Source organism: Ictidomys tridecemlineatus, chromosome 4, assembly GCF_052094955.1.
Source record: "Ictidomys tridecemlineatus isolate mIctTri1 chromosome 4, mIctTri1.hap1, whole genome shotgun sequence".
In the NCBI taxonomy this organism is placed as follows: Eukaryota; Metazoa; Chordata; class Mammalia; order Rodentia; family Sciuridae; genus Ictidomys; species Ictidomys tridecemlineatus.
Window position 1 is genome coordinate 133,795,758 of NC_135480.1, and position 144,179 is coordinate 133,939,936.

Consider the following 144,179-nt stretch of genomic DNA (forward strand, 5'->3'; position numbering starts at 1 on the left):
CAGAGCAGGGTGAAGAAATGTTGAGCAACTAAACCACAAGCAAGCAAACACATGATCTGCACATCATTGAAAAATAATACATGAGAATACAAGAATCCCTGGGAATTCAAAGGCAGGCCCCAGGTCTGGCCCAAAAAGGGACTGATCATAAATCTAAACGGATGTGTGAAGTCAGGAAACAGCATTGTCATTTTGGGCAGATCACTTAGATGAAAGCATGTTCTGAGCAGCAGATAAAGATGAGGCCCTGAATGGGAAAGGGAAAGATACAAGCAGGCTGGGAGTAGAAAAGACTCCTACCAAATGGCCATGAGTGTGCTCCATAAGCAATTGGAACACACTTATGAGGCAGGTATATTAAGAGAAGAACTTTATGTTTTAATCAGAAAAGTGGCATGAACAGAGAGCTACATTTTGGAAGGATCAGTCTAGTTCCATCTGATCTCCAGGAAGGGGACCAGGGATTATTCTAGTGATGGCAGTTCCAGGATTTGTTCTTTTGAGGGCACATCATGCTCCAGCAACTCAAAGAAAAGAACTCAGATCTCTTAGTAATAGTGGTGGTGGGAAGACCAGTTTTGCCCTAATTTCCTCTTTCCATGTAATTTGCCCCCAATTAAGCCCACTTCTAATATTAGCAGACTGGTCCAATGAACCCTTGTCACTCGGTCCCAGAACCATCTGTTGCACACTCTGAGGGCAGTTGATTGTAGCAGAAGGCAGTTCTCTGAATGTCAGGATCTGGCATCTCTGGCTTATTAAAGTTCCTGTAGATTTAAAACTTATCCTCCATGGCATCTTAGGAAAATAGAAAAACAAAGAACGCCTCAAACTTCCACCATCAGATTGTGGTGTACAACCCAGATTTATGCCTGCGTGCATGCTATCTCAGAGTTCTCCCCTAATTGTGGTCCTGGAGCTGGGTGATATTTATCTTGTTTATATTAGTATGAATCTAAGAAAATGTGTTTTTCTCTCTAGGGTGTTTGTATAATAAGCTTTGCATCCAACTGTGGCATGATAACTTTTATTCTCTGAGGAATTTTAGGGGTAGAAAGGAGAGCTATTTTTAGAGGCAAAGGCTTCAAATGGCTAAGACTACCTCCCTCCATAATTCTTAAGATGAAATAGCAGATTAGTTACTGGCTATGATCTCATATTTTTGACTGCTATTAAAACAATAATATTATATTCATCCAATAAATTTTCATTCTTTGCTTTAACTTTGTAATATAAAGAAAAATGCAAAAATGCACTCAAAAGAAAACAATTTTTCTTGAAGACTGAATTTTTTGTTATATTGGAAATTTCAGATTTTCTGTCAGAGTATGAAGAAACTTTTTGGAAGTGGCCAATTTTCTAAAACCTGTTTTAGACTTATAATCAATCTGGATTTATTTCAGGTGATGAAAGAAAGAAAGAAAAAGAAAGAAGAAAGCAAAAATATCAAATAAAAATTTAAATAATAATTTCAATGATCTTTTAAGGTACCCCTAGGTTTGGAACAATCCTAAGCTAGAACTGATTTTGTTTTTTCATTAACACCAAGCTGTACAAGACAATGAACACATAAGACATGTATTTTCATGATGGAGGTTCTTTCCAGAGCTGTTGGAATCTGCACAGCTTCGAGGTTTCCAGCTTGTTTCAGGAGTGACTTATTAATAATCATCAATAATAATTGTTAATACTTGACAAAAAATAATTATAAAATTATTAAATATAAATTTATATTAATTACCATAAATAATTATGATAGTTTTCAGTCCTATTTTTAATGAAGTCATTGAATGAGTCCTTCTCATGATAAAAGAATGTTCTAAAACATTTCTTGGAGTGAAGACCAAGTGAAAGCGCTCACTCACATATGTACAGACACAGGTATTACTCATTATTAATAGTGCCCTATTCTAAAGAGGATTATAATTTATTTGCTTTACAGATTTAAAAAAATCTGGTATTGAATTTTGTTTAATTATATACTTAAATTATTTAATTATATACTTTAATTATTTTATTATATACTTAAAAACTTTTCCTCTCTTTTCCTTTTGTACCTTTCTCCCTCTTCCTTTCCTCTTTTACTTTTATATTTGTCTGTATTTTAAAACACAAGTAGATTAATAAATACACAGTAATAATATATTATTATTTATTATTATTATCCATATTTTATATTGTTTCTATATTAACACATTAGGAAAGAAGTAGAAGTGTTAAAACAAAAGAGAAATGACAGTAAGAGAGAAGTAATAAAAATAAATATGTACACTGCATATTGCAAAACATTGTTCCTCTTCTAAAAGGTGGTCATGAATTTGACTGGATTTCTACGCATCTGTATAGAGAAGAAATCAAACCCAGTTTTGAATAGGCAGAAAAGCACCAAAATCACACAAAGAATTTCTTTCATTGATACTTATGAGATGGATGTGGAGTTGTGTAACAAACATATCATTCTTACAATTAGAGCAACACATATCACTGAATTGTTTATGATGGCATTTCTTAATCTAGGCCAGTGGCACAACACCAAAGACAGTCTGAGAAGAGCAATTCTGTGGATATATTTAAATACATTAAGAGTTTTAGCTTTGACTTCCACTAAGCAAAATGAACTTTCCAGACCCAGAACAGTACATGGATCCAAGAAGTTGTTCTAGAATATGAATATTAAATTATAAGAAAGTCAAAGGTGAATAATGGAAGATTGGCTCTTTCCTCACTTGTCAAATGCATTCAAGTACATTTTCAGTGTTTGGATGTCTCATAATTGCATACCAAGGATTTCAATGCTCTGGCAAACTGTTATTTTCAGGAAGACATAATCTCACAATTTGCAACTAAAATCTAGATCTTTTTCTTGATTTTAAGCAGGTTTACATGGATCTTCTAAGTTTTAGAGGATCATTTGTAAATATTGAAGATGAAAAGTATTTCAGTAGGAACTATCAGGTTCATACTGGATGTATTATCTAGATCTCATCTAAAAGAATTAATGTGAGGGCTGAAGATATATAACTCAGTTGGTAGAGTGCTTACCTTGTGTGCACAAGACCTGTGATCAATCCCCAGCAAAATAAATAAATAAATAAATACTGTGAAAACAAATAAGAGCCAAAATAATGAGGCAAGTATCAACATCATTTTAAGTTGGTTATGATGAAACTGTTCCCTTTCTAAGTATTCATATCTTTAAATTATGTTGAGTTTCTATATATAAAATTTGACATCTTAGTTAAGGAAGCAATAGTATTAATCATACAAAAGCAATACTTGAAAACTATTATGGAGCACCTATTGTATGCTAAAACATTATACCACTTACATAAGTTAACTGTTATAATTCTCAAACGCTTGAAAGGCAGTTATTTTGCCATTTTGTTATCATGCCCATTTTGTAGATAAGGAAACTGAACCAAAGAGGTGTTAACTGAATTGCTCATGTTCATATAGAATGTAACGGAAAAATTGTTATCCACCAAAGAACATCTGATTCCATAATGTCCTCATGACTTTTGTTATTATTTACTTATAAAGAAAATGCTTTATATAATATCAAAATACTTTTGTCTAGTGGCACTACTAATATTTAGCTTTGACAAAAAATAACACTTGGAACTACAAAATAATTAAATTGGTTTCTACTTTAAATAACACAGCCAAATTAGCATTTTTATTCTATTATTGTTACTGTGCTTGAGATATTTTTTCCAAAATAATCCATAATTACTTTATTCTATGAAACCTAGTTACTTTTACGTATAGCTGAAATACAGCTCTATTGCCATTAACATTTGCTTTTGTTTTATTTGACACAGCTCTATTGCCATTAACATTTGCTTTTATTTCAAATAACTGGCGATTATGTCTAAAAACTTCATCTACCTTCCAAAAAAGTAAAGAATGGTAATCATCCATATCACTCAAAATAATATAGTGCCATATTTCACTCCTCAGATACTTAGCACTGTGATGTGATGAATACCATGTTGGGGTACTGATGATACCAATACGAATAATAAATAATCACTTTCCCAACTCATTCTGCAGTTACTACCTCCTGTCTCCAAAGAGTTCATACTGGTCTCAATAAACCCCAATGATAACTGCATATAGTGTTAAGTGCAATAAAAGAGATAAGAGCACAGAGAAATAGAACTAGGAACTAATTGAGGAATCGAATAAGAGTATCAGGAAAAGTTTTCAGATGAGATAGTGCCAGAGATGAATTTTAAATGACACTTAGGAATGGCCCAAGGAAACCAGCTCATTTATCACATGTGGAAGAGGCATGGATACCAAAGTATCTTAATGATTTTCATGGAATCCTAAGGAATGAGAGAGAGCACAAGACAGTGCTGAGATAAAACAATGATAGAGAAATAGACATAGAAATAGACATAGGCCATATCACAGAGAGTATCATGTGAAAAGTTTCAGCATTTGGATCTAAAATGGTCCCTCAAAACCCATGTGTTAAGCTTTGGTCGCCAACTTGTGACAATACTGGTATGTGAAGGAAATTTCTGGAGGTAGGGCACTGTGGAAGGAAGTTAGGTCATCAGGGCAGTGCTCCTTCCTCTCTTTCTTTGCTTTCCAGCCACCATGAGTTGAGCAGGCCTCCTCCACCACCATAAAATGTGCCACCACAGGCCCAAAGCAACAAGGCCAAGAGACCATGGACTGGAAGCATGAAACCATGAGCCAAAATAAACATTTTTTCTTTTTAAGTTGATTCTCTCAGGTATTTTGTCACAGAAATAGAAAGCTGACGTGCACAGCTTCAGAATATTAGAGCAGGTGAGATACTAATCAAAAGTTGTAGGTAAGTTAGGCATAGTGGTGTATGCCTGTCACCAAGCAATTTGGAAAGTTGAGGCTGGAGGACTGCAAGCTCAAAGCTCACCTCAGTAGTTTAGTGAAACCAGCTCAAAATTTAAGAAGAAATCATTAAAAGGTTTGGGGATGTAGCTCAGTGGCTAAGCACTCCTTGGATTCCATCTCCCACCCGCGCCCTCTAAAAAGTGTTATAGGTAGAGGCATGGAATAAACAGATTTACTCTAACAGTAGGATGAAAAGAAGAAGAAAAAGATGGTGAGGGAACAAGACTGAAATATGGGAGATGTGTTTGGACACTATTGAGATAATCTAACAAGAAATGATGAGGGTGATTCTGAAGGCACTTCAAAGAACTACAAAGAGTGCTGTGCGAAATGGCAGTCCTACTGACTCAAGCACACAGCCTCCCTCATGAGTGCTTTTAAGAATCTGGAGCTCATTTAGAAGTGTGTTCAGGCATTTTTGCATGTGTGGCAAGGACAGTTTTCCAAACAATAGTCCTTGAATAGAAAATTTACTCCTTGGAATGCACAGGATACTCATCACGATAGAGATCACTTTCTCTAAACCCTTCAAGAAAGAAGCTGCCTCTCTCTCCCTGAAAATCCCTTTACAAGCTCTTCTGTTACTTAAGAAGTCTTGTAGAGCCCCAAAGGTTGGCAGAAAGAGAGAGATGTTCTCTTTTTTCTTTATCCAGAATTCTTGTCGAGTGGTACCTAACATCTACCCTAGTGCAAAGGTAAGAATCAAATTAAGCTGACTTCTGCCCCAGCCCACAGACCATTCCAGTCGACCTGCAACAGACACCTACACTGCAAATTTACTCAGCGCTGAGGTCCCTGGCTTCCCAGAACCACAGCTCTTCCAGCAGCTTGGGAGACTCATTAACATTCACATCTTTCCCAGCCTCATTATCTCGCCCAGATGTTTCTGTGACTGCCCCTTTAAAGCATCTCTGTCTATATTTTATTTACATTTGTTCGGCAATATTGATGCTTAATGAATAAATGCACTAAACTGTCAGTACTGGAGACTAATTAAATCCGTGTATGAGCCTGTGAAGCTGATTGAAAAATTTGCAAGCAACTAAACTGGGTTTAAATAAACACTTTAGTGTAGTGCTTTAATTACACTTTAGTTTGTAATGTAATTTTTGGCTGTTTAAACTATGATTTAGGCTGAGCTAATTACAAATGATTTTCTACTCTGTAATTAATAATAACAAAATTGTAATTAGACAGCTGCTCTGCATCAGGGCAACAGTTGTGTGTGCTGGCTCACGATGATGGGTCTGGCAGAGGCACAAGAAGAGTACTTGGGAACTGGGGCAGCCTGCACTTCTCCTAGATTTATTTTTGAAGGAAAGTGCCAGAGCACCCAGGTGAGTTTCATAATCCCAGGTAATACTGAGAAAAGAGCTCTTTTATTCATTGTAGGCTAAGTGATACCAGATAGACATTCTCAGACCTAATACCTCACTTTTTAAAAGCACGGATGATACCAAAGCTCATTTAATCCCTTACTATAGCTTCCAACGCATCTTTCCTTTTTGTCAGAAATTAAATCCAATGAAATTAGTGTATCCATTCATAAGCCAATTAATCATCATCATCATAATGATTGTTGTATCTTAGTTTCTTTCTGATGATATTTGCTGTATGACAAACAATCCTAAACGTTACATCATGGAACAACCACCGTTTCATTATGGTCCAAGATTCTAGGGTCAAGAACTTGGAGCGTGGCTTGTCTCTGCTTCATGGTATCTAGAGGCCTCAGCTAAGCAGACTAGAATGGTTGATATCAGTGTGGGTTGGAGCCACCTAGAGGCATTTTCACTCAGTACAGACACAGGACCTCTCCACGTGGCCAGTGCTTCCTGAAAGCATGGGGGCCTGAGTGGCTGTACTCTGCATGTGGTAGCTCCGGGCTCTCAAGGATGTATTCCCAGAAAATGAAAGCAGAATTGCATTGCCTCTCATGGCCTACCCTCAAAAGCCACACAGCATCCCGTCTACCAAACTCTACTGTTGGATGTATTCGCAAGTCCATCCAGATTCAAAGTGAGGAAACAGACCCTACCTACCTCATGATGTGCAAGTGGGAAAGTGCTGTAGACTGAATGTGTCCCCCCAAATTTATATGTGAAATTTTAAGGCCCAATATAATTAGGAGGTGGGTCTTCAGAAGGGTAATTACATGGTGCAGGTGAAGCCTCATTAACAGGATTGGTACCCTCATAGACAAAACCACAGAGAGTACTCTTGCCTCTTCTATCATGTGAGGACACAAAGAAAAGATGACCAACTATGAACCAGGATGTAGGCCCACAAGAACCTGATCTTCCAGTTCATTGCTCTTGGACTCCCAAGCCACCATAAATGTGAGAAGTAAATTACAGTTGTTGATAAGTTAACTAGTCTCTGATTGCTATGGAGCTCATATGGACTAAGACACATGGTCATATTGCAAAGATGATATGGAGTAGGAGATGCTGCAGTCATCTTTGGAAAAGACCACCTGCCATAGATTTGCAGAGTTTACTATTGTTGATGTGCATTGTTATGTAACTGAATGTTTAAAGCAAAACTGATGTCAGCAGGTCATAAATCCTACCTACCGTGGATAATTAGGCCTTTGGATATTTGACAAAGATAGGATAAGAACTAAAATACAGACTATACCTCCAACTATACCTCCAGTGCTCACTGTGCCTAGAACTGTGTGAGTTTCTAACCATACACTTAACTCTGAATAACTTACTCAACCCATTTGTCTTGTCTGAAACATTTCTGCTTCTAAAACTCCATCTATTTTCCTTATTACCTGCTCCGTTTTAATCTTCTGCCACCCTTCTCATGTATGGTGACCCCATGACTCTACTAGACACATAACCACGACCTTCTTGTTTTAAATGTCAGTTGAGGTGACAAAAGTTAATGTGACAAGTGATCCTTGGTAAATTAATTCTAGGAGTTGGTGCAGTGATAGTTTAAATAAACAGTGAGAACAAACTTTCTAAACCTCTCTACCTAGCCCCTTCCCTTCCCAACTCTCTCTCTCTCTCTCTCTCTCTCTCTCTCTCTCTCTCTCTCTCACACACACACACACACACACACACACACACACACTGACAAATACATACAAAGAACTTCCATAGTTGAGATCTGAAGATTTTCTAAGTGGGGATGAGAGTCATCATGGTGTAATAGTGTTGATTCAATGGCAGTCATAGAAGAAACCTAACCCTTGCCTAATCAATCACTTTTGCTCACATCACATTGGCCAAAATTTAGTTGTTTGACCCTACCTAGGCATAAAGGAACTTGTACATTCCTGTGAATAAAAATGTAATGCTGTGGAAAAAGAAGGGATAAAACTCTAAGAGGCAAGAAGTTCCTGCCACAACTACCATGATTCTGTATAAGGAATAAAAATACATTCTAAGATCTCAATCCTTTATTTCTTCAAAACAGTTGTTAGAGTCAAACCACAATTAGAATCCTCTCTAATGTGGGTAGTACATTAGACTATACCTCCAACTATACCTCCAACACAAACACACACATAAACACATACATACTTGCATACACACACACACACACACACACAAGAATTAATGAATCACCAAAAGTGCTGGCCCTTCATTGCAACAATAAACTGAACCATATAAATGCACAGAGTTTTGGGCTATAATTATGTAAGTAGCTTGAATGACACACTCTAGCTGATGTTTTATGAATAAGATCTCAACTGAAGCTTGTTTACTCTCTACCCTGCAATGTTTATATGTTGTTTTAGAAGTTTCATATCCATTTTTGAATCTAAGTTCTCATTTCCATTCGTTTCCTCTATTCTTTCACTTTCTATCTCATAATAATACCCTTTCAAAAATTTAACATTTAACACTGAATTTTCCCCCAAACTTCTCACCTTCTTTTAGTATGCACATAATTAATGTCTTTCAGCTAAAGCCTAAATGTTGCTTTACTTTCTGCCAATATTATTAATAATATTAGCATATCTCTAGATAGAATGGGTCAGTATTCACATTTGAGTATCATCTGTCACCATCCATTCATTCTCCTTGCTTACTAGTTTTTGAAATGGAAATACTTTTCTCTTCATCTTGTCTCACAACTTTGGCATTCTTTTTGACTATCTCTCTTGCCTCAAACATATTTCATATGTCTCCAAATCCTATCAAGTCTTTGAAAGTCCTCAGAAAATTATCCCTACCTGCCTGATCCCATTGCTGTTTGTGACTATTCCTAAAATCATGACAGCCCACATCTAGACCCATCAATTTCTGCCCCATTGTCTACATTTAAAAATCAAACTCTGCCAAGCTTGGAGGTGCATGCCTATAATTCCAGCAGTTAGGGAGGCTGAGGCAGGAGGATTGTGAGTTCAAAGCCAGCCTCAGCAGTTTAGTGAGGCCCTAAGCAACTCAGTGAAACTCTGTCTAAATGAAATACAAAATAGGGTTGGGGATGTGGCTCAGTGGGTAAGAGCCCCTGAGTTCAGTTCCTAGCATAAATAAAGAAATCTTCGGGAGCCTCCACATGTGCACCAAGCCTGCTTTCCCCATCTTACTCTAACTCACCATGTTAAACATTTAGACCTTCAATACTCAATGTTTGTCCCCCAAACAGTCCAGCCTCATCCTAGCCCCTTTGAGACCTACTAAACCAGAACTTGCCTTTAAACCAGAACCCTCTCTTCACAGATGACTGGTGAGTACTGGTTTTAGTACACTAATTCTTGACACAAACTTCGACCAAGTTTGGATGTGATGACTACTTTTATTCTTGTGTCCATTATTCTCCTCCTTTATTTTGTTTAATTGTCCTGGGTAGATTGACTTCCACCCTCATCTGATCCCCCAATTTTCTGTTTCCTAAAGGCTAATTCAAGTTTTACCATAATGCATGTCAATGTACTAAATATTTGATTGCTATTGTGACATTTTCCCAATTTAACATTTTAAAAAGCAGGGAGCCTGACTCTCTTTGCTCTCATAACATGACAGATTCCTCTCTCTGGGCTGTTAGCTGAGACCATAGAAACCAGGCTTGCCTCTGTGAGTAAGGAGAAGGCACTGTGGTTCTCACTGTGAATATGTGTTTAGGGACTGTCACTAACTCATTTTACCTGGATTATTTATACAAAGGTTTATTATCTCATTCTACCTAAACAACAGAATAGCTGCTAAATAATGGCAGCTAGCAACCTACTGATAAAAACAATATAACTACAGAAAAGATATCGTGCCTTTTAAGCACAGATTAGAACTACATGTGACTTTTATCAAGGATGCTTAGAACTCACAAGTCTACAATAAACTTAAGTGTAGCTGTTTATAAACACATTAAATGTCACTACATTCCATGAATTTACATGGTGGTGACTTCAGTCCTCAGTCCATACTTGAGTCCACTATCTATGCTTTCTCAAACCCACATCTGACAGGCTTTTCTCCCCCAAACTGTATAAAAACTACCTTTATGGGAGTTTACATATCACCAAACTTAATCGAAATCATAAATCTTCATCTATTGGAATTTTTTATGGCTCTTGACATCTTTTTCTCTTTCCTTCCTGATACCCTTTCTTCTCTCTACTTTATAACATCAGATTATCCAGGTTTTTCTTCTATCTCACTGGCTTCTCCTTTTCAGGCTCCTTCGCTCTTTCTCTTCTCTCTTGACTTTGAATGTTGATGTCCCTTGGGCTTAATCTTTGATTTCTTCCTTCTCTATCAGATGAACTCAGGCAATCTCATAATTTTCAATCCTATGGATGCAAACATCAATAACCAACAGACTCATATCTCTAGCCCATGTACTTCCCCTAAACTCTAAATGTTTGCAGACAATAGTTTCTGTGACTTTTACTTGAATTTCTAATAAGCATATTGAACTTCTATTTAAAACAAACTCTTATTTTCTTCTTGCTGTGTTCCAAATGTTGGTATTCTCCCAAAAACCCCTGTTGAAATTTTAATGTCATGGTGGGATCTTTAACAAGTGTTTAGTTCCTAAGGACTCTATCTTCATGAATGAATTAATGCCATTATCCTTGGAGCAGGTTCTTTGTCAGGAGAATAGGTTCCTTGTAAAAGGGTGAGTTCAGTCCCTTTTATATCTCTTACCCTCTCTTTGCCCTTCTGCCTCCTGTCATGGGATAATGCAGAAAGAAGGCCCTTGACAGAAGGCCCTTTGATCTTGGGCTTCCCAGGCACCAGAATTGTGACCAATGAACTTCTGAATTACTGAATCTGTAGTATTCTTTTATAGCAGAAAAAAAAGCAGACTAAGACATGCCACTGTTATTTGGCCATTTGCTAAGTAAAAGGCAAGACAGATTATCTCATTACCAGCCAAAAGCCTGGCAATGACCCCTGGTTCCTCTCTTTATCTCATACCCTGATTCTCATTCCTGTACATGTCTGGTCAGTTCTACACTTAAATATAATCTAGTCCACCTAATTCTTACCTAATCTGCCATTACCATCCTGTGATGACTTCATCCTGAACTTCCACAATGAACTTTAAATGGTCTTCCTACTTCCACCCTTGACCTAACATGGTCAGTCTATCCTCATCCTTCAGCCAGAGGGATTCTTTTAAAACATAAATTAAATCATAACACAAATAGCACGATAAATTCCAATGCTTCCTGACACACTTATAATACAATCTAACATCATTTACTTATTACCTGGTGCTTTTCCATAAGATATTTGTCTAATTTATTCCCTGCTTTTTATTGTATTGATGTTCTTAGGTGAGATGGTACAAATGGCTTAATGTCTTGGGCTGGAATTCAGAGTAGGGTTTCTTTCTGGGGAAGACATCAGAAGACATGTATCAGAATGAAACTATGTAAGAGAAGTGCTAATAATTAAATGTTATTATTTTAATTATCTTCTACCCATAAAAAGTGCTTTCTTTGTTAAATAAAATGAAGAGGAGCAGCAAATCATCTTAGAGTGTTACCATTAAATATAGCATTTTATTATTTTATTTTTGGCAATTAACTGAACTGCAAAAATGCTAACCTCCTATTTTTAGATTTGTAATATACAATAAAGCAAAGCAAATGAGATGATAATACTTTCTTGTGCTGGAAATTTTTGTTATTTACAGTAAATGCCTATTTATAAAGTGTTTACTTCATTACAACACATGTGTAAAAACCATTGGTCATGATAACATATTTTAAATGCCTAACAAAATTACATACTTTAAAGATATGGCAAGCATTTTATTTTTTAAAATTTATTTAGTTAGTTTCATCATTTTGAGACAACATTTCACTAAGTTCCCCAGGTTGGCCTTGAACCCTCAATCCCAAATTGCTGGGATTACAGGCCAAGTGATTGTACCTGGCTTATTTTTTAAAATTATTAAAAGTAGTTTAATGCCTTCATATCTATGGTTAGATATTATTTTTATAAATAACATTATTTTTTCATAATTATCCATGTTATTTGTATGTGTTTATAACTCACACTTGATAATTTTACAAATTTCCAGAGTACAGTATAATGTTTTTTTACATGTATACACTGTATAATAATCAATTACAGTATTAAGCATATTCCACCACTCAGACATTTATCACTTCTTTTATGGTAAGAACATTCAAAATCCTCTCTTCTAGCTATTTTTGAAGTATTCAACATAATTGTTAACCATAGTCACACTACCGTTTTATTCTTATCATTTACTGGCTTGTAATTCCTGAAATTTTCTCATTTTTTACTTTTGCAGGGAGAAGTGGGGGGGGGAGTTAACATTTTAGGTTAAAAATACCACCTTAACATATCTATTAAATAAATTACATAGAGTCAATCCTTCCTTCCATTTATATAGGCAAAAGAAAGAATTAAAAAGCTCCGACGACAGATCTGCGGTCTTTGCTGATTTTTGCCTTTGTAGGTTATCATCTTAAGCCAGTGAATAATTCTTTCATTTTGAGCTCATCTTGTCCCTGATGGCCCAATTATTGCTACTGGGTAATGACCCAGTGAGATCTTATATAGAAAGAAACTTAGCAACCAAACAGCACACAGTGATGCCTTTTTGACCTCAAAGGAGCCACAAAGGACATATACATTATCATACAGAGTAAAATGGATCCAGTAAAATTAGGTTCCAGTTGAGAAGAAAGCTTCCTGAAGGCACTTGGTGCCTCAGAGTCATCAACTAGATCCAATGTTCCATTAGAAACTGTAATTGGCTTCATTCTTCTTCCTCCCAGATGTCATTCATTAAAAAAAAAAAAAAATCATGAGAAGGTCATGTTTGACCACCAGGTAGACCCTTTTATGGAACCTTGAATCTGTTCTACTATTTAGCTAAAGTACCAGTTCTCTAAACAGCCACCTCTAGATCTGTTTCCATCCCTTCCTCATTACTGTGTATTTTTTTTAAGCCTGTACTCTTCTTCAAACTTTAAAAAGCAAAGAATAGAACGGGCTACTGTAAAAATTGTTTTCTCCGTGCACTGGAGAGAAATGCCCTCTAGTGTAGAATGCATAATGAAGGAAAGAGCTTCACTATTCCTTTGGTTGTTAGGAAATCTTAACTGAGAAAGGCAGATTGCACAGAAACGTGTAATTGTTCAATTTAGGCTGAGATTTATTATGTGTTCTTCTTGAGATCAGACAATTCCAATAAAAATTCAAGTTAAAAGTTGAAAACAGGGAGCATCTTCTGATCATTGGAATGGCTGATGTGTTGAGGTTGTAATGTATATAGGAATGATAAAGCAGAGAAGAAAAATAATGTTAACTGGGGAGAAAAGAACACTGAAATTGGGAGTGGTGGGAGGAAGCGGGGTGACCCACCAACCATAATGTCCATATGCAACAATAAGCCAATGATGGGCTTCCAAATGGAGGCTCCATTGCCAATTCTTGATTCTTAAAGTTCTTGTGTAGTTTTGTATCTTCCTCATTGCTTTGGCAAAAATTGAATTTATATCCTTCCTCATCTCCTAGTTTTCCACATCACTATTTCAACTCAAATGAAAGGAAGTAGTCAATTTATTACTAAATTTTATTGCTAAATTATGAATCTTTCCCTGGTAAAAAGCAATTATAACTAATTTAACCCCAATAATCTCCTTCACACCCTTTTGTATAGTGAGGTTGTCTTTTCATCCCTGGATCATGAATGAACAAGTACAAAGTCTCCTATTTCTCTTTGCTGATGTACAGCTAATTACCCTCAAAGGACAAAACAAATCATAATTATGAGCAAGGTAAAGACGTTCCCCTCCAACTCTGATCAAACTCATTTCTTTTCCTCTTATAACCTCATAATTCCAACTCAAGGTGTCTGTTTCCAAAGAAGGTCATGTTTTAAAATATGACTTTGGGCCCATAGATTTTACACAACTGTCCCATTCTGAGCAAGCACACTGTATAAATCAGGTATTATTGCTGTTGTCATTAAATCATATTGCTGGCTTAAGGCAACATTTCTCAAATTGTTGTCCCTTGACCAGTAGCATTAGCATCATTTGGGAATTTATTAGAAATGCATACCCTTGGCCGCACCCCTACTGAGTTATAAACTCAGGAGGAGAGACCCAGCCCTCTGTGTTTTAACAAGTCTTCCCTGTGATTCTGAGGCACACTGACATTTTAACAATTAGTGCTTTTAGATGTGACACTTAAGAATTTGATTCAGGTAGCATGAATTATGGCTAAGAGCTTTAAAATTAATAAAGACCACCCAAATGAGAATAAACAGATATTCAGAGCTTTGTCCTGTAAGGGAGTTAACTAACATCAATTACATTGGGCAGAAACTCCAAGCAGACAGGGCACAGGAAAAGCTTTATGTTTAAAAAAAAAATGTGGAAGTCTTTAAAATGCTCTGAGTTGAAGTTGTTAACATGGAGAAACTGAAGGTAGGCATCTTCGGTCCTGTGTGATTGATTTCAGGACTCCAAAGACTTCCTCTGCTGGATTTTTGAATTGGAATCAGTATTAAAAATAGAGAAACTGGCACTCATTGATTAGTTGGGCTAACTGCAACAGATGTGGTTTGTTTTACCTGACTGGATGCTACCAAGGGTTTTGGGTCACAGTCCTCTTTTCAGATGTGATTTGGCCATTATCTATTGATATATTCAGTATCACAGTTCCCCCGTAGGACTCTATCTTGTGAGAGGGGTTGAACAACTTGGGGAAGGCTAAAGATCTAGATCTTCATTGCTCAATTGTGGTGCTCTTGTCTCCCTAGTCACTATGTCATGTCATCTCTTAATCTTTCTGTTTTTGTGTCACTGTGGCAAGCAACTAATAAGAAGGCAACTGCACACAATCACTTCATTATGGACAAACCAGCATTAAAGCACCATAACAAAAAAGAAATACAATTAACAGTCCCTGAAAGATCTTTGGAACATGGAATCCCAGCTGCCCAATGAAGGCCAAGAAAACTAATTCCACAGGCCATGAGGATCAACCTTAGAGCCAAGTAGCTTTTACCTTAAGATTATGGGCAAATAGACTATGGCGAAATCTCCTTCATTGATCAAATACAAGAAATATTAGTAATGGCACAGACACCAGAAAGACTAGCCAACAACAAATCTAAAGCAATGAAATTGCCCCTCATTACACATATGCAAATAAGACTATTCTGCATTTCATCAAGCCATAAGTGGTATCATGAATAATTTTTGTCAGAGTTAGTGAGTTCATACTGTCTTTTTTATCAGCATGATTGCCACCACACTGCTCTGGCTGCTTGCGTAAACAGTGAGTCAGTAATTCTCCCAAGTGGACTGCCTCAGTAATCAAAGGTGATCTTCTTGAGCCCACACATGAGTCAGAATTTCCAGACTTGGTGATTTATAGAATTAAGCTCTTTGTGTACAGACAAGAGTCAGAATATTATTCCTAAACTGAATGAGGTATTAGTATGGAGCAAAGAAAACCGGATATCCAGGTCCCAGAGGAAGTTAGTATCCAGTAGGGACACATGAAGTTCAAGGTTGAAAAAGGAATTTTTCATGACACAAGGTAAGAACCGAGTCTTTAAATTGGTTTAATTACATATTTGGATGTCTACTAATCTTTTTCAGATGGCAAATGTTTAGTCCATTGCTTTAAAAATTTATTAAATTCAAATTTAGACTTAATAAGGATTAACCAATAGATTGTCATAATTTGTTCATTTTCTTTTTTTAAAATTTTTTAAATATTTATTTTTCAGTTTTCGGCAGATACAACATCTTTGTTTGTATGTGGTGCTGAGGATCGAACCCAGGCCGCACGCATGCCAGGTGAGCGCGCTACCGCTTGAGCCACATCCCCAGCCCGATTTGCTCATTTTCTTAAAAAGGAACACTGGCAAGGTTAGTCTGATTTGCTCATGATCAATTGCTAAAGTTTATTTGCTTAAGGTCATTTCCCATGTAGGTTCAAGTAGAACCTACTTCAAGGTTCAAGTAAATTCAAGTACAGCTTTTATTCCCTATGACTTTATTTGATGAGGCCAGAATTTCTGAGTTTTTTCCCCCCACAGATTTTTATGGGGACCCAGTAATGGATGGAATATGTAGTAGTTGGTAAGATTGAAGGCAGTGGCTGGAATTTTAGAAATCCAAGAAAGACAAAGAATGATCTAAAAAATTATAATTAACAGTAAATAAAAGAAAAGCCATTAGAGTGAACAATAACTGGTAATAATGAAAAAAAATGTTATAAGCCAGGAGGCAAAAGTAAAACAGAGATTAGAAATGTCTTGGTCAGGAGTTATCCTCTTTCCAAAGTCATCAGCTTGATCCAAAGGTCCTAAATCAGCTTTCTGCTAAAATTAACTTCTAAAATATTTTGCGAGTCATTGTTTGATTTCCCCTAATAGATTAGACTTCTCACTGTGTAGGATTCTGGATTGTTTCTATAGTCATGAAACATGAACATAAATATTGACCTTCTAGAGCTTCATCCTATTTTTGTTATTAGCAATTCCAATAAAGTCACAGTCCTTCCTGTGATATCAAGAAAATCTTTTTCCTGATATCTTCACTTGGTATATATCATTGAGCTGACTCAATAGATGTCATTGGTTCTTTCTACTTTTCCAGGAGATTGTGGCCAGTAAGGCCAGTGTAGTTTTTGAGTAAGATATAATTAACAACTTAAATATTTTTATAACATTTTCCTACAAATGTGTCCCTCATTCAGTTGATATGAAATTTAGTAAATCCAGGGTGGAAATGGAAAATCAAGTAGCATTTTAAGGATGTAAGGGATGAATATTTTTGAACAAAGAAATTGTTTAACCAATCTTGAAAATAGACATACACTCATAAAAATCTATTCAAGTCACATGGAGGATGATAGCTGGATTTTTATCTGAAGTGGTTAAATACCTAGTAAGTTCTTGGTTCATATTTAGGCCCTATCTTGAAAGTTTTTCTAATATTGTGTCATTGACATGTAACACATGATCTGAATATAAGCTGTCCCGTTTTTTTTTTATTTTTAATTTCCCAACCAAAGTTAGACAGTAAATAATTTGTCTGCAACATGACGAGTGGTTTCCTAGAGAAATTTAGCTAACACCTACATGAAATCATCTCGTGCCACCAAACAGCCATTTTATGATAATCAGATATTATCTGAGAAAAGGACAACTAAAGTATTTCCATTCTCTCTTTCCAAACTAAGGGGCTATTCATTTACATTGCCTAATAAACCCATGCAACCCTTCCATGGACATGGGCTTTAAGAGTTTAGACGGCAGCAGCATCTTCATGAAGACTGTGTTTGGCATAATCAGCTCCTTGACTTTTCTTCAGCTTCTATGTTTTCTCCTTTCACATGAATCTTGAACATTATAATAGGAAATTCTTTAGGAAGTAGAAGGGCATCTTAAATTTTCTCAACTCATCCATCGTAGTGGGTTTTTCAGTGGGGGTGAGGCACCTCCTTTGTTTCTAAAATATCCTGAAGTCTTGCATTGCTTCATAAAAATGTTAACTCTCCATTCTCTGGGTAGTTTAAGAGCTTTAGCATGTGCCATTGGGGCTAATTTCACTCCAAGCAAAAAACTATATTTTCAAGCCAAGCTTAGTGAGCACAGGGCCTATATGATGGCCTCCAGTTTCCATTCTAAAAGTGGAACCACTGACAGAAATTATAGGTCACAGCTCTCAAGAAGAATCTCCAATAAATTCAAGCAAGATACAGAAACTGAAGTTCTCTTTTTCTTGGATGGACAGGAGAGTAGAGGGTGGCAGGATGCAAGATGTTGCATCAGTGAATTAAAGTGTAAGAGAAAGTAAGAGAAGCCCAGAGATTAATTGGATGACCGAAAGATGTGTATTCTCAATCAATAATGATTCTGTGTTATGGCAGGAACCCTGAAGTCAAATGAATTGCCTAGATATAATTCAGCAAAAGCCTCCACAAATTTTGAAGTGACAACTATTGCTTCAAGACAAGGGGGATAAGTCTTTATAACCAGGTCAAGGGTAAAACCATAGATGATTGTTGTTGTTTTTGTTTCTTACCATAATGAGTTAAGATCCCAAGGACTTGTACAGATTACACCCATACAAGAAGGAATAAAAGGCTTTTGTAGATAGGGAAAGTCTGTTCAATTTTGGGATCCCAAAGGAAAAGGATCTTATCCTAATGACTTAGTGAATTCATGAAGAGCTACTGCAATCTCAGAAAAATTTAAAACCTTTTGTCTGCAGTATGGAGACAATCCTAGAAATCTTCCCTATTGTCATTTTATGAGGAGTCTTCAGTAAGTTAGGAAACTCTTTATTCCATTTAGAGAGTGTCTCTCCCTCCTTAGATAGGTCATACCATAAATAATGGATTGTGCTTTGGCAAATTGAACATTTATCTTCTGAAACTTTATGTCCCTGTTATGCTAAGGATGGGGAGAAAAGAAGTAAAGGGAATCTTTTTTATAGCCTTTCTTGTTCTTTGAATGCAATCTTTGTTTTTTTTAACAAATCATCCACACATCATTTCAGAACTGAGTCATTCAGGAAATTTACATATGTTAAATCTTGAATGAAGACCTAGGAAATATAGGAGGGGGCTTCAATAAAAGCTCCTGGGGCATAACTTTCCCTTTGTATCATTCTCCTTCACAGTTTAATGTGAAAAGCTACAGACCATCCTGGACTAGAGGCAAACTGGAAATGGCAGAGAAAAAGTTCACTTGGGTGAGATATTTAGGAAGAATTGATGCCAGGATAGCATTTGGATTAGGTACTACTGAGAAGAAAGACATAATTTTGTTGAAAACCCTGAGATCTTGAGCAAATTGATATCCTTATCCATTTGCTTCTTTACTGCCTGGAGTGTTACAAGAGCTAGTGTCAAGTATGAGATAGTCTTTGGATATAAGGCCTTCAACTGTAGGGTTTTTTCCTTTGATTCTGGTTTCAAGGGATGTTGAGAAGGCTCCTGTAATAGTTTGTAGGCTCTATATGAATTTCAGTGGATTTTTTCCAATTTTCTTTCCTATTTCAGTGGAACGTTTACACCATTTGGTGTCATTTATGGGGTCAAGATCTTTTAACTTGGTATACATCAAATATGATGGAGTAGCTAAGTTATATCCAGAGCATATTCAACTTGATTCGGAACATTAGAGTCCTCTGGGATCTCAAGAAATCATCTCTCTGTTGTTTGTTTAACTTGGCACATACATTGCAATGTAAATCTCCTTCTATTAAATTTTTAGGGGTGGTATTAGAGAGCAGAAAGTAGGTCCAAGGGTTGCATTGTAAGGGCTAAGAAGATAGGTAAAATCTGTCAGGTATCATCGATGTTTAAAGTATCTACAAGTGTCCTTGTCAATAGGTGATCTGTTTGGAAAAGTGCCACTAGATGTTTGAGTCCTAGAGCAATAAGTTTATTTTGAGTCTTGTTATTATTCAAGGATAATTTCAAACATATGGTAGTAAGCACTATAATACCTGTAGCTCAGGTAAAGAAAGTTTTTTTTCTCATTATTATTTGATCTTTTCTCCAGTTGCATGATTGAATTATGGTTCAATTGATTTTTATTAGAAATATTTTAATTCTAGTTTTTTTTTTGCTTGTTTGTTTTTTATTTTGGGGACTTTTTCTTTACCCTTTAGTTTATTATAGAAAGAAAAATCTTTAGGAGTCATTTCAATCATCATTTGCTATCTAAAATTGGCATTTGAGACTACTGTCAATATGTAGAGAAGTTGATATAAGTCAGGCAACCCTTGGTCACATACATCCAAACAAATTCCAAATTTTTTCTATAAAATAATTTCTAGTTTCCTCTGAATTATGGGAAATCCTTGATGATAACTTCTACAGTAGCTTGAAATTAAGGTTGAAATCATACAATTTTACATAGATCTAGCTCATGATAGATCTGGATCGAGAGGGGCAACTGATATTTCAGGTCTTAGGAAAGTCACCTGGAAAAGGAGAGGATCTATAAAAGTGGAAAAGAGAGAAAGGTTTCCAAAGAGGTAGGGAAGGAGATAAATTTGAAGTACAAAGGGGAAGAGTAAACCAAGATACAAGAAGTGAAATGAAGGAAAAGGAGTACAAAGTTTCACTCAGGAAACTAATATAGTTTGCATTCTATAAGTTTGTCAAATTATTCATTAAAGTTGTCTACAAAACATTTTAGTGACATGTGTCAGCTTCCTGTTACTTTAGCAAAGTACTTGACATAATTAACTTATACAGAGAAAAGGTTTATTTGGGCTCATGGCTTTGGAGGTTTTAGTCCAAGGTTGATTGGTTCCTTTCTTTGAGTCTGTGTTGAGGCAGCACATCAAGACAGGAAGGTGTGCAGGGCAAGACCACTCACCCATGCTCAGGAGCACACAAGGAAGAGGAAAGGGTCTGGGTCCCACTGTCCCTTTTGAGGGCACACCTCCCAATGACCTAAGGTCCTCCCATTAGACCCACCTCCCAAAGATTCCACCACCTCCCCAGAGTGCAACACTAGGGAGCAAGCCTTTAACACATGGGCCTTTGTGGGACATTTAATATCCAAATTGCAACACTGAAGCAGTTTTGAAACCACCATATATAGAGAGAGACCATCAATTCTAATTTGATGGTCTCTATATACCAATTTTAAAAATGTTGCCCACATTCCCTTTATTTTCTGAGGTGCTTCTCAAAAGAACAATTTCCTTATAGCCAACTATTCCCCAGAGTGGACAGGCATGATTTCTATTGGAACCTAGGGGAAGCTATTCCATTTAGAGAGAGAATTGGGATTGTAATTAGAATAAATCTAAGAATGAAGAGTTTCCCCAGGAAAATGAGAAGAATTAAATTTAGGCAACTAGGTAAGAGTTGGTAGCCGCTGAGTAAAAGTGATACTTGTGCACTTCCTGTCTCAGGGGCCTAACCTGATGATTGGACATCTCTAGATACAGACTGGACAATCTTCACTCCTCATTGGACAGAAAGCCAGAGAGATTGCTTTCTGATGCTAAAGCCAAGCTGCTGAAACAGAAAACTTAGAAAGAGAAGCTTATCTAGTTATATCAGTGACCCGTAACAAACCGTGTCCCAGTGGACACTTATCAGTGAGAACCATTAGCTCACCTGCCTGTGAGGCTGACAATGTAAAATGGCGATACAGCATGCCTGTTTTCTACTCTGTGCTTCTCCTTCTGGGAAACAAAGTTGTAGACAGCACAACACAAAACAGAAACACAAAAGGAAACAAAACAGGACAAAAAAGCAATGCCCTGATTCCATCAAGGATGCCAAGTAAACAGGAAAGAATAATAAAACCGGGGCTAAACTGAGAATAGATGGCTCTGGAAATAAACCCAAAGGAAGTAAAATTCAGATCAGGTGCTAAATTACTATGTCAATGCAGGCTCCATCCACTGTGATCAGCAAGCAGAGTTCTGTATGAGAGTTTTAACTGGTGAAAACCTGCGATCCATGACCATGAGTAGTTCAGGTCATATCCTGGTGGAACCTCCAAGAAAAACAGGAAATAAAGGAAGACCACCCAAGTGGAAACAAACAGAGGTTATTTTTTCAGTGTTCTATAACAAGGGAGTCAGCCACCACTACTTGCATTTGACAGAGACTGAAAATCTTTATAATTAAAATAAAAGGCAGGAGGTGGGGAGGAAGATTCAAGTATGCTCTGATTAGAGGTTGTTGGGAGAGGGAAGCTGGAAGTGAATTAACTAGAAATAGGACATCCTATGTAATCTGTTTCAAGAACATGCTTGCCTTTCTCTGGTTCTGAGTGGGAGGGGAAAAACATAAAGAAGTTAGTTAGTCATTAACTAAATTCTAATCACACTGCTCCGACTGTTAAGAGGTTGTGGTTTGGCTTCAAGGGCTGCTTGTAGCAGAGGGTGGTCACAATTCTATGGGCAGGTATGATCTGGTTTATAACCTAAGTTGTGTCTCTGCTTCACTTACCTTCCTTTTTTTTATAGTACAGAAACGAGAGCATGAAGTGGGAATAATGAAGGGTAATTATTACATGACAATAGATTGGAATATTATTCAATGCACATGCTTTTCTCCTAATGGAATGACTAGCCAGCAACGTAAAAGTAAGAAAAATAATGAGAACAATAATTCTAAAATTAAATCTTAAATTTAACTGATATTTTATCATTTATTTTGCATTTTAACCCTCATTCTATGTCATATCACAGAGTTGAGAATATACAACAAAGAGCCCTACTCTCTATACCTTTCACTCTATTCTTCTTCAAAAAGCTTCCAACTTCTTCATATGCAAGGATTTGGGTCACTTACTATTTGAATCCAGATTTAAATCTGTAGATTCTATTTTTGTTTGGATCTAGGCAATCTCATGTCCCCACCCCCGGAGTCAGTTTGTATCTTGAAGCACCTAGCATTCTGTTCCCAAATAGCCTCAATCATGTTGCTAGGGCCTGAGCAGATTTTGATCCCAGGTCAGCCACCCCCCCAAGGATAGGCAGGGCTGCTTCTTGAAGGATAGTAGAAGGAGTGTTTGCATTTGCTACAAACTGGACTTGCAAGTGCACATTAGGGTGTCTTCACAGATGCATACAAAACTCTTCCAGCATTTCAGTGTGGATATATCTTGTTTTTGGCCCATACATATATTCAAACCACTGAAGAGCTGAAAAAATCAAAATGTCCCCTGTTTTGATTTATATTTCTTCACTATTTTAGTATTGTCCAAAGATTGGTAGCCTCACCTACAAACTTGTTGGAAATGTAGACTCTCAGTCTCCACCCTCAGTCCTATTAATAGATAATTACTTTAACAAGAACTCCCATAGTGATGCATATGGTCTTTAGAATTTAAGAAACACTCCTAGAGTACCTTAGTACCTTCTTCCTGACAGTCACTTCATATTGTTGAGGGAGAGCAGGTACTACGCCATCTCACTCACTTATCTTTAATTCTTCAGGTTGTGAGACTCACCCTGTGTATTCTATAATGTTAAATGAATGAATTAATGAAGATTTAAATAGACTTCCAGGTCTAACAAAGCAATACACTTAACACTCACCCTCTGCTAAGGAATTTAAAAATTACCCACATAAATGTCACTAGACAACCCCAGCATTGTCATTAGACTGAGAAGCTGGCCTTGATTATTCCAAGGCTGAATAGCATTTGATAAAAAAAACTCTTTAGTTTTTTCCTGTACTACTTAAAATAAAATATGCTTATGAACACCTGTCAGTAATCATAACTGCTCACTACTTTAAGAACTTCAGTAATGTTCTGAGAGAAAGATTTCAACATGTTGCTCAGAGTAATAGGCATGAGTTTATTGAAGGGATAAGGAAAAAAGAAAGGGGACACTCTCAAGGGAGCAAGTGGGTCCTCTCAGAGAGGTACATTGTGCCTCTCCTGCACTCCACTTTCTTGATCCCAGAGGAGTTGTCAGAGAGTCCTGCCCAGGTCCAACTCTTGATTTTTCACTGACGGCAGCATGACATCAGACTTTCAAGAACCCACTGTCATTGTATCTCTAGGTCACGTTGGCAAGTGCTTGACCCATTCTAACTGGGTTCTTAATTATACATTCTTACAGATTTTATGGTTAGGAGGAACTATCCTTATCTCCAAGAGTTTCAGAATTTGGTCATGAAAGTCTCCTGGGTCCCTTCCATCTGCATTATCTTGGTCCTGCATTTCCCCCGCAGTTAACAGATAGTTTGCTGAGGAATGTGACATATCCTGTCCACTGAGGCCAGACAGGGTTGAAGACAAATTGCTTCTTGAAAAGAAAGCATGTGGGGGTCAGCACAGTGGGTCCATTTTGTAGAATTATTCTCTTAACCTCATGTTCCCACCATTCACATCTGTCTAATCCCTAAAAGGACACTGATGCATAAGTAAGATTCACTTGGGAAAATACTTAGTTCTAAGCATTTTCTCCTATAATGTCACCATAGCATATGCTATTCTGTATAAAATGGACAATATGATTTTTTAACATAATAAATAATGTTTCTCTTGTTGAGTCTCATGCAGTATTATGGTTAAGATAGGATGATTAGTTGCTCAGGATATGTTCCTCAAAAACCTAGAGGAGATGTCAATGTCTTTAAGTCCCAAAGTGGCATTTTAAAAATCAGATGTATTCAGTCCCTCGGTGTGGATGGTTCTTTTTAAAGTGGTGCTCATAGAAAAATACTGGTACAAAAAAAAAATAATGTAATACACCTAAAGCATGTCTCAGCATTACATACTTCATTAACCAATTAATTCAATGAGTATTAACCAAAGTGCTTCTATTTACCAAGAACTGCACTAATCAATGTGAAAAATGTGAAGAAAAATTATTCTGCCCTCAACTTGTCTGCAATATTTTACTCTATATTTTTCCTACCACAATTATTCTATTTTTTGTATATTGAAGAATTTCTAAAAATGATTAAATATATGATGTGGGTTAGCATTGGATATCTTTAGGCACCACTTCCTGACACATTCATTTATTCAACAAATATTAATTGCCTAAATATAACAAATATTAATATGCCTGTTACTCAGTGGTAAGTAAGACCAGCAATATCACTAATCCTGGGGCACTCACAGTCTAGTAGGGAGAGATTGAAAATAAACAAATAACAAAAAGTATATAAGCTCTTTGCAGAGAGTGAAAAATTCTATGAGGAAAACTAATCAAGACAATAGGAATTAAAATGGCTGAAGGAGATGCACTTTTTTTTCATGCAGGGCAGTCAAGCATTATCAGATGAAATAAAATTTAAACAGATGTCTAAGTAATAACATAGAGCCAAGAGCATGTATTAATCTGATAGAAAGATGAGCCAAGCATAGGAAGCAAACATAAAAACATTAAAGTGAAAATGAATATAGTTCAAAAATATTCAGAACAGCATACCCAGGTAAACTAGTTTCACAATAAAATATATGTCATTTAAAAATACACTCTTCAAAAGTTATTTTAAATTTCTAAAACACCAATAGTTCTATTTATAGGATAAAACTTTTATAAATTATTACAAAACTTGATAAATGGAGTAAAAAAAGAACAAAATTATAATCAGATGAAAATTTCTACATATTTCAGTTATCTCATTTACCAACCTACTTGCATCTGTATTTGTATGCTCCGATTCCTGCACAGTTATTATGAATAGACTGTCTCTACATCCAATGCACATTGCTCTCCTTGTATGCTAATTAAATCTAGACCTCTTGCTCGTTCAAAGAGGTAGCTGCAGAAACTCTACCCTTCTTTCACATAGCATCAGTTCTTTACTTTATTCTGGATCCTATCTACATACCAAAATACTGTTGTAACTTCTATCCCCTTTCATTCTTTTTTGAATTCACACTAATAAGACTTAACATCTACACCATTTCACCAAAAGTCCTCCTGTCAAGAATGTGAATATCACCCCTACAGCCCATCACCAAGTTCAAGAGCCAATTCTCTGTGCTTATTTTGCTTGACTATTAGACACCTTCTGCCACGGTAGATCATTCTTTTGTTTTTGAAATAATTACTTTATTTGGCCTCCAGAATAGCACTCACTACTGATTTACTTCTAAACAGCCTCTTCTTGTTCTTGGCTGGTTCCTACATGTCTCACCACCCTCTAACTTTCAAAGCTTCCTTGCATCTGTTTTTCTTTTTTCACTACTCTCACTCCTGGGTGAATTCATCTTACGTAGTTTAAATATTTTCTAACATCCCCCAAACTCCCAACTTGTATCTCCTGTCCTCTGAACTCTACTCTATACATGATCAATTCAACTGCATTTGAGTTTTGTAGATGTCTGACTCGGCATATTCAAATCCATGCCTTGCTTCTCCCTAATTCAAGCCTACTGCCCTGATCACCTACATATAAATATAAAAGTTAACTGCATCCTTGTAATTGAAAATGTGGTTCTTGAAAGATGTTTTCTAACAGATTAGTGGTAATGTATAGACTGAAAATATATAGACTTTATATTTGTTCTGATTTTTCTAACTTACTTATTTATTCTGTTAGTTCTGATAGTTTTCCAGAACTAATAGGATAGTTACATCCTGTTCATACTCCTGACCTTGGGCCTACTTACTTTGAAGAAATTTTCTCACAATAAATCCTTTTGATGTTCATGCCTATATAATAAACATGCTGAGCTTGTTGTGTGTTCACTGTTTTCCTGCCAGGGTTGTTTTCAACTACTAAGAACCAGCTTTTTCTCTATTTGTGTGCCTGTTTGTCTTTTCTCCAACCCCTCACTGCCTGATCCAGAAACTTGAATTAATGGCCACGCAGGTCGTGACACATCCTGGGTACCAGACTATCAGAGATCAGTTTTCAATCTCTGATTACTTTTAATAATTTCATGTAATAGTAACAATATAACATATAGAATTTTCTGCATGACTTTTTAAGTTTTTAAGGTTCATCTGTGTTGTGTGTGCCAGTAGCTCATTTCTGAGTAGTTCTCTTTGGTGAGGACATATCATATTTTACTGTTCACTTACTGCTTGATGGACATTTGGATCATGCCAGATTTGTGCTCCCATGATTTGAAATGCTTTGACCTTCCAATTTAAATATCTTTGTGGTCATGTTTTCATTTATCTTAGGTAGATACATAGGAGTAGAATCCCTGGCTGTATGACAAGTACGTGTTTAACTTTTAAAGAAGCTGAAAAACTGTTTTCCAGTGTGTTTGAATCATTTGATCTACCAACAATATATGGGTTTTATTTTTTTATATACTTATTTATTTTATTTTTTCTTACTAGTTATACATAACAGTAGAGTGTATTTTGACATATTATATATTTATGGAGAATAACTTCTCATTCTACTGGTTCTACATGATGTAGAATTACACTGGTTGTATAATCATTTATGCACATAAAAAAAGTAATGACCGGTTGTTTCCTGTAAACATTTCCCCTTTCTTCCCTTCATTTCCCTTTGTCTAATCCAAAGTTTTTGAGTTGATTTAGAGAAAAGGGAAGAGAGAGAGAGAGATGTTGAAGCAAAGGGCAAGAGAAAGCAAGAAGAAGGTGTGGGGAGAATAGAAATTAAAAGAAAACAAGATGAAGTTGTTGAGTGTTAAGGTGTCCCCCTATTTAGGACTAATCCCTAGCAGGCCAGGCTCCCCCAAAATGTAGTTTTCTGAAGAATGTGATGAAACTAGTCATAGACAAGTGCATAGGACAATTGATCCTGGTCAGTGAGAATATTGGAATTCAGCCTTTCATCAAGCCAGAGAATGGCCTTCATCACCCTCTTCCTCACTGTGAATGCAGAACAAAGGGGTCATGCTACCCAGCTGCCATATCCTACAGGGACAGTTACAACAACTAGCACTCAGATCAAACCAGGAAAGGAGGTGGCACTTTTAAAAGCAATGAAGAACAGTCAGGAAAAGGCTAGAGTTAAGTTGCCACCATGACATATTGGTAGAACACCAGAGTTAGCTACTAATAAGTAATGCTTATTTTCAAAGACAATTATCAAAGACTATTATTCTCCACACGAAATGGAATGCAAAGGAAATGCTCAATAAGGAAATGTTTCAATAATTTATTTTGAAATATAATGCAGACATTGAAAAGAATGAAACACAGCCAGACCAGCTGATTTTTAAGGAATATTATAAAATATGGATTGGGGAAAGAATTAAGATATAAAGAGGTATGCATCAAAATCATTGCATTTTAGCTAAGTGAAGAAGACAATCCCAAAAAACCAAATGCCAAATGTTTTCTCTGATATAAGGATGGTGATATATAATAAGGATGGGGTTGGAGCAGCAGGGAAATAGACGAACTTTAGATAGGGCAAAGGGGAGGGAGGGGAAAGAAGGGGGCACAGTGGGTAGGAAAGACTGTGGAATGAGATGGACATCATTACCCAGAAGACACAAATGGTGCGACTCTACTTTGTGTACAACCAGAGACGTGAAAATCTGTGCTCTATATGTGTAACATGAACTGAAATGCATTCTGCTGTCATACATAACAAATTAGAATAAATAAAATTAATTATTTCATTTTAAAAATAGTGAACATTAGATATGATATTATTTATATTTATTTTTTTAATGTTTACTTTTAAGAAGAGAAAGAGAAAGATAGTAGAAAGGCATTTTCCAAAAATCCAAGGTTCTTTTACAGGCTATTCTTCCAGGCTAGAAATTATTTCTGGATGATCTCACTTGTTCATTGACTCTTATCAGATATACAATAAACATACCCAATCTGTATCTGTATTACAGCAGCCTGTGACTATTCTAACACATTACCACAAACTCAGTGACTTAAAACAAACACAAAAGTGTTCTTCCATTTCTAAAGGCCAAAAGCCTAAAATGAATTTTTAGAGCTAAAATCAAGCAGGGTTATGCTCTTTTGAAGGCTCTAGAGAGAATTCATTTTCTTGCCTTTTCTAGTGCCCAGAACTGAATTCCTTGCATTCTTTGCCATTTGGCCCCCTTCCGCCATCTTGAAAGTCTATGAGAATTATTTCTCTGGCTCTAGTTACCATGATTTTGCCACATGGTCTTCATCTCTTCTTTCAAATCTCCCTGTATCTTCTTCTCAGAAGGACTCCTGTGATTGCACTTGGTACAAATAGCTACTATAGCGAATGCACCTATGAATTCATTGACTAATGCAGAAAATGATCTTTTCTTTTTTCTCATTTAAAAGACTATATGATGATATCCAGTATAATTCAAGAATTCAGTCTCTTTTTATCTTAAAAAAAAGAGGACTCATAATTATCAGCATCACTTGTCTCCAAAATAAAACTCACTTTTACTCTCATTCTATTGATAAGAACTAATCACATGTTCATACAAGGGATATTTGGAATAGTAGCCTTTGGGTAGAAAGGTGATCCTCAGGATATCTTCTATATGGAGTAGAACAATACCTGTGCCAAATTTAAAATATTCAAGAACAAATAAAGGAAGATACCAGAAAGACCCTTATGAAGAAATATACAATTTTTGCAACAAAAATTTCAATTAACCTATGGAAGCTCTCATAATTGTTATTCACATTACTTATGACCTCATGGCATTCATTCATTGATCCAAAGCTAACATAGAAGGAAGGATTTTTACTGAGATCTGAGAGTCCAATATCTTCTTTTGATTTCAATTTGCATTCCTCATCACACCATTGCTCACAGTCCATTTATAAGGGATCAAATTCTTCTAGTCTTTGAGAAAGAGAGATCAGAAAATGTACTCCCAGTAATATTTTCATAGATTTTTGAAAAACTAAAAAATTTTTGTACCGGACATCACTTTCTGGTGCTCAATTTATTGAAAAGTCATAGGAGAAATTAGGTTCTCTAAATTTTATTATCATGCATCTAAGTTTCCTATTCAAAGGATATGTAAAAGGCTGACCATTCTGCTTTCTGAAGAGAAATCAAGATTTATATCATATAATTAAGGAATCACCAAATTCAAAGTCTATGTTCATGTGACTTTATTCTAACTCCAGAAGAGAAACAGGGTCTTCTTCAAACCCAGTTTACTAGTAGAAGAGATGGCAGTACAATTTAAAAATAAAGTAGCATATAGTTGTTTCATATATGAATTCAAGTTACAAAACAATTTCATTGCTCACAGTTACTCTAGGTTTGATGTATGGGAAGTCCTGTCCAGTTCAGGAGCAAGCACAGGCCTAGCCTCTCACATACTCATACTTTCTTAAGAAATCAGGAATCACAGAAGATGTCAGAGCAGACAATGAAGTCAAACTTCCAGAAAACAAGCATCCTTCACCTCCATTTCAGACCTCACAGGCAGCTCCAGAATTTATTCCAATACAGATCAGGGAAATTTTTGATTAAATATATTATCATGTAAAAGAAGTTATGCACGTTCTTTGCCTTCAAATATATAGCTTAGCCTTGAGAGTTGACTTCTCCAAATATGTACTAACTGTATATACATGTGTTCTAACTACAAATGCACATATACTCATTCATAACACATCTTAATAAAAAATGTGGATGGACATTTTGAATATTTATTATTTGAAGGCTACCAAAATAAATGCAAGTCATATCAATACTCTCAAGTTAAAATTTATACTAATAAATAATCTAGAGTTTATTAGGTCACTCTCCATTTACTTTGTAGTGTAGATAGGTCAGGGAGCACCTTGGCCCAAGGAATAACTTTTTCTTTCTCTATATTTTCTGAATGATGCTCCTCAAGAATTGTATGACACATCAGTATTGAGCTCAGGAACATGACTGGGTGTAGTGTTAAGAGGGTTCAAGAAAAGAAAACTTTCTCCTCTTATTACTTTCATGAGAAATTGTATGGTGTCTATGATGTGGCCATTGGGCAGTAACTCAAGACATCTGTGCTCAAAACATGGCTTGGTGATGCCTAGATATTACAAAACTCAGACTCTGATAATTTTACCTAGTTTTTACCCAGGAATCATAATTCCTTCTATATATACACTGTTGTGAGGCTGGGGTTAGGATAAATTGTGAAGTTAAATTACTTCTGTATTCTTTAAATCATTTCTAGATTACATATAATACCTAATACAATGTAAATGCTATGTAAATAGTTGTTATTCTATAATGTTTAGGGGATAATGGCAAGAAAAACAGTCTGTACATGTTCAGTACAGGTATAATTTTTCCCAAATAGTTTTCCTTTGTTGTTGTTAGAAACTACGGATGCAAAAACCAGAGATACATGGGGCTTATTGTATGTATAAGTAAGTGAATGGGAACCTCCCAATTCTGAAGTATCTCCACTTCATAGACTGGAGATTTAGAATATCTTAAACATCAGTGTTCCAACATTGTGCTAGTTACTTTCAAATTTTCTCTTTTTCTCTGCATTACTACCAAAGCATATAACAAAGATCTCTCTGTGATATTCATGTAATCACTTTTTACTTTCCCTGATTGGAAGCTGACTCTGATCCTGATCACGTATGTCTCATCTTTGCATTGCCTTCAATTTCCAGCACATATCCCTTGTGCATAGTAAGTGTTCACTAAATGTTAGTTGAATTGAGGACTGACTGAGAATCAAAGCAAATAAAGTGTTGGTGATGAAAAATGTATGAATGAGACACTCTATCCTTTGAAGGGCTTGGGTAAAACAAGGAATCTGGGGACTTTTAGTAATTTGATTGGGGCTATAGCTATGAGAGAGTTAAACACACAGAATCAAATCACAGAGGTAAGTGGCAGCAGCAGCCTAGCAGGAAAGAATAGTCTTTGTTCTCCTGATTGGGAGCAAATAAGTTTGGAGAAATATGATAATTGTTAATAATGTGAAATTGACAAGAGAATGGGGAACCACCTTGATACCTGATTACAACTTAGTCAATATTCAAGCTCATAAGAAAGGGAACAGATGTTAGCCAAAGCAGATGTGAAAATTCATATAATAGGAGAAGGAATAAAGGGATTTGGTTGCCTGCTTGCAATATATATTTGTTTGGTGGGGGAAATTTATTCAACAAAAAATGAGGCACACTTACTTCATTTACTTCACCTTTACTCAATTTCCCCCCCCCCCAAAAAAAAATTATCAAATGTTTGAGCTTTGGCAGTTGACCAAAACTTTCATCATTTATGCAGCTCAAGAGTCCAAAATATCAAAAATCTGAACTTCAGAAGTCTGAGGATCACAATGTATGGGCTCAAACTTCCACTAGTTTTTTCAGTGCTTCATGTAATTCTACTAATGTAGAGGTATTGTTTGAGAAATACTGGATTAGAATTAAGATAGACCTTCCCATAAACTGATAAAGATAGCTTAACAACTACATTCCCAGCCACTCTCTGGAACCTACCTTGCAGCAAAGAAAATAGTAGTCAACACTTCAGGATATCAACTCTAGTCAAGCACATCTGATTTCCTAACCAAAGCTCTGCTCCAATTGAGGGCAAAAAAAAAAAAGACAAAAAAAGAGGGTTGAAAACATAGTGACTATGGTTAATAACAATCTATTGTGTTCTTAAAAATTGTTGAGAGATTTTGCATTCTTAACTTGAAAATATAAAAGTATATGAAATAATGCATGTGTTCATTAGTTGGCTTTAGCCATACATTCCAGAATGTAGACACATTCCAAAACAACAGATTGTTTGTTAGAAACATGTATAGTTTTTGTCATCAATATTAATTAATTAAAAGAAGAAGGAGGAAGTGGAGAAGGATGAAGAAAGAGGAAACAGGAAATATTAAAAATAGCAGTAAACATAGTGGATAGGCACTGTTCTAGGTACTTTGATTTGAAAACTCAGAACAATCATGTGGCTCATGGCTTCACTCTGGAAGGAGATACATTTTTCATTTTCTACTTTGTTACATTGAAAAGAGACACTGGTGTCCTCTGGGATGAAGAGGATTTTATTACCTGTTTCCTGCCTCTGGAATGTTGGGGGCATATATTCATTTTAAGTCTCCAGCTGTCCAAACTTGAGCCTCCGCTCATGGTTTCTCTGACAGTGTAACAGTCTTAAAGCTTAGTATACTTCTTAGCTACTTGTAGTCTGCTCATGAGCCAAAAACCACACTTGCTGACAGTTTTTTTCTTCTTTTTTGATTTTCGGTATTTCTTCACTCCTTCAACCGCTAGACTAAGTTGTTAATTCCTTGAGTCCATCAGGCTTCTGTAGAAGACCTACACTACCAATCCTCAGTTTCTTTGTCCAGTTGAAATAATTTATGGTCATTAATTTATTTCACTTGGTGCTTTTAACAATGAATAAGACAGCTACACTTTGGATCTGAACTAAGTCTCAATTTTAACTGACTTTCATATGTCTAAGTATGTCTAAGCTGTATATTTCACTAGTTGTTGAGAAGGAGTACCTTCCAACTCCACATATTCCCAACTTTGTGAACATTCTAATTTCTGAGTTCATCTCTTGATGTAATATGTTATGAAATGTAGCCATTTTCTTCCAACACACACTGATATATCTAGTTTTCCACTGTCTTTTCCTGTGACCATACGTCCATTAGTCACCTGATCTGTTAACAAAAGTTTTACCATATGTGGCCATTTCAAAACAGGACATAATCCTTATAGATTCTGATAAATTTGCAGTCTAAATCCAGTCCTAAGATGATGCCACATTTTTTTTTTGTTACAGCAGTGTCCCAGTTTGAATTATCACCTTAAATAGGTATGATTTGTTTCTCACTTGCATTTTATGTAAATTGCAGATGGTCCAGGAACTCTGCTCTATGTGATCTTCACTTTGGACAACACAGCTATTCTCTAGATATTGCCAGTTTCTACAGAAAAGTAAAATAAATTCCACACAATAGAAATTAGATTCCCCAGTCTGAAAGTGAATTGTGTTTCTGTCTTTCACAACACATTGGCCAATATTAGTCACATGGACCCACCTATGGAAGGGCCAGAAATGTAATTCCACCATTAGTGGAACAGTGCTGTTAAATATCATCCCCACCTCACCCCCAACAGTCCAGTATCCACACTACAGCTAGAGGGAGCCAAGGCCTCCTGCTACCTCTCTGCTTCATCTACTGCTCTTTCCTTCTCTCTTATCTACACAAACTATACTGGGCTCTTTTGTTAGTCTTTGTTTATGCCAAGCTTCCAAATGGCTCAGACTTTGCACTTGCTATTTTCTTTACTGGGAAAAGTCTTCCCATAAATATCTGCATGGTTCACTATTTTCCTTTCTCACATGTCACCTTCCTGTCCTCTATTGTGAGCTTTCCCTGACAACCCACCTCACCAACGATATTCTCTAACCTTGCTGTTTTGCTTCATTTTTCTTTATAGTACTGAGTACTGCCTGCTGACATGTATACGTGTGCATGTTTGTGGGGGGCATATATAAAAATATATTTGTGTATGTATTTATTGTCTGTTTTTCCCCAGAAAGAAATATAAAGTTCTTAAAAGACTTTTGTTTCATTCACAATAAGATCTTGGGCGCCTGGTACTCAATAGCACCAAGTAAGTGCTCAATAGATATTTCACAATTGGACAAATGAACACATCAAAGAACAGCAGACTGGTTCCAGGACAACAAAATACTTACCAGGTCATAATATACCAAAAGAGTATCAGGGTTCTTAAGTAAGAAGAAGAAAAGGAAAAAGAGAAGAAAAAAAAAGGTAGTTAACATAGACAAGTTTTCCTCACACTCTCTTTCTCCAGAAACTTGTCCAGTTTTATAACAGGTTACAACATATTAAGGAAAATACTTTGACCTGCATGTCCACCTACTTCTCTTCATTTTCTCCTATTATTATTTTACTTCCACTGATTTAACAATATTAGCACTGAAAAAGTTTGGTTAAAGAAAACAGAGATGTTACTAAGTTGAAAACATAGGAAAGAAAGAGTGAAATATATAATCAGGAAATGTTTGCTTTGGACATCTGTCATGATACTTCCAAAGTATGGTATATGGAAAGCTGCATGAAAAAATCATCCATGTACTGGACATAATAAGTGGTCTTTTTTCAATTCAACAAAATAAAAAGTAAGACATAGGAAAGTGTAGAGTCACAAAAATGATGAGCAACAGAAGTTACTCAAGCAAGAGTTTCTGAGGCCTGGTTTAGTTTCTTTCCTGCCCTATTGTATCTACATAACTAAGTCTCATTCTATGTTCCCTTGGAGACAGGATTACATAGTTTGTCTTTGTGGTTAGCACAGCAAAATAAAGTCAGTCTTCCAGCAGAACGTGCATTCAAGAAAACCAACATCAAACTCTAAAATAACAAATAAAAATATTTAACATAATCATAAATGTCAAATGCAAAAATCCACATAAAATAAGAGTTTGAAGAATGTTTGCGAATGAATAGTTTTATATCCTGTCTATTCCCAAGAGAATAAACATGTCTATAATTTTGTTTATTGCTCATCTTCTTTTCTCCTCCTTTACAACAGTCTGAGTTTCTGCTGTGCTAAAAACTGGCCCTAAATATGTACCCCCATGAAGATTTAGAGACTGTCTGCCCAGTGTTTGCTGAGCAGTTTTGACTTGCAAACTCAGTTCACATGACCTTTCAAAAGCACGAATTTTCAAAATAATTTCTAGTTTTATCTTGGTATCCGAAAAGATGCAAATTTATCTAGAAAATTCAGTTTGTAGGCTGGTAAGGATTACATTACACAATACATTTTCAATATTACCAATTATACCTCAAAAAGACCTCCAAACAGTAGAATATACATTCTTCTCAAGTATGCATAGAGCATTTAAAGATATTGGCCGTAAGTTAGGCTAAAAGACAAGATTGTACATAAAATTATTGAAATTATACAAAGTAAAACCACAATAAAATTAAATTAGAAATCAATAACAGGAGGATTTGCTCAACTCACTAAACAGTAAAAATTAAACAACCGGCCAATAGGTCAAAGGAAGACATGAGTCATTGGAAAACTCTTTGAGATAAAAGAATAAAAGCACAACATATCAAAACTTGCAGATCTAGATTAAGCAATAATCAGATGTCACTTAAGCAGTGGCCAGAAGTTTTGAACTAGGGATGAACTGGGTCATGATGTTTCCCTGAACATAGACATGAACCATCTAAAACTTCCCTATTTAAAAGTAGTATGTTGTCAACTTCAGTGACCCGAACAAATTCCTACTTTCATCCCTTAGGGATTTGGAAACAATTGGTCCAACCAAGTCATTTTGCAAAGAGTCTGAGTCATTTCCCAGAGAAAATGACACTCGTCCACTGTCACGTTGAGGAGGGGGCATAACCTATGTGCAAAGCCAGAACTTGGCTTCCTTTTCATCAAACCATGCATGAACTGGTCACATTTCACACACACACACACACACACACACACACACACACACAAACATACACACACACTGCTGCCAACTCACGTATTGGGTGGTGGTATTAATAAAGAAGACAGCATTTATTAAATATAATGTTTATTTCCACACTGTACACACAAATAATACTATCAAAGAACTCAAATTAGTTACAAATCATGTTTAGTTTTGTGAAAGTTAGTAAGTCAAAGCACATTTTTCTTCTTGTTAGATATAATCATTTTTTTTTAACTTGAGAAATTGCTTTCCATCAGCCCAGACCTTTGGAATGGATACTTGCTAAATTCATGATTGTGTGTAATGATATGAATAAAATGGTTCCTGAAATTGATCCAACTACTTTTTGTGTGTGAAGTTATCTTTGGAGTTGATTATTCAGTGTCATCCTGTTTAAGGAGTGCAGGATAAAAATATATGTCTCCTTTCATTAGCAACTAGGACAATTGTGTCTTCTGCAGGCACAGGAATATAATTCAAAAATCTGCCCAGTTTTGTGCTCTCTTGTAGGAACTGCAGATGTTGGTGCCTGCCGTACTAAGGTTGATCCCTCTTCTTCTAGAAGGGCTCAAAGGACTTGAAATAAGGCTGAACCTTATTCAAATCAGGAGCAAATTCTTTCATCATATGCATATAAGAAAGAGAGTAGACTGCTTGAAATTTTGTAGAAGCTGGAATTAGTCCTTCTAGTGTAAGTCACCATGAAGATCCTAATGCTACTTTCTTCACGAAAGTCACAGAAACCTTCTCTCCAGAATATTTGAGAGGTTGAAAAAGTATTGATTTCTGTGCAAGCAGGATAAACTGCTATAGCAATTTCCCTTTCACAGTAAACAACAACAACAAAAACTGAATAAAACATATTAAATGGCTATTTTCCAGACATTGGGCATAGGCAGCTCAGGATAGCAATCACTGAGAAAAAGAAAACAAATAAGGTAAGCCCTAAGATTGCATGGCCTTACTACCTGGAGAGTGTTTCAGGCCACAGAAAAGAGACGGGGAACCCAAAACAGCCTGGTAGTCTTGCAGAGTTAAGGCAACAGAGGTGACTGGAATTTTCAAGACAGAATCCCAGAAAGGAAAAAAAAAATGTACATTTCTACTAGAGACTATCTTGGAACATAAAGTTTAAGATGAGGCCATGTGGGTTTCCTTATACTGAACTCCTGAGTTAAATAGACTTCTCCACCCAATTCTGGACCTAGGAAGACTCTTCAAATAATGATCCTTATGACCAGATCCAATCATAACAGACAAAAAGGGGAGCTGGGTCAAGCACATGCAGCTTTTTCTTCCCAGACTTACCAATTTGAGTGATTATTAAACCTGCCCTGTGGCAGCATGAGTAAAGGGTAGAGGAAGGTCAAGAATATTATGCAAGTTGAACTCACTATGATGAACGTGATGTTAGGAGTAGGAAATAAGTATCCCATGCCAAGAGCATTCACTTCACTATTAATCTTTACAAAATTGTCTAGCACCACAGGAGCACATTTGCTAGACAAATTTCATGTCTATCTGTATGTAAAGTTTACATCCAGCCAAGTCTGGATCTACTCAGATAACATGGTTCTTGCTATGCAGTTCACTCAGCCCTTGGCACACAGGTATGCAGGCTCTGATCATCCTGTTGGGAATCACAATCAGGACTTTGTGCCTCTAATCGTGACAAAGCCTTGGCTCTTTATCACGATGACCTTGGTGTTTGAAGCCATCTCTCTTTAAAGACCTGTCCAAAACACTAAGTCCATTATTCTGTGTTGTCTTCAAGGTAGAACAAAGATACAGGCTAATGTAGAACTAGAGCTAAGGCTGTTAGGAACTACCTATACATCTTTGCTCCAACCAATGAAAGGGAATTAATTACATAAAACAAGAACATGTGCTTTTTACAGATAGATGATGATTTTTGGAAACTGGCCAATACACTGGCATTTCAAAATAGGGGGCTCATTTTTGAGTTAGCAATTGTAATGCTAGATTTTTTCATCTTACAATTCCTTCAGAACTATCATTTTTCTGAAATTAATATTCTCAAATCTGTTCTCTCATTTATAACTTCAGCTCCTGCTTTCTCATCATTTGGGAATTGTGTCTCAGACTGCCTACAAGTTTTTAAGTGTTTTCCTAGAATGTCAAACCACATGTCTAATTTTCCTGAAACACAAAGAATCCTTTTCCACTTCCTTACCCCTTGGAGATTAATAAAATAAGATTAGTAAAATATGACTCCCACCAAATGAATTTTGCAAGGTAAGTAGGCATTCTCTTGAAGTAATTGGCTAAGTTCTAACTCTCTGAATTGGTTAAAAAATCATTTTAAAAATTAAAAATTTGAGGTTAAAAGAAGATGCCATATTCAATTTTTTTAAATATGAGTGATCATCAAGAAATGAGATTTATGTTGCCATCAACAGTACAGCATTTCTTTTTATTTTTACCTGAGTTGTTTGTGTAACTCTTTTAAAAATGATTCACCAATAACTACAGGAAAAATGTCACATACAAGATCACTTACTATAATACTTTTGAGATTTAAATTTTTATAAATTAAAACAGAAATTCTGTGAATATAAAAACAGTATCACTGAGAAAGCCACATCTTATTCAGCATCTTTTGAAATGGGCACAGCTTTACTTACAGAAAGTCATACATTACTAAAGATAGAAGATTTTATTGGATCATCTTGTCTACCCTTTGTTTCATAGTAAGAAGACTTTCGAGAACCTCCCTCATGGGTTTTAAGCCATAGAGTTCACAGTCCAAAGGCCCCAGTCCATTGTATTAGAAAAGGCCAACAGAAAATTTATCTTATTATTATTATTGACTCCCTTCAAGTATCTATTAACTGTCCAATTGTGTCTAGGTGTTCTGTCTTCCCTTAAATTATGTCCTCTCTAAGCCAAATACTATTTACTGCTCATGAAACTCAGATGGTAAATTCATTATTGGCCAGTTGGATTTTTTTAATTAATCAATAACTTTTCTCCCTAAATAAATTGTCTCTTAGAAAAAATTTTATCCCAAAAGTCTGTTCTGAACTCATTCCAGTTTATCTAATCATTTTACATTTATTGCTCCAGAGTTGGTGTGAAGCCAATGTCTACTTTTCTAGAATTCCCTGAAAAATTTTCTGTAATTTAGGGAAAAATCATCAAAGTTTTCTGATTCCTTGGGGGTTTCTATTGCCTAGATATGGTTCTAGTGTGTCCCCCAAAGGTTCATGAACTTGAACTTTGGTTCCCAGTGTGGCAGTGTTGAAGTGGTGGTACCTTTAAAAGGCAGGGTCTAGAGGGAAGTGGTCATTTTGGTAATATCGCCATTTTGATGATAGTTCTGCCTATCCATGAACAGGGTATATTTTTTCATCTTCTAAGATCTTCTTCTACTTCTCTCTTTAGGGTTCTGTAGTTTTTATTGTATAAATCTTTCACCTCTTTTGTTAGGTTGATTCCCAAGTATTTTATTTTTTTTGAGGATATTGTGAATGGAGTGTTTTTCCTCATTTCCGTTTCAGAAGTTTTGTCGCTGATATACAGAAATGCCTTTGATTTATGCGTGTTGATTTTATATCCTGCCACTTTGCTGAATTCATTTATTAGTTCTAGTAGTTTTTTTGTAGACCCTTTTGGGTCTTCTAGGTATAGAATCATGTCATCTGCAAATAGTGATAATTTAAGTTTTTCTTTTCCAATTTTTATGCCTTTAATTTCTTTCATTTGTCTAATTGCTCTGGCCAGTGTTTCGAGAACTATACTGAATAGAAGTGGTGATAGAGGGTCATGGGGCAACTGTCATTAGAAGGGATTAATGCCACTTCTACAGAGTGGATTAATTTCCAAGAGGGTGAGTTTTTGTACAGCAATTTCGGCTATCTCAGCTCACTTTCTTGCTGCTTGTCTTACCATGTTGCTTTTTCTGCACAGGCTCTCACAATTGTGACACTATCTGCAATGAGGCCCTCACTAGAGTCAAGCAAATTTCAGTTTCAAGCTCTTAAATTTCCCCAACTGTCAGCTAATTTAGCCTATTTCTTTATAAAGGACCCAGCCTCAGACACTTTGTTACAGCAATACAAAACAGACTAAGACAGGGATCTAGCTCAGCTGTGCTCTAATTCAATACTATCCAGGTAAGCCTGGCCCAAGTGTATCAAGAAGTGTGCACAGGAGTCAAACAAAATCAATAAGATGAAAACCTGAGTGTTTGCCTGGAGTTCTCTTTAAGTGGATCAGTAAGAAACCTGGAGCTGACCCTCTGTGGGAAAGCCTACTTGAGAATGAAGCCAACACCACCAGGAAAAAGGAACAAAGAGCTGGAACAAAGCTGTGTTCCAATGATCATCACTGGAAGTTCTTCCTGGAGATACATTGGCTCTCTTAGCTTCCCAGTTATACAGACTCTTCTAACTTCTTTTTTAGTTTGTTTATTTGTTTAAGCCTAATTTAGTAGCATTGCAATTTCCTGCAAAAGCTTACTAATTAGTGTACTAGGCATACTGATACATACTTCAAGCAAGGTAGGTAAGTAGGTAGATGACAGAGATAGATAGATAGATAGATAGATATAAATTTTGAATTCTGGTACAAAGAGCTAGATTCACCCTACTTTGTCATTTATAACATTGTGTTATTACTCTAGTATCATTGGTTCAAACCTGATCCATGTTATTTTCTATTTTCTTGATATTTCTTCTTCAGAGTCAGCCTTCTTACATGCTGTACTCCTGATCCACCTCTCACAAATTTCATTTTTATGTATATGTATATCAATGTATACTATCTACCAACACTTTGTATATGTTTTATTTATTTGTGAAAGTAATGTTGAGCTGTACAGTCATCCAGCTTACTGTTAATGATATTTTAACCTATTCATAGTACTGTGCATGTACAAATAGTTCATTTCTTTCAGTTCTGAGTAGTAGGCCTTCAGGTGAAAAATCTTCACTCTGTTTTCTCATTTATTTATATATTTTTTTCAAATCTTTGCTACTCCAAACAATGCTATCATTAGTATTCTTATGCCTATTTCTTTCTATACTTGGGCAAGACATGTTCTGAATTATACCCTTAACCCACAAGGAGGTGCACTACAAAAGAACTTCTTGAGTTTTCTAATTCATAAAAGCACAGGAGAGGGGAATATATGTGGGAATGAATTTTAAGGGTATGGGATAATGGTGGAAGCAGAAAAACTTCAGGGAAAATGTACAAAATTCTGCTTTAGATAAAATTAGACCAAGTTGAATTTATTGATTGGCCCTTTAAGCAGACATTTTAGATTAAATGTAATAGCTCACAGCGTTTTTTTTAAAAAAAGGGTCCTAATTGTTTGGATGGTCAGCTGAAATATGGGTTAAAAGATGGCTTATGGTAAGTGAACTGGAAATGCCTGACATCCTTTGGTTTATTTTCAATGAAGAGGTTCAAAGGCTCAAGGAGATTGGAATGCTGGGGTGGATCTGACCTGTACAACCTTCACTTCCATACTGAGAGGATCCAGAAGATATATCCTTAACCAATACTCCAAGAAAAAATTTGTGAGGAGAACACCAGCATCCTTGAAGAGCTCTCTCATTTATCTTGTCTGTATGCCAGACCTTACCATGGGAGCCACAGTCAATCACTTGGGAGATTTAAATGTGATGGGAATAATTGGATCCCAAGTAAGAACAGGCCAAGTGACAGCACTCAATCACCAAAGACAAGGTGGTCATAGTTACCATAATGGGCAGCAAAGGAAAATAAATGGACAGAATATCTAACTTCTGTAGATTTCTGGCACTGGCTAATCAATCAAAGTGTTTCCAGAAGCCAACTAGATAGAAAACTCACCAAATTCTTACTTATATAAGCAGAAAAATTTCTGGGGAAATGTGCAAAATTCTTTCTGCCTTAGATCATAATAGAAGAGAATTATGGCCCCACAATCAATTCCCAGATTTGAGCCTGTTTATGGACCCAGAATCCCCTTGAATTAAGGGGAGGCCAGATCCCCTTGAAAAATGACCCTGGTATGGTATCAAATCGTTTCATTGTTTATCTTTCTCCTACACTTCCTCAAAGGGACAAAAGGACTTTATGAGACTACTAGACATAGGCTCTGAATTGATGCTGATTCTGGGAGACCCCAAAACTCATTGTGATCCTCCAGTAAAAGTAGGGGCTTTATGGAAGTCAGGTAATCAATAAAGTTTGGGCCAAGGTCTGACTCACAGGGGTTCCAGTGAGCCCCTAGACTCATCCTGTGGTTATTTCCCCATTCCCCAAATATATAATTGGTATAGATACACTTAGCACTTGTCAAAACACCCACACTGGTTCCCTAACCTGTGCAGTGAGTGTTATTATGGTGGGAAGGGCCAAATGGAAGCCACTGGAGTTGCTTATACCTGGGAAAACAATAAATTAAAAACAATATTGCATCCTTGGAGGAATTTCAGAGATTAGTGGACAGAATGTCTGACTTGTGTTGACTTCAAGGACTTGAAGTCGTCAGGGATGGTGATGACCACAACATCCCTATTTAACTCTTCTATTTGCTCTATGCAGAAGATAGATGGGTCTTAGAGAATGATGGGTGACTCCAATTATAGCAGCTATAGCAAAAGAGGTTTCTTTGCTTGAACAGATTAATACATCTCTTGGATCCTGGTATGCAGTCATTGATCTGGCAATTTTTTCCCCTCCATTCCTGTGCACAGGGCCCACCAAACACAATTTGCTTTCAGCTGGCAAGATCAGCAATACATTTTCACTGTCCTCCCTCAGGGGTATATCAACTCTGCAGACCTGTGTCATACCTTAGTTTGTAGAGATCTTGACTACCTTTCTCCAAGATATCATACTAGTCCATTATGTCAATGACATTATGTTAATTGGACCAATTGAGCAAGAGGTAGCAACCACTCCAAATTTTCTTATAAAGAATTTGTATATCAGAGGATGGGAAATAAGTCCCACTTAAAGGGCCTTCAACGTCAGTCAGTAAAATTTCTATGAGTCCAGTAGTAGCAATATCTGCTGAGATAACCCACCTAAGATAAAGAATAAGATGATGAATCTGGTCCCTCTACAAACAAAAAATTCCTGATGGGTCTATTTGAATTTTGGATGTGAGGCAGCACATACTTCACATCAGTGTGACCCATTTACCCAGTTATGTGAAAAGCTGCTTTTTTTGATTGGGGTCCAGAAGAGAAAAAGGCCATGCAACAGGTCCAGACTAAGAAGGGAGTTACGGTGTTGTCAGGGGTAATGATCCAGATTAATATTGTGAACTATTGCCCCACAATGGAAGTAAGGAAGAGTATGCCTGGAATGCAGAAGATCGCTTAGAGCATCTCTTGATATACCATGTCCTGTTATTAAGATCAATGGGAAACTACAACAACCCAATTCAGGGATGACAAATTTCTCAGACTTTTCAGGAATGAAGTTGTGGATTACACCTCCAGGTAAAGAACCAAAACCTGCAAAGGTGCTTGCTGAAGGCAGAGGGAATACAGAATAGGTAGTAGAAGAAGAATTACAGCCACACTATCAGTTACAGAAATTAGGGTTTTAGTTGGCATTAATATTTCTTTCTTATTTTGTAAAAAAAATATGTTCATAAATATATACACATATGTTAAGTGGACATGTGTATTATTCTGTTATTTATTCATCATGTAATGTAATATTAGTCAGTAGTTAAAGTGATATTAAATTTATATTAGAATATTTAAGTTGTGAGATATTAGAAGAGTAAACATCACCAGAAAGAAAGAAAGAAAGAAAGAAAGAAAGAAAGAAAGAAAGAAAGAAAGAAAGAAAGAAAGAAAGAAAGAAAGAAAGAAAGATCCCTCGTATTCTGGGCAAGAAACAAGTGCAGTTTCTGTTGGGCAAAGGGTAAATATATGATGTTGGCAGAATTACAACCTTGTTATTAAGGAGAGTAAGTATGATGTAAAGAGTTATGTTTGAGTATCACATTGACAAGGGGTAGACTGGTGATGGTTAAGCTGAATTGCCAACTTGATTGCATTAAGAGATGCCAAGGCTTCAGGGTGTGTCAATGAGGATGATGAGGGTGTTTTCTAGGAATGATTGACATATGGGACAAAAAATTGAGGTAGAGTCCCAATTGTGTGGACAGCACAGTCCAATAGGTTGGGGTCCTGAATGGAATGAAAGTTGAAAGAACAAGGAAGCAACAGCAGATACAAGGTCCATTTTTCTTGAGGGGATTCTTTGCTGCTGAGATCACTTGAGAACATTAGACTCCAGCTCCTTCCCTCTTCCAAAGCAACCTCTAACTGGTGACTCTCCAGATAGTTTCCAGGCCTTGGGTCCTAGATTGGGGCTGCATCATTGATCCCTCCTGTTCTGAGGTTCCAGCTTCTTGAACTGAGCAGCTACTAGTTCTTTCAGCTCTCTAGGCTGCAGATGGCCATTATGGACTATCCAGCTTCTGGTAGTGTAAGCCAATCTAATAAATCCACCTTTTGTAATGATATATATGTATATGTATATACATATACACATTCATAGATAGAAATATATATATATTATATATATAATATATATTTCTATTCCTCTAGAGAATACCAATACAACAGTTATTAAACTTATTGTTAATAATATTTTGATCTACTCAAAGCACCGTATGTATGACTAGTTCATTTCTCTGATTTCTGAGCAGTAGGCCCGCATGTGAAAATTTTTTGTTTTCTATTTATTTATTTCTAGTTTGTTTTCAAATTTTTGCTACTCTGAACGGTGTTATCATTAACATTCCAATACATATTTCTCTCTATACTTGGGCAAGACATGTTCTTAAGTATACTCTAGCAGTGCAGTTTCTGGGGCTTACAATATGCACATACTCAGTTTCTCTCAATGCTGCCAAATTGTTCTTGAAAACAGCAGCACAATTTTCCCTTCCACAAATGTATGTGAAGATTTCCTTTTTCCACATCCTCCCCATCCCATGGTAAATCTTTTCTTGACATGCTTTCTTCACCACTGGTCACATATTAGTCATTAAAGTAATTAGCATAATTTGGATTTTGTTTGCTGATTTGATGGATGGTCGTGACTATGATTACACTTTGTCCTCTCAGAAAGCAATTTTCCTCAAACAGTTACAGGTTGTGACTGACAGCCTGCATTATTTCTATTTAATTCCATTTGAAATTTATCACTATCTTTTCAAGGAAGAGAAGAACAACTATATAAATGGTGCAATTTCCTGTGATAGCATTTCTTAAAAACCTGTGAAAAAAAAGATATTCATACTTCTCAAACTCTTGCTAACAGCATTTTTCTCTAAATGATCTTTTATGATTTATCATTTTTTATTGAATGATTCCCTCACACCTCATTTCCTTCATGGTACATAATGCTATTTGACCATGTGTAACATAAATTCCCCCAGCAAAAGAAAAGTGGAAGTATCAGGAAAAATTAATTTTATTTTTCCAGCATTTGCTTTGCAACTTCTTATGCTGCAGACTTGCATTAGCAATCCCAGTGTCCCCAGCCTGTCTAGGGGTCTGGGGCTTGTTCCTCTTTTATCTTGGAAGTGAAACAAAGGAAAGAGCCCATTGGTTAAACACTCATGTCAGATCCCACTCTCTGTGTGATGGGCTTCCTACAACTGCTGCATAAAGTGCCAATTGAAACCAGCCCTGTCATAGAGTCTTTTACAAAATATGAACAGTGCTAAATACCTTAAAGTGAATCGATTTCCACTGAAAGTGTTTGAACCTCCTTTTAGGTCAAGAAATAGCAATTTTCTGAGCTTCACTGTAACCTGAGAATTAATCCTAAGAGGCAGATGTGCACTGCATGCCTCATCTGTCCCATGAAATTTATTGAAAATGCCTTTGTATAGGACTGGCCCAGGAACCCTTCTCCCTCCCTCAGGCTAAAGTGCATGGTTCTTGGGCAATGGACTGGTGACTCTTTGAGGATATTCTGTCGCATTTATTACTTTTTTAAAAAAAGAAATTGGATTAAACTCAAAGGCAATAGAGTGTGTGAGCCTGTTTCAAAATTTTAAAGATGGAATGAATATTGAGTAAATTTTACAGATGGGCAAACTGAGGCTCCAGGGAGTTAAAGACTTTAGCAAGGATTCACAACCAGAGTCAGGATGGTGCTAGACCAGGGCACAGTGAATAATCATAACATGGAAGAGAAAGCACTTGGAAGTGTATAAAGTGATAGGTACGCATTGTGAATAATGGTGATAGCTTCCATACTGTCTTCATCTACAGGAACAGCCTTACTAAGGGGGGGTGGGCGCCTGCGTATGGGACAATAACAACGATGGTGATATCATTGTCACTAAGTTAGTGAGTAGATCTCACATGCCTGATACTATTACTATTCCAGAAACTGTATTAACTTGTTTAATCCTTTTAAAAACCCTATGAATCATTTTTAATATATCCATTTTAATGACAAAGAAACTTAGAGAACTGAAGAAAGTAACACAAGAAAACCCAGGATGTGGCAGAAATTGGTGCATGATCACAGCTGAGCACCAGCAGCAGTGTGCTGAAAACTGTACTAAATAATACCACATATAATAATACCTCCACACTCTAAACAATACCACACCTAAACTGCACCCCCACACACACACACACATCCTTTCTTGAATGGAAAAGTAGCTACTGAATACTGAATACAGGAAGAATAAATCATTGTCACCTACAATATAGTCACTCTAGAAGTGACTGTCATTCAAAGTCAATACTTTCTCTGCATCTAGAACCATTGAAAGTACAGTATAGAGATTCTTCATAAAACTGGGAATGGACCTACCAGTTGAACCAATAATCTCACTCCTTGGCATATAACCAAAGGAGTATAATCAGCATATTATAGTGACACAGTCTCATCAATGTTTATAGCAACACAATTCACAATTGCTAACCTGGATGCCTATCAACAGATGAATGGATAAAGAATTTGTGCTTTATATACACAATAGAGTATTTTTTGGCCATAAAGAAAAATGACTTTATGACATTCACCAGTGAATGGATGGATCATGGACTATCATGCTAAATGAAATAAGTCAATCCTAAAAATTCAAAGGTGGAATGTTTTCTCTGATATGTGAATGCTAACCCACAACAGGAGCAGGGGGTGGGCATAGAAGTTCAGTGGATTAAACAAAGGGGAATGAAGGAAAGGGAGGGGGAAATAGGAAAGACAGTGGAATGAATCCAACATAAATTTTCTATATTACATGTATGAATACACCACAGTGAATCTCACCATTATGTACATCCAAAGACTGGGATCCAACTCAGAATAAAATATATTCCATGTTTGTATAAATATATCAAAGTAGGTTCTGCTGTCATAAATAAAAAGAACAAATAAAATTTTTTTTTAGAAGTACATGGTTCAGGCCAGGCGTGGTGGTGCATGCCTGTAATCCCAGTGGCTCAGGAGACTGAGGCAGAAGGATCAAGAGTTCAAAGCCAGCCTCAGCATAAGTGAGGTACTAAGCAACTCAGTGAGACTCTGTCTCAAAATAAAATACAAAATAGGACTGGGGACGTGGCTCAGTGATCAAATGCCCCTGAGTTCAATCCCTGGTATCCCTGACCCCACAAAAAAAATGGTTCAGGTATTCTCTTTTTTGCCTGTATTAGAAATAGAGGGAAACCCATATTTGTTTCCGATTTCACTGTTCATTAAATAATATTAAATGACCATATTAGAATCTGGCCAGGGTTCAGACTACAGAAATGTTATCTTGGCTTATTTCTTCAGTGGGCTCTGAAATACTTTTACTAATAAAAATCCATCTTTCTAGTACTGAGATACCAAATCAGGAGTTTGAATCAGTCCATGAATGTGTGTTGGTCCTATGAAATCTGTCAGTTCTTTGGTCCTCCCCAATTCTTTGGATGACTGGATGGCTTTTCCTCTCTGGCATTGTTTTGTTTTTCAAATGAATGGAGATGCATTTACTGATCACTAATACAATTCTTCATTCCTGAGTCAAGGAAAACTTTATGCTGAGTGAAGAAATGGGAATATTCATTTAAAGGGATGACTCAAATTCTCACTCATGTTTTCATTCATAATTTTCCTCTGATTTAGTGAAAGTTCTGAAATTATGTCCTAAGAAGATTGTAGGGACAAACAGACACAAGTTACTACTGCTTTTATTGCTGCAGCTTGTGTCTTTTGCTTCCATTTGCTCATCAAAGAGTAACGCCTGGTCCATACGGAGGGATTGAGCAGAATGAGGAACAAGGGTTGCACCTGGGAAAATAGAATGTGAAAAGCACTGAACTAAGGACAAGATACTTATTCACCAAAGCAACCGAGGAGATAAAACATTACAATTCCAATAAATAATGGCTATCTTCATGTGGTAGATGACAGTCATTTTTACAGAACAAAAAACAAAGTCCAGCTGTCGTTGCAGGCCATCTGAGACTCAAAAATATGGGCTACTCTAATCATGATAGAAAATATCAAAGTTTCTAGAATGATGCTGCTATCACAATGTAACTCTAACCCTAATACAACTTCTAAACATTTAAAGTGAATAGCAGGTAGTATAAGTACCAAATTTGGATAGAGGTAGGCACCAACACAGAAATGCACACTTGGCAATGATGGTATTTGATGAGACTCAGATGGATCTTTGTCCTGAGTTCTTGAAGGAAAACAAGACAGTGCTTATGGTTGGAGGCACAGATTACATAATGCCTATCATCAACTCTTAGTCCCATCTGGCATTAATTATTTGATATTGACTACATCATTTAACCATATTGTTCTTTAATTTCTCATTGGAAAAAAACATTTCATAGGGTTTCTGTAAGTACTAAAGTTACCAGTACTTGAAAAGCTCTTAGATTAGCTAGAATTTATTAAAGTGACATGTAACAAATTGTAGCAATTCATTTATTTATTAGGTAATATTGAAAAATGGTGACTTAGAGAGCAGTTCTAAGATAATATGGATCAGGTACTTTGGGTAAGGATGATGAGGTGAAGATTGATGGCAGGCTTTTTCTTTCTAAACATCTACTTAAGTCAAGTATGATCACAAAGAAACCTCCCTGGCAGCCACTACTAAAAATGGGTACATTTAATTCCATAAATTTTAAGAAAAAACAAAAGATTCTAGAACATATCCTCCCCTCATTTCCTTCTCACAACCAAGAAGCCATTCTGGCAATAAAGAAAATGATCCAAGAAACTAATATGTCCAAACTGGGCGAGAAGACAATTTACAGGTTATCTGTATCTCTTCATTATCTAACTCTGGAAACAGGGAAATGAATTGCTAGGAGAAAACCACTGAAATGGAAGAATTGAACAGGCTTTCTCTTGCTATTGGGAATGAACACCCTAGGTAACCTTGCTAAATTAGGGAAAGAATGGAAAATGGAAAATATCCCCTATGTGGAGATACATTACAAAACTTTGAGTAGACATTCTGAAACCTGGACTAGAGCTTCCAACAACATTTCAGAAGGAGAGAGCCAGGAATTCTAACACAGGCTCTACTGCCTCAGATGAGCTCCTCAGTTATGCCACAGAATGACAAGAGCTGTTGAATGATTGGTCATCCCTTTAAATAGGCATTATGCAGTATATTTAAATAAGTATGGATTAATTTCCTCTATAAATAGATGTATATGACAAATAGCATTTCAGAGTCTATCTCCTTCAGCATTATCCTCATGATAAACTAAAAGGAAAGTACCCAAAGGAAGCAATTACATTAACTCTGGGAGGACTTAAGTACATATTTATTGCAGCTACACGTGTGTGTGTGAGTGTGTGTGTGTGTGTGTGTGTGTGTGTGTGTGTGTGATGTCAACAACATTGCTCTGGATGGTTTGTGCTTTTGTTTTCTCACTATACCCAGTGACTGCCCAAAACTGGGGGCTGGGAGGGAGCGAGCATGAGTACATCCCAGTGTTTGCACATTTGTGACAGGGTAGAGAAGTAAGTTCCATAAGACAGACAATTTTTGTGGGATTTTATGGTGATACTGAGGATCAAACCCAGGGCCTCAGCATACTAATCAAGCACTTTACCTCTGAGGTATATCCCCAGCCCCTGTAGACTATTTTTAAGATCATAGGACTCAGGGAGGTAGAAGGTCAAAGTGTCAGCCATAAGGTAAACAATTTGAAAATTCAAGGTCACCATGAGGCTCTGTCTTCCAGAAGGTAAGCAGGGCATACCACTGATCCTGGAGTTCAGTACTCATCAGCCATGAACCTCCCATCCCACATGCACAATTCAGGGCTTCAAGAGGCCACAGGGAAACTTATTATTCACAGGAGATTGAAGGCAGGGATTATCAGGAGTTTCAATATGGGTGTTATTATTTTATATCATGGTCTATAATGATTCCGCAAGAACTTCAGAAGACCCCATGACAAGTCCAATCTATTTCTTTATCAACTCTGACATTGCCTTGCAACCCTTAGGCCCCAATGGAAGTAGCCTTTGTTCTCTGCTAGCACTTTCTTTGCTGGAAACCAAGAAAGCAGATGAAAGTTAGACTTCAGCAGAAGCAGCTAGTCTGAAGCAACATCTGAATGGTGGATCATTCTCATGCTGATTTCTAACATGGAGCCTGGCTCTCCTGGCCCCTTATCAGGCCTTCTTTGTCAGGCCCAACCTGTGCATAAGAAGTGAGGAACTAAAGAGCATTTTTGCTCCTGGGAATAAAATTCTGCTGATGAGAATGCTTTTTAAAATTTTTTTCCCTTCTGCTCTTCAGAAAAGACCACAACTCATCTCAGTGTTCCAAATAACAGCATCCTTACTCTGCCTCATTATTCTTTCTCTGTCATTCTACATCAGCCTGTCCCTTCAAGACCCAGCTTAGCTCAGGCCTCTTCTCAGCCTTGGACGCAGATGGTCATGACTTCCTTACTTCCTACTTATAAAACTGTGGGCAAGTTACTCAACCTCTCTGACCCGGTTGTAAAACATGGACTCCCAGTGCTCACCTCGTAAGATCACTATGAGGACTGGATGAGAAATTGTGTGTGTGGTTCCTGTCATATTAGAAGTGCACATTAAATACTTTCTTTATCCCAATATGTGACTTTCTAATTACTCAGATTAAGTACTCATTTCATCTTTTTTTGGGGGGGAGGGGGGAGGTTGTACCAGTTGTTAAATTCAGAGGCACTCAATCACTGAGCCACATCCCCAGCCCTTTTTTTTTTTTTGTATTTTATTTAGAGACGTGGTCTCACTGAGTTGCTTAGTGCCTCACCATTGCTAAGTCTGCCTTTGAAACTCACAATCCTCCTGTCTCAGTCTCTGGAGCCAACATTTCATCTCTTTTTAAAGATGAAACCTGAAGGTGAGCAAGGGTTTTAGATCTCTAAAATATTTTTTAAAGTTGTCAGATTTTTTTATTAGGCCAAGGTACAGTATGTTACTCTTTTATTAGTATTATCATCATTATATTAAAATAATATTATAAGCTACCATTTAATGAGCACTTTTATTATTCCACTATTATTTCAACAGCTTTGTGGTAGGTATTTTGGTTATTTGTTGAAATTACCCCTAAAACACTCAGCAGTTTCAAGCAGCAACTAATTGAATGTGCCTCATGCATTTGTAAGTAAGGAATTTGAATAGAACTCAGTAGTGCAATTCTTCTGCTCGGTGTGGCACCAGCTGGGAGTATTTGCGGTCATTTGGGGCACTCAGCTTGTCTGCAGGCTTATTGGAAATAGACAGGATGGTTTCATTCACCTGGCATGTTGGCAGGAATAGCTGGGAGTATTCAGCTGGGACAGTCAGTGGGAACATGGCCACATGGCCTCTCCAGTACCTGGCTGCAGCACAGTCACACTCTTCTAGAAACCACAAGGGACTCCCAGCAAGCCAGAAGTAGAAGCTGTCAGTTCCTCATGGTCTGTGTCCAGAAACTGGCATGATGCCATTTTTGTCATCTTCTATGAAAGTTATTACAGAGCCCCCTCAACGACAGAGACTCCATCTCTTGATGGAAAGAGTATTAAAGAATTTGTGTTCCCATTTAAGTCACAAGTAGGGATTACTATTGTTATTTTGCAAATACAACCCAAAATTCATTGTAGCTTGGTGGTCCCAGATCACACATCTAGAATGATTCTAAAATGTCTAGCCCTTTAGGTCTGTTCTCAAGGCTTAGCTAGTCATCTTCCTTCCTTAGTTCCCTCATTCTCTCTCTCTCTCTCTCTCTCTCTCTCTCTCTCTCTCTCTCTCTCTCTCTCTTGCTCTCTCTCTCTCTCTCTCTCTCTCTCTCTCTCTCTCTCTCTCTCTCTCTCTCTCTCACACACACACACACACACACACACACACACACCAGCGGAGCTGGAAATGAACGCTTTTTCAAGCAGTTCTGTTACCTTCGTGGAGAAGCGCCGTGGGAATTGTAATGGCAATCAGTTTCCCGCTGCAATTGGAAAGTTGGTTAATGTATTGGCACTAATACAGCACCTCTTCCCATCACAGCAGAATTGGCTGTTACTGTTATAGTTGGATTATGGCCACTTCTCCCTCCTTTGCAAAATTTAAGACTGTGATGTTCTCGTCAAGGGAAATGATGATGGAGTTACTGCAGACTGGTGATTAAATTTGCTCCGCAACAATCCGCAAATAACCTACACATTCCATTTGCTGGCTTTGATTTGGTTTCTACCTTGTCCAAAGGGCTGACTTCCAGGTATTGCAGTGGAAAATAGGCTGGGGTGTGTGCAGGGGGCATGGGGCTTGAGATGGGAGAAAAAGTCTGTGTCAGATTGGTCTCTGAACTTCAAATAGCAGGTGATAAGCAGACGGACATCTCTGAAAACAATAAAAATAAATAAATTAAACTTGTCAACCTCTAGCTTGCTTTTTTCCTCTGCCTGTGGTTGGTGGGCTGGGACACTCATTTCTACTTTGCAAGGTCTCACCGTGGAATCCAGTCTCTGCTTTCCCTTATTGCAAGTAATTCTGATAGAGGGAGGAGAGGGTTCAGGATGCTATTATTCTTGGATAACAAAATTCCATGGCTTTTATTATAACAGTCCTCCTCAACTTTTGTCCTCTCACTGTGAAGAGGTCCCAAACTCTGCTGAAATCCACACTCTTGCTATAAATGCCACCAAATGGTTACCTGGTGATGAGACAGAGAGAGAAAGAACAAATGAGAGCTAAACTGTTAGAAGAGGAAACTGATGGCAGGCAAAATGTACCCACAGAGAATTTCTGCCAATTAGCACAAGTTTGATTCTTTTCGTAAAATAAGAACTGTGAAAAAAGAGACAAGGACTCCATGATGTCCCTCCACAATCTCAAATTATATTGGTCTTTTCGGCTGTGTTGTCCTTTTGTGATTCTATGTTGTTTCAAGGATAATAATGGAGGGGAATATTTTTTTCTTTTTTAAAAACGTGGAACCATTTTGTTTCACACCATAAAATTCATCTACTTTTAAGTAAACAATTTAATAATTTTTAATAAATCTCCAGAGTTATGCAGCTATCACCACAACATAATTTCAAAGCATTTTTATCCCCCCAAAAGAGACCTCATGTCCCCTTCTGGTCACTGAGCCTTCAGACCACCAGCCTCAGGCAATGGCAAATCTACTTTATTTCTCTCCAGAAATAATATTTCTAAACATTTCATATAAACAGGATCATGTGATATAATAGATATTAAATATAAATGGGACATGTGAGCTCTTGTGTTTGGTTTCTGACTTAAGTTGTTTTTTAGGTTCAACAATATCAGCATGTACCTATATTTCATGCCTTTTTATTGGCAGAGGCTTTCGGTTTTATAGGTACATCACATCTTACTTATCCATTCAGATCCTTGAGTCATTGCTACTTTTTAGCTATTCTGAACAATGTTGCTATGAAAATTCATGGACTTGCAAGTTTTGTGTACAGGTGCATGCACTTTTGTTTCCCTTGGGTGGACACCTAGGAATTGAATTGCTGGGTCATATCAAATACCTATATTTAAAATATTAAGAAACTGCCTATTTTCCAAAGGGGATGCACCATTTTATCTTTTAATCAGCAGCAGACTTTTCTACATCCTCACTAATAACTGCTACTGTCTGACTTTTATTATTATTATTGTTATTATTATTATTATTATTATTATTAGTAGTAGTAGTAGTATAGCCATGCTATCATCTGTGAAATACCATCTTACCATGAGGTGAACATTCTTAGGATTCTCAGATAAATTATTTTAAGATTATTGCCAATAACAAGAAAGACAAAAATTTCCCACATTTTAGTAAAACAATTGTCTCTTTACTAGGCACCTAGAAACTCAAAGTGGAATTTTACAAAGTTTGAGGAATATTTCTAGTTATTTTGGCAAATAGGCTCAATCATCTCACAGAGATGCTTATTAGTAGATGGGATTCTATTTCTAGTGTTACTGGGGAATGTTAAACTAGTAACCTTTGTCCATCTCTGAAGCATGCTTCCTGTGTATAGGAGATGTTTTGATAAAAAAGTCTTATCCACAACCACATCAATGTTTATAGCAGCACAATTCACAATAGCTAAACTGTGGAGCCAACCTAGATGCCCTTCAGTGGATGAATGGATAAAAAGAAATGGCATATATACACAATGGAATTTTACTCAGCAATAAAAGAGAACAAAATCATGACATTTGCAGGTACATGGATGGTGTTGGAGAAGATAATGCTAAGTGAAGTTAGCCAACCCCCAAAAAACAAATGCCAAATGTTATCTCTGATATAAGGAGACTGACTCATAGTGGGGAAGGAAGGGGAGGCATGGGAAGAATAGATGAATTCTAGATAGGGATAAGGGGTGGGAGGGAAAGGGAGGGGGCAGGGGATTAGCAAAGATGGTGGAATGTGATGGACATCATTATCCAAAGTACATGTATGAAGACATGAATTGATGTGAACATACTTTATATAGAGAGATATGAAAAATTGTTCTATATGTGTAATAAGAATTGTAATGCATTCTGTTGTCATGTATTTAAAAAATAAAACCAATAAAAAAAAACACTGAAAAAAATGCTTATCCACTACCACCTCCTACTCAATGTGCATACTCCCCTTGTGTTATTTTCTCACATTTTATAAAACTCTGATTTCCATTTCAGGTAACCAATGGTCATTCAGAAAATATTTTAAAAGGCTAAAGAAATGCTACAAGATGACACCCAAAGTAGAGGCCTAATAAATAAGAAGTAGCATCCTCTTAATAGTAAGTCATTACTTAGGAAATTGGAGAAGACAGGTGAAGTTGGCAAGCAAAAAGCAGAGAGAAATGATGCTTTTTGAATTTTAGATTGCACAGAGGCTTAAATTTCACCCACTGACCTCACATTTCCTACATAGAAACAAAAGCTCATTCTTTGTAAATGCACAGGAGGAAAACTGGGGGTGATATAGGAGTCTTATTATCAGTAATACTTATCCACATGAATATTTATATGCATCCCATGAATTCAAGGTGTTCAAATGTCCCAGTAAGCATGGAACTGAGGGATTTCCACAGTCTAGGACCTAAAGTGCTAAAACCAAGACAATTCCAGACAAATTGGTATGCTTGGCCATCCTACTTAGCAAATGTGGAGCTCTGTGAGGATGACAGATGAGACATTTGGTAGAAAAGTCTACTATTGATCTGGGGATCAGGATATTCTTTTTTCTTTCTTTTTTTTCTTTTTTTTTTTGTTTTAATTTTCATTATCTTAGTAATTGGCTCTGACTTAAGGAGTGGCTTGACCTTTCTGAACTATAGGTTAGGAAATAGGAAATCTCAGATATCTTTTTCAGCTCTAATATTCTAAAATTATTTAGGTGAGCATACACATCTAAAAATACAGATGCATACAAAGAATAAACATGACTGCTTTCTTTTGCTGATCCACAACGCATAGCCAATAGATTTGGGAGGAGGAATGTGACTTTCAAACCAAGAATTTTGGCACTATTGACACTTGAAAGATATTCATTAATAAATTGTTGATTATTTCCCAGGGTGATTTCTAACTCTTAAAACCCTAAGCATGAATAATAGTATGCTATTAAAATATCAAATACAAACTTTTTTATTTCAGAATTGTTCAAATATCACAAATTCTAATCCTGAGAGGCTAAAACTTTTCTCATGTGATTCAAGACATCCTGTGTCTCTAATTTTAGAACTTATCACAATATTTTATCAAAGTATCTGGCACATGATAGGAACCTAATAAATGTTTGTTGAATTCAAACAACAAATGAATTAATGCTTCTATTTTAGAGTTACTATATTTTGATGGCTGAGGAGCCTCTTATGTCTGTTTTCCCACCTTTTCATTTTAAAAAAGATTAGGGTAATATCAATACAGGCTTTATAAGTACTGAGTGAAGAAATATATATAAAAATATTTTGTAGGGCTGGGGTTGTAGCTCAGTGGTTACAACGTTTGCCTTGCACACATAAGGCACTGGTTTGGTTCTGAAATAAATAAAAATAAATAAATACAGTAAAAATAAATAAATACAATAAAAATAAATAAATAGAATAAAGATATTGTGTCTATGACTAAAAATAATTTTTAAAATATTTTTTAAATTACAATGTAACTGTAAATTACAATGAAACTTATTCAAGTGTCTTACTAAAAAAGAGAAAGACATCCTAGTTAATAGACATTGGATAAAATAATCATTGAAGACTCAATGAATTTAATGAGAATTCAGTGGAGCTCTGAATTTCCATTCTGAAAAGCATAGACATTTTTAAGTGTTTATATACATCTCTGATTATTTAAATTTATATAAGTGTAAATGTAAAACTAAAAATAAAATTTGTATGTAGCTTAATTCCATCTAAACCCATAAATGTAAAGCATAAAATGCAGTTAATTAAAAACTGCAATCAGCAAAATTAAAAACAAGCAAACCCACAGAGCAGACATGAACATACATACAACAAGCCTGACCACCACCCACCACCACCTAGCAACTGCTTAGGGGGAATTTGATTCAAATAGGAAAAAAAAAAACCATCATAGGATTGTTCTCTACTTTGTAAGGCACATGGCATTTATTTTGTTATGGAACCAGGATTTCTCAACCTCTGCACTATTGACATTTGGGCTGGATAGTTTGTTGTGAGGGGGCTGCCTGTGCATGATAGGATGTTTTCAACATCCCTGGCCTCTACCATTAGATGCCAGTTATGATTACATTCAATCCCCCATTTTGTGACAATAACTATGGAAGTCTGCAGACATTGCCAAGTGTCCCCCAGGGGACAAAATCACCTCTGTTCAGAATGACTGATTTAACCCGAGGGTGTATGAACCAGCTGGAAGAAATACAATAAATAAGACATTGAGACACTTACATAAAAATTCCATTGCAATCTTTCTATAATAATTTACACACTTATCTGCAATTATTACTCATCACATAAGGTCATTTTTGTCCTTGAATGAAACTGAGATTCTCTGCCTACCCCACCCCTTTACCTCGAAAGTAAAGTTGTTTTCTTGACCCTTGCTCTCTCTTGTAGTTCAAATGCAGCTTTGTTTACCAAAGTCACATTTGGAAAGTCATCCATCTGTAACCAGCAGTCAGGCCTTTTGTTAATGCTTGCTATTTCAAAAGGTTTAGCTTGTCAAATCTTAAAAACTTCTTTGATGTTGAAACGCCCTATCTTAGGTATTAGTTTTATCCATTCCAATGAAGCTTCTACCAACAAAGTAGCACTTCCTTGCAATAAATGAAAGATATACATTTCTATTTTCAATATTTTAATAAAATGCATCATGAAAAACTGAGCTTCTTGAAAGAAATAAGAACTAGAGGAAGGCAACATTCCCTGAAACATTATAAAGATTTGTAGCTTTTTGTCCTCCAAGAAACGCTCTCATTTCTCTGCATAATTGGCTAATATTCACCTGCATTGAGAAGATCATTGAAATAATGATAGAAAAAGGAAAAAAGTATTAAGTGCTATCTATAGTATTGCATAACTTCACATTTACATAGCCAACTACTTGCTAGATAAAATATTTTAGTGTCTAAAACACAAGGCAGCCAAAGAGGAACTGATATTCTGTTCCCAAAAAACCTTTCCTGAATTATTTATCTCAGTGAATATACCCCTTATTTTCACTCAAGCTGGAGATCTCAAAATTGTACAAACTCAATGGGTTTCTTAAACTTATCTTAGTCTTTCCCTTAAACTTCCAAGATCTTCATTTAAGACTCATATTTAATTTCTATAATATCAAAAAAATTAATAGCGTCCTATTAGGAGCTAAGTCATGTAATGCCCAACTTTCCCCCAGAACCTCAGACTGTGACTGTATTTGAAGATAAAGCTACTAAAGAAGCAAGTAAGTTAAATTGAGTCCAATAAAGTGAGCCCTAATCTAATACTTCTGGTAAATAATTAGGAAAAAATATTGTGACACCAAATCAGAATGGTTTTCTTAGTTACAAAATATAAGGAAAGCCATGTTAATGAATGAGTTTAATCCATAGCTAAAAGGATTAATATCCATAGACAAAGGAAATATAAAAATTAGGAATGCTATCCCTTGGGCCAGATACACTCATACATACTTTGATTCTTTGATCATACTGAAATGGAAATTTCAATACAAAAAGGAAAAGTGACCAATCAAAATGGCTTTTACATGCCACATTGCATCTTTCTTCCAAAGGAGACTTTCTCCTGACATCCAAGCAAACCAAAAATCCTGGTATAACGTAGCTCACTTGACCTGGGGTCTGAAAAAGAAAGAGGTCGCAGGTGTTAAGATGACAGGCTTGCTGGGTGTAACAGGAGGCTGCTTCAGAGGGAAGAGGGCATTTAAACTTGTTTTATTACCTCTCCGGGGACATGAACTGAAACATCCTGTCATAAAATTATTACTTCATTTGGGGATCTGGCAGAAAAAAAATACATTTGAAAATGAAAGCTTTCATAGAAATTTCATACACATAACATATTCTTTTGTCTTGTTCCATTCTGTATAAATTATCTTCTTGGAAAGAATCTCATACATCTTAGAGAAACCTGCTTAATACTCCTTTTGCTATTTTCATATTCTTCAGAAAAATGAAGAGAGAGATCTTGCATGGTGATGTTAAAAAACTTCCTGAACAAGGGAATCCTCTAAATTTCTTCAAGTTTCGTCTCCCACATAAACACTGAATGCAGCTACGCAAGGTAAAGAGGATAGTGCTTCAATATGGAACTGTGTGTTTCTATTGCCTCATTCTAATCTTTCTGTTACTACAGAAACAGCAATAGCCTTCATGGACATTACCCTCTGAGGGAGGACAGATACTACTCAGAACCAAAAGTCAGTTCAATTCCTGAACATATTTCTTGAAACCATAGCAGATAAAGTCTGATAAATGCTTCAGATAGATAAGAACTGGGCTTTATTAAGAGAAAAGAAGGGCTGATGGCTTCTCAGAATTTCCCAAGATAGTTTTAAACATCAATAACCAAACATAGAGAAAATTGCATGATGAATGGCGTAATTATCCCGCCACCCCAAAAGGAAATACAGTGTTTCCCCTTATCCACTGAATTGCTTTCCATAGTTTCAGTTCCCTACAGTGAACCATAGCCCAAAAATATTACATGAAATTTTTTAGAAATAAGTAAGTCATAAATTTAAAATAACTAAAATTAATTTTAAATTAATAATTATTATTTTTTCCATCTTATTATTAATGATTGCTATTAATCTCCTACTGTGTTAAATTTATAAATAAAACTTTATCATAATTATGTATGTGTAGGATAAAACACTGTACCTACAGTTTCAGGAGTTCACTGCAACTCGGTACTACCCACAGTTTTAGGTATCTACCGTTAGTCTTGAAACATGTGCCCTCTAGATTAGGGTTCAACCCATAGGCAAGAAAGAAGACTCAGGTGGGGAGCCTGGCATCAACAAGCTCATGGTCATCCTAAGATCCACCTACCAACTCCATATGTATACTCTTCTTAGGCACATAAGCAAAAGGTGGCAGAGTAAGAGAGAGTCCACTGAGGGTTTGGGAAGTTCACAGGGCAATGAAGTTAGCGTTGTGATTCCCGAAGCTAACCCCAGGCGGGCATCATGCTTCCAAGATGTCCATAGGGCTGGGAGCACCTAATGCACAGGGAGATATCGGTCATGACTGAGGGAATCATTCCAGCAGGTTAGCTTGAAGGGATATTCCACAATGCCCCCTGTAACCCAGAGATACAAAGCACAGTAGCCAAGATTCTTAAAACCTCCAAAGGGCTGATAATTAAGGTATGCTTAACAAAAGTCACCAACTTTTAAGGGAAGCTTAACAGAGAGCTGTAGTGTTCTTTTCCTAAGGATCCTACTTCCTGGCCCAACGTAGATCTCAATTTTGCTTCTGCTTTCCCTCTACTCGGAAATCCATTATTGGAGCTGAAAATAATCTGAAAACCTAACCACAGAACATCATTGCACTCAGTACTCTGAATTCAAGATGAAAGAAAATATCATATTCAATGACCTCAAAAACTTCCAGCATCCTCACACCCACCAGAATGACAAAAATTAAAAAAAAAAAAAAGGAAAGAAAAGAAAAGAAGCCAAGGTTGGTAGGGATGGAAAACAACAGGAGCATTTACCACTGATAGGAGAGGAAGTAGCCAACACTTTACATCTGTTTACTGTTTTTTTTTTTGTTTGTTTGTTTGTTTTTGGTGCTGGGGATTGAACCCAAGGGCATTTAACCTGAGCTACATTCCCAGCCTCTCCACCTTTTTGATACTTATTTTTTATAATTTATTTTATTTTATTTTTTTAGCCAGAGTCTCACTAGGTTGCTTACAGCCTCTGTAAGTTCCTGAGGCTGGCATCAGACCTGCAATCCTCCTGCCTCAGCCTCCTAAGCGGCTGGGATTACATGCATGCTCCAGGGCACATGGCTGTTTGCCCTATTTGCTCAAAATGAACTTATCTATGTTCTATGTCCCCCAAATCCCACTCCTATATATGTCTGTAACCCACAGAAATATTACATACGTGTCTCATTAAGTGATCCATACAAGACTGCACAGATTTGTGTACTTGCTGTAAGAAAAAAAAAATCCATCAAGAACGCATAAACTGTAAAGTCACACAATGGAAAAAACACACCATAAGGAGGATGAGTAAATTGAAATGAAATACAGTAATTATAGGTGCATTTTATAAACACAACATTGAATGTGGGATGCCAAACTCAAAGGCATACACACCAAATAATTCCATATTTGCAAAGTGCACAAAGAACAATGAATGTAGAAGACAGAAGAGTGATTCCCCTTGACAGACAGTCCAGGCTGGAAGGAGGTATGAGAGAGACATACAGATTATTTTCTTATCTTAGGGCTTTTAAACAGGTGTGTGTTCAGTTTTGAAAAATGTGGCGAGTTGTACATTTATGATACGCATACTTTTCTGTTGTATTATGTAATGCTCATTATTGTATTCTGTGTTTTGCTCTTAGAGTAGCATATATTCCAGTGAGAAGTTTATAAAAATCAAAATTCAAAAAAACACATAGAAATTAATGTACAAACCCAGATCTATTTCTATCATGTATTAATGCAGAAACTGAGTTTGCTTTTCCCTAAGATTTCCACAGCTTCCAACTAAAACTGTCAAAAGTTCTCTGCAGCCAACCACATGAATATACAAAGGTTCTTGGAAGCAAAAATAGGTAAGAAATGTCAGAGTACTCACATTGCACTTCCTACCTTCCCCTTTTACTGACTAAAAAGAACTTTGAGAACCCCAAACTGAAATATCCCCTTTCCATCTTACAAGCTGTAAAAATCACAATCTTAAAAAGCATCATTTCAAAGAGAGACAGGCACACCAGCAGGTGCCATTTCTAATTCCTCACGGCTACCTTCTGCGCAGAGTGCTGAGGGATAAAAGCAGTGATGAGAGCATTCTTCCTACCATTTCATATTCATGGAATTTGTTGTTACTTAACTTTTCACAAATCATTAGGCTGAAGTACCTCTCCATTTTCCCCCCAAATAGTGTCATTTGACCTGGTATCCAGCTTAATACAGCCTCCGCTTTTGAATAGATTTCTTCACAAGTGGCAATCTCTAATAGGGTCATGTCGAGAGGCAGCCCTACTGCCTGCTACCTATTGCACGTTAGTGTGATGAGGGTAATTTCAAATGGCATTCAATCAAAAAATCTGAAAGTTTTATTAGTCAGGTTGGGGGCTTTTTCATGTTCAGATGAGGCTCACTGCAGCTCAACTTAGACATTTCCAACTAAGATTTCAGAGGATGGAATGCTTTAAACTGTGCACGTACTCAATAGCCCACATCGCCTTGCAGACCGGATAGTTGGTTGTGTTTTTAGAACATCGAATGCAAATTCCTTGCCTTCATCCAAATAAGTAGAAGGGATCACCTGTCATTCAATCATCAGTATGGGTGAACTGTAAATGTATGAGATAAATTCTGTGTTAAATCATGAAGTTTTAAAACAGAACAAATCAAAACAAAACTTCCCCTGGACTGCTATTAAATATATATATATATATATATATATATATATATATATATATATATATATATATATATATATATATATATATATATATGTGTGTGTGTGTGTGTTCTCATATTTAGTTACTGCAGATCCCCATTTCAGGAGCTGTTTGTGTAAGAAATGAGTTGTTGAAAGACTTTGTGGGCTGGGGTAGAATTGCTTCCCTTTGCCAATCTTCTGGCAGTTAAAAAAGATTTGGGGGTAGAACTCAGGCCTATTTCAAAAACAGGATGAGATAAATAAGCCAAGATGTCATGGTTTGGGTGAGGAACATTGATGGCACTGATATATGCCCTGCCTGAAGACAATGAAGCTCAAACAAGTGACAGTTATCATGTATCAAGAAATTCCAGGCCAGGAGAAGTCCAGACAAAAGCAAAAATGGTATGAAATTGGGATTATGTCAATATTCTAGAACTGGGCATTTTGCAGAACAGAATCCTCAGCTACGTGTGAGTCATTCTGAACTAAGTAGAATAAGATTATTAAGGTTTAGTCTCTTCATATGTTCACCACTGTTGTGGACCAATAAGGAGCCAGGTTGAGAAGCCTCACCAGGTCTCAGTAAGATCCAGAGATCTTACTTCTACAACATCGATTTCTACAGGAAGGAGGAAGAAATTATAGTGGCATTAAACAACCCCCAATGCCATATTCACCTCTACTGGGTTCCTACAACAGTTTTTATGTTCTTTGAATATGCTACCAAATTTTTATTCTCCTTTCTCATGAGCTAATAATTCGTATATAGCTAAGATGTGCCTCATTTCAATGTTAGACTTTATTTTTCAAACATTAAAAAAATTGTTTTACTTGTTATTTTTTACTATAAATAATGTCAAATGAAATTTTCTAAAGTGGAGTAAGGAAAAGAGAAGTTTTTTTTCTATTTCCAACAAACAATATAGTTTCCATGTTTCTGCCTCTCCACACTTCTTTCATATGCATATATAATTTTATGCTACAGTAATATATAGATTGCATAAAAATTCATGCAATATTCAGAAGAATATCTAAGGACACTGCTAGACTATGCAATAATATAGAAGCTTAACTCTGAAATCTCAACAACAGTCTCTAAATTTAGTAGACTTGGTTTTATAATACATCGGAACTTTTTTTCTTCAATGAGCCTAGAGTCATTGACTATTACTCTAAATCAAAATGAACCTTTTCTCTTGTTGAAATTCAGGAAGGAGGTAGACTTTTGAAAAAAAGAAGCTCTAAAAAGCAAGACCAAAACGTAGATGCTAGCAGGTTTTCCCTCTATTCACCCTGCCTTCTTTCCATGCAGGAGAATAATACTAGCCCAGGAATAGTCAGTTTTCCTTCCTGTGGGATTTATTCACTCCTGAGTTCTGAACACTTACTGCTGTGGAGTGCCTGCTCTGCTTATACTATTTTCCTCTCCCCAGCCTACCTTTGCTGCAAAGCCAAAAATCACACAAAAATTTGAAATGGTGAGGCTTAAGAGGGAAGGAATGAAAGAATGAGGAGGCTGATCAGTAATGATCAGTCCTGAGAGACTCCAGCCTGGAATCTTTTGAGTCCTAGGAATATCTTTCTTTAGGTTCAAGAATAAAATTATATTCGTTTATTCAACTAGGTCTTTAATGGAAAGGGAGTATGTATCCTCAAATAACTAGACCGAGACAGCAGCTCATTTTCTAGCTCGTGTTTTTTAATTGAAAATTATTATTAGTATCAGTTGATTTACTTTTACTGTTCATAACCAACATCATGAAAAAGCTCGGATTTGAACAGTTAATGGAAATAATTAGAGGACAACTTCAGGGTTTTTTTTAAAGTTGCTGGCATTCTAATAAATGAGTAGTGATTTTGTGGAATACTGGAGTCTCACTGTTGTTTGTTTAATAGACCATGCATCTATTTTGTTTTACTGTTTATGCAGAACATTTTGACTTTCAGTGAAGAGATTTTTCACAAATGCTATAAAAAATACTTTGTAAGGAGAGTTTATTTGGAGCTGCCAAACCAAAAGTTTGTCTTGGAGAATCAGTTAAGTATGCCTTAAAGAAATTAAAATGTATTAACATCATTCCAAGCATAGCAATAACTCTGGATGAAAATCCCTTAATAAGATGAATTTTAAAATAATGAAGCCAGTTGTATCATGGAAATAAAGGTATTTATTGATACTTTGATCAAAATATCATTTTTTTTCAAAATCGTAAGTCAAGACTTAAATAACTTCAAGTTCAAACCTTAATTTTAGCATATCCCTGTGTTAAGAATGTTTCCTCAGTAAAACATGCTCCAAGTTCTGCGATACCTGAGATCCAGCGCTTTGTTAAGACGGCGGTCCTGTCATGGACAGATGCCATATGATTTTCAGAGTATCACATAAAAGGAAAGATGGTGGTGGCTCTTGGGGGAAGTCCATCAGACAGTGATCCCTGGGCATTAGTGCTCCTCGCTCTTCCTAAACTTTATTCAAACACATTGTTTTACAAATTCATAGCGATGTTCCTCAAAGCACAACCACATGCTCTTCTTCAAAGCACAAGTACATGCTCAAAAATATCATTATTTACATTGTCTGTTACAATGTAAAGACTATGTAAGTGCTAAGCAGCTAGAAATTCATTCTGTGTCTTCAAGTTTTCTTTTTTAAAGCTAAGGAGTAGATATGATGAAATCTTGAGGTTCATTGATTGTGTTGAGACATTGGAAAATAACATGGCAGAAATGGGTTTGCCTAACACCTCGTTTTTATTCTGCCAATATGTGTGCTACCATCAGGGGATTGCAGTTATTTCGGTGTTGGGTTGCATTTCTGCCCTGTGTTGGCCTGTGAATCCTCATGTCCTTGCCCCATCTCAGGCCTGCAATAAAAGAGAATTGACCCCTTTCCCCTTCTATGGGGCATCAAATGATTTTTTCATATTTTACCACAGTAAATCTCCAAAATAACCCCATAAAGTAGAAATTATGATCCTTATAAGTGAATTAATTGAGGTTAAAGTGTAGAACAATCTAATGTGATAAAAATTACTGGGAAGGAATTCAAATATTGATTTTTTCCTAATTCCAAAAGCTGTGCTCCTTCCTTAGACTAAGGAAAGAGGGATGATAGTTCTCCTTTCCTGGAGGAGTATTTATGGCACTCTCAGAATTACTCATGGAGTATCTCACACTATAGAAGAATTTCACAGCAAGATGGTTCCATATTTGCTTTTGTGGCTTCAGCTTTGGGATTCAAGCTTTGGGATTCATTCATTCTCATTAGGAGCAAAGGTCTGTCTACCACAGACTGGTGTGAGGATTTGAGACCAATACAACAAAATATATATTCTCCCCTTCTAAATGGAGGGTTAAAATATAGTACTATATTTGTTGCTTTGTTATGTACTTTGCTAATTGCCTACGCATTGTGCATCCTCTTCACTTTCTAACCAAACCCCGGTTTTCTTCATTTAACAACATCTCCTTAGTTTTGCCTTAGAAGATATGGAATCATCCCACTTAAGGAATAGTAATTACTGGTTATTCCACCCTTTTCCAAGGACTGGTAAAGGAATGTTCAGAAAACACAACGAAGGCCATTAAAACTGCCCTGTTAAAGTATTTCCAACTTTATAAGAAAAAGTAGAAAAATGAGGGAAACACAAATAGTCCCTCCTATTGCATACTTACCTAGAAATTGACAGCAGACTTTGGACGCATTTGATATTTTTAGCTATTTATAATTATGTGATGGGGGTGAGACAGAGAGAAAGAGAAAGAAAGAGAGAAATTTGGATTATTTATCAGTAAGAATCAATCATTCTCTAAGTACTTTTCTTCCAAAGACAGTTTCTTTGAATTAACAGCCTGCATGATGTTCTCTAGAGGAAAATTACACTCCCCTGAAAAATTAAAAGCCTTATTTTTTATTTCACGAATGATAAGTCTTCTGCTGGAATCCACACTCTCCCCATCTGCTGGCTTTATGGTCCTACATTAAGGCTCCAGTGCTGTGTACTTATAGAAACTGACTCCACACAGACTTTCACTGAATGTGTTACTGAGGTGAACTTACTGCCTTTCAAAGCTTCACATAAGGTTCCCAATGCCTCTTAGGGCTAAGTATTTGTTATACGCCAAACAGAAATCCGAAACAGAAATGGCTGTCTGCTTCAGTGAGAATTTGTGATTATTGGTTGTAGTCCAGGATTTGGAGCTGGGCCAGAGGAATCAAAACAGAAGATACTCAGGATAGAAACTTGAGACAGGAGAGGGGAAACTAATCCTGGCATCAAGAGAATAGGAGATCCCCTCAGAAAAATCAGCATAGTTTGTCAATATGGAGGCAGAAAACAGCATCGTACAACTGAAAAGTACTGTGGCATTGAGCTTCAAATGACCTGAGTCAAAGTCCCAAGGTTTGCTACCCACATAAATACATCCAAATAATTCTCACTTGGTCCTCATAAATGTCCCATGGGATAAGTAGAATTAATCTTCCATTTACTGGCTTTGGAATTTGTGTAGATTAATTTTTCTGACCCTCAGTTTTAGCAAATATTAATTAGGTTTATCAGTATTTAGCAGGAATCATGTAAGGTCTAGATGGTCATCCATCCTGCTCAAGGTCTCGTTCATCTCTATCTTTCCCCCGGTTTATATATCATTGAACTTGTACTTGTGACATCTGTAATCGCATTTGTCATCTGGATCAAGAGTTCCATACTTTACAAGCCACCACTCATTGGCTGCTCCTAAGCCTCAAAATTAGACATAGCAATAACAACACCATAGACTACATTCCTATTTGTTTTAGTTAGAAAAATGCATGATTTTTTCATTTGGTTATCATGAAAATCCCGTGAGATTAGTAGAATTAAGATTTCCATTGTCTAGATGATGATATTGAGACTTAGGGTATTTAAGCCATTTCTCTAAAGCCACTAAGCTAGGAAAAGTCAGCACAGGACACATACTTAGTCTGCTTAACCAAAATATCATGTTTTTCACCATAGCTTGGAAGTCGAGAGAACCATCTTGGGAGCAGGTTTAAGGTTCCCTGCCTTAATTTGCTGCACCTGGCCAGTGCACCCTTCCTCCCTGCTATTGGGAGGGTTGGCTTCAAGAAGTCACAAACTTGACTGGGACTGTTACCATCAAAGTGAACTTCCTTTCTTGAAAATACTCTCGTGAGGTTAAACCTTCTTTCCCAGGGGCAGTTGACAGCCCAGGAGCAATAGATTCTAGGGGTACAAATTCTTACTCCCCTGCTTCAAAATAGAATCATTCATGCTGTCCCTTATACTCAAGAGGTCCCTGTGCATCCAATTGAGGCTAAATTTAACCAAACACTTGTCTTTACCTAGCTTCTTCCCCTCTTTTTCTGTTTTTGGCTCACTCCCTCCCAGGTTTCTCTCAAGAATGCATCCTCATAAGCCAATTACACAAGTAACTGTCTTGGTATCTGCTTCAAATGAACCCAACCCAAAGCAAGAATAGGTTCTGCCTTCAAGATACCTGAGATTATATCCTGATACCATTGCTTAGCAACTGTGTGAATTTGGCAAAATCATATGACTAAGCCTCTGTTCCTCAATTTCAAATACATAGATATATAGTACTTACACTATGTACATTAATACTAACACATTGAATTTGGTTTTTGTTATCATAATAGAATGCCTGAGGCAGGCTAGCTTTATTTAGAAAATAGGTTTATTTGGCTTATAGTTTGGAAGAGTCAGGGGCATGCTATTAGCATCAGGTCATTTTTCTGGTGACGGCCTTCTTCCTAGCCAATTCACTAGGCAGTTCATGGCAAGAGACAAGAGATGGCATGTCTATATCTGTGTCTGGTCTCTGTCCCTCTTCTTATAAAGCCACCAGGATTCAAACATAGGGGCTCCACCCAAATAACCCTATCTAAACCTCATCACTTTCCAAAAGTCCAATTTCTAAATACCATAGTCGGATTAAGTTTTCCCTCTCTTGATACCATTAACATATTACTTTAGGGACTAAATTCCTGAATGAGTTTGAGGGGACAAGCCATATTCAAACCATAACAATTTAATAAGATTAGCGAAAAATCTAAACTCTGGTAATCATTGGAGTTTCTCTAATCATCTTGCAAGAAAAATGTAAGCATTTAATAAGTGTTTCCTGGTATTTACTATTATCATCATCATCATTATTATAATTCCCACAGCATCTACTACTCACACCAGTCCTCTGAAGAGACAATTTCCCCAGCTGGGAAAACCAGGCTGCTGGCTGCTCAAAAACCAATTCACAGAAATGCAGTATAGGCAGAGATGGCAGCCAGGGGACTGCAATAAAATGGGGATAAACAGATTTATGCACCTCAAGAAACATCTAGACTTCCTGATTCTGCTCATTCAAATCAATTTAGTCGACATTTATGGAGTGCCAGGTGCCAGGAACTGAGGTAGGTTCTAGGCATCCAAGAAAAGGATCTATTTTATTCTTTGCAAGTAGACTCTATAGGGGGAGAGGCATCATTGTGTGATGTAATAGTAATTCTCTCAAGTGGTGAATCTATAAATGTATAAGTCATAATACATTTGAAAGTCTCAGATAATTGTCTAAGGGGGAAATAAACAGGCTTGGGGATAAATCTAGTTGTAATATAATTAAGTTAGTTGCATAAGCTTTTAATGGATTATATTTTTATAAGTACTACTACTTGTAAAATTTTTGCTTTTAGCAAATTGTGTATCATTTGAACACACTGGCTGATGCTTAATAAGAATTAGAATTATATTTTGCTTGTTATATAAGTAAGTATCTTGTTACATGCCTATTTAATGCTTGCAAAAACCATTCCAAACAATCTCTTTAGAATAAGTGTCTAATTACACATTTATCATTAAAATTACAGTGAGCTAATTGCCTTGGAGATATCTTTATCTCTCTTGCAGCTTGCTTAATCCTAAAGCATGTTTTCAGTAATCATTTGTTATTTAATTAACTAATTAACAAACAATACCTGTCCTATGGAAAATCCTAAATTAAACACTTGAGACTCTTTAATTGAATGCTCAATAACCCAATATAGCCCTTAATATTAGACCCTTTAAATATTGCAAAGATTCTATTGAATCACATATTAGTTTGCTCCTGTTATCTTTGGGGGCTTAATTGGTAGCGGGGGAAAGGGCAGTTGATAATACACAAGGGGTAGCCAGCACAGCAAGACTCTGATGAAATAGAAAGTATCCATTAACAGCTCCTGAGCAACAATGCTGGTCTGCCATGCCGGCCAGCTACAAAGGCAGGTTGTTCATTTTTACTAAATATTTTTTAGTTGTAGATGAACACAATACCTTTATTTATTTGTGTTTATGTGGTGCTGAGGATTGAACCCAGTTCCTCCTTGGTGTTTGCCACTCTCCAAATTCTTATTTCTGGGTTCCTAGTGAAGTCCTGTTACCTCCTCCATCTCTTCCTGTATCTTTTGCTCCACTAATGTTGTTACCTTAACATTTCATGTACATGAACTGCATACATTATTTGCTCCTCTCTCTGGCTGTCCTAATCATTCTTCAAGGATGCATCCTTCAGAGAATTACCTGATCTTGAAACCTGTAGTCAGACTTAATATAAGATCTTTTTCTATGTGTTCTATATTACTTCCATGATATAGTGTATGCTAAATTGCTTTGTAACTGTTCACATGTCCATATCCCAACTTAAACTATAAACATCAGAATTGAGTGGCTAAAAGCACCAGGAAGAGGGTCTAGGAAATGTAAGTTCAAATTGCTGCTTCACCATTACAAGTATAAACTTAGAGGCACAACCCTTAATTTCTCTCATCCTCAGTTTTTACATCTGTACATTGGATAGAATACTTGTATTTTGCTCATAAGATTATTGTGAGAATTATATGGCATGGTGGCATATAAAATCTCAATAATAGTACCTGAAATATGGGAACTTCTAAATCATTGGGAGTTCATTTTAATGCTATTCTGTACATTTAATATTGCATTGCTATGCCTGACATTTATGCACATTACATATATATGTATACACACACACACACACACACACACTCAGTAAATGTTGCTGAATAAACAGACACCTAAATGACTGCACGAATAACTGAGTGAATGGCTTGAAGCAGAGAGAGAAAAACTTTGGATTAATACAGAACTTTTTGTATATATTTAAAATTATGTTCTATAGCAAAAGAGTTTCTATATGGCCCTAGAGGGAGATCCATGACCATAAAATAAATTATTAGAGAGAGAAAGATCAGTTCAACATTAAAATTTTCAAAACATTATGTTTAAAATTGAATGTTCTTCCTGAGTTTTCTTCAATCCATGTAGTCAGAGATCAAACACAATTGCTGAGGTACAATGAAGTTTTAGGGCTGTATTGCATGACACTGAATGCTCCTGTCTTTTTATAAATCTGTGGCTCTGTTAAAGTTCCAAGGTACCAGGTGTTTTACAATAGGGCATATGTTCACTGTTCTAGTGGCTATAGTAGCTATTCATTTATCCCTATACTGCTCAATGTTCAAACTTGCCAGATCATTGGTAAGGTTACAATGAACCTCTTTTTAAGTGAGCTCAGTAATTCATTTCAATGTGTAATAATTAAAGTGACACTAAAGTTGTACTCTCCTTGCATTGTCAGTAGATAAGGAATTCTTGGGAGAAATTTGAACTTCTTGACTTGGTAAAGCAAGCATTAGAATATTGCCTGCTAAGACAATGACTTTGAGTTCCTCTTTTTCCTTGCGAAGCATTTTCGATGTCTGTTTTAAGGTTTGGATATTACTGTTGGCATTATTGGACTTTATATTCCCCAGGAAGCAAAATTCAAATTCTCTCAAGTTCCGGACAGCACTAATTTGATTAACTGCTCTATGGTTATGCTGAGTCATTGGCTAGTAGCTTAGAAAATAGAACCGATTATAAATGACATACTTGGAAAATGATGTACATGGTAAGTAACAATCACCTACCCACCTTGAAAGCTTCAGGAGGCAAGATTCTGAGAAGGACTGTCCATAGAGGGCTCCTCCCAGGAAGCACCATGTCCTCATCTGACCCTCACTACTTTGCATTTATCATCACTATCTAGAAAACAAACGCTAAAGCCATAACCTTTGAAAGAACAAAAGGTGATTCCCTCCCTCCCAATGGTTCCACACTCATTTATAAAAATAAGGTCCCATGGATAATCTGAACTTATTTCAAATTAATATTATATTGCAAAGTTTTGCTGCAACTGCTCACAATTTACCTGTCAGACATGGTGAAAGACATCATTATAACTCAAATCAAAGAGTTTTCTTTTGCTTGTGTTTAGAATGATTTCTCCTAGTTTTAATAATGTTTCTGTTAAATCACATAAGGTGAGAAATAATAATAGGATATCGCTTAATTGAATATGTCTTCATGACAGGAGGTACAATACTCCTTTTTGCACATGACGGTTGCTTGCTGGCTACCAGGATGGATTGATTGCTGCCCTCATTATGTGGGTAGTCTGCATTTCCCTTCAGCTGCTCCACCCTCCGCGGTACCCCAGTCTACTGAACTGTTGAAGTCCTATATTTCAAATTAGCTGTGGACTTGCCATTCTTAAACATTACAGCACTTGAATTGTTGATACTATTTCAAAGGTCAAGAGACTGGACAGAATTCTAAAAACTGAAAGCTATTTTTTTAAATAATTTAGAATAAGGATCACAGCCTTTTCACCAAGGTAGCAATTAAGTCATCACCACCACTGGCCCTATAAAAATTGATTGGGGCTGTTTTTATCACCAGTACCTTTTAAACTGCTTTTCTGTACAATCTGACACCAAAGTCAGAAATCACACAGTGAAAACTAGTACCAGGAAAAGAGAGAAAAGGTCATTAAGTAAAACTCATTTCCCACTAATATTAACCCTGCAGAAAATGACCAGGCAGGTAATTTTTCAGGTACCCATATAATTATCAATGCTAAAGACATTTGTCCAATCAAACATATTTTTCCTATTCAACTGAGGAAAATACACTAACTTGTACTTCAGGAACATCTCATTTTTCAAGACAGCTCAGCTGGGAAGACCTTTCCTTGCCTATTTAAAAAAAATCTGTAATTTGCTTATGAGCAATATTTATACATTCAGCCTTTCTGATATGTCATCTCTCCCATCTCCCAACCCTCTGTCCCGACTCCCCTTGTACGGTATCTCTGTCCTATTATATAACAGAACTTCTCTGGAAAACCTGCTTATTATTCAAGCAGTCATTTTTCTCTTTTCATTCCACGGCTGCAGCTCTCCATTTTTAAGTTCTGTAGCTTACAGGCAGCAGTCTTTAAAGAACAACCGTTAAGGCAGCCCTGGAACTTGGTCCTCATGCTTGGGTAACTGACAGACGAGAGTTCTAACTCTGGCCTAGTATTTACAAACAATCCCCTTGCAGCTCTGGCACAGGGAAGAGGAAGGTTAGGCATGAGCTCCAGAGCAGTTAGGGTAGTTAAACACTTGCATTTTGCCACTGAGAAGGTTAGCCAGACCCAGTTTGCTTGGAAATACTTCTAAGAAGAGCAGCTATTACTTAGCTGGACGCCAATCACCTGCCTGGAATCAACAAAGATGCTTCTATCTTATGTTCTAGTCCTTCTTCCAAACTTCCAAGGTTATACCACTAGCCCCACTTTTCACACTGGGAAAGTGGGATTAGAGATAAAAAGTCGCATTCCCAAATAATACAAAGCAGGAAGAAGGTGAGTTCTAATCTATGACTGTTCAAGACAATGCTCCTCACAAATCTGATGAGCCTAGGAATCATGTGGGAATTTTGTCATGCAGTTTTGAAGGTCTGGGGTGAGGCCCAAAGTTTTGAATTTCTCATATATTCCCTAGAGCTCTGGTCTCAATGCCACACTTTGCTTAGCAAAGGCACAGATTATCTTTTTTAACAAAGAGAAAGCTTTAGTGATGAATGCAAAAAGGTCTGTACAGGGATGTCATGCATTGGCCCTTTGGGCACATAAAATTTGGAACCTACTCTGCCAAACAAGGTATGGAGTGGTTGTGCTGGGAATCCTGCCAGCCCCCGTGTCCGACAGGCATTTTGCTCTCTGCCAGCAAGCTCCTTGGCAGAAACGGAAATGCTCATTTTTTTTCTGGCCAGAATTTGAGATTATTTTCCTCCCTATTTCTGTCCCAGTGAATGTCTTACAAGTTCTTTTTCTGCTTACCCATCACTCAGTGTTTTAAAAGCACTTGTAATATGAAGAATCTATCACAGAGAGAGTGCTGTCCTTCCATTCAAAAGACCTGGGTCTCCCTCTCATTTATAGCATGTTCCAACTGTGATATATACAAACACAAAACCTCTCTGGAACCAGTTTATGTATTCATAAAGCAGGAGCCATCCCCCTTCATTCAATGGTGAGTTTGTGAATAGTTTTTATATTACTAAAAATAATCAATTAATTTAAAGTGGACCAGGCTGGCACAACCAGTTTGAAAAAGAATTCCACTGTATCTATCAAAGCCAAATCTGTGCCTCAGGCTCTGTATCTCAAAAACCCAGCTCTCTGAATATTCAGAAAAAATGAACGTACACCAGGTACAAAAGCCTCTTAGATGGTTCATTCATACTAGTCAAACAATGGAAACTACTCCATGTCTTCCAGAACCCAATGAGCAAATAAACTGCTGCATAGTCATATAAGCCATCGTCATTTAAGCAACATCACGCAGAAGGAAAATGGAACACACTTCTTCTACATGTATGAACTTGGATGAATTTCACTCATATAAGTTAAATAAAACAAGCCTGACTCAGAAGTAAACATATTATATGATTCCATCTATATAAGGTTTAAGAGCATTTGGAACTAATATAAAATGATATAAGGCAAAATAGAAGAATAGCTGAGTTGGAGGTGGGGCAAGGATTGATGGAGAAAGGCATGAAGGAATCTTCTGAGGTGTTAGAAATGTTCTACATCTTGATTTTCATGGGAGTTATAAGGATGTGTAAAGTTAAAGAGGGCACGTTTATGATTTGTGCATAATGGTGTATACCATGGGCAAAGCCCAGACCCAGGTAATGTGGGGCTCAGGTAAGAGCAGGCAAAAGCAAAAGCTTGTTTTGATTAACCATGTTCTTGTCATCTAAGCAATGACACAGTACTTTTATTTGGGCTCTGACAGTTCCTGCTGCCCTGCTTTGGGTATGTCACAGAGGCAATGAACTGTGGGCATGAACTTGAACAACAACAAAAAAGAAAAAGAAAAGTCAGCCACGTGTGGACTGAGGATGAGTGAGTGTGTGTCAGAAGCCAAGAACTATGTTTTCTCTAATTTTGTGCATGTGAAGTACAACTGAGAATAAATAAAATAATGCCAACTTAGAAAGTTGTGATCCCTGGAAGACACAATTACGTGGTTTTAAACAGCAAAGTGCTTATAGGTTTTCTGAAAAGCAGAAGAATGATACCCCACTTTGTCTACACGTGGGGTGGGGGGGGGATTTAAGGAATAAGTCTTAGGCCATCATCCCTAAATACATCATCTTTGCTGCATTTACAATTCAAACAGATACTCAGGGGACACAAAGAGGCAAATTTGGGAGTAGGACTAATTTCTGAGGTGCGATTAGTAGATTAATAATGAAAGCAGCTATCTATTGAACACTTATCCCTGAGCATGCATTAACTCACACCTTGCCAGTACCTTTTAAGGCAAGGACCATTAATACCCCAATTCTACAAGTGAGAAAACTGAGGCAGAGAGTGAAAATAATGAAGACCTTTCCCAAGGTGGCATAACTAAGGAGTGGAATGGCCAGGGTTTGAACTCAGGTAAACTTACTCCAGGATTTCTCCTGCCAGCCTACTAGGTATCACCAGAGTCTCCAGGATAGGCAGCAAGTGCCCACTAAGAGTTCTTAAACTTTATCTTGGGCTCTAGTTCAATTTCATAGATCCACTATACTTAGACTTCATCCTAACATCTGTCTCCTATGCCTCTGCATAGCTAACAGTTCACTGACCTCTTGATCTCCAGGCAAGATCAATGGACATTTCTGTTCTGATTAGGGTTTTTCAACCATTTTATACCTGCAAAACATTAAACATTTTGTTGGCATAGGTGAAAAGAGTGATTTGCATATGGTTACCCTTTGGGTTGAGCCACTCACTTCTAGAATTGGCTATCACTCACACAGGACAGTTTAACAAGAGAAGCCAGGCAGTAGGTGTGGGAAAGAAGAGCAGGGACTTCAACAGGAATGCTGGGCTCAAATATGGACTCTTCTACTTACTGCTATGTGATCTCAAGTAAGTTATTCAACCTCTCTGTTCTTCAGTTTTCGTATTTACAAATCATACATATTATGGCATCTTCTTGTGGGAATATTGGAAAGAACAAATGGATTAAAAATTGTAAAACATTTAGCTAAATTCCTAGTAAGCAATATTTTAAAGATAAATGAATGTAGTGAGTGTACCATCTTTGGTATTAGCCTAATATGATACTCTTCATCTATTACTTTCAATAAATTATGGTCCACTCCACAAAATCTATACAATTCAATGACAATTCATTCAATTCAATATATTCACCTAATAGAACAGACATCAAAGTCATGGTATTAAAACTCAGCAGGAAATTTTTATGTAGTGATCAAAATTTCATAACATGCCGTGGAACATAAAGATGGACACCCGAGATGAACACAGACTTATAGGCCCACAGTGGACTATTTGGGGGGATCCTCATGAGAAGTCTTCCTGGGGTCTCCCTATCTGCCTCCTCAAGGCTGGGTTTCTGACAAAACTGTGTAACTGCTCACTTTTATTTAACTTGAACTCTTTCTCACAACCTCCCTCTACTTACCCTCTACTTACCATTTCAGCTTTTCAAACACATACACTAAGGACATTCCCAGTCCCTTTCCCTCAACTTAACCCCACACTCCCTGAAATACATGGTTCACCCCAGTGTCTCATCTTCAGTCAGCACCCTCCTTTGTATTCCTGGGGATATACTTTTGCTCCAATTTCCCCCATTTCCCTTTGCCTGGTCTATTTCACCCCCGTCTCCCTACCGTTCTCCTACTTCTCCACCAGTTACATTTCTTGTTATTTAAAAAATCTCATTGTAAGATGCCTTCTTAAGGCCTAGTTCCCTCATTCACTTGTTCTCCCACTCAGTCATTAAATATATTATTAGGCACCTAACTCTCAATACATGCTTCGGTATGTCCCACAGTCTTGCTGTCATTTTCCTCCTGGGTGACATTCCTCAGAATGGGCTAAGCCAAGCTCAGACTCACTGAACATATGTCGTTCCATAACTTTGACATACTCCATTCCATAACTTTGACATACTCTTTCCTCTGCTGAGAATCCCCTTCCATTCCATCTTTGTCTGGTAGACTTTTGCTCATTCTTCAGATACACAGGGATGTGAGCATTCCTCAGCTTCGGAGGCAGAATTCCAAGTTCTTCTTCTGTGTTACATGGCTTCCCTGGGGGCTTTTATTGCTGTATTTATTATGGTACATTGTAATTATTTGTCTGAGAATTGGGAGAATCTACATTCTAAACATTGTCATCTGTTTTGGTTTTCTCTATCATTTTGTGTAGTAATTCCCAACTAATATGTACACAAGGAAGGAAGAGTAAATTGTCACGTGGTAGTTTAAGCAATCGTAGTTGAAAATGAGAGACACCCATCCCCTAGGGATCAGGTCTTTGGAAACCAACCATCATTTTGGATATGGATAGAGGCCACAGATGGCCTCTGACCTTCCAGGTCCCAGCTTCCTTAGGTCATAACTGGAAGACATCCCCTAGTCTTAGAGCAGTCAGTCTCCAAGGAGAATGGGATTGGGAAGGAAAGCCTATAAATGAGAATGGAGTATCCTATATACTTAACACTCTGTAGTATAAAATAGGTGTGTTCAGGGAAATAAGCAAAAACTAGAGGCCATATCTACTCTTTTTTTCCTTCTTTTTTCTTTCTGTATTAGGTGGGGTACTAGGGATTGAACTCAGGGGTGCTTTTCCACTGAGCTACATACCCATCCCTTTTTATGTTTTTTGTTTTTTTTTTTTTTTCTTTTGAGAGAGGCCCTCACTAAGTTACTAAGGCTGTCCTCAAACTTACAATCCTCCTGCCACAGCCTCCCCACTGGCTGGGATTATAGGTGTGAGGCACTATGTCTGGCAAGGCCTTGCTCATCCTTGCTGAGCAGAAAGTCACATGGAGCCCAAGTCACAGGATCCCATTGATCAAACCACAGAGAAAAAAAAATAGAAGGACATTTGAAGTATACAATTAGATGCTCTGAGTAATGACCAGACCTCATTCTCATATAGAGGGGAAATGCCCCATTATAAAACAGAAACAAAACAAATGGAAAAAATTTTAACTATACATTTCTCTGAAACTGTAAGATGTCACTACTAATAGAAATCACATTAGGTATCCTGGTATTTGGCATTATTCCTGGCCCAGGTGACTGATAAGTTTCAAAAGGAAAGGTGAGCTCCAGGTGAAGGAGGAGGAGGAGAAACACACATTTATCTCCTTTAAAACAACATATTCTATTCACCAAAGATCCTACCCATCTTTATGCCATCTTAGCCCCTTCTATCTATAGTCTCCTTTTCCCAAAAAACAATATATGAAAAAGTCATGTGTTAGCTGTCAATGCATTTCTGGAGGAAAGAAAAGCTTATCCTTCTAAGTAGGGGTTAAAGTCAGAAAACTCCCTGCTAGCAATAAACAAGAGTCTCCACAGCAGTTACCTGAACAAGATGGAATGAATGCATGCATGGGCTCTGGCCTGGGGCCACCTCCCTTGGTGCCAGTCAGGAAGAGCTGTGGGTGTGGGGATAAAAGGGGGGTCAAATGGGCTGCCTCCAAGCTTCCAAATACACAACCAAGGAGGAAAGTGAGGACCCCTGATAGACACAGGAGCTTTACAGCTCACCTTGTGGCATGAAAGAGCAGGCAGCAAGAAGCAGCCCTTCCCAGGAGCAAGAAATCCTCAGGTGGCCTGGCCCCTGCCCCAGCGGCATTTCCTTAAGGCCTAATTCTCACGCATCACCTTGTACCCTGGAATCCCCCACTTTCCAAATGAACGGCCCAAAGGCCCTGACATTGGATCTTCGCAGATCTTTGCAAAGGCTGTCCCCAAAGCACACCTAACTGTGATTGGACTATGGAGGGCTGGGGGCAAGGAAGGGCGACGGGGTTCAAAAGCAAAATCATTGGAAATAATGAGCCTGTTCCGCCCAGCTCCCTGACAGCCAGGGGAGCACAGCTCCCTTTCAGATTGGGTGTCCCAGCTGGGCGGCTGAAGTAGCTGGTCACGGAGAGCTGCAAGCAAATTGCTCTGACAAGGCTGTTACTGTTGTAGGGTTCAAGGGTGCCGGCCACTAGGTCAGCGGCTGCCAATCAAGCGGACAGAAAAAGCCGCTCATTGAGCCTGTGATTTCTACCTAGGCCGCAATTATCCCTGACTATTCCTGTACCTCGGCAGCTTCTCTGATTAAACCTGCCTCCTTTTTACATCTCTTTCAGAGTGCGCTTCACACACTAATTAGTTGCCTGCTCTCCACTGAGATGTCAGACCCTCCGTCAATTTATCTCTATTTCAGCCTGCTCAGAGTGACTTCCCCAGTTATCAAAATTTAATCATGCCTTCAAAAATGTTGAAAAGTGGTCATTAGAGGCAAAAGGCCACAGGATACAATATTCATTTTTCTCTATCTTCCAGCCATCCAGCTGGCATCTATAATGGATATCCTGGGGGCTGTGAGAACACGTTGATTTATGCAACCTCGGCCCTGCTCTCACTGTGCTCCACCGGGCTGCTTGAGAGAACAGGTTTTAACAAGGTCTGAGGTGGGAGGACATTAATCACGGCAGCATTGTATGTGGAAAAGGGTGCTGTGTAGTCAAAGAACCCCCTACAGTAGGGCAGTTAGATTTTTTTTTTCTTACCACCTTCTCGGTGATAAAAGAGAGTTTGACAATTGATTAGACCTTTCTGTAACCTTGCAGCCCTGTGAAATGATGAGAGAAAGAAAAGAGAGAGAGAATGATTCTCATACCGACGCTTTTAAATGTGCAATAACTTTATGATTCTTGACTGAAACTGGCTATCAAAATCAGTCCCAACTCAATACCATCTAAAAAAGAAGATCATTCTAGGAATAAGAGCCCTTTCGGCCGGATGTGTCAGAACCAATCACAGGCGCTGGGGTCCCGCAGTGACTGCTGGCCGCCTCATACGGTGGGTTCTGATAAAAATCACATCTGATAAATTCACCTCTGCCTGCCTGCGTGGCTGGAAAGAAGGTTTTAGTCCAAAATCAACAATGATGAACTGAAATCTATCGGCAACTGGGAATTGCTTTTAACCCTCTCTCCATTTTCCTTCAGGACTGCCCCACTTTGCGACTTTGCCTCTCCCTTGGCCTTCCCACATTGTCCCCAAGCCTAAGGGAGCCAAGCGTAGACCCCGGAGCTTCCTTCTGTCTGCAGCTGTGGCAGAGCATGCACTTGGCCCTGATATTTCAAACCGCATGATACCCACCGCTCCTCTCCAGATTGTTTCTGCCCTGGCCTGTGGAAGCCAAGTCTCCCAGCATCACAGAAGAGGCGAGGTGATTTTCCTGCCTTTTTATTTATGGCGGAAACGCCCTGTGTTAACACTTTTTTGATTCTCTTTCCTGTCTTTCTTTGATGCATGTGGTGGAGGGAGAAACCGTCAAGTGAAAAGCCTTTAGAGAAACTTAAAAAGGAGCCGTGGAGCATGACAGAGAAGAGTCCTTGCGATGATTTACTGGGAGCCTTTTGTACCTGCTCTCATGTGCTCACCCACTCTCATGTTCTCCCCATTTGGAAGGCCAAAATGACCTTCTTTCTTTATGATCTCAGAATTCATCCTTGGTCTGGAACAGCCACGGGACTAGCACATACAGAAGAATTTTGAGGTGTGTCATGACCTCACAGTGCCCAGCTGGGGAGCTCAGAGAGCTGAGGGAGTCTCTCTCATTTAGGCTGGGGTGGAAAAGGAGGCGATCCATCCATTGGACTGATCCACAACTGTGGAGCTCATGCCCTGTCTAGAAGGATTGGATTTACAACCGAATCTAGAAATGGACCAGACCAGGAAAGAGGGAGGCAGATCAGGGGCTGGTTCACTTGTTTTGCTGACTCTCCACCCAGCATTCACTGTCGCCCTACAGAACATATCCCCGATAGAAGAGAAAGAACATGGATCTGTTAACAATGATTTAGAAATACAGAAATGTGATAAGAAAGGGTTGTACACATCTGCTTTGAAATGATAGTTTTATCAACAATGGATTCTGGAAACATTGTCCTTAGGACAACTGCAGCCACATCCCTTATCAAGCTGAAAGACTGCCACTAGATTCCTGCCTTAGGCTTCACTTTCCAGCTCATAATTGCATCACTCCAGATGCTCTTTCTTTTTTTTTTAATTTTTAAATTTGTTTTAATCATTTATACATGACAGTAGAGTATATTTATGCACTTTGATATATCATACATAAATGGGGTATAATTTCTATTTTTCCAAGTGTACATGTTGTAGAATCATATCAGTCATGCAGTCATATATATATAGATACATAAAGTAATAATGTCTGTTTCATAATCCCACATTCAACATAACCAAGGACTCTCTTTTTTCAGTATCATAGAGTAACATTCTTGCTACTTCTGATCTCCTGAAACTTGAGGATACACCCAAGCACTAGGCAATGTGGCTAGTACATACTCCAAGCATAGCTAACCCTCAGAAAAGGGAAAAATACACATAAGGTTACAAACATCTGTGAACTATTGATCCAATAAATGACCAGAATGATATAATCTGTCACTATGAGACAGCAGAGACTCTCTCAAGCTTGCAAATCCAATGGGAAACCAAGGGAGAAAATGTCATGAAGGAGTAAAATGGAAAGAGAATGGGTTTGCATCTTTTTCTTTCATGGCCATCATAGTTCTAGATAAAAAAAGGAAGACATTTTACATGATCTTCAGGGTATGAGTTAAAAAGCATAAATCTGTAAATTTAAATGCACATAAAAGAAATTTATTTATTTTTAAAATAATGCTCTCTGATTTTATTTACTCTACTGGGAAGCAAGTTTCTGCTTTACTTGAATTCTTTCACCATGCCAGCATTTACAAATCATGAAAAGTAATCTATCTGCCTTAAATTCAGGTGATATTATTTTAAAGCAAGGAGTTAACCTGGGAACCACAAACAGTGATTCTCACCCCTCCGCAAGACCCTTTGATATAATTTTTGATACATTTTTAGAGGGTTGGAAAACTATAACATTTTCATTTTCACTTCCTTGCAGCTTAAATTAGCATTTCATTCCATTATGAATGTAAACCAAAGAGTACACTGGCCTTGGCCCTTTCCATGACTTTGTCACCAACAGAAATTATAGGTATTTTCACATCACATTGCCCTTAGCCCTTGTTCCAGATATCTCTAAACATTATTTATGTTTATCTCTTCTTTGAAATTATAGCTGTTATTAAACCTGTTGCTAGAACTCATTACTTAATGCATTCCTAAATAAAGACATATCATACTATAATGTGCATTTTAATATTCATAATAGTATTTCAATATAATTGATTTTCTTTAAAATCATATGGATTTTCTTATGTGTATTTACAACACTATTCTGAAAAGGGCTGGTTGGGCTCTCCACACTGTTAATGTGGTCCCCGACCAAGTGGAAGAGAATGTGTGTTCAATGTTCAGTGCACACATAGTGTTCAGAATAGTGGTCAATGAATCCTAACCTTGTCCTATATCCTGCTAGACTTAAATCCCCATTATTTTTCCCACCCCAGTTTTCATCCATTCCCACCTCACCACTTTGGGCTTGCACATTTTTCTGTGTGTCCATATTTACTATATTTACTATATACTATCAAGGATGCCTAAGGATCACCAGAAGTATATGAGAAGGGCACGAATCTTTATCTGCTGAGGATGTAAAATAAGTGGGAAATTCAGCTAGATGATAGCTGAGGTTCTTGAAGACTCCACAGTTTTGAAAGCAGCACAACAACTATGCTGATGAAGATATCTTTGAATGTCTGTCCAGGTCTAATGCCAGCCTGTTAGAATAGTCATGACACTCTTTACCTTCATAACGCCCCTACCCATCAATTGTCTCCATCAAGAGTTATCTCTTTTAAGGAATATGAGTTGAGGGTGATATATCAGAAGATTTTTAACATCATCCCAAGCAAGTCTTACTCTGCCATTTGAAAATATTGAGCTTTTAAAAATAAACGAGGTAAGAGTTCGTGGGAAAAAAATAGCCAAAATTTAAGAACCAATATTCTAAATGAAACACAGGAAGGTGAAAAGACATTGTTTGCCAAAGTTTCAGAAATTCCCACTTCCAAGAAAGTAAAGTGGGTGTTCTTTCTCCTATGCTTCCCACTAAGTACAATTAAAAATACTGGACATTGTATACAAAACAAAATATTAATTCTAAAAGAAGAATGTAAACTAGCTGGGGACATCAGTGTTCAAGTGAAATCACTCTGGTATGTTCCCTGGGTTTTCTTCTTACCTTACATATTCCAGACTTGGAGCAGAAGCCAGCCAAACCAAAAATGCGAAGGGAACAGGTAAAAAAGAAAAGAAAAAAAAAGGTCCAGTGAAAATTTGTTGGCTCTAGTCAAATACCAGGTAAGAGACATCCTAGCAAGAGAGAAAACTTTTAGACAATAATTATTCTACAATAGCCAAACAATACAGGGAGCAGGAACAAACATAAATAAATAAAAGGCAACAATCACCACAGGGGAAAAAATAACATAGCCACAGCCCGACACAGCACATCCATTTAGCCAAGGCCAAATAGGGAGCTGGACTCCACATCTCCAAGGCTGTAACCATGCACCTTAACACCTCTACCAGAGTAATTTCAGAGTTCAAGCATGGAGTCAGGACATTCATCTCTTCCAGCTGGTGATAAACCTCTCCCATCATGGTGTCAGTGGGGTCCACCTGGGGAGCCTAGACTTCCAATGCAGCCACGTATCTACTCTGCACTCAGGTGTCAGGGAGACCTAGCCGAGAAGTAGGACTCTCCCCATCTCCTTGTAGCAATCAAGCCACCCTCACAACAATATCAGTACCAACCAATTGGGAGACACACTCCAACTCCCACCTAGGAGAAACGAGGAAGTACCCTCACCACAAAGTGTCATCCAAACGGTGAACATGGACTTCTAACTCCATCTGGAAGTAACAAAGTGACATCCTTGTTTCTCTGCCGTATCGGTGTCAGAGAAATATAGCTAAAACAGAAAACTTAAATGAGATCAAAAGCTCAAATAAAACCCTGCAGTGGTAGGGGCAGCCTCATTACCATCCAAGGTATTTTATGAAAATGTTCAAGTTTCTTTTAAAAAATGACTAGTTATGACAAGTTTCAGAAAGATCTAAAACTGTATATTCAAAGAGATCAATAGATTCCAACATTGGGAAGACAGAGAAGTGAGAATTGTTCCCCCTCAAAAAAACTTCTGAGGCAGTCATGATAAAAATGCTTTAATGAGCAATTACAAAGGAAATAAAATCATGTCAGGTTTTTGTAATTCACCTGGACTGGGAAAAATATGACAGTACTTTTAGACTTTGATAACTCATGCATATATAATATACCACTTAGAGCAACCACTGAAAACATACACAAAAGATACACTCAAACACACCATAGATAGATCAAAATGGAATCCTAGAAAGTATGTTTAAGTAAACCACAGGAGTGTAAGAAAAAGAATAGAAAACCAAAAACAAAAGAGAGAAAACAAACATAAAACACAAATAAATAAATAAAAAGCACAGATAAGCCTTAATATTTCAATAATTATATTAAGTACAAAATGTCTATCACAATGAAAAGGCAAAAATTGGAAGATCAGATTGAAAGCCATGACTTATTATACATGTATATAGGAAATTCACTTTTTTAAAAAAATTTATTTTATTTTTTTCTTTTTAGTTATACATGACAGTAGAATGTATTTGGACATATCATATATACTTGGATTATAAATTTCCATTCTAGTGGTTGTACATGATGTGGAGATTCACTGGTAATGCATTAACATAAGAACATGCAAAAGTTAGTCTGAATCATTCTACTGTCTTTCCCATTCCTACCCCTCTTTATTCCTTTCATTCCCCCCTTTTCCCAATCTGGTGAACCTCCACTCCTCCCCCAACCCTTGCCTATTGTGGGTCAGTATCTCATTTCAGAGAGAACATTTAGCCATTGTTTTGGGGGGATTGGCTTATTTTACTTAACATGATAGCCTCCAGTTCTATTCATTTACCAGCAAATGACGTAATTTAATTTTTCTTTAGGGATCAGTAATATTCCATTGTGTATATTACCACATTTTCTTTATCCATTCATCTACTGAAGGTCATAGCTGACTTATTGTGAATTGAGCTGCTATGAATATTGATGTGGCCACATCATTATACTAAGCTGAAAGTCCTTTGGGTATGCCAAGGAGTGGGAAAAGTGTGCTAAATGGTGGTTCCATTTCAAGTTTTCTGAGGAATCTCCATACTGCTTTCCAGAGTGGTTGAACTAATCTGCAGTCCCACCAACAATGTATGTTGTATACCTTTTTCCCCACATCCTCACCAACATTGTATTTTTTGCTTGTTTGTTTTACTTGTAGGTGGACATAATACCTTTATTTTATTTATTTATGTGTGGTGCTGAAGATCGAACCCAGGTCCTCTCACGTACTAGGTGAGCGCTGTACTCATTGAGCAAAAAATTGTTGCCATTCTGACTGGAGTGAGAAGGAATATCAGTTTAGTTTAGATTTGCAGTTCTATAATTGCTAGAGATGTTGAACATTTTTTCATACAATTGTTGATCAATTGTATGTCTTCTTCTGTGAAAGTGTCTTTTTAGTTCCTTTACCCATTTGTTGATTGGATTATTTATTTATTTTATTTATTCATTTTGGTGCTGAGTTTTTTTAATGCTTTATCTGAGGTGCAAGTGTCAAAGATTTTCTCCCATTCTCTAGGCTCTCTGTTTATGTTCTTGATTTTTCCTCTGGTGCAAAGAAACTTTTTGGTTTGATACAGTCACATTTATTGATGCTTGTTTTTACTTCTTGAGCTTTAGAAGTCTTGTTGAGGGATTCAGTTCCTGAGCAGACATGATGGAGATTTGGGCCTAATATTTCTTCTAGTAAGCTCAGGGTCCCTCGTCTAATTCCTAGGTCCTCAATCCACTTTGAGTTGAGTTTTGTGCTGAGTGAGAGACAGGGTGTAATCTCATTTTGTTACATATGGATTTTCAGTTTTCTCAGCATTGGTATTGTGATGACTCCTGCTTCACTATTCTTTCTGAGGATTGATTTGACTCTTCTGGGCCTCTTATTTTTCCATATGAATTTCATGACTGCTTTTTCTACTTCTGTGTATAACATTATCAGAACTTTAATAGGAATGGCACTGAATCTGTATAGTGGTGATATGTCCATTTTTACAATATTAATTCTGCCTATCCAAGAACATGGGAGATCTTTCCATCTCCTAAGGTCTTCTTCAATTTCTTTCTTTAGTATTTGTAGTTTCATTGTAGAGGTCTTTCACCTCTTTTATTAGATGGGTTCCCAAATGTTTTATTTTCTTTGAGGCTATTGTAAATGGGATAGTTTTCCTAATTTCTCTTTCAACTGATTCATCACTGATATATACGAATGAAATTAAGTCTATGGTTGCTAATTTTATATCTTTGCTAATTTGCTGAATTCACTTATGAGTTCTAGAAGTATTCTGGTGGAATTTTGTGGGTTTGTTGTTGTTATTTCTGTTGTTGTTGTTGTTGCCAGGGATTGAACCCTGGATCATTTAACCCCTGAGTCCCATCCCCAGGCCATTTTACATTTTATTTAGAAATAGTGTCTGCTAAGTTGCTTAGGGCCTCCCCATGTTACTGAGGCTGGCTTTGAACTTACAATCCTCCTGTCTCAGCCTCCCAAGTCACTAGGATTACGGTTATGTGCCACTGCACCTGGCTCTGGTGGAGTTTTTTTGGGTCTTCTAAATATAGAATTGTGTCATTAGCAAATAGGGATAGTTTGAATTCTTCTTTTCCTATTTGTATCCCTTTAATTTCTTTATTCTGTCTAATTGTTCTGGCTATAATTCCAAGGACTATATTGAACAGGAAGTGGTAAAAGAGGGCATCCCTGTCTTGTTCCAGTTTTTAGAAAGAATTTTTTTCACTTGTATTCCATTTAAAATGATGTCAGCTTGGGTTTAGCAAATATAACTTTTACAATGTTAAGGTATGTTACTACTATCCTTGGTTTTTCTAGTGTCTTGAACATGAAGGGGTGCTGTATTTTGTAAAATGCTTTCTCTGCATCTATTGAGGTAATAATGCAATTCTTTAAGTCTATTGATGTGATGAATTATATTTAATAATTTCTGTTATGTTGAATCAACCTTGCATCTCTTGGAAGAACCCCACTTGATTGTTGCGTACCATCTTTTAAAAATGTTTTTGTATGCAATTTGCCAGTATTCTTTAAGAATTTGTGCATCTATGTTCATTAGGGATATTGGTCTGAAATGTTCTTTCCTTGATATGTCTTTGCCTGGTTTTGGTATCAGGGGGATACTAGCTTTATAGAATGAGTTTGGAAGGATTTCCTCCTTTTCTATTTCATAAAATAATTTGAGGAGGATTGGTGTTAGTTCTTCTTTGAAGGTCTTGTAGAACTCAGCTGAGAATCCATCTGGTCCTGAGCTTTTCTTAATTGGTAGGCTTTGAATAGCATCTTCAGTTCCATTGCTTGAAATTGATCTGTTTAAATTTTCTATGTCCTTCTGATTCAATGTGGGTCACATGAATAAAAATCTAGAAATTTGTCGATGTTGTCAAGATTTTCTGTTTTATTAGAGTATAAAATTTCAAAATAGGCTCTATTATCTGTATTTCAGTAGTGTCCATCATGATGTTTCATTTTTATCACAAATTTTAGTAAATTTTATCACAAATTTTAGTAATTTGAGTTTTCTCTCTTTCTCTTTGTTAACTTGGCTAAGGGTTTATTTATTTTATTGATTTTTTTCAAAGAATCAACTTTTAGTTTTGGGGTTACAGGTATGTGCCAAAGAAATTGTATTTCTTTAGTTCTATAGCTTCTTCATTTTGTTTCAGTTTGGAGGATCTATCTGAGAGAGATAGTGAGATGTGTTAAAGTCACCCAGTATTATTATGCTCTGGTCTATGTGCTTCTTGAAATTGAGAAGTGTTTGTTTGATAAATGTACATGTTCCATTATTTGGGGCATAAATATGGTTGCTGTGTCTTGTTGATGTATAATTCCGTTAAGGAGTATAAAAAATTACCTTCTTTGTCCCTTCTGATTAACTTTGATTTGAAGTCCACTGTATCTAATAAGGGGATAGAAACCCCTGCTTGTTCATGTGATCCATGATAATGTTTGCCCCATCCTTTTACCCCCACTCTGTGGATGTCTTTGCCTAAAAGGTGAGTCTCCTGGAGACAGCATATTATTGAGTCTTTTTTTAAATCCAATCTGCCAGTGTTTGTCTTTTGATTGATGAGCTTAGGCCATTTGTATTCAATGTAATTATTGAAATATGATTTTAATCTCTGCCATTTTCATTTATTTCTGGTTTGTAATTTGAATTTGTTTCTCCATTAATTCACTGTTCTTTTAGTGTAGTTCCTTCCTTTGCTGGTTTTACATTTATTTTTTATTTCTTATTCACAAAATATTGAGTGTGTTTTGTAATGCAGGCTTTCTAGTTGTGAATTCTTTTAACTTTTGTTTATCATGGAAGGTTTTTATTTTATCATCAAATCTGAAGCTTAATTTTGCTGGTATTGTTGGATGTAATCCATTTTGTTTCAGAGTTTAGTATATATTATTCCAAGACCTCCTAGTTTTGAGGGTCTGGGTTGGAAAATCAGCTTAGATCTGAATTGCTTTCCCTCTAAAGGTTTCCTGTTGTTTTTCTCTGGCAGCCTTTAAAAGTCTATTCTCATGCTGCATGTTAGGCTTTTTCATAATAATGTGCCTTGGTGTATGTCTGTTGTAATGTTGTGTATCTGGAGTCCTGTAAGCCTCCTGTATTTGATTTTCCATTTCATTTTTTAGGTTCAGAAAATTTGCTAAAATTATTTCATAGAAAAGACTATGCATTCTTTTCATTTGTAACTCTGAGGCTTCATTTATGTCAATAAACCTTCCATTTGGTCTTTTCAGTTTATCCAATATTTCTTGTAAGCTCTGTTTATGAGCTCTTAACATGTTTTCTCCATGGCCAACTCTGTTTTCAAGATTATATATTTTGTCTTCATTGCCTGAAACTCTGCCTTCCAAGTGATCTAATCTGTTGGTGATGTTTTGAATTGAAATTTTAATTTTGCTTATTGATTCCTTCATTTTGAGGATTTCTGCTTGGTTTTTACTCAGAATCTCTCTTTATTAGAGTGAGATTTCACTTACTGTATTTTCTCTCTGAAATCACTCCTTATGCTGTCCTTTACTTTTCGGATCAGTTTAAATATGTATACTCTAAACTCCTTCTCTGACATTTTTTCCACTGTGGTGTCAATGCATTTGGTTAGTGGAGTATTTTGGTTTGCTTGGGGTGATTTGTTCCCTTGCTTTTTTATGTTGTTTATGTGTCTGCCCATCTAACAGTAGGGATCTGTGGCAGTAGAGAGAGTATCTACCCTGTGGACTTACAGTGTCCCTGAAGGTTTATAGTACATCACTATTTAGGAGAAGACAAATAATATAACAACCAATGTAAAGCATATACAGAATTAAAACAATTATTTCCTACAATGACATCTACAATGTTAATGATCACAATAAACATAAATGATATGATCAGCTTTCATCTACAATAAAAACAGCAAGTTTGCAAAAAGGTTTACAATTTCACATTGTGGACAGGGAGAGAACAGAAATGATGTAGGAAGTGATGATTTCTAGGGAGGAGGGGAGAAGATAGGAGTAAAAATTTAAAGGAAGAGTGAAAGAGAGAACAATAGAGATTGGCTGTTAGTGGAAGAAAAGTGAGAAAGAGAATCAATGGAAACAGATCAGTAAGATAAATATATATATATATATATATATATATATATATATATACACACACACTCACACACACACAAATGTATACATACATACATATGTATAAAGTAAAAAGAATTCTAAAAATAAAAATAAAAGACTACAAAACTGAAATATACTAATCAAACATCCTAGTCTTCACAAAACTGATCCATGAAAATGACTGGCTTCAAAATGCTAGGAAAAAAAGTATATATGAGTATATATATATATATATATATATATATATATATATATATATATATATATATCTCCATGTATCATTAAGGTCACAATTAAACAGAGAAAAGAAAGAAAGAAAGAAAAAATGCAAACAAAGATAAAAAAGAAAAGAAAAGGGGGAAAAAATCTCTATGAAAATATAAAGAATTCTTTCCAGTGGAGTTCAAAGATTCTCAGCTTCTCTGCTCAGCAGTTTTAGGAGAAGTTATCTGGAGTATAATGCTCCACCATCAGACTGTAGGAGTGGGAAACATAATCCCATAGGTGGAATTCCAGGAGTCGGGGTTTAGGCTTAGGTGGACTCCAAGGCTCTTTGCTGAGAGCCAATTGGTCTCGAGATTTTAAATTGCACCTCCAGAGCCCAGTAATTCCCAGTCCACTCTGGAAAATTGTATCCCAGAGATCTCCCCTGGGTTCCACTCATGTAGTGGAGGAGCTAATTTTTAGTCCCCTCCTACATCACCAGCAGCCCCCATGTTTCCTGATCTTGGGTTCAAGTCACCAAATTGAATCTCTACCGCCCCTGCCCTTACCAATTCCTGGCCAGACCCATCTCCCAGTTGGTCCTGGAAGCAGCCAGATTTGAGGAGGAGGAATAGAGCCATGTGGGTTTCCATGACCAGTTGTTCCCTGTATAAACCTCTCTCACAGTTGATTCTCTCCCAGCCACTTAAGCATACTCTCTGTGTGTTTACTGGGCCTGAATTTTGGGCCAAACTTGGGTTTGCCAGGAATCAGCTCCCTTAGCTATGGGCCCCTGCACCACAACTGCAAAATGGTTCTTTCCTTTATCCTCCGCATGCCACCTGGAGAGATGGTGGCTTCTTTCCCTCACAAGGTATTGTGCAGCAGGCCTTTCAGGTTTGATGGACAATGTCCTTGATCTATAAATGATCCACACCCACACAGGCCTCAGGCCTCCTAAAGCTGCAGGTTCCTTTAATTCACTTGTCCTTCCACTTTGCTCGTGAGGGACTGCTCTGGCTGGTGCTTCTGACTGGGCTGCAGCAGTGGCTCTGCTGTTGGGGATTTCGTCTTTATTTTATTACAGCCAAAAGCCTAAGTCCCCAATCTGCTTTGAATGTCTAGTTTTAAATTCCAGTAAAGCCCCCACCCTTTTTGTTGTTGTCGCTGTTCACTCACCTTGCTGAGAAGCTGCATGTCTGCTTTCTTGGTTTTATGGCACAAAGCAGCCATGAAGGAGACCTCCTCTAGTCCACCATCTTGATACAGTTAAGATGAATATACAAGTTCAAAAAAAATTGATTATGCAAATATTCAAAGGAAATCAGGAGTGATTCTACTAATTTCAAATAAAGCAGACATCTAAGCAATAAAAATGACCAGGGACATTGTATAGTTATAAAAGGGTCAACCCATCAAGAAGACATAGCACTGCAAAAATGTATACACATCAAATAACAGAGATGAAATATATGTGAAGTAAAAAAGGAAAGAAAGAGATACAAACAGAAATTATAGTTGGAGACCAATGCACCTCTCAACAATTGACAGAGTAACTAGAAAGAAAATCAATAAGAATATAGAGAAACTCAATACCACCATTAACCAACAGGATCTGACATCTACAGAACCCTACATCCTACAGTAACAGAACACATATTCTTATCAAGTATCTATGGGGCATACCCCAATAAAGACCATATCCTGAGACATAAAAAAATGTAAAAGAATTGAAATAATACAAAATATGCTCTTTGACCACAGTGGGAAAAAGTTGAAATTGATTTAAAAAATAAATAAAATAAAACAGAAAAATCTCCAAATACTTAAAAAGTGAACAACTCACTTATAAATAATCCATAGGTTAAAGAAGAATTTGCAGAGGAAATTAAAAAAAATAGATTGAGCTAAATTAAAACAAAATTATAACATTTCAAAATGTGTGGGACATAATTACAGTGTTGAGAGGAAAAATGTATAACAATAAATACATATCTTAGAAAATAGGAAAAGTCTCAAATCAATCTAAGCATCCTCCCCAGTAACCTAAACAAAATAAGGAAACTAAATCCAAAACAAGTGAGGAAAAGAAAGAGTAGAAATCAATGTAACTTATAGCAGAAAAATAATAGAAATATTAATAGAAAAAAGCTGGTTTTTATAAAATATCAATAAGATTGACAAACTCCTCGTAGGACTGAGAAATAAAACAATGAAAGACACAAATTAGGGAGTTGTTCTGGTAGAAGGAAAACTATCTCAGACATAAATGAGGACATGCAGAAAGAAATGAAGCACTACAGAGAGGATATGTATGTGGATAAATTGAGTTTGTATTATTTTTTAAATCCATAATCTCTTAAGGAATTAAAATGTAAATATGATTCAAAATTATAACAATAAAAACACCAAATTAAAAAACAAATACCAAATGACCCCTTTGATATAAGGGGAGTAAACAAGGACAGGGTAGGGACGAAGAGCTTGAGAAGAAGATTTACATTAAACAGGGATGAGAGGTGGGAGGGAAAGGGAGTGAGAATGATATATAAGAGGAAAGGAGGGGTAAGACAAGATAATACAAATGGAAGAAATGATTTACAGTAGAAGGGGTAGAGAGAGAAAAGGGGAGGGGAGGGGAGAGGAGGGGGGATAGTAGAGAATAGGACTGACAGCAGAATACATCAGACACTAGAAAAGCAATATGTCAATCAATGGAAGGGTAACTGATGTGATACAGCAATCTGTATACGGGGTAAAGTTGGGAGTTCATAACCCACTTGAATCAAACTGTGAAAGATGATGTATTAAGAACTGTGTAAGGTTTTGAACGACCAACAATAAAAAAAAAAAAAAACACCAAAGTAAGAAGGGTAGTTACCTGGGTGTGTTTTTAAAACATGTCACTGAATCTTTGAGTCTTCTCCATCAATAGGTATGGCCTACATCCCCTTTTCTGGAATCTAGGTGGGCTTGTGTTTGGTTACATCATAGAGTGTGGTATAAATGACAATATAATTTCCCAGGCTGGGGTATCACGGCCCATTCAACTTGCTTTCTTGTAGCCACCATATATGTATGACTAATTTCTAACCATCATTCTAGACAGCCACTTATAGGATCTTTTATCATTAACTTCAGTTGAGCCCATCCTTTGGCCATTCCAATGCATACACCATACTTGTAGATAATGAAGCCACCTTCTTCATTCCCAGCCATTCATGTCATACCAGCTGGGGACCCACACATCAGAAAGCAGAGAGAGACTAGTTCTGTCATGTTTTTCAAAACCTGAACATAACGAGTTACCTCTTCTCTGATATCACTAAATTTTTAGGATAGTGTGTTATACTGCCAAGATAACAAGAACATAGAGTTAGAGTTATCTTAATGCCCTAGAACTCTCTGGAGAATAATAACTCATTTGTATTAGAGTCTGAGAGGTCAAGGACACATTCTGCACTCTTTAGGATTACCTCCAAAACCACAGGAAATGTATAATTAACTTGCATACGCAAATAGTTCTCATTTTGCATTTGCTACTCAAGTTTTGTTTTTGTTTTGAAGCAAGCTCCTAGAGAAGTTTCTCGGGAGAAATCAGTGCAATATTTTAGAAGTTCATGAAATTGCCAGTTTCAGTTACCTGTGTCACCTTCACACCTCTCTCCATTGCCCAGCCTGCATGTTACCCCATCATGTAAAACTATCAGGAGCACAGATAACAATAGGGGTCTGAAAATGCCCAGTGGTCAATGCATTTGTGTCTAGATCCTACGAAAGCATAAGATCCTGAAATAAATACTGGAAAATCTCTTTCCAGTTTCAATTCTAGCAAAGGAGAAGACTTGACATATTGAACTTGAGTTCTAGCTTTATCTCTGTCACAATATAACTTTGTGACCTGGGAAAATCACTTAAAATTTAAGATTCAGTTTTATAAAATCAAGAATCTTGTAACCAAAAGATAGGAACTTACCCACCCGTTTTACAATATAAAATCATAAAAGGATTCCATGAGATCATCACTAAACCTCTGTGGATTTTGAAATTAGATAGAAAAACATTTGCCTTCACAAAGAATGTAGGTTCTAGTCTTAGACATAAAGCACTGAGAATTATAGTTAGGCACTTAAACAAAAACGTTTTTTTTTCCCCTCTCATTCTACCAATTACTCTTTCTTACTCCTCCACATTCTCTCTCTCTCTTAACCCACAACTACAGATATGTATGAAAGCTATAATTTTCATTAAAAGACTCATGCAGATTCATAGCAGAAGCTATGCTGATTTCCAAATTTAAAGTGCAAACAGACAATTAACCCACAAAATAGAGCTCATACAATATTTGTTTCTAGTTTCTAGTTATATGTCAGCAAAATGAAAATGTGGCAAAGCTGGATAACATCTGCTTGAAAGAAATTTGGTACAAGCAACTACAACTCTCATTCCTACATTATTATGTGCACCCAAAGCCCAATAGAGACACAGATTCAAAATCTATTATAAGATATCCAGTGAAGACTAAGGTTAGGTGGGGTTTTAGATCACTGGAAATAGAGCATGAGCTTTTGAAAAGATTACATTCTTGGAAAATATGCACCTCAATGTAGCAAGATATTGAAGGGTCTTCCTGTCTCAGTTTCATCCAAAGTATAAAAATAACAACATATAACAGAAGAAGTTGTGAGGGTGTAGGGGACTTGCCTGAAGACCTACTGGATGATTCTCTGATGCTTCACCCATAATGAGGACATAAACACTGTCAAAATTGTGCAGAGCTTGATTGGTGCTGTGACAAATGAATTCCAGGAGTGAATACTGAATTAGCTTGATTTTTAGAGTTTAGTGGAATCAGGAAAACATGAGACTCTGATGGTCTAATGTCAGTCAGGCGTGAAATAAAGTTATGTTGGGTTGCTTCAGATGTTGCACAGTAAAAGCTGCATGTGAGAAATCTCAGGGGATGGAAACCAAAACTTTCTAAGGGTTTTGGAAGGATAAAGCTTACATAATAGAGATAGGTCAATAAAATATTGATCACATGCCCCAGCAACTGGGAGAACCATGTTGCCAAAGTACTCATGATAGCACCCATGAGAAAAAGTTATCATTTCTATTTCTATATGAGAATGTGTCTTATCCCATTGTGTTGCTATAACAAAATACTTGAGACTGGGTACTTTAAAGAAATTTACTTGGCTTGTGATTCTGATGGCTAGGTTCAAAAATTATGGCAGATCATCCTGGTGCAGGCTCCCTGAATGCATTACAACATGGTGGAAAAGCAGAAAGAGAAATGGCCGCATGCAGAAGGTCAAGCAAGAGGGGTGAACTCCCTTCATAACAACCTGCATTCTAGAGAATTAATCTCATCGGACTTAACTCCCTAGAGATAGTGCTAATCCATTCATGAGGGTGGTTCTGTCAAGTCCTAATTAACTTACTGAGACCCTTTCTCTTACAGGCTCTGCCACCTCAACACCACCATAGCAGGGAACAAGCAAGCTTCCAGTACAGAACCTTTGGGGGGCAGCCACACCAATCCATAGCAAAATATGAACCAATATTGCAAAGTCCCAGTCAAGGATGAACTTTTGGCATTCTGTAAGTCTCTTCCTGTATGCTACCCAAAATCCAGTACGGTCAAAAACCTAAATAAACAAGCAGAGAAAAGTAGATCAAGAAGAAAAAAAATAAAAAGAAGCCCTAGTTGGAGTTAGGGAGAAAGTAATTTTAAATCACTTTTAATTATAACATGGAGTGGATTTCTGATAACCTAAGAGTAATAAGAAAAGCCTGGTGAATTTTCATCCAGGTTGAAAAAGAACTTGCCACCATGAGTATGTGTTTAAAGGGCAAGGAGAGTCAGAATTAAGTTGCCTCGTGATTAGACTCCAAGAATGCAGTCTGTTAAAACATGTGCCCGGGCTGGAGATGTGGCTCAAGTGGTAGCGTGCTCGCCTGGCATGCATGCGGCCTGGGTTCAATCCTCAGCACCACATACAAATAAAGATATTGTGTCCACTGAAAACTAAAAAAAATAAATGATAAAATTCTCTCTCTCTCTCTCTTTCTCTCTCTCTCTTAAAAAAAAAACATGTGACCTATTTTAAGTCTTTTTTCTTTACCTATGCAAAAAATTGTCTCATTTATTTATATTACCAATACAAAAGTAAACTGAAAAGTTTTGCTATTTCATATTTGATTTGGGGGAAGTTATAAAATTCAGGTGTAATCAGCTGGTATATGTCCTAGGCAGGGTTCTATAAAGGAATAGAACCAACAAGATATGTATATGTATGATTATAAAAAAGGGATTTATTAGATTATTTTACATAATCAGAAGGTGAATTGTCCCACAATGGCCATCTGCATGCCAGAGACCAGGAGGAACCAGTAGCTGCTCAGTCCAAAAGAAGCTAGGGCCTCAGAACAAGAGACCAATGATGCAGCCCCAGTCTAAGGCTGTCTCTGGAGAATAGCTGGTGAGAATTCACGCTGGATGAGTGAAAGTGCTGGAGGCCAATTCCACAGGCAATGGCAGCAACAATAGAGGAACCCACTCATAGGAATACAGCTTGCATTCCCTGGGGCTGACTCCTTCTTCTGCCTTTTGTTCCACCCAGGGCCCCTCACCTATTAGATTATGCTGCCCACATTCTGGGTAGGTCTCCCACCTCAGTTTGTTGTCTCACATGACAATCATCTCTGGAAATAGCTTCATTGGCATACTCAAAAGTTTTTTTTCATTTTAGGCATCTATTAATCCACAAGCTGATAATCCAGATTAACCATCATGATATGCAAGAATAGTACAAAAAAAATGAGAAGAAGCTAGCCCTAAATAGTAAATCTTATTTTTTAAGAACTGTTGTCTTCCTATTAAACTGTTTTCACCAATATTTGTTAATAAATCAATCAATAGTGTGCATCTATCATGTGTTGAGTCTTAAGCATTGAAGAAAAAGAAATATAGGCTATTTGCTGTGGCCACATTTTGCTCATCTATTTCTAAAATCACTGTTTAATACTATCCTCATCTCATTACATGAGGAAAATGTACTGACACTTGATGCCATTTCTCTGGAGGCTATAATAGCTTTGTGATCACACATCCTCTACAGATGGTCTGGTTCACCCTAAGAATCTGCAGAATGCACTGCACAAGGATGAGCTGGAATTGGCTATCCTCTGCTGCCAGGGATTCAAGTAGGATAACAATTCTTCATCTACATTGGGGCCACATGCTATAGAAAAATCAGGATCCATCAAAGTCTACTTTGTTCTATGTGAACTCTGCCTAAATCCTCTGGTACTCTGCCTAAGTCCTCTGCTGTTTTCTTCAAGTAATGTACTTGTCCATGAGAAGGAAGAATCTTATCTTTTGTTATATTGTTGTGGACAAACAGAATCTGTTTGACTACATACATATCATACTGAAAGACTAAGGGTTTTGTCTTAGCTACAGAAGAATAAGTTAATGTGAGTACTGTTGTATAACTCCGTAACACTAACATATGGTATTCCTAGTTTGAGCCTCTATTCTTTATTGTGTCTAAATAAAGAACTTGTATCAGAATACTTTCATTTTCATTATGCAAATGAGCTAGAATTCACTGGTCAAATGCAATGATACCTGGTTATGATAACTGCATTTTACATCCATGTAATGGAAATATATATCTCATTACTTTTATATAAGTTTCACTGCTGATATTTCTGAGATCCAATCATCTGAACTGTATTTTTCTTTTTCTCTTCCACCACAAGGAAGTGCATTTCCAATATCTACATGTACATAAAACTCTATTCTGGAATATACATAGTGGGTATTCAGTTAATGTTTGCTCAATTACAAAGAGCACTGTACTAGTGCACAAACTCTTATCAATATAATAAAAGTCATCTGCACACTACAGGCAAGTAGGAACAAATTCATGTTTGAATTTCAATTTGTTTGCATTGATCAAGTGATTCCATATGCATTTTTATCAAACTGTTCACTGGTGTATTTTTTTTTCCTCATGGAAGTATAAAAAGACACCCTGAATAGAATTAGACCACCGTTTAGTGAGGACACATTGATGCTCTGACATCTCTATTTCAGAACCCTGAACACCCAGGAAATAAAGCCAATTAGTTTATTGTTCTAAGTCACAGTACTAACAATAAAGTGAGGCAAATTTTAACAGAAAACTCGTGACCTGAGTTGAACTAAATTGAAAAGTTCTATATGGGTTTGGGTTAGGATTTTAAATTGAGAAGCAGCTTAGCAAATCCAAATAGTCAGGTGCATATCTTAGACACCCCCTCCTCAACCTGGGTGAAATCCTCTACCAGCTGTGCCCTCCTGGGGAAGGAGCAGTCAGGAGCTTCATCTTCAACCCCTACTTAACTCCAAGGGAAAGAAAGGGACATTCGAGTCAGGAGAGACAGGATAACAGCATCACCTGCAACAAAGGAAACCCTCAAGAAAGATAAAATAAGCCATGTGCTCTAAAGTAACCCACATACAGCAAAATTATGACCCTGCTATATTTATACACATGGGTACAGTTTTCACACACTATTATGGTCTCATATTATATATCTTTAAATCATCCAGCAAAAGTTTCTGCCTCCACCTAATGCTGGCTCTAATTTAGGATGAACAACTACTCTCATAAAGAAAAACTGCTGCTGCTGCTGTTTATTAGGCTGCAGAAAGGTCTCACTGACTAATGTCCCAGGATTAAATGAATGTGGAATAATAAGAGCTGATTTATTTGTGCTCTGCTAGGATAAAGCTGCCACTGATTTTACAAGAAACTATTCATCTGAGGCTCACTATAGCTAGTAAATTGTGGCTGTTGCTGAAATTAGTCTCCAAGCCTTCATGTAATCTATAGTGTGAAGAGCAGTGTGGTAATAAAGCCATTGTGGGCACTTGGTTTATTTAAAAGGTCCCCCTTTTATCCCATCTTCAGGGATTCTAAAAGCCAACCTTCTGAGATCTCTTTTGGAAATTCACCTGTCCCTGGCCCACAGCTGCATTTCTAGCTGCAGAATTTAAGGCCAGAATTAAAAGTTTATAGCCCCCAATAAATAAATACCAAAGCAGTCACATCTCTCACCTCAGACTTTGTGTTTTGGCCCAGCATACAAGAAAAACATTCCTCAGGCTCTGGGTAGGTACACAGATACAATCAGAATCAGGCCATCACGGGACAAAAGGAGCCACAGGGTTTTCTTTGGGACCTTCAGGCCCATGCCCACCTCCCCCCCAAATTTATTCATAGCCATTTTTATAGGGCATTGGTCTAGACCTTTTCACCAAATGAAACATTGCAGAAAACCACTGGGAAAATCCACCTAAGAGAAATCACCACAGAGAAGCGCAGTTGCCAAAATGCTACTGGGAACCTCGGAGAGATCGTAGTGACACCCTAAGCCTCTCTAGAAGAACAATTTTTCAGGAACCAGAATCCTATTTTTGTGGCTGTTCTCTAATTTATTCTGGCTCACTGCAGTTGCTCAATTGGTGAACTGAAAAAACAGTTTACGAACTTAAGAACCAATCAAAACACCAATGGCTTCCCCAGGGAATGGTTTTTCCATGCTGTAATTAACGCTTCTATCAGAAATCATTTCCAGTTGCTCTTCATTTTCTCTGGCCTTGCTTGTCAGTCTGTGTATGTTAGCATGATGTTCTGCATGGTTTATGATCAAGATGATGAAAATAACAACAATAATAATCTGGATTGTGCTTACCTGTGCCTGGAATTGTTTAAAGCACTTACTTATCTCACTGGCTTTCTCACTGTCTGCTGGGCATTATTGGGAATAGGTCATTATTATCACCATTACACAATGAGGAGAGTGGAGCGCAAGAAGTTAAGATAGATGTCCAAGCTTCCTCAGCTTGTAAGAGGCAGAAACAGGACCTAAACCTACAGGCTCTGGCTGTTAAGTCATTGCTGATCATCAGGCTACATAAAAAAAAAAAATAGCTGGGCAAGATGGCAAAAAACCTATATTTCCAGCGGCTTCAGAGGCTGAGGCAGGAGGATTGGATCCAGAGTCAAAGCAACCTCAGCAACTTAGCAAGGCCCTAAGCAACTCAGCGAGACCTTGTCTCTTATAAAAATACAAAAAAAGGGGGGAGGGGGCTGGAGATGTGGCTCAGTTGATTAAGCAGCCCAAGTTTAAATGTTGGTACCAAGAAAAAAAAAATTAAAGACATGAAAAATACATATGTATACCCTATAGGGTTTCTGAGGACTTGTTTATTCTAGCAAAGTCCAGAAAGTTTGGTTATCATTATTAAACATTACCAGAATATGGAACTGAGTTTATTTTAGCACTCACCCTATCAATGCAAATACCATAATACTTAATTTTAATATTCCCTAATTCTACATTCTCTGATTACGAAATTGTCCCCTAGATTTCCTGTCTATACTTTCTTTCCCCATACCATTCTTTGATTAGAAATGGAATTCTTGCCTGCCTTGGTTTCCCAATCCAGTTTCCTAATTTATATACTCCCACAATTGCTCATTTGGCACCCCAATTCAGGAGCCACTAGAAGGAGGTGATTTGTAATTCCTAAGCAGGCCCAGCCACACACCGAGTGACCTGCCTGAGGAAAGGGAAGAGGTGGAAAAGTCCTGCATCCCAATCCTCACATGTGGCTACAGACCCTTATTTATTTTGACATCCTGACTCACGTCACTGTGTTCTAGGAAAGGAAGATTGTACTCGCTCTGACTACTGAGTTCTTAACCAGACTAGAATGGACACAGGACTCAATGCACTTTTCCTCCAAGCAGGTAATAAATTTATCCTCACCCTTCATGGATGAGATAATCTACTTATTTTATGATGATTCTTTCTGGTTTGTGTTAAATGCTACAATTTCATTATCAGCTTTGGAATGATGGGGTCAGGGGAGCAAGTGAAATCCATTTAGCAGTTGCTAGGAACTTCAGTCTGGATTTACTCCTACTCCCATAGGTGCAAAGGGTTTGCCGTGCTCATGAGATCCTCCCTTTCTAACACCAGTTCAGAATTTTATAAATAACACTTCTTATCCACCATGATTTTTTATTTCCGTTTTGGCCACTGTGACAAAGCTAAAAGTTCATAGGGATTCTGTGTCTATTGTTCTATTTTCTTAGAGAAGAAATTTATTATTATTATTATTTGTTCTACTTAATTGTACATGACAGCAGAATGCATTTCAATTCGTCATACACAAATGGAGCGCAACATTTCAGTTCTCTGGTTGTACACGATGTAGAGATGTACCATTTGTGCAATCATACATGTACCTAGGATAATGATGTCCATCTTATTCCACCATATTTTCTACCCCCATAACCCTCCCCATCCCCCTCTTTTCCTTGTTGATTATGGCTTTGCTAATTGATAAACAAAAGCTATGTTTTCAAAATCCACTTTTCCTACTACTCTCCTAAATTTCAGAATTTCAATATAAACATTTGATTATTAGGTAACTGCTATTGACTCGGTCCTTGTTGCTCAAAATGTGATCCTCTGGCATCACCTTGGGGCGTCTTTGATCTGTACTATCTAAGGCCCCATGTTACATTTATTGAACCAGAATTTCCATTTTAACATGATCTCTAGAAGATTCTTAGGCACACCAGGTTCTGAAAGAGAGGCTATAGAAAATGTGGAAATAGGAGAAAGTGTTAGGACCCTAATATGACACTGAACAAGACAGTGCTTTAGATAAGCAAAAGCATCAATCCTGTTGTAGAGCTGAGTTTTGTCTCGAAATTAGCCAAATTTGAAAATATTGCAAGCAACACAGAAAGAACAAACCACTTTCAGAAGTATTATCAATTACATTTCATAAGATTTTTCTTAAGAAAGGTTATTTTTTATCCACTCTTCTAAGGAGATCAACTCATATTTTGCAAAGTTATTTTTAAAACTTAATGGTGATGATCACTTAAAGAAACCAGATGACTCCTTGGTTTTCTCCCTAACATCACTGAGTGTATATGTTGCATGAGATGAGAGCATCTAAAATCCCACCTCCATTCTCATAAGCAGAAGATCCCTGCACTCCAATCGCTTAACCAACTGCCCTTTAGGCTTTAAAGAGTTTTCAGGAGAACTGCCACTTCACCAAGAGAAAAATCTATGAACATGCTCTTCTCTTTCTTTAAAAGGGGGGGGGGGCACATGTACAATTTCTTAAATTTCTCTTGGTAGTATTTATACTTCTGCTAGGTCTTGATTTTTATTTTAATTTCAACATCTGCATATCAATACACTTTTACTTTAAAATTTAGCAATAATTATTATACATGTTTAAGGGATACAATATAATATTTCATTACATGTATGACCATCATTCTTAAGATTATTTTTGAGTTAGGATTCCTCTCTTAGGTTTCTTATTTATCTATTCCAATCTTTTAAGGAAACACACCTAAAGATATAGTACAGAAAACAATTATTAAAGTCATAATGTTTTGTATAGTTAAAATTGAGGAAAAGCAATGTAGGTCAGGTTAATTTTAGGGTTCATCTATTGAGTCACAGAGTGCTACAGTAAAAAAGTTTGTCTTAAAGCCTCCAAACTGAAAAATATTTTAAACAATCATACATATTCATCAAAATTTCCATAACCTCTCTTAAAAACTAATCCACAGTTTAATGTTAATCTTCTTCTCATGCTCTTCGTCCCTACTCTGTTCTAATTTACTCTCCTTATATCAAAGAAGACATTTGGCATTTGTTTTTTAGGGATTGGCTAGCTTCACTTAGCATAATCTGCTCTAATGCCATCCATTTCCCTCCAAATTCTATGATTTTGTCATTTTTTTATGCAGAGTAATACTCCATTGTGTATAAGGGAAAGGGAGAGAGAAGGGAAATTGCATGGAAATGGAAGGAGACCCTCAGGGTTATACAAAATTACATACAAGAGGAAGTGAGGGGAAAGGGAAAAATAATACAAGGGGGAGAAATGAATTACAGTAGAGGGGGTAGAGAGAGAAGAGGGGTGGGGAGGGGAGGGGAGGGGGGATAGAAGAGGATAGGAAAGGCAGCAGAATACAACAGACACAAGTATGGCAATATGTAAATCAATGGAAGTGTAACTGATGTGATTCTGCAATCTGTATACGGGGTAAAAATGGGAGTTCATAACCCACTTGAATCAAAGTGTGAAATATGATATATCAAGAACTATGTAATGTTTTGAACAACCAACAATAAAAAAAAGGAAAAAAAAACTAATCCACAGTTAAGACACAATCTTGGTATAGTTAACATTCAGTTAACTCTCAAAAAGTTTCACTGAGTGCTCCACATGTGAATGGCTTAATATTTCATTGTTAAAAATAAAGCATAGTGGGGCTGGGGTTGTAGCTTAGTGGTGGAGCACTTCCTAGCATGTGTTGTGCACTGGGTTCAATTCTCAGCATGGCATATAAACAAATAAATAAAATAAAGGTTCATCAACTAAAAAATATATTCAAAAATAAAAAATTAATTAAAAAAGGCATAGTGGTTAAGAGAATAATCTTCCAGGTAAAAATAATTTACCCTTTTATCCCAACCTTACCAATTTACTACCTCCTTGACTCTGGGAGTAGGTCAGCTAAATAAAATTTTGATTAAAACAGGAGATATATTTTAAAATTTTATCTTAAATGTTTTCTTCCCTCTTATTTTAAATAATGCAAATTCATTCTCCATTTTTTTTTTTGTAGAATAGTCTTTTCTTGGAATAAGAGCCTACCAATTAGAGTTACTCATTGATTTTCTTGCATAAATCTTATCCATAATGCATCATCTTTGATTTTCAATTTCTGAGTTTGATAAAGAACTTAACATTTAGCAATCAAGTTGAGTGCAAGAAATTTCTATATTTTATCCCTTCCAAAATTTTAACATATTTTGCCTATGTTTAATATAATAACAATGTTTTAGCGCTTTTATGTAGATTCTCCAAAGTTTCCAATGTAATTTCCATAGAAATAATACCCCGTCTTTGCATGCTAACAATTTATCATTCTGTATAATATTTAATCTAATGAGAATTAGTTTCAATTTCTTCATTAGACACAGAAACAGGGGCTCCTGTTTGGGATCCATATTTTCAAAGTCTGAATTTTGGTTCTTCTCTTGCCATGTTCCATTCATTTAAGCCATAGCAACATGACCTTCCAGAGCCTGCATGATCATTTCTAAAACATATTTCAGGCACAAAGCACCTGAAATTTCCTGGCCAAATAGCTGTGAAAGTGACCAAAGGATCTTCATATACTATCTGAGAGCCCTTGTAGAGATTGGAAGAGAAGGAGGAGGGGTGCAGAGCAAAGACACTATGCTGATGGGAATGGGACTCTCTTCCACCCCATAATACTTGGTGAACTGAAAATTTGGACTTGACTTTCCTGGCCATTGTGAAGATTTACTTATCAAGTAAGGAGACTAAAACACACTTTATTTAAGAGTTTATTATTAATTATACCTTTAAATATTTAGATGCAAGGAACCTCCATTTATAATCTTGCCCATAGCCTAATTAATGATCCAATTAGCCTTGCTTAGAAAAAGAGATGAAACACACAGAACTGATTCTTGGCAGGTTCAAGCTCCCCCTGATAGGAGCAGTGGTGTCTAGAGCATATATTAGAATAATCTCCTAACTACAAATGTATAGAAAACATGAGTACGGGGATATATATATATATACGACACATAGAATGAAAAATATGTATTAATACAAAAAGATAGCAAAGTGGAAGTTGGTTAAAAGAGTTTCTACTGTACTTTTCACTAAGCTTCAGTATTGAATCTAAAACCTGAAGATAAATATTGTAAAGAAATAAGTAGATCCACATAATATTTAAAATGAGGACCAAGTACATAATGCATACTAATAACCTGTTTATTCTTCTTTGATCTTCCCTAAATTTTTGCAGTTATAAATAGTAATGTTAACTAATTATATAGCACTGTCTATGTATCCTTAGGGATCTTCTTACCAACCCAATTCAGCAGATTAGGAGATTTAGGCACAGAACGGATAAACGATGGATCCAGAATTCCAGTTAGGTATTCTGGCTCCAAGGTGCTTTGGTGACTTCATCTCATTTCTTTTATCTCTCTCTTACTTGGATAGTTCTCTCTTTTTATTTCTTATGCCTCCTTGAAGTGGTATTGTACCTTAGCTGAGCCCATTAGGAAAACATGCTGGCTACAGAAAATGGATTCGTTATATGATCCAGGTGCTTCATAAACTTTCAAGTATTACAGCCTATGTGGTAAAAATAAAGACATTTTCTGACCTCTTCTATACTCTAAACTTCCCTGGGTCATGAAGTTTATAAACAATGACATTTAACTTCCAAGTTGTTATGACTTCAAGGATATTTCTTCCCATTGTTTCTACATACATCAGTTATTTTATGTTTATATTATAAGACAGTTTCTTCTTTTTATTTCTAAGTGAATGATTCTATCTGTCACTGGAACTTTAATTTGTTCATTTAAGCTTACTTTTTCACATTTATTATGGCAAACTCCAAGTTGCTTACTACTCCCACCTAAGTCAAGGTTATCAAGGAATTTCCACTGTAGCTTACTATTCCCAAATAGAGCACCTGTGAGAATAACAAATAACCAGATCAAATTCACTTGTTGCAAGACATTGTTTCACACACGAACAACCAGACTAGTACTATAGTGGGATAATCATGAAGAAAGTTTTGACTCGATGAAAGAGAATCAAAAAAGAAAACATTGGCAGATTAAATAAATTTTTCACTATAAAAACGAGAGATTTCAAGACTGTGCTCTTTGAATTAAAATCAGTCTGGAAAGCTTGCTGGTCCACAGTGTTTCAAATTTCTTGCATTAATTGCCAGCATTTAAATTTTTATTTTGTGGGAAAAAAACACCTTGATTTCCAATTTCTCTTGAAAGCTGTAAAGTCTACTTACCCAACTGAAATTCTGACAAGGCAACAACCATTAGCAGGAAAGGCAGAGCCACATGAATTCTCCTGTTCCTCAGTTATCAGTATCCCCCATAGTCCTATACCATGTGGTCAGTTATTTATCTATCTAGACCCCTCAAATATTTGAGTCCAAGACTTCTAAAGCAGATGGCTCTATGTAGTGTAGATTGAATTACAGTTTAACTTTTCAAGAAATCCTTTGTCATATTTTTGTAAGTATAATTTATATCATATATATGTAGATATCATATGATATGCATGTATGTGTGTGTATGTGTGTGTGAGTGCAGACTAGCCAAGATTTACTGATGATCAAGTTACATGAGCTAAAATTAAAAGTTTTACTGAACTTATATTAAATTTATACCACCCTCATTCCCCCTTATCCTTTTTAAGTGATAGGGTTTTCTACTAGATCACAGCAAGAAGTTCTATTAATCTGACAAGATTTATTCTTTACATCGATTATTACAATACAACACATTCCTGTAGAATTCCCCAGCCCATTACTTTATTTTTCCAATTCAGTAAGCTAAAATGATGTGTGATGATTTTCAGAGTTGCCCAGAGCTACCAGTGAACACGTTCTTTCTTTACATGATCCTGGCAATTCAAATGAGTGACTTCCATCATTGTTTCAGTATTTGAAACAGATTTTACACAGGCGAGCAAAACTCAAGCAAATTTGCCATGAAGGTAGCATGTCATGATCAAGGTTTATTTGCACTCTAAATTAAGCAACTACAGAATCGTAACAATTAGGAATTGCGACTTCTCTGTGAAAATAAATAGGAAAAGATTAAACCATGGCATTTCCTCCTATCTTCATTAATCATCATCAGTCAAACAATATCCCTAGGATCACTGGACTTTAGCCCCAACTTGAAAATTATTTTTAAGTCACTTAGTACAACACTGTCTTAGATGAAAATTCTCTAACAGAAATTGTGATCTATGGAAAGGACCCCTCTTAAATATATGCTAAGTGCGATTTAGTATATTAACTTGTTGGGGTAGAAAAACTTTTTAAAATAGAAAAGAGAGAAAAAAATCTACAAGAAAGCATTTCACACAGCCTTCCTCTTAGATAAAGGAAAAACAAAACTCCAGCATTCTGATTTCTGCTAAACCATTTAGATGGACCACTTATTATTATCACTAATTCTTCTTGCAGCTTGCCAAGTGCTGAGCAAAACACACTCCAATAATATGCTCTTAGTCTCCAAGATGCCAAAACAACTAGTGCATTCAGTTCTCTGATTCAATGGTTTCATCCAAACAGCTGTCAACAGATCCCAGCCTGACCTTCTGTGGAAAAAACAAAGGGACACGCTGAATTTTCTATCATTTCCCAAGAAAATGAATGCTGTGGGACAACTGGTGTCTATGATGGGTCTTTTTTTTCACTTTGGAGGAAGTGAGTTTGGCCAGGGAAGGTAGAAAAACAGCCCACTCATTTCTCTAAACTAACTATCAAATGAACAAGGGGAAAGATTTAAAAAAAAAAAATCTAGTCTCCCGAGAAGAACTTCAGCTGCCTGGTGTAGCTACCTTTTGCTAGCTAGAGTTTGGTTTATCTCTTTACTATGCAAAACCTACCATTCCTTCAGGGCATCAACTCCTTAGAAAAGGTCCATCTGCTTTGAGAATGTGCCAGAGCCATATTTTCTAAATATGCAGACCTTTTCTCTGGGCTTATATTCAACTATGAAGTGGAACCAAATGAAGAAAATAGGGCTGTACAAAGACCAATTGGGCTTATTTTCATACCTAAATATATCTCTAGAATTCTCCTAGTAGCACACAAGGCTGTTAAGCTCTGGAAATCTTTTTGTTGTGATTTAGAATGTTAGTCTTACAGAATTTTCTTTTATACAAGGTAAAACAACTTTCCTGGATAGTCAAAAATAGGCTTATGATACAGGGTAAGCTATTGGTTTGAAGGAACAAATCTAGAATTTGAAGACCCTCATGTTCATTGTTGCCTGGTGAATTTAGGAGGGCAAATACACAAAAAAGGTACAAAAAAGTACATACCTAAATCTCACAACCTGTGAAGGATCATCTTTTCCCTTGTGCCGCAATATAAAAGAAAATGAAATCAACTAAAACTTGGTACTGGAAAGAAAACTGAGCTAGAAAGAGGACCTCTAAGACTGAAAACTGTTAGTAGGTGCTATGATTTGGATATGGTTTGACTGTGTCCCAAAAGGTTCATGTGCTGCTATTGGGAGTGGTGGCACCTGTGAAAGGTGGGGACTACTGGGAGGTAATTAGTCCTGGGGCTAGCACCCTCATGAATGGATTAATGCTGTCTCACAGGAGTTCTAGTTCTCAGGGGACTATCTTAGTACCTTGAGTTGTGATAAATTCACAGTTGCCATCTTAGCTTGCTTTCTCTGACTTCCTGTGACACTGTGTCCTCTCTTCCTTTCACAAGTGCTCCCACTATGATGCCATTTGCCATCTGTGATGTAGCCATAGGCCCTCACACAACCAAGAAGGATGCCAGATTCAGAGTCTTGAACCTCCAGAACTGGGATTTAAATAAAGCTCTTTTCTTTATACATTACCCAAGCTTAAGTATTTTATTACACCAAAAAAAAAAAGACTAAGACAATATGAACCAGACTAAACCATCATAATAAAGACACCCCAAAATACAACCACCTAGTCAATAGTCAGCTTATTTCTTTCTTATATAGCAATTCTAACATAGGCAGATAGTCCAGAACAGTGAATAATCCTCAATATCTGGCTTCTATTTCAGAATGTCACCTTGCCAAACCAGCAAGGTAGAAAAGCAAATAGATGGAAAATAGTTCTCTAACTAACCATATGACCTGGAAATTGCATGAATAACTTTTGTTTGTATCACAATAGTCAAAGCATACATCATACATAATTGAAAGACAGACTAGTAATACTTGGTGGTCATTAAATGTTAATGATATCCAAAAAGTGCTCTGTGAGGGAGGACCTACCTCAGTCATCCTAGACAGAGCTTTAGTCCCTAGTGCCAGGATAGTGAGGTGGAAATTCTCACACTGCAGTTAGAAGATAAAATGGATATTAGGAGATAATTAACAGTGCTTGCTACACCAATAAAGACTTGGACTCCTTTGATCCTTTCTTCAAATTCCTAAAGACACATATGTATGCAAGCATTTCATCAATACTTGGTAGATACTGCAGTAGGTAAATAAAGATTCCCTTTTGCAGAAAGAAGTATCAAGTACATGGATTCGATTGATGTTATGGTTTTTATTGAGTAGTTTTTCTCAAGTATATAATAGATATGTTAAAACCAGTCCCCCCCCCCCCACTCTTGTAGCACAGTTTTATAACTGGCCTAAATTCTAAAGTAATTCCACAATTGTTAATTCCAATTGGATCTTACCTTGCCAGATAACATAAATATTCCTCAAGGAAAATTTCAGATAGTTGCTTCCCCCCTTATCTTTTGATGTTCTGTCCTCCTGTACAACTTCCCAGGACCAGATGAAATATAAAGCCAGGTATTACTACCTCCTTTATTGCCCAGAATAAAGCCCTATTGTTCCATTCTATGAAAATAGAATGCTTTCTTCTTGTGTTTTTTTTAAAAGAACAAAACAAAGAAATGTTATTAATTCAACAATAAAGAGAAAATGAAATATTATATGTTATAATAAAGATGCAGAACTTTACAGTAACGCTTTGATATATGTAATAGACATAAATCAACAGAGCCCGCTTGGTAGGTACTGCAGAAGACTTTAGTGCTACTTACCAAGTATTTGGGTTCCTCTGTTTGGGGGCAAAATGAGGATTTTTTGTTAGCTCACTATGGACTAGGAGGAATCACACAATTAGTTCTGGCCCATGGGTTCTAAGCAGAAAGGATGGGTATCATTTCCAGACAGATTGTTTAGTTGCATCTATAAATCCCTCCAGAATGCTCTGCAGCTACAAATCCCAACTACAGTTTCCAGATGGTGATTACCCAGTGAACCTGGACTCCAGAATGAGGACCACATAGAGTATGGCCACATTGACATAATAGTTGACCTCAGCGAACATGAAGTTTTTTGCTGTTTCATCCACTAAGGTCTGGGGCTTATCTGGTACCACAGAGAAACCACATCCATGCTGATTGATGCAGGCCCTTCCTCACCAAGTTGCTTTCTAGATTTAGTGAGAATTAGTGACAACCTGAAATGCCACATACTGTGTTTATTTCATCCTCATATTAACTGACTATTGTACAGAGGAAGAAACTGAGTCATGGTTGGAGCAAGCACAGCACTAGTTAGTGGTGGACTTATGATCTGAACCCTGACTCCATGTTTAGCTCTCATTCAATTACACCCCGACTCCATTTATTCATCAGATACTTTCTAATCAGTCTTGAACTGCCACATTAAGTCTCTAGAAAAGTCTATGGTACCCAGTATACCTATGCATTAGAGATATTTTCTTCTCCAAATTGGTACATACTGGTAAAATCTAACCTTTTAAAATCACTGTCCTCAGAGAGCACAGAAAGAGTTCAAAAGTGAAAGTTAAAAGAACAATTTTCCTTTTAATAATGTCTTTCCTCCCAGACAAGAACAACAAAGGCAGCAATCTGAATGATGGTCTCTCCTGGACTCCTTATTAACTGTCCACAGAGAGCCCCAGCACAGGTTTTCTCCACACTGCCACCGTCACTATAGAAGCACTCCTTTCCCTGTTCTGTGGCTGAGCAGGTGCCGGATGCAAAGCTGGACGGTGACCCAATTTACTGTGCTGCAACAACAGAACAGCACCCCAGCTGGAGAGGAGATATTTCAGCTTTGCTCTTTTCAAAGATATTTGTATAGATAAATGGAAGTTTATGTGAGCGCAAAGAGGATATATTGTCCTCCTGATGCACACACGTAACTTCGATTCTGCCAGCAGTCATCATTATAATAAGAGAGGTTTATAGGAGATTTTTTATCCAGAAGGATCCCAAAGAGCTTCACAAAAACCTCACAAATTACAGACCAAAAAAAAAAAAAGCCTCATTTCAGATCCACATGGAGAATCTCATCGCAAATATTCTGCCTTCCCCACACAATGCCTCCAGATGTCAATGAGAGATTACCTGCACATCAGGAAAATGGAATATTGGAGTTAAAACTGACCACAGGGCCAAGACAAGTGGAATTTTGCCCCAAATACATATAATAAGTGTGTCTCCCACCCACCTTGGGCATTGTAAAGGACAGCTGCTTAACAGCTACCCACAAGCACGGCACACGTGGCACAACGTCAAGAGTCAAAAACAACATTGCTGCACCCGCCGGAAAATTCACAGGGAGGTTATGAACAAAAAATTGGAATTTGGCTTCTTTCCTCTTGCCAGATGTGCCACGAACTCATTCATTCCAGATTTAATAATGTGTGCAGATTGAGTTGGGATAAAAACCAACAACTCAACTGTGAAACAATTCCAAAGACAAAATGGCTCTGGTAATAACTGCACTGGGGGTTTCTAGTTGTCAGCTTATGGTTTGGTTTGGGGTTTCCTACCATCCTAACAACTACTGAGCTGGAAGGGAATTTAAATTTTGAAGTGCCAATGAAAGAATTAAGTCACCTTCTTTTGATGCACTTTCGGGGAACTCAGATTGAATTGGATCATGCATTCATTTGATTTTATGAGGAAGTTAACCTATTATCCCGATTTTCCAAATGCAAAAAATTAAGGATCATACATGCAGTGCTGTTTAGTGACAGAGTCTAGATTCAAATTTAGTTACTCAGACTCAAGTCTAGAATCTTATCAACTTTAAGCATTTTAGCAAAAAGTACATATTTACATAGACCATGTGTTGTGTTTGGGTGTATATGTCTTTCTCAAGAGATGTACACTTGAGGGATTTTTGTGAGTGCCTTTTAAATCAAGTAATTCTTTGAGGCCCAACTCTACTAGGTACCCATTAGGAGTCATTGTGTATTTTCATAACAAGGTGAGTTGCCAAGTTCAACCAACTAAACTGCTCTGCTCTTGAGCTATAACTCACTTATATCAGAAACCTTACAATCTTGTTAAAGTTAAAATATATATTCTAAGTTCTAATCGGATAGTGTAAAAACTAGAAAGTTCAAAAATTGCATATTAGAGACTCCATGAAAAGAAACAAATTGGACAACAGTTGTGAAAATACTAATATCCTCAGCTATTTTGGAGGATTACATAATCAACATAGGATAGAAAAGTTGAGAGGTTAAAACCTGAGTTAGATTTTGAAGAGTGAATAGAAGAGGCAGAGCAGCAGAGAGCTATTTAGAGCTTCTTTGAGTGTTTGGCTGTTCTGGCTTGTTGCCAGCGCATCCACCTGACTGCCACCTACCTCCCTCTTCTGCCCTCTTACCAAATCCAGCTCCTTCCTCCACAAAAAGCCAACACACATTGATGTGAGCAGGAAACAATCCTGGGAAGTGTGAAGATGTCTAAACACCTTTTGCTAATTAAAAAAAAAAAAGAATTTTTTCTAAACATGTAAGTCCACTACTGAGGCCTGGACCTGAGTTTCATGTCAAGATGGCCATGAAAACATCCTTGCTGAAATGTTTGCCTCCCCTCTTAAATGTAAAGAGACAAATAACAGAAGGTCATCTGCTTCCATTTAAAATTCCATTTGTCAAGAAACTCAACTGTAGTAGACCTTCCTTAAGCACAGTGCAATGGAAAATAAATAAACATATATATGTATAAACAAAAATAATAGATGTAACTTCTGTACATAGAAATCCAAAATCTCTGGACATGAAATAAAAATGAACCAAATTGTGACCATTGTTGAAGTCAGAGAATAATAATATACTTACAGCAGAGGTGACAGACCAAGGGGAATACATAGAAGTCTTTTACAAATCCATATAAAAATATCAATGTCTCATTATAAGAAGTAAACAAGGAAATAAACGTTGATCCTCATTAATAAATCAATATATTATCAAGATAGTGATATGTTTCTCCTCACCCATTATACTTGAACTAAAAAGTACGCTCTAAGTGCCATATTGCTTCTGGAATCGTAAACTCTTACAGTCTTTCTGCAGTATATCTGGAAAAAATGAAAAAAAAATATTTTTGCCTGTCATTTGATGTAGAAATTACTAAGCATGTATACAAGGATATACTCTAAGAATGTTCCCCAGATCACTTTTTATAACAATGCACAATTAGAAGCAGCTTAAATACCCGAAAATAAAGAATTAGTTTAAATAAATCATAAGTAGGCTATTTAAAACAATATTGTTCAATATTTTAACATGGTGCTATTATATTATATTTTTAAAATAAAAATATTTAGGATATTCTATTTATCCATAAAGCATGATTACATCTTGTTCTTGAAACTTATATAGATAGAAATAAAGAGATCCATTTATAAATGTTAATATTACTGGATGGCGAGACCATAAGTGCTATAGGCCTGTAATCCCAGAGACTTGGGAGTCTGAGGCAGGAGGATGCAAATTCAAGGCCAACCTTAGCAACTTAATGAAATCCTATTTCAAATAAAGGTTTAAAAAGGGCTGGAGATGTAGCTCAGTGTTAGAATGCCCCTGGGTTCAATCCACAGTTCAAAAGTAAAATAAAATAAATAAATATATACACAAAATAAAATTGAATAGATATAATATATACAAAATAAAATAATATAATATATACAAAGTAAAGTATAAAATAAATAAATATATTTACAAAAATAAAATAAATTACATATTATGTGTATGTATGCATAGAGAGAGATATATATATATTTTTTTTCTCTCTTTCTCTCTCTCTCTCTCTGCACACACACACACACACACACACACACACACACACACACACACACTCACTCACACACATGAGCCAGGAAAAGAGTTGAATTGACCAGAACCTTGATCTTGGACTTTACATTCTCTAGACTGTGACAAAATAAATCACTGCTGTTTGTCACCCAGTCTTTAGCCAGTAGTTTGTCATGGCAGCCCACCCAGACCAAGAAATCTTGCTTGAAATTCTTATATGGTCCTCCATCTGTCTGCCTAGGTCTTAGTAGTTTATCTCAAAGACTAACCATTATCCCTGTGTCACAGTATTGTTATTACTGCAAACTTACTAGACATATTGGAATACTAACAATTCCTAGGTCTTTTTTCTCATGCTTTCACTACTTGAAACAAGCAGACAAGACCTCCAGTCCACTCCCCTCCAAAATGTCTCAGTTATGCCCATTCTTATTCCCATCCCTTCTACAACCATTTTGGTTCCAAATGATATCTGGGATTCAAAAGCTCTCCTAATCTCTGAATCTGGATTGTTGCCATCTCAACTATGAACCCTAATCCCACAATTCAGTTAGTTCTAAATATGTACTACAAAACCCATGTCCTCTTATTTTCTCCCTACCCTCTTCTATAGCACTAAAGTCCAAGCATGGATTACAGTCAAACAATTCAAGTTTAATGGAAGAAATAATCTAATTATCAAATGTTATTTCACTTCTCCATAGATAAGGCTAAGGATTTTTTTTCTTTGGTTAGGAAGACCAGTGGAAAGAATATAGAGATTTTGGCATAGCCCTCAGTTTACTCCTTTGGGCCCTAGACACTACTCTCTGAGATCTTAGGAATGCTGCTTCTGATTAACTTACAGCTGGATCACCTTCTAAGACCTGAACTGCCCTCCATTGAAGACAGCCACCACCATTCATAGTCACTCCCCTACCTACTGCAAGTAGATGTGGGAATACCAAGGCCAGTCCCCTTGTCTCGGGGTAACATGAATGTGAAGTGTCATCCCAGCTTTAGACCTTTTTATGGGATTGGCTGAGGCACTGTTTGAGATTACAACTCAGTTCGATTTTTCCATTTTCCATTCCTACTTTTTTCACTCAGTCTTAAATGCTAGTCCTAAAAGTGTCCCCAGTAAACTTTGCAAACATATATATACTCTAAGAATGAATCTATATCCTGTTGAAGCTAAACTAAGATATGGTAGGTAAACAATGAATACATTGCTAATTGGATAAATTTGCATTTAAGATATTCTAAAACAGAATTACAAAATCCTTTGCCCTTTTGCTCAATGACCCATTGATTATGAACCTCAATGATCCTCTTGACTTTGATCCCTGGAGAGCATTAAACCTGCATAAACTCCAATTTTTCCATGACTGGTTAGGGTCAGTTAAACTTATGGGTGACCTTTAAATAAATAGATTGTACAGTGCACAGCCTGGTTGCACTGGGTGCCCAATAAGTATTCCTTTTGAAACACACCACTGACTGCTCCAGTTAGGATATGTGTTTCCTGTTCTTCCAGCCTCAAGTTTCAACAATAATTTAACATCCACCATGTGCAAAGACACTTTATCACAGAAGAAGTACAAAAAAACTTGTAATAAGCTAATGTACCTTTTTTTAGAAAATTTGATGACTTATCAGTAAAATTGAGAAACATTTAATAAATGAAAAAAAAACTAAAGAGGAGGCTCAGGTTAGATTCTGTATGAGAAATCAACAAGTATAAGACACAATGTTCTCTGAGAGACAATTCCATCTGGTTGGGAAGAGAAGGCAGTATATGCCCAGTTCCCTAAGTGTGCTCCCTAAGTATGACAGTGTTAAAAATGTGGTCAGAATAACAAGACAGCCCAAGAAAGTCTACAGCAGTAAATATCGCCTCTATGAAGTGGCCTGGGCACAAACTCAACAGTTCAGGGCCAACTTTTCATTCAATGACTCTATTTTATTTTCTAAAAATATTTTTTTCCTTCCTATTAGGAAGACCTTGCAGACTTCAGACATTAAACATTAACCTTGTGCATAATGAAACCTCAAGACTGGATCTCAGAGAAATTTCTCACCTTTGTCAGTCTTATGAATAAATGGTTTATTTTCATGACTGAATTGTCAACTTCTTCTGCTTTAAAAAACCTTTTTGTTTTTAGTCATAATTTTTATAGGCTTTAAAGAAAGCAGCTGAACTACTGAATATGATATTCAAAATATTTTTTTTACACAACCACCATTATTAGAAAATCATTATTAGAAAATTTGAGGTGTAAATGAAGATTAGATAATTTATTTTAGAAATATATGAAGTGGGCTTTCGATGTCTGCATTATACAGTGAGCAAATTTCTTGTGATGACCATTTAGTTATGAAAATAGATAGAAATGATGGACACCCTTCCCACAACCAAAACTGCCAATTGGAGACACCTACTGGTAGCTTTTGAAAATTACAACAGCCATGTGTGCAAGGATCTTTGCCAATGATTGCTTGGCTTGCTCTAGACCAGGAGCACATCCGACAGTGGTGATTATTTCTTGAAGGCAGAATTTGGGTTGAATCTTGATTTAAGTAAGTTAAGGTAAAATCTTGTACATTTCTCCAAACACGGAAATGCAATGTGACAATTTAATTTTCTCTACCATTTGAATAAAGGAAAAAGGAAATAGATGTTTTAAAATATAATATTCCATTTCTCAGGACGAGCATAAAATTGTTCAACAGTGATGTCACCCTTTCAGAAGATCAGCATTATGTTATAAGAATGTAAATTCATGGTTTGAAACCACTGTATGAATATCCTCACTAGAACTGTTATAAACTCTCACTTTCCACCTGTGATTCATGAAATATATTTCATTCTCTGGGCACCTGATTTCAAGTTAGGTTGTATCTCCCCACAGCTTTAATGTCACTGGTGACTGGTCATATGTGGCATTTTGTTCCTATCAAAATCTCATTTTTACCCATTGCAGAGTATTTTTCATTTTTAGCGTCCTGTTAAAACTCTTGCTTTATTGAGTTTGTGGGAATATCTAAAACCATAATCCAAATATTTATTGGAATATCTGAAACCCCATCCCCCATGCACAGTACCTCTAAAGAAAACTAATGTCCTTGAACCCCAGAACTTGACTTCAATGTGAGACCATTTGAACTGAGCTCACTTGAGGGTATGAATAACATACACTGGGATAAATTAGTGATGCTTATTGAAGTTTATGCTTGTGCATGTATGTGCATTGTGAATTAATAATAGTGTCAGTCTGGTATTAACATATATAACTGTAAATTAGGAGAAAACCTTTAGGTGATTCTATTGAGGTCCAAATCTTCTGAACTCATTGATTCTCTTTGGTGCCCGGTAATCTGCTTTGGAATAGCGGCTTTCTTATGTTAAGGTTCCTTATTCTCACTGCAGGTTAAACTATCAGTCTGTATCTTCAGTTGTCATGAGATCAGGATGTAAGTGTAGAGTCTTTATCTTCTTTTGTCGGGGTTTTTAGTCCTGTTCCCTCCCGACCTGCAGGAGAGAAAGGGAGAACATGCCCTGGCCTGGACGAGCCAAGAAAGGAGAGGGCCAACTGACCACCCACACCCAGCCCTCCCTCACCGCTGGAGGACAATCAGAGGCATCAGGGAGACCAGTCAAGGCTGGAGCTCCTTTATTGAGGAAGCACACACAGCTAATATAAAGCACAGGAGCCAATCAGGATAAAGGTCAGCAGGGTGAGGAGAGTTCACATGTACACCCATTCTACAGGCAGTAAGGGGAAACAGGAGCTATCCACAAGGGTGGAAGGGTTCTGAACCTATCCTAGAGGTGGTCCGATTTTTCATCATAACCCGTAGTAACGCCTTCTGGCTGATCGCCAGGCTCCATCTTAGCCATGTGTGGCCCCAAGACCAGGAAGTGAGCATCAGTCTGCAAGTTAGGTTTCCTTTTCTCCATCATAGGTTTCTATTTCTCTGATGTGACGTGTCCTACATTTTTTTGTTTTTCTGGTTGAGCCACTAATGTTTCTAATTTGTATGTAATATGGAAAATTAAGCAGTTTGCCTTTTCTTTGATGTGTACTCTATGAAATACTCGCTAAACCCATCTCATTGCCCTGGAACACTTTTTCCTACCACTGAGCACAACAAATATCCTACAGTCGAACCAAAGGCAACTTCTGAATGGACTCCTTCACCAGACTTCAAGGCCTCCTTCACTGGGTGGACATCATGTCCTTTGATATATCCTCTTAAGGTATAAAATGAGCATCCCTTGGCATTTGGAAATGGGAAGAAGTTGGTAGCTTAACCACTTTAAGCCTAATTGTAGCTAAACAAGTGTTTTGAAATTATAGAAGGATTTCCAGCTAATAGATTTCTGTCCCCCAATTCCAGAGGCTACAGAGAGCCAGAAAAGCTATGTCACATTTTCCAAAAGATATTTAAGTGTCTACCCTGTACTAAGCACAGGGGCAGAAAGGTAGTACAATCTAGTTTTTTCCTCTAAGAAGGAAGGAGTTAATAAGTAGCATATGTGATTATGACATGAGATGTCTCGGTAATCGTTTCTTTGAGATAGAAATACAGTGGTGCACTGCATGTAATTTTAGTCAATGATAGACCACATATATGATGGTGGTCTTATAATGGAGTAGAAAATTTCTATAGCCTAGTGATGTGATAGCTGTCATGATATCATAGTATAATGCAACAAAGCATTATTCACATGTTTGTGATGATGCTGGTATACACAAACCTACTGCATTGCCTATAGGTACAGCACATAGATTAGATACAGTACACAATATTTTATAATAAATAACTATATTACTGGTTTTTGTATTTATTGTATTGTATCATTATTTTAGAGTGTACTCATCCACTTATAAATTTTTTAAAAATAGTATACAGTGAACTGTGCAACACTGGCAACAGCCCCATACATCTCATAATTACAACATTTCTTGATACCAAAAAGCCATGTCAAGTGATTGTCCTACACCATCTAGGTTTGTGTCCACACAACTGATGATGTCTCCTAAAGACAAGATTGACACATCTCTCAGCATTTGTCCTGTCGTTAAGCAGCACACGATGGTATTTGCAAAGAGTGATCACTGTATAAAAGATGCAAAGCTAGTTAGTGTGAAACTGGGAATAAGACTGGGTCTTTGCATTTGCACTCCAGTGGCCTTCCATAGCACCATGATGGCAAGCCCAGAAGCAGCTGCGTGTGTTGTGACAGACATGCACACACTCAACTCAGAGCCCTGAGGCATCTATAAATGCTGAAAAGCACTGACAGGAGGACAGCATGCCTGCCATCAGCTGCATCAGACTCTCCTAAGACAAGATGAAGTCACAGCCTGGAGAGCTAGCTCATTCTTACCCAACTTGCCTCAGGGTTATCGCAGCCATGGCCTTGAGCAATGTGCTCTGACATATGCATGGCAATAACAACAGATAAAAAAAAAGGAAAAAAAGAAAAGTGAAGTGATATTACCTTTTTCCCACCATTCCTCTTCCTGACTGTGAAGCCCATTTCATTAGATCCTGCTAAAAAGCAGGGAATATAGAGGTAGAATAGCTATATATGTAATTTGCATGACTAAATTACATAAAGGCAGCCTGTATACCTGTTTTCCAAAACATGTTCTTGCATTGAATCAGAACACCAGACTTTATGAAACATATGTGCGTACCATCAACATCTTAAACAAAAGGTAAAATAAAGGAACTGAAACAAAGAAATGTATTTTTTCTTTACAAATTTCCTGTTCTTTCTTCTAATCCTCATTTTCAAAGTTTTATTTCCTCCTAAATTTTCTGAACACCACCTTTGAATTTCTGATAGCTACCAGTGCATAAGCTGTACAATTTGTAAACATGGTAAATTAATACCAATGGCCTGCTGAATCCCATGCAGAATGCAGATTGAAAGGAAATTTCAGAATGACAGAACTTTTTAACTTCATTCCACCTCAAGGACCACCATTAAGATGGGATATGAAGAGAAAGGAGGAGGATCAGAAATAGGAACGTCAGTGGGATGAATCTGACTTAACTTTCCTATGTACACATATGAATACACCATAGTGAGTCTCCACATCATATACAACCACAAGACTGGAATCTTAATTAAAATAAGATATACTCCATGTTTGTATAAATATCTCAAAATACTTACATATAATATAGAGTATTCTAATATCTAGTATTATAATAATATTATAAGATAGAGTATTCCCCTATCATGGGTAACTAAAAAGAACAAATTTTTAAAAATTATAAAAAAAGAACCTTACTGCCCAAGTGACACAATTCCTTGCAATTATCATGGATAGTTTGTTAGGGAAGCTTCAATTCCTTTTTCTAGTTACTCATTGACATATTGTAAATATCTATATTGTTTCTGTCAGTCTTGGAAAATAACAGAAACGTATAATTTGATCTGTTTTACTATTAATAAGTAGAAATTATGAATTCATGGGAACTGAAGCTCTAAAAATATTGGGAATGAAATACCATTCCTCTACTTAAGACCAAAGCCAGGAATATGTTATCAGAGTAGCGAACACTAAAATTCATAAAGTAAAATTATATACATATATATCATATATTATTACGCATAAATTACATATTATTTATATATAACTATACATATAAGTTTTATATAATTAGAAATATAGTGTCTGTGTGTGCAGTAAGTACATAAATTTATACAGATATGTATATGCTTAAGCATATAATATTAAATAAAATTATAAACTTTCTTCTAAAAACATAGACACCAAAGAAAATGACAAGGAAAACCAAGGTAAACACTAGGAGGTAATTCCACAATACACATACAGGAAAATATTAATATTTTAGGATCATAAAATGATCCTAAAATAAAGAAGACCAATACCTAATAGAATAATAAAAGGATGCCAATGGTGAAAAAATATTTTTCAAAGACACCCAACCTCACAAGCTATAATAGAAATGCAATTAAAGTAACACCCATACTAGTCCTATCAATTTAGCAATAATTCAGATATCACACATACAAATGTGTGAGAGAATATAGTGATTTCAGAATTTTTACCAATTGCTACTAGGATTAGTAAAAAGAAAGGTGGGAGCGGGGCTCTGATGAACAACTTGGCCATGTAAGTATAGTGTGAGTGTCTTTTTTTAAAAAGTATACATTTCCTATGGTCAAGTGGATACAGTCTAGAAAAACTCTGTTTTTCCACAAGGAAAAAAATTAAACATAAGTATTGTGGCATGATTTATAATCACTACAAAAATTTAATAAATAACTCAAAAGCTCATCTTTATATATAACATATAGTATTGTTACATGCTAGACTAATATGCATCAATTAAAATGAATAATTTTATCTACATATGGAAAAATAGATAAATTTCAAAAGCATGCTGAGTCAAAAAGGAAATTACAGATTAAGCCCAGCACCATTTATGTAAATGTTTACAACAAAACTCACTGTGACCATATTCTCATTATTTATTGCTACTGAACAAATTACCCCAAAATTAAGGTGACCTAAAATAATAACAATATTTTTCACATGCTATGGATTGAATTGTGTTCTCTCAAAATTTGTATGTTGAAACCCTAATTCTTGATGTGATTGTATAACTGTATTTGAAATGAGAAATTAAGATTAAATGAGGGGGCTGATGTTGTGGCTCAGATGTAGAGTGCTCACCTTGCATGTGTGAGGCATTGGGTTTAATCCTCAGCACCACATAAAAATACATTGTGTCCACCTATAACTAAAAAATAAGTATTTTTTTAAAAAGATTAAATGAGGTCATAAGGGGGAACACTGATCCAACAGGATTAATGTCTTATAAGAGGAAACACCAGAGCCAGTTCTATCTTTCCCTTCTTCTCCCTGTCTCCTTCTTTCCTTCTCCCTCCTGCCCTTCCCATTTCCCTTCCTCCTTTCTACATAAATACACAACAAGAAGGAAGATATCTGCAAGCCAGGAATAATGCCCTCACCAGTAGCCAACAATGTTGGCACCCTGATTTCAAACTTCCAGTCTCCAGACTTATGAGAAAATAAATTTCTGTCATTTAAACCATCCTGTCCATGGTGTTTTGTTATGGTAAACTGAGCTGTCAAATACAGTCTACAAGTGCAAGTAATGTAGGGCTTAAAGGGAAAATCTCTTTTCTGCTCTGCTCAGCTTCAGCTGGGGTAGCTGAAGTCTACTGTGGGTTCATCACTCCTCTATCTGGCAGCTGGAGAAAGTAAGGCACGAACTCTTCAACATCTCTCTATCCAGACATTGGCTCTACAGCATGCTGACCTCAGTTGAACTTCTTGTGCGTTGACTCAGAGCTCCCAAGGTATATGTATCAACGGAGAGAAAGGCAGATGCTATATTCCCAGTGATGACTTAGCCTTGCAAGTCAAGTCATGTAGTGTCCCTTCTACTGTATTTTAATTTATTAGCAAGTAGTTCCTGAGATCCACCTATTTTCAAGCCCCTGCTATGAGACACTAGCTCTTAATGGGAGGTAGAATTTGAAGACAAATTTTTTCATTGAATTAGCAGACATATTTTTAAACCACCACTATATTTGTATGTGCATCTGCAAATTTCTAAAAGTATTTTTAAATGGACTAGGCACATGCCACATTCATGACTGTGACTATGTTGGGAGATGAATGGGACCTGCATCAAAGGTCTGAAACTTTTTGCATTTATCATCAGTAATTTATAGTTTAATTGAGAATAATATGTAAGTGTTAATAAGTATCCAACTCAGAAAGTCAGGAATATTGAGTATGGCAGATTATCATTGTGAGCTCCAATAAAGGTCTCTCTACATCGGAAACTTCTACAATAGCCTATCTAGAGGTGGGGTCTATTCCTTTACTTTTTGAACAGGACCGGCTTTGTGACTTGTTTTGGTCAATGGAAGGCAGAAGTCTAACAGTTTCTCAGTTCTGGGACTCAATTTCAAGAGGCTTTGTACACTTCTGCTCTCTCTCTTTAAGATCCTTGTCTCCACCATGAGAACAATCCTGAAACATTAACTGGAGGGTGAGAGACCAAGTGGAGCAGAACTGATTGATTCTTACTGCGGCCATCAGAGACCAGCCAGCCAGTACTCTTCCCAGGCTGACCCACAAGCTGACCACTGGTATATGAGCAAACCCATACCAGATCAGGTGAACTACCCATACAGCTCTTGCCTTCATGAGAAATAATAATGTTTATTTTTGGTTAATGATTTAAGCAACTGAATGTTGAGCTGATTGATATGTTTCATGGTAATACTAACTGATACAAAGTGTTATATTAGTCTCTAAACTTTTGTATTTTTTACAATTATTCAAGATGATAATGAGAAGAAGCAAAGTAAAACAGAAACAAAAATTAAAATCACATTGACTGAAGTTTCTAAAGCTAAAAGGGCCATTCAGTCCTTATTTTGGCTGCCATGAGTAATAAAATTCCACAGGTACTTTATTGATTCTTTGTACCTGGAAGGAGGGCATTCATTATAATCCAAATATAACTTTAAAACATACCAAAACAACCAAATCAGACTAATTATAATAAGGAAATTAGATCAAAAAGGTACATTTGTTGATATGTTGCTTTTATCCAAAGAACATAAAACACCAACAGTAATTCATCTTCATCTGTTCCCAGGGATAAAATAGGCATGAAGTAGACAATTACTATTTCCATTTTGCATGTCATATAATTACAAATTACAATGTTATAGTCAATGAAATAGGGACAGTAAATTATATTTCCTTAGCCAAAATCTTCCAGGGAATGTGATGAGATTCAATAATGAAATCTTTCTTTTCATTTCTTTCCTTCCTTCCTTCCTTCCTTCCTTCCTTCCTTCCTTCCTTCCTTCCTTCCTTCCTTCCTTCCTTCCTTCCTTCCTTCCTTCCTTCCTTCCTTCTTTCTTTCTTTCTTTCTTTCTTTCTTTCTTTTTCTTTCTTTCTTTCTTTCTTTCTTTCACCAGAGATTTAACCTAGGCAATTTACCACTGAGCTACATCCCTAGCCCATTTTATTTTTAATTTTTTGTGTGTTTTTAATTTTTTTTATTTTATCTATTAGTCATACATAACAGTAGAGTGCATTTTAATACATTGTACACAAATGGAGCACAACTTCTCATTCCTCTGGCTGTACAAGGTGTGGAGTCACAGCAGGAGTATAATAAGACATGTATATAGGATTATGATGTCTGTCTCATTCTATCATCCTTCCCATCCCCACAGCCCTTCCCCTCCCCTACTCCCCTCTGCACAATCCAAAATTCCTTCATTCTTCCTTACCCCCACCCCCACTATGGATCAGCATCTGCTTATCAGAGAAAACATTCATCTTTTGGGTTGGGAGGATTGGCTTATTTCACTTAGCATGATATTCTCTAGTTCCATCCATTTACTGGCAAATGCCATAATTTCATTATTCTTTAATGCTGAGTTATAGTCCACTGTGTGTATACAATATTTTCTTTATCCATTCATCAGTTGAAGGGTACCTAGGTTGGTTCCATACTTTAGTTATTGTGAATTGAGCTGCTATAAACATTGATGTGGCTGTGTCACTGTAGCATGCTGATTTTAAGTCCTTTGTGTATAAACAGAGGAGTGGTAATAGCTAGGTCATATGGTGGTTCCATTCCAAGTTTTCAGAGGAATCTCCAAACTGCTTTTCAGGGTGGTTGCACCTATTTGCAGTCCCATTAACAATGTATGAGTGACCTTTTCCCCCACATCTTTGCCAGCATCTGTTGTTGCTTGTATTCTTGATAATTTCCATTCTGACTGGAGTGAGATGAAACCTTAGAGTAGTTTTGATTTGCATTTCTCTATTCACTAGAGATAATGAACATTTTTTCATATGCTTTTAAGAGAGTGTCTTACTAAGTTGCTTAGGGTCTCACTAAGTTGCTGAGGCTGGACTTGAACTTGGGATCCTCCTGCCTCAGCCTCCTGAGTCACTGGGATTCCAGGCATGTGCTACTGTGCCCAGCTTCTCCTAATGTCTTTTCTTACTCAATATAATTGTGTGAGGAAATATTTTCTAGTAGTGTTTTGTAACTGTTGTAATTTATTTTAAGAAATTAAAGTTTTCAATTCCAAACGTTTCTTTTAAAAAAAGTCCATCTGAACATCGCTCCCCACTGGATAGGGTTGTGATGGTATCAGATACTCCAAAGATAGCAAAAGGCAGCAGGGACTGTCATTCACATTGTCTCAGAGTCCCAAAAGTCTGGGTACTGGGGCATCTTGCAGAAGTCCTAGCAAAAAGAATCACTCAGGTTACTAAGAGCACAGCATGAAGTCAAGTGATCAAAACCCCCCTTGGATGAGTCTGTGGTGCATGCCTGTAATACAGGAACATCACAAATTACAGGCCAGCTTCAGGAATGTATTGAGACCCTGTCTCAAAATAAGTTAAAAGGGCTGAGGATGTAGCTTAGTGCTAAAGCACCCCTGGGTTCAATCCCCAGTACCAAAAATTAAAAATTAAATACTTTTTTAAAACCTTATATTTAAACAAGGGGGAATCATTTCATTTTACTACCAACAACCATCTCGATTTTTTTACAGCCATTACAATTTTATTATTTACAATAAAGATAACTATATTAATGACATAATTATTGAGTTGTTTTACTTGTGCAAACTCCTTTCATGGTAATAGACTCACAAATCAAAAGAAAAACCCTTTAGCAGACTAGATGACCTAATTTTTGTATTGTGAGAATGTGTGTGTGTGTGTGTGTGTGTGTGTGCATGCTCTGACCTGGAAGTCTTACTTTCAAGGGCTTCTGTGAGGTTCATTACATAGAGCAGATCAAAATTAATTGTTGAGGGAGGCAGCTATTATGGTCTGTCCTCTTGGACCAATACATATAAAGACAATGGTGGGAAATCAATAATGTCACTAGGTCAAGGGCACTTGATAGTACAGAGCCAATAAATGCTCTTCGTCCATATTTACACAGGACACAGCTCTTAAAAAAAAAAAAAAGTGATTTCCAAAGCCGTAATCTCTACTCATGTGAAAATCTCTAGGCTTTTGTGGAAGTTACTATCCAGTACATATTTCTGCTGTCAGACTACTTCTGTCACTGCATTTAAACCATGAAGTGCATTTGCTGCTGATTCGACTATTATGGCAGGAAAATGACCTGTAAAGTTCTTTTGAGGAGCTTGGCATTTTGCATATATTATAGAAATACAAGAGGAAAAAATGTGTTAAAAATGAAGTTTATGAAAAGTCATCCAACTAAACTTTACATTTCATAGAATACAGAGACTGCCTGATTTGTGAGACTAACGGGGTGGGGGGAAGAAACCTGTCAAGGCAGAAAATCTCCATATTCTCATATTTTCAAGGGCAGTTGTCAACTTTTTTTCTATCTACAAAATATGAATAGCAAGTGACAAAGTGGAAAATGTGCCACACTATATCATTTGACCTCTTTTTGGTGGCTCTGATGTGCGAAGAACTTAATAGATCAGAACATATGCTTTATTGGGGGTGGGGTGGGGGCGGTGACCAATGCCTGTGGACAAAGATTTGAGAGCAATCTGATGGAAAGCCGCGACAAAACCCTCAAATTTTTTATGAGCTCTTTAAAGGAAGAGACCTTGGTTTCACTTGAGAGAGGTTAGAATCATATCCCTCAAGAGGTAGCTGCAGAATATCTCTGCTTAATTTGTAGCAATTGAATAATTGACTAAGAGAGGAAATTTCTGGGTCTGCACCACAAGCTGGTGCCAATTGAGCGTTTATCAGCACTGAGCATCCTTCCTCACCAATAATGTGAAATGTAAAAACAATCTCTCTGGCAAAAAGCACTGCATGGAGACATTTTGCCAGGAGGATTCACGGCCTTAGAGGTCAGTCAGAACCTTGGCCCCTCTAACTTACCCACAATTGAGGAATGGCTAGGGAAAAGAGGCAATTAACCATTTCAGTGCTAGTCAGAGATCATCGTGCCATCATAAGGCTTTTTTTTTTTTTCCCCAGCTGAGTGGTCAGATATCAAATGCACAGTCTTGCTTCCTGACCCAGAATGGGAATTTTATTTCTTAATCATATCCTCCTGGCTGCTTCATTGAGTAGCTTCAGTGAGAGCCCCACACATTATTTATAAGAATTAAAGAGCTTGGGGAGCCCGGGTGGAGGGAGAAGGAGGACATTTTTATCATAGTAGCACTCACAGCATCAATACAGCTAAAGGTCGGCCAGCATTTCCATCAAAACCTCCTGATTCCCAGCCATTTATAACTTGGCTATAAAAATCACTCCTGGGCTGCAATTGGGCAAATAGTGCCTCAGCTGAGCGGAAAATTGTCCCCTCTCGGTAGCTGTTGGTTTGTTTTGGTTTGCCTTTTGTTTTACTGATTTGAAGAAAATATACAGTTATTTGAGAGAGGCTACTTAAATGTAACCTCTGAAGGAGAAAATGTTAACGCTTTAAAGCATTTATTTGTATTTTCACCTCCAGTGGGAGCAGTGACTTTGACTCCACAGTGAATAGCGTCCTGGTCCCAATTACTTTTGGCATTTTCAAGAAACAAAGACAAGGGACCAAGCCTTTCATTCAAAGGCAGTCAGTCAGCAAAAGGCTCTAAATGTTTGTGAAGTTTGTATTCCCTGAGCCAAGCCGAAGGACAGGCTGCTGACTGTCCCCGAACTAATTTCCTCCTCTAAAGACCAAATCGGTGTGATCCCATGCACTGAGAGCTCAGCATTTTTAATTGCCTCAAGGTGTTTATTTGCAGCGCAGGGATGAACTCAGGAGGATCAAATAAGGAAGGGAGGAAAACTTGGCTCCTGCTCTCAGGTGAACCCAATCATTTTCATCTCTCATCACTTTCACATCTGTGATTTTCCTCCTTCCTCACAAGGAGGGGAGGCGCCTGTCCCTACCATTAAGAAGAGATGATTACCAGGGCCTGAGTCAGGCGCTTAGATTTAGTTTCTAGAGTCTTGGCTTTGCTCTCCTTTGCACTTAGGAGAAGTCAGCAGTTGGCAATTCCATGGGAGTCCTGTGCAAAGCCTTGCCTTTGCAGAAAAAACATGTACAGATTTTAAAACGAATGGCGGGGGGGCGGAGAGAAGAATAAGCTCTCCTCAGAATTTAATTCATGGGAGGAAGAACGTGAGGGACAGCGACAGCATCCTAGCTCTAAAGAGCAACTGGGTTTCCTGCGGGGAGTTCCTGTGGAATATCTAGGCCCAGTGGAAAGGAGTCCTGGAGCTCAACTTGCTGGGAGAAGAGGGAAAAGGTTAGTGTTTCAGCCTCACATTCATTAACTTGAGGTACACGCCTTTAGATTCGTGAAACTCAACATTTATCTTTCTTAAATGTCCCTAGGTACTCCCATTTCATCAATGAAGAAAGCCCAGATAGAAAAGCCAGCTGATTGTTCTCTCAGCCAGTAATGGAATCTAGTCTCACATGCCCCTACTTGGGACTTTGGACATTCTGGCCTAGGGCGTGGGGAGGGAAACCAAACACCCTTTAAATCTTTCCTGAGTTCTCATAAAATGAAAAGAGAGTAGCTAAGTCTTCTTTCTTGGAGTACCACACTTAGAGTATGACTAAAGACCCCTGTCCTGGGATCCACATTTTCTATGAGCTGTTTTATGACTCCTGTGGCTGCCATTGTCCTAGGGGACAATCTGCAAGGCCAAGGGCACACACCCAACCAGAGCCTCTGCTTGCTCCTGGCAAGACCACCAACCCAGAATCTCTGGAGCCCAGAATCTCCTACCCAAACAGTCTGCAGCTGCTGTGGATCCTCCTCACCTGTCTTGCTGAGTGCAGATCAGGCCAATAGGCATAGTAGTCTTAGACCTAAGAATAGAGAAGGGATAACTGTCTGAGGGTGTAGAAAGGCTGGAGTCTCCACAGGTGTTTGCAAAGCCCTTTACAGAGCAGAACAAAGCAGGTGGGAGAGAATAGAATCTGGCAAGGTTCAAGGGCAGCTCTCTTCCCACTTTGCTATGTTCTGGCCCAGAAGGCCAAGAGTTCTATGTTGGAAGCTGGTCTTCTGGAGCATTATGAAAATATTTGTGTCCAAGATAAAATGTTTTTCCATCTCATGTCAGTTTATGAGTTGTGTGTGCTGACTTTTGACACCTCCAATTATAGGCTTGCGCTCAGATCTTGGAAGCTTGGGAGTAGGCTCATTCTGAGGATGAGCTGAGGTGTACCCAGAGTTTCCATAAATATACATTTAAGTCATTTCATTTCATTTTTCACCTCTGTTGAACTCACATTTGTGATCTCTTTCAATAATCACCTAGAAGTCTGCCTGCCATCTTATTGTGCTTTTACTATTTTTTTCATTTTGTTCTAGTTCCTCCTTTCTTTGCTTGGCTTGCTTGAACTTGTTTATCCCCATCATATTCTCTTGTGTATCTCAAAATTCTAATATTATTTTCAGTTTTTCTAATGGGTATTTTTTCTATTATACTAGTCATAATAAAACTTGTTGCTCTATATAAAAATTAAAAATTATAACCATACACATACAGAAATGAAAAAGGCTTTTATCCCATTTCTTCACTCTTTTTCCATTTGGCCCATTTCCAAATTCAAGATTTTGCTAAGCTAGTTTAATTTTTTTTTTTTTTGGCTATTTCTGAGTTTTAATTGCTGTTCCAATCCAAGGGTCCTTATTTAAAGCTCATAGAATCCCATCTGGAAAACCAAAACCTAGTTTCCTAACCTCTATCAAATACAAAATCAAAGGAAAGCAGCAGAACACTGTTAGATAAGCAAGGACAGCAGAGACAGCTGTGTGTGACCCTACATGCACACTTTGAAATTGAGGCTAAGAAGGATGCAGTGCCTGCCTGTCCAGCCCACAGTAGAAGTCACTAACTGCTCATATTTCCATAGCACTGGGCGGGTTAAAAAGCACTATATATAATATATATATATGGAATTTAATCTTTTTTTATAAATAGCAAGCTAGGAACTATTAATTTCTGTTTACAAAGAATTAAAACTGGAAGAACGTCATCACTTTACTCCACGTAAACCTCAAAGAGGTAAGTCAGTTCTTGAGCCCAGGGTCTTTTGATGTTTGACCCAAAAGCATGCTCTCCTTCTACCTAGCACAAGATGTTGCTATTGTTGTTATTGCTGTGTTTTGGTTTATGCAATGCCAGGGATTTAACCCAGGGCCTTATGCATGCTAGGAAAGTACTCTATACACTCAAGTATAACACCAGCCTACAACTCTAGGCTCTGAATAGAACATACTGAGAATGATGGCAGTTCTCAACTAAAATAGCAGTGATAAGACTTTCTGGATTCCCATTTGTTATCCACTGTGATTGGGATAGGAGGGGCAAGAAGCATATACTATTTCTGGTTATCATTTCCTGCACAGCCATTTATGGCAGTTCCATGAGTGTGACCCCTGGCAGCATCCCAGTCACATCAGGCCAGCATTGGATTTATGACAGTCCTAACTACTGCCATCCAATCTGCTAACCTGAGCAGAGCACAGACATCAGGAAATATGTCTTTCTGTAAGTACAATACCAGGGAACTTATTTGTTGTGGCAGCAAGGAGCAGAAAAGGACATTGCTCTTGGGGCCCCTAAGGGGAAAAAAGGATGATGTATGATGTAAGCTAAGACATTAATCATGCCTGACACTTCTGGATAATCAGCTGGAGTCATCCTTGGGAACAATTTATTTTCAAGGATAAAAAGGGAGAAAATAAATGGGGTGGGGCTTATCAAATTTGACGGCATAACCTGATATGATACCAAACAACTATGGCTCAGCATTCTTGCTGAAAGCTTCACTGGAAATTAGGCTCAAGAGTTTGAGGGTCATCAGAATGATTGCAGACTGTTTTGTTTTCCATTCATTTCATCTACACTGGAGTCAGCCCTGTGGAAGCTCCGAGTCTGAGTTTAGGAGATCTGTAATAGGTCAAAGCTATTATCCTTGAGGTTTATAATATCATGAAGCATTTTCTGTATCTCTAAGCAAAGACTGGCATCTTTAAGTCTCCAGGCCAGCTCAGACAGAGGTAGATATAATTTCTGCCTGTGTAGAGATAACTGCAGGATGCTGATAAAACATGGAACACAAGCCCATAGGGGGGAACCTGCTACCGTGCTAGATATGGTAAAAGACACACTCTTTAATGCAAAGCAGTGACTCAAATTAACTCCTTAACAAGTACCCCTCCATTAGAGCGCAAAGGAGTAAAGAAAAGGAGAAGCACATGGAAGTCACTAAGGAAGGACCAAGTATTAAATCTGGTCCTTCCTTGCAAAATTTCTATTAGAGAAGTGACACATTGAAAATCCTATAACATAACGTGATATTCATAAACATGCAAGCCTGATCTCTAAATAGTCAAATCAAACTGCTGCCATTTATATTAAAACAAATGCCATTCTCTGTCCATAATTACAAAGACACTAATAGCCCAACCCTTTTAGACTTGAAACAAGCATTAAAACAGGTTGAGATATTTTTTATTGAATTTTCTATTTCCTTCATTACTATTCAATTCTCAGATTTTAATTAATATATTTGAACCCAGGGGCACTTTACTATTGAGCTACATTCCTAGCACTTTACTTTTTTTTTTTTTAACTTTGACATAGGATCTAACTCAGCTGTCAAAACTCATATTTGCAATCTCCTGCCTCAGCCTCCCAAGTAGCTTGGTTTATAAATGTCTGTCATAGCACCCAGCTTGGATTTTTATTTTTAACAAAAATAGTCTACAACTCTAAGTCCTCTGCATTTTATTTCAACAAACAATTATCAGTCACGTGTTTTGTGCCAACCTAGTTTCTAGGCTTTGGGAGATGCAAAGATGAAAAAGTTAAGAAAGCTTTTTTGAAACACCCAGAGCCTAAGTAAGGAAATTGTATAAATAGCTCAGAATGATATAATGTAATAAAGGCTATAATATAAATCTGTGCAAAATAATATATGAACACAGATGGGGCCAAGTGACATTCTCAAGGTCATGTTCTTGATATGTCATAGAGGAGGGAACAGAGTCCATGACTTCTGACCCAGATTCACAATGTGCTTTCTACTGTACCAAAGCTTCTTTCTTGGATCAACCATGCTCCTAGCCCTTAATTAGATTTCCTTCCATTAATTTTTAAAAAATCATGGCTTATACAATTGTTAATATGCTCTTTTGCAACTATCCTTCAGATTTCTTTCTCCACTTGTGCCCATACACTGATTTTATTTTTTTCAGTTTTAGCCACATAGCCCCAAATGGCCGCTCTTGACCTTCTCTGTCCTTAGATTGTAACAAAATTCATCAGGCTCACCAGCTGAGAAAAGCTTTCCTTCTTGCTCACTCTCCATCTTCTATACACTGCAGTCTGTTCTGAATCTGCCAGGTGTGACTCTTCTTGAACAAGCATATCACAACTTAGACACAGGAACACATAGTATCCCTTAAGGCAATCACCATAAAAGAGGTTACAGATTTATTCTAATGATGCCGCAATTGCTCACAGTCATATCACATTAGGAACTTCTCTTTTGGAACTGCATTTGACATTTGCAATTTCTTTTGCTTTGAATTGCTAAAATAGTGGCAAAACTGCATTTTTTTGATGGTGGCTTTGATTTTTAGAAACTGTTAAAAGACCCATCCAATGAAAGATAGTGCCATTTTAATTCAAAATAAGTTTTTACTTTATTGATATTTGTTTGTAGAGGTTCATAAACTGATGCAGGGAGTAATTTTAAATATTTTGAGCATTGTTATTATCCCTTCTTTGGTGATCTCTTTATGGAGGTAGAGAAATCTAGTTCTTATTAGTGGAAAAATAAATAAAAAATTACTTTTTTGTAGAGATAATATTTGTACATCTTTTATGGGGTATATTATAATTTGATACATGTATAAAATGTGTAATAACCAATTTGGATATATCGATTTCCAAGTTTTCAAATATGAATCATTTTGGTCAGAAATTTCATCTCTTCTGTTCATTTTTAAACATATAAAAACAAATCAGATTGCTTTAACCAGTAGTTACCCTACTGTGTTATACAAAATCAGAATTCTATGTCTAGAGGCCCCTATTTAACTTCTTTTTCTACTCTTACTCTTCCCAATATCTAATGACAACTATTCCATTTTATTCTTCTATAGGATTGACTTTTTATTTTTCATAAATAAGAACATAGAGCATTTGTCTTTCTGTGTCCTCCTTATTTTATTTAACATAAAGATCTTTTGTTCCATCCATGTTGTGAAAATTACAGGATTTCATTCTTTTTTATGACTAAATAATATGCAATTGTGCATGTACACAGTATTGTTTTTATCCATTCATCCACTAATGGACATCTAGGTTGATTCCATACATTAGCTATTGTAAACAGTGCTATTATAAACATGGGAGTATAGGTATCTTTTTGGTATGACAATTTCATGTCCTTTGGACTTATTCCCAGAAATGGGATTGCTGGCGTTTACAGTAATTCTATTTTTAGTGTTTTCCATAATGGCCATAGTAATTTACATTTTCACCAACATCATGAAAGTTTGCCTTTCCCTGCATCATAACCAGCATTTTTTTTTGGCATTTTTGATGATTGCCATTCTAACTAGGGTAAGATGGTATCTCATTGTTGTTTTGATTTGCATTTCCTAATGATTAGTGAGATTGAGCATTTTTTCATATACTGTTGGTTCTTTGTATGTTTTGAGAAGTATTTATTCAAATTTTGTCTCATTTTTAAGTGAATTATTTAACTTTGAGTTCTTTATGTATTCTGATTATTATCTCTTGTTGGATAATGAGTTTGCAAATAAACCCCTTCTATAGATTGTCTCTTAACTCTGTTAATTTTTTGTTTGTTTTAGAGAAGCTTCTTGGTTTGATATAATCTCATTTGTCTATTTTTACTTTTGCTACCTATGCCTTTGGGTTCCTATTTTAAAAATCATTGCTGGACTGGTGATAGTACTCAGTGGTAAAGCCCTTGCTTAGCATGTATGAGGCCCAGGGTTTAATCCCCACCAAATATATTAGTAGATACAATTTTTAAAAAAAACTGTTAAGGCCATTATCAACTACACCATGACTTAAAATGTTTCCTGTATGCTTTCTTATAGTAGTTCCATAGTTTCAGGTTTTACATTTTAGTTCTTTGGCCAGTCTTGATTTGATTTTTTAAATTCAGTGAGAGGAAGGTATTTGGTTTAATCTTTTGCAAATGTATGTTCAATTTTGCCAGCACCATTTATTTATTAAAGAGACTATCCTTTCCTCACTGCATGCTCCTGGGTCATTTTGTAAAGACCAGTTAGCTATAGGAATGTGGATTGATTCTGGGTTTTCTATTTTGCTTCATTTTCTGTGTGCCTCTTGTTACACACAACACTGTGCGGTTTGATGCTGTAGATTTGTAATACATTTGGGTATTATGATGCCTCCAACTTTGCCTTTGTTGTTATTTGTTTTGGGTTTTGTGTGTGTGTGTGTGTGTATGTACAAGCTTACTTTGGTTCTTTTGCATCTTTTATGGTTTCACAAAAATTTTAGGACTTTGTTTTTCTATTTCTGGGAAGAAAGCCGTTGTTATTTTGATGGGAATTGCCTTGAATCTATAAATAGCTTTGCATATGTAGTCATTTTTAGTTCTACCAGTCCATGAATATAGGATTCTTTCCCTTTTTTGATATCCTCTGAAATTTCTTTCATCAGCGTTTTACAGTTTTAATTGTAATACTGTTTCACTTTTTGGTTAAACTTACAAATATTTTTATAGCTGTTATGAATGGGATTACTTTCTTAATTTCTTTTTGAGAAAGTTCATTATAGGTATATAAAAATGTTGCTATAGTCTATATGTTGATTTTTGTATCATGAAACTTTACTGAATTCATTTATGAGTTCTAACAGCTTTTTAATGGAGTATTTGGGCTTTCCTATGTGCAAAATCATGTCATCTACAGACATGGATAATATCACATCTTCCCTTCCATTTTGGGTATACATTACATCTTTCTCTTGCCTAATTGCTATTGCTAAGACTTCTGGTATTGCTTTACATTAAAGTGGTGAAAGTGAAAATCCTTGCTTTTTCCCTTTCTTAGAGGAAATGCTTGCAGCTTTTCCTAATCCAATATGATATGGGCTGTTGGTTTAATATTCTGTGGTATGTTTCTTGATACCTAATTTATTGATGGTTTTATCATGAAATCTTATCTAATCTTATCATAAATCTTATCTAATGCCTTTTCTAATCTGTTGAAATGGGAAGATTTTTGCCCTTCATTCTTTTGACATGTTTTATCACATTTATTGGTTTGCATATGTTGAACCTTCCTTCTATCCATAGGATGAATCACACTTGCTCATAGTGTATGATCATCTTGAAGTACTACTAAATAAGTTTTTCAGTATTTACTGAGAACTTTCACATCTATGTTCTTGGGGGCTAAAATGGTTAATTTGAATTGTCAACTTGATTACATTGAGATGCTAAAGATTAAGAGGCTTATGAATGTGTCAGTGAGAGTGGGTCCAGGAATGATTGGCATTTGGAATAGCCAACTGAAATGAAGACCCTCCCTAAGCGTGGGCAGCACTGTCCAATAGGATAATGGCTTGGATTGAATAAAAGTTGGAAGAACAAGAAAGCAGTAGCAGATGCAAGCTGCATTCTTCTTAAACTGGTTCTTGATTGCTGCTGCAATCATCTTCAGACTCTTCACGTCTTCACTCTTCCAAAGCAGACTCTGCCAGTGATTCTCTAGAAGCCATTGGTCTCAGACTAGGGTAGCACCATTGATCCCCCTTTTTCTGGGACTTCAGGCTCTTGAACTGTGCAGCTACTGCTTCTTTCAGCTCCCCAGCCTGCAGACAGCCGATGTAAACTATTCAGCTTCTGGTCACATAAGCCAACCTGTTATTCCCCCTTTTATAATTATACTTCCTGTTGATTCTGTCCCTCTAGAGAACGCTGACTAATACACTGGCTATGAGTGTATGGCTTTCTTGTTTTGGATGTATCTATGTCTGATTTTGGTATCAGGTAATGCTGGCCTCAAAAACAAGAGGTTGAGAGAATTCTTAAGATTTCAATTTATTAGTATCATTTAAGAAGCATTGGAATTAGTTTTCTAAATGTTTTATAGAATTCAGCAGTAAAGCCATGAAATCTTGGACTTTTCTTTAGGTGCAAGACTTTCAATTATTGCTTCTGGTCATTATTCATTATTGGACAGTTTTTTCTACTTTTTCTTGATTCTACTTCTTTTTTAAATATTTTTTAGATGTAGATGGACACAACACAATACCTTTATTTTTAAGTGGTGCTGAGGATCCAACCCGGGCCCCTCCCATGCTAGGCAAGCGCTCTACTGCTGAGCCACAATCCCAGCCCCTTGATTCTACTTCTTCTTGATTCAATTTGGTAAAGTGTATGTGTTCAGGAACTTATCCATTTCTTCTAAATTTTCCAATTTTATGACTTATAATTTTTCCTAGTAGTTTCTTATATCTTTTGTATTTTTGTAGAATCTGTTTTAATGTTTTCCTTTTTAATCTCTGATTTTGAGTCCTTCCTTGATTAGTCTAGCTAACAATCCATCAGTTTTATTTATCCTTTCAAAAAAATCAACTTTGATCTTTTGTGTCCTTTTTTAGTTTCAATTTTATATATTTCTGCTATAAATTTTATTATTATTTGTTCTATAGTATCATTCAACACAGATATTTCTTTGTTGATTTTCTGTCTGTATTATCTGTCCATTGAAGAAAGTGGTGTTGAAGTCCAACTATGGTATCGAAGTTGGTTTCTCCTTTTAGATCTAGTGATATTTGCTTAATATATTTGAGTTGTTTCATGTCAGATACATATATTTATGATTATTATATCTTTTTGCTGAACTTCTCCTTTTATCAAGACATTTGGACTTTCCTTGTTGATTTAGAGTTTGTTTAATCCATATGTCTATAGCTACTCCTATTCACATTCTGGTTTCCATTTGTGTGGTTGAGCTTTTCCAATCCCTTAATTTCAGTCTATATGTATATTACCTATTCAAATAAGTTTCTTCGTAGGAAGCATTTAGGTGGGGTCTTATTTTATTTTTATTGTTGTTTTGTATTGTGTACATGTATTTTAAAGCTTGGCCATTTACATTCAAGAGTCTTATTGATAGCTATGAACTACTGTTGTTTTGGTTTTTGAAAATTCTTTTGTATAACTGTTCTTTTAGCAAGTTTATCTGTCCATGATCTGTGTTTTTTTTAATATAGTTTCTATTTCTTTGGTGTTTTCCTGATGGTGTATGTCACCCTTTTTGTTCTAGTGTAGGACTCCCTTAAGCATTTATTATAGGGCTAGTTTGTTGGTTATGGATTTTTTCAGGTGCTGCTTATCTGGGAAATCATTTATTCCTTCATTTCTGAAGGATATTTTTGCTTGGTGTAATGTTCTTCATTGGCATGATTTTTGTTTTTTATCTGATTGTTTCTTATTTCAGGATTTTCAATCTATCGTACCATTTTATTCTGACCTGTAAGGTTTCTGCTGAGAAATTTGCTCTAAGTTTAATGGGCATTCCCTTTCTTATATGTGACTTGATCTTTTCTTCTCTTATTTTGGAATCATCTGTTACTTTTGAACTTTTTGACTCTGGTATGCATTTTTGAAAAGCATTTTTGATTAAATCTATTGTCCTTTGAGCTTTTTGTATTATATGTCTATACCACCTCGAAAATTTGGGAAGTATTCTACTATTATTTCATGCAATAGTTTTTCAATGCATTTTCCTTTCTCCTTCTGAAATTCCCATCAGGAAAATGTTATTTCACAAAATGAGGTCCCAGAAGTCTTATAGGCTTTCTTTCTTCCTTTTTTTTTTTTTTTTATTCAAATCTCTGTTTGGTCGGTTTGGTCTTTAGTTTGACCATGCTAATGCAAATGATGTCCTATGCTCAAGTTCAGAAATTCTTCTTATTTTAGTTTGTTGTGGGAGCTCTCCATGGTATTTTAGTTTATTAATTGAAGTTATTTCTGTTTCTTTTTTATAGTTTATCTTTTTGATGAGTTTTTTATTCATATTTTTAATTGTTTTCCACATTTCTTTGTATTGTCTATCTGTTTTATTTTGCATCCTAAAGAACTTTCTTGGGAGCAGGATTTGAAACTTTTTTAAGAATTTTATAGATTTTCTTTAAATTGGGATGTACTTCTGAAAAATTCTTGCTCTGTAGAGGCAGATATCTTTTTTCACGTTTATTGTGTTCCTACATTGATGTCTATATATCTGTTGTAATGGTCTCCTCTTCCCATTTTACAGAAAAGCTTTTATAAGTATTTTTTTATTAATTTAACTCTTTTGGTTTATGTGGGATACAGGCTGACACATGAATAGATGCTTTGGCACATGATAGATGTTTTTGTTGTAGGTGAGTTCAAAATAAAGCCTCTGTGAATTCTTTGGTCATATGAGCAGTTTCTATGAGTGTCTTAATAGTTTAGATAGAAACAATTTACAGCAATAGTTGTGTGACTTTGTAGTGGACATACGTTTCCATAAGTGCATGTCCTCAGCTCACAGAGTCAACTACTGATGGCACTGGGGTTATAGCAGAAGCTGCTTCAGTCTTGGTGGTGAGGGATGTGGACAAGACTATCCACAGATCCCTTGGGGAAAATACAGGTGACACCAAAGATTGTGGTATTAGCAATCATAGTCCATGAGTCATAGGAAGTGAAGGAGACCTTCCCAACATCTCTCTCTATGAATGTAGGATTGCTGATGTCTGTGACCTAGCAGTCACATTTCTGGGGCCACAGTACAGTGTGGGATCTTTCTCACACCCTGTAGGATGAGCAAAGGTGATATTTGTGTCTATGACACCAGTAACTGCAGACCTGAGGTTGCATAGAACAATCGTGGGTTGTTCTGTGTAAAACTTGTAGCACCTTTCCTAGAATAACCACTTTTCTAGAACTGTAGGATTCAGATGATAACTTTATTACATCTCTAGACAAGCATGATTAATACCAAGGTTTTTGGTACCTGCAAATGTGGTCCCCAAATTCATGGGCTGTGGAGAAATCTTCCCTGGGTCTTCTAGGACATGTACAGGTAATGTGTGGCCTATGTTACTGGTATTCATGCTTCTGGAGATGTAGGATGTGGAGGTGACCTTCCCTAGGTCTTATGATTGAGCATAGATAATGCCAGGGCTTGTGGCTTTGGTATCCACAGTCATGGAGCTTCAGGATATGGATGGGAATGTCCCCAGGTCACATGAGGAAAGTGCTAATGGGACGGAGTTGTGCTCTTCATAGCCACAATGCTAGATTTTCAGTACACAAGAAACAAGCTTGGCTGATGCTGATGCTTTTTGCACCAGCTACTGATATCTGAAGACCACTGCTATGAAAACTTCCTGAGTTTCTTTAGGACAAATACAACTGAGGCCATGTTTGAGTCATTGATAGCAACATCTGCAGGGATGGGTAGAACCTTCCCCAGGACCTGCAGGACAAGACTGTGGGCTGGGGAGAAGACCTTCCCTAGTTCCTGTGGAACAAGCACGGGTGGAACTCAGACTTGTAGCTTTGGCAGCCTCTGATCTTGAAGCTACAAGTCCTTGAGGGAGCTTTCTTTCACCCTGAGAAGCATAAGGGCCCAAAGCTTCTGACAGCATCAAAGACCAATTGTCCCAAAGGCAGGATGGCATCTAGTAATAGTTATTGTAGCAGCTTGGGTTCTGGGAGTTGGGGAGACCCAATGTGAGTTTCTTCTTTTGGAGCAGAACAGTAACTCTTAGACAAGCCAAACCCACAAACTGGACTTTAGCCGGTAAAGACAATGGATTCTGCAGTTTAGGAATCCTGTTGTGCAGCTATGATGGGTGTGGCTGCAATGTTTGGGCTGACCTTTTACCAAGAGTATGGGGCTCCCCTCCCACCCACTGGTCAGGAAACACAATTTAAAGTTAGCTTCCTTTGTCTTCTTTAGTTTGCCTTTCTGACTCTCCATGCTGCTCAGGGTTTCCTTCACTTCCTTTCTCATTTCCAAATTTCTCCCTCAATTACTCTCCTTGAAATACAGTTTTTCCTTGTTGCCCTGATTCTTCATGGCAGTATTATGCACAGAGTGCCTCTGCACAGTCTTCTTCCCAAGTTATTTTATTTTCCTGCTCATTTGTTTTGTTTCATGTTTTGGTGCTGGGACTCAAACCCAGCGCCTCATGCATGCTAGATAAGTGCACTGCATCTGGGCCATACCCCCAGCCCATTTAAATAGTTTTTAGCTACAATAAAAGTGTGGAAAGAAATGTACTAGTTCTCAAGATAACTTTCAATGGCAATCCATATTTAAATCCATATAGATATAAAATTTGTCTACAAAACATAAATTTTCTTAAAAAAGTACATTGTCACAATGCTCTAAAAGATGTTTTGGATGCAAGAAAGAGAGAAGTGTGTGTGTAGTCCAATAGAAAAGAACTTAAGGTGCATCCCATTCTGCCTGCCACCCTACACCTGTTCAGTAAGACCTTGTTTTGTCTTTTGCATGTCGTCATTCAAGCTGTATCTCATTTGGAGACACAGTTTTCTGTTCAATCAATTTTGTTCAATCAAAAGGCACTACATTGAGTAGCTCTTTTCCCTGCCCACCTTTCCATGTGTTCAGGTCTTTTAATCATTTCATTGTACTTTATGTTGCTTAGTTACTTTCCTGGGACTAAAACTGTTTTTTAAATGATGAGATCATTAAGGATTTCAACTGATTAAATAGCTAAGATCCAACTTTAAAAAAAAAAAATTAATACTGATGCTGAAGAGTAACAAAAATCCATTTAGCATTTCATTGAAGACCAGGAAATTTAGAAAAATACATTGAGGTTCCATGGTAAAAATGTAGCAAAATGGCCTTGATTAAAAGTTATGAGTTACACTAGCAATGAGGTCTTTAAAACTTTCCCTAGTTAGCACTGTTTTCCCAGCATCAGGTCCTCTGTTTTATCAAGTATGAAAGAAATTTACAGCAGATTCAAGCAATTCCATGTGCTGGCAGCATTATCGATTGCTTATTTTTGTCATTTATGGGCAGGTCTATTTAATGATGTAATTAAAAAAATTCAATTTGTGTTCTGGTCTCTAAGGGGAGATAGATAGGTAGATAGATAGATAGATAGATGAATGGATGAATGGATGGACAGATAGATTTACACACACACATACATCTATATATAATACATATGTGTGTGTGTGTGTGTATATATATATATATACACACACACATACATAAAAGAAGTATTAAAAGTAATTATTTCCCAGATGTAACTAAATGTATTCTTAAGATCTTTCCACACATAGGGCTCTCAAAATTAGTAGCAAATAGACTTTCAAAAGCTTAAGTCTATTACCAAAGACTCTTGAAAAATGAACACAGTATGGCGGAATTTTTATTTAGCAAATAAAAGTTCTGAAAACATACCTTAGACAAGTTTCCCACAGAGCTGTTCTCCAACAAAATATCTTAGTTTTCTTCAAAACTTCATCCTTTACTATTCCCATCTCCTTGATCTGTTTTTCTCTTCCACAAGTAACCCCATGCCCCAGAGCACCTGTCAATCAGTTAACCTCTCCAGACTTTCTCCAGTATTTCCTCCACTCACTACTCCAATACATGCAAGGAAGGAAAAAAAAATCAGATCCTACACATAATATCTTAGAAAGAATGTAGGAAAACAAAAATCCATGAATAGTTACATTCATTTTTCATTCTTGTGATACAATTATATGTATCAGCTCTCCAAATTAAGAGTAACAAAAATAAGAGTGTCCTTATCTAACCATATAAATGATTAGATCACAGTAAAATCCTTCCAGCTCAATGTAAAATGGTATAGTTATTTTGAAAAATAGCCTGTCAGTTCCTCATAAGTTTGAAAATGTAGTTACAACATGACCCAGCAATTGTAAGTGAAATGGAAACATATGTCCACACAAAAATTTACACATGAATGTTCATAGTAGTATTATTAATAATAGACCAAAAGTGAAGACAACTTAAATATCTACCAATTAATGAAATGATAAACAAAAATTAGTTATATCCATACAATAAACTATGATTCATCCATTAAAATGAATGAGGTACTGATAAAAACTGCAATATGATTGACTCTTAAAAGACAGTATATTATGATTCTATTTATACAAATTGTCCAAATCTGTACAGGTATAAAAATTAGTGGCTAAGACTGAGGAGGTTAAGGAATGGGAGCAGAGATAAACACCAGTAGGTGCAAGTTTTTTTGTTGAGTGATTAGATTTCCTCAAATTTATCTTGCTGATGGTTGCATGACTCTGATATATCAAAAGCTATTGAACTATACACTTTAAATGGTGAATTACATGATATAGAAATCATATCTCAATAAAGCTTGTACATTTAAAAAAAAAACCTTCAGGCTAAGTCCCATTGTCCCTCACCATAAAACCATGGAAAATGAATAGAATATTTTATTGCTTAAATTATTTCTGGCACTAATATTTACAATTGGGATATATTTCACAACATGGTGGCCTGGAGTATTATGTATAGTGTGTCTAATCCTCACAGGAGTTTTGCAAAGCAGATATTTTTAGTAGACACGTAAGGTCTCTACTCAGCATCCTCCTTTATCTCATGGAATACTGTAAATAAGCATTTAGTTTAGAGTAATGTTGAATATACCTGATCCTACCATGTGTATATAACATCAAAATTAGTGGAAAGGAGGAAACAATAGAGAACAAATAAAAAGAATGAAATCTCAGAGCAAGAAAAATAATAAATTGCAAAAAATACAAAAAGATTTGCTGTTCTCTAAAAATCTAAATGTGTACCTCTGTGAATACAAGGAATAGCCTCTGAGTCACCCTCTTTGACCTGGTGCTCAAGACAAATAGTGTAGTGTAGACACTAGTACCTAGATTTTGGTCTTCATACCTCACTAAAAGGAACTAATACTATTTAGAAAGTAGTTTTAAAATAGAAGAAAACAAGAAACCTGGGAAATGTGGTTAGAAAATAGGGATGTTTTTATCCGTAGCTGTGTTTCAGGGGTTGATTGGAACTGGATGTCTGAAAGGCCAGGAGTCCATAATGATTAAAGTGGATAAAATCATAATATGAAAAAATCATTATTTACTGTTGTGAGGCAATTGACCAATGCCAAATTTTTAATATGTTTCAAAAGAAAGGTATATAATTAGAACAAATAGATTGAATTAAAGAAAAAATAGAAACTAACCCCAATTTGTTTAATTGATACATTTCCTCCCCTTTATTAGGTAAATCAAAGAGTAACTATAGAAACAATAATAGATTTTCTGTGGAAAATCTCTGCCTGAGTTGTAAGAAATGTTTTTAAAAGACACAAAGGCCATGCCTGCTGAGTTGCTACTGCAGGGAGTGGGGTGGTGGGTTGGAGTCTGGACTGTGCCTAACTGACTGCTTCTTGCTCATGGTAGAAACTTGAACCTTTCCCTATTATACTTTAAGCTGGAACTCATGTTGTTTGCCTACATTGCCACCTTCTATCCATCTATCAACAGCATCACCAAACCTTCACACCAGTCTAACTACTGACACTTATAACCACGATTCCAGAGTAAAATTGAAAGGAAAGTAGCTAAATGTGACTGAAGGTTAGAACACCCAGTATATTTCTGGATTGGAAAGGAGAGATCCCGAGAAAGCTAAGCCAGACCAGAACCTCATCTTTTTCAGCCCAGAAAGCACCTAATCTGTATTACAAAGACCACAGAGAGCCTTCTCAGGCCTGTGTCATCTAGCACTGATAATAATGTATTTGTCAAGGACATTTGGAAGAGCCTCTGTGACCAGAACCAGGTCACAAATAATTATTAAGCAGTCTATTGAATATAACCTCTTTCAGAGAGTCTAAGAAGTCAAATTGAAATCATGAATTTCCATACGTAAACCATTTTTTTAAATATTAATTTTTTTAGTTGGACACAATACCTTTATTCCATTCATTTATTTTTATGTAGTGCTGAGGATTGAACCCAGGATCCCACGCATGCTAGGCTAGCAGTCTACCATTGAGCCACAACCCCAGCCCCCCATTTTTTTTTTAGGAAATGTTATACTTAGCATAAACTGAATTAAGGCCTTTCTATGCCT

At 36.8% G+C, this 144,179-nt stretch overlaps 2 long non-coding RNA genes across 2 annotated transcripts; both read left to right on the forward strand.

Moving 5' to 3' along the window:
- Nucleotides 1-16,087: 16,087 nt before the first annotated feature.
- Nucleotides 16,088-81,119, forward strand: LOC144376878 (uncharacterized). Its single transcript, XR_013437249.1, has 3 exons — nucleotides 16,088-16,153; nucleotides 59,287-59,401; nucleotides 80,188-81,119. It is a non-coding gene; the product is annotated as an uncharacterized LOC144376878 (long non-coding RNA).
- A 4,397-nt stretch (nucleotides 81,120-85,516) lies between these two features.
- On the forward strand, nucleotides 85,517-95,722 carry LOC144376879 (uncharacterized). The gene is made up of 2 exons (XR_013437250.1): nucleotides 85,517-85,592; nucleotides 95,633-95,722. It is a non-coding gene; the product is annotated as an uncharacterized LOC144376879 (long non-coding RNA).
- Nucleotides 95,723-144,179: the final 48,457 nt, after the last annotated feature.